Genomic DNA, 144,179 nt, shown 5'->3' with positions numbered 1-144,179 from the left:
CTCAGGTTAAAGGTAAATTACTCTCCTTCGAAGTTCATTGTCATTCAGCATGGTCCGTTCATTCATGGGTGATTCGATTATACTGCCATACAACGGTAGACAGCCGTAAGTCCGGATAGAGGATTTCAGCGTGAGCCGTGATCAGCGTGTATTCATATGCGCCTTGAATCTCACACTATAATGCTTATACGGTTGTCTCCCGTTGCAAAGTCAACGCCTTCACGAGTGCGATTGATGTAATTTAACAAGTGATCGATGTTCTATGCACAGTTAAAAAAAAAATACACAAGCTTAAGTTTATACGGGAACTGGGTCAAATGATTTCACAAGCCTTGTGTCAGCGTAAAAACTCGCACACATCCCCGAGTATATACTTGAACAGATTTGTGTTAAAATAGTCCATACTTTGATATTCATACACATCATTGTAAATGTTTTTTAAACAATTTTTTCCACAATTTTTACTCGTGTTCCAGAAAAAAAAACCCAACCCTGTGAATAAACACACAAAAACACCGAAGTTTATTCCTAGTATTGTGTTTTTAGAAATAGTCATTGAGTTTGAATAAACTCGGAAGTCGTCGATTTATTCCTAAACTCAAGAGAAAAAAAATACAAAATTTGAGTATAAACGCTGATCATTTGTGTAAATTCAAGCGAGTTTTTTTTTCAGAAATATGCAAGGCTTGTGTAAATATTTGACCCAGTTCCCATATAAACTTAAACTTTAGTTTTTTTTTCACATCGTTGTGCAAATTCCACTGAGCACAATGGAAGAAGTTAGTGTCCCTCCAACAGTTATCAAAGAATTTCAAACATCACAAATTCGTATCATACTCATAAAAAAATCAAACAAGTTAGACTATAGAAACAAATCTTTGGATAGAAGATAGCACTACAATAGTAAAGGCGTTCTATATCTATCGAATGTTCAAGTGTTCAGGAAGCAATTAAATAAATATTCACCATAATCTTGAGATTTATTTATTCAACAGTGCATACATACACTGAAAAAAAAGTGGAAGTGGGATTGACCATAATGGTGTAGTAAAAAAAAATATGGTGATAAAAAGCCAAATAATGGTCGATTTAAGCATCTAGATGAAAGTGAGAATCATACTCGATATAAAAATTACCATACCCGGATTGTAAATATCAGTTAGGTGTGTCTGTCCATCGTTTAGGTATTTCTCACCATCAGCTGGGTATTTTTTACCATACGATGAGTTAAAAGTATGGAATAACATGGTAACACTTGCGTTTGATATCTGTAGGCATCTGTATGCGACTGGTCATGGTGTTGGTAGGTTAAATTTACCATACTGGTATAGTCAGCGTGGTGAGAGCTCCCGCTTGACTGCGCTGCGGTCTGTGGTCCGCCATTTTTCGTTTGTCTGTTTGTCAGTTATAAATTTATCACGTTGAGGGTCGGAGTCCGTGGCTGTGTTTTATTGATCCATATTAATCCATGTGAATCCACGCGTAATTTGCCCAAATTTGTGTTCGAATTGTCCCTAAAGCTACCGTCTTCTCTTCGAATCTATCTATATTGATCTGCCACATACATTTTCTGAGATTTTTTCGTTATTCGTATCGACCAATTTCTGGAGGTTAGGAGTTGCTACAATGAATCTATCTTGCAAAGTGAAGGAATCCTGAAAATTTGAAAACCTTCGCAAAGTTGTTCTGCAATCCAGTGAATATCGGTTCTGTGTAAAGTCATTTCGAAAACATAAAAGTGCGGAAGTAATTTGAAAATAATCGACTAGAAGTGATTTTTGAATACTTCGTTCGTAGGTATATCTATATTCTTGTTAAAATTTTCGAAGCTGAACATACTCAGATGAAAAGATGAATGTGCGTGGGATTGATGTTTAACTATAACTTTAAGCAAAATTTGGCAGCTTCTGCCCCACCGTGAACCGTGCGATTGGATTTTCATGTAGTGTCTTTTTGTGGGTATATTTTGAACTATCTATTTATTATATGCAATTAAATTTTCCGTGGATCTGATTTAATCTGTAAATGATACCTTAACGCGAATAACAAGTATGGTTTTGGTATCATTTACTTGAAATCAGTGAAGCAATTATCTGCTATTTCTCGTTGAAACTGTCTTTAACTGCCATTGATTGTGTATGTAACGGAATTTCTAAAAGTAAGATGTAAGTAAAATATCCACGACTTTCATCAAAAGCATTTAATAATATAAGATGAGTGGATTTTAGAATCTACAAGGTTTGTCGCAGCATCTGGATGCTTGAAATTACCATACTAGTCAGTCGGGAACGCCACACTGGCACTGTGTCGCATAGTGTCAGCCGTATCGTGTTATTTACCATACCGGTATATTGGTAACTATGCTGCAGCTTCACTCTAAGGTCGGAAAAGCGCCATGAAGTACTATTTCCCAATCAAGTTTTTGCAACGGGGGGTTGACTTAAATGGCCTCTCTTGGATCTGATTAAATGCCTTCAATTATCAATCAAAACCCGAGGAGAAGTGAGAGGTGTGAATAACGGTATGAAATTACTGTTGCTTTTTCTTTCTTTATTGTCAGCCTCAATTATTTATCAATGTTTTCGGAGGTCAACGCAGATGAGCGACCAATTACGGTGTAATTCAATCTTTGCTCAATACAGCACGATTTATTTTTTTAAAAAGCGCCCAAGGCGTATGCTAAAAAATTTTCTGCTGTTCCTGATAGCCAGTCAGAGCGGAAAAAAGGAGTCATTGAGAAGTAGATGTCTTATGTCTTTGTGTCTCAATGAAGGGATGCTAGATTAGTGCCTTAATGGGTTTTGATACTATGGCAGTGGTGAGGTGTAAATGATATTATCGATATTCCTATTCGTCTACGAGAAGGGCACAAAGGGCTCTCCTCTCCTGAGGATGATTGAAGATTTTGTGCTGTTTTAATAGATTTAATGGGGCCTTTATTTTTAGTGTTTTTAGATTTTTAGTATTCATATAGTTAATTGTGCTTGATATTGGATGGCTTACAAACAGGGCTATGCTCTAGTCGTTAGTGGAAGAAGAAGAAGAAGATCGATATTTCCCCATTTGAAACCACGGTAAAGAATCGATAAATATAATCAGAATCGATAATAATAAGGTGCTCGTTGCTAACACCCTGTTTATTGATCCTTTACCGTAGGTTTAATTGGCAGACCACTGGATATATCGCAAAGTACGCCACGCCACTGCCTGACGAGTTCTAAATCCCCTGGTATCAAAACTCATACTCTTAAGGCAGTATTCCAGCTTCTCTTCATAGGGACACAAAAACATGAAGCATCCACTTCTCATGAGCCCTTTTTCCCCGCTGTAATCGGCTCTGAAACAGCAAAAAAGTGGGTAGCATGCCTTGGGCCCTGAGCGTCCTTTTTTATATTTTTAGTTGCTGGATCTCCGTACTGCCGTGCTAAGGAAGAACGCCGTATGAACCTTCAGGTGTTGCCAATTTTCTCATAATAAAGCACGAATTTTTTAGAGAAATTTTGATTATTTTCCTTCCAATTCTTCACATAATTTTGTTCACAAGCTCTCTTATAATTCCTGAAAATTTCAAGGAAAAATATTCATAGATTTTCTTTAAAATCGAAATTTTATCTGAGGAAATTCGGCAACTCTCGAATATTCATACGGCGTTTTTCCTCAGCTAAGCAGCATCAGAGCTCTCCATAGAGATGTGCTTCCTTGACAAATCTATTTGCTGGTAGATCGAGAGAGCTAATCCCTGGTCGTTAAACGATCAACATAGATCGAAATTCGCTCGTGTAACGACAGCCGTAGATGGCGAGCATCCGACACTAAGACGAAGCGTCCCATTTTTTACGGGAATTTCGGTCGCGTTGCAAGATCTGTAGGTCACGTGGAGCCGGCACCGGTCATCAGGAAACGGCAACAACGGGCATCGATAAACGCCGAACACCTCTCAAGCAGGAAACTGGCTACCGCGAGTCGAGATTTCTTCCTCGTCAGTCTTTGTTATGTCACACGTTACGCCACTGACATCTTCCAGCAGCAGCGGCTTGGCGGTCTGTTCGGCCCCTCTCGGGGGGGGGGGGGGGGGGGCGTCGGTTTGGCCGCAACTGACCGACGACGATGACGCTACGAGACGCTTGACTGAAGCGCGGAGGGGCGTCAGTGGCCTGCTGCCGGTTTTTGGGATTTATTTAAATTTCTTACTGCAGTCTTTATATTCGGTCGCATATCGTCACCTTCCAGCCGGAGTATTGCAAGTGCCATGCGACGATTCAAAAATTCCGTCGCCATTTTATTTTTATACAGATAACTAGTTGGTCGAATCCGTTCGAAAATTTCACTGAATTTCAGCAACAGCACAAAGAACATTCAGTATAATTTTCGGACAGCTTTGTTGAAACATTTCTCTGTAGAAAAGTAAAATGGCGGTGTTCCGTATTGGCTATGTTTTCGTTTGACTAGTATTGCAGCTGAAATTGAGAGCATGTAGTTTAGCTCTCAGGCCGGTGATCTCAACGCGATCTACCGGCTGAAAGCTGAACTACATGCTCTCAATTTCAGCTGCAATACTAATCGAATACATGGCCAATACGGAACAGGCGGCGGAAAGTTTTAAACGTCGCAAGGTGCTTGTGCTACTTTGGCCAAAAGGTGGTGATATATTGATGGTCCAAGTGGAAAATCACGTATGTTCATTATGATATTTCAAAATTTCCGATCCTACTTTGTATTTTTTCAAGAAAAGTAAGTCAATTTTATAGCTTGAAATCTTAACAGAGTATTCTGCTAACAGAGAGGAGATATCAAGCAATTACATTGACAAGTTTCTCAGAGCAAAAATATAGTATAACAGGAAGTCTGCAACGTTGCAAACGGATATACGTGATTTCAGACTTCGGTCATCAATATACTAATTGAAGCTAATTAATTATTTTGATGCAATTCATTTCTGCAAAAAGAAAATTTGCAGCTGTCTTGAATTTCACTTATCAATAACGAGCACTAGACTATCCTCGATTTCTAAATTAAAAAATTCTTAGAGGATTTATGACGGACTAATCTGATCAAATAAAATGCATGCATTTAAATTGGGAATGCCGTCCTGTGCACTTTTCCCACTTTTAAATCGTGCTTTTTTTCACTTTTAAATATTTTTCCTTCGAGTCCTAAGATCAGAAAAAATTAAAAAGAAATACTTTGTACTCAATTCATCGAGTACTTAAAAGCAATACAATTTTTGGACCGAGTGTAACAGAAATCCATCAAGTTCGAAGCGGGCATAAAAGAGGTTTGAGGGACTCAATGCAACGGACGAAGTTTCAAAACTCTTATCATACTAAAAATATTTTTCTCTACTTCGAATTGCTGACAAGAGAAAATTTACAACTAGTTGCACTCTTTTCCAAAATGCAAATTTTTTTAACGTGGCAACAACTGATGGCACTTACAAGGTTTCAAAATTCCTATTTTCAATCGAACGGATTTAAAATTAAAAGATGTGCTGCGTTCTTACAATTGACATTTATGACAGATCTCCTATTCCCCCCCCCCCCCAAATGTCGATTAACTCCATTATACACTCGATCATTCAATCAGTTATTAATTAGAATAGATAATGAACTTGTTGAAAGATGTCAGAAAATACGAACAGCCCGATTTCGCTATAAACCTCTGCGTGGAGCGCCTTCAATTTTTCTGTATGCAATCCGGACGTCCCTCGAGCACGAATAGTCGCATGCAAGCGCCGTCGCATCGTGATAGCAACCCGTAAACTCTTGCAGTCAATCAAGCTCGCTTGAAGCGGTACTTTTAGCGATGATCTTGCATTCTGTTGGAGGATTTAACTCTCGCTTGCTATTTTGCTCGTACCAAACCGAAAATTGAAGTTTTAGAATACCTGTCTGCCGCAATTAAAATAAAAAATAATTGCTCAAATTTAATTTCAGAAAGGGAGCCTCCAGAAGTTGTCGTTGATATTCTCAACAATAAATTTGCATTTTGGAAAAGAGTGCAACTAGTTGTAAATTTTCTCTTGTCAGCAATTCGAAGTAGAGAAAAATAAATAAGTATTAAAAAAAAAAAAAAAAAAAAAAAAAAAAAAAAAATGGAATTCATGAGACTAAGTCTTATTTTTTGTGAGACGACATTTTTTCATGTTTTCATTTTGTGACACTATAAGAATATAGAAACTGTTACTTACTTGACACTTTTCAAAACGAACTGACTTGGACCATAAATTTTAATATTGGAGTAGGTTGACTGCACGGCTACGGATCCTTTACCTTGGTTCATGACAACCTCAGGGATAAACAGGGGTTCACATGGTGGAATAGACAGCTCAGGGATACCTAGAGAAGGAGGAGACAAAGTTTGAAATCAGATCGTCCGTAAGTTATGGACATTTAATTCTACCTGAAGAGGATTTGATACGATGGGGAGGAATATCAGTTGAATTAAATGAAAAACGCGCAAACTTGGAGACGCAGCGGCAGGAAAAAACTCCTTCAATGCGAGAGAATACTCAAGTACTTGCAGCACCCACAATCTCTGACTCCTCTTATAGTGAGTTTTCTTATTTGTTGCAAAGCACTACCCTAGAAATTTGTTCATTCGAGCGCGTTTCATTTAAAATATAAAACTAGCTCCTGTTCTTAAAATATTTTTTTATATATTTTTACGAAAAAAAGATCCACTTAGTTCATATATGCGTACATTCGAAAATACTCAAAATTGTGTGATGAGACCTCTGAATGACTGAAGATTAACAGACGCTGATTCGGAATTGACTGACTATTTCAGCAGAATAACCGGAGTTGGGAGACAGCGAAGAAAACTAATTTGTATGTGTTATTTGGTTGTCTTTTATCTGTCTTTTATACCATTAGATAAAGAAAAAAAGAGAGAAAAAGAAAAAGGGGAAAAAATACGTATCTCCGTTGTGAGCCGTTGTTATTCGCGGTTTATGTTTCATTTTTAAACGGAAAATAATCAACGGTTTCATTCGAAATGTTAGATGGTTATTTTTCATGCATTTTATAATATTCGCAAAAAAATTGAAGGTGATATTTTAGTTAGTTTTCACGTAAAAATTAAAACATTGCCGAGATTTGCAATCGCTGTGATAGAAATACGCAATTTTCAATTTTAGACCTTGATATACAATATCATGGATCTGCTGATGGTCGGATAAATCTATTTCGAATGTAATAAATACGTGAGGAAATCAAAAGAAACGAAATTCCTACTTGGCGAAAAAAAAAAACACTCCTCTCACACAAAATACACTCCGCAATCCGCATATATTTTTCCAGAAAATTTATGAGAAGAATAACTATATTTCTCCACTTACCTTGAACTAAATATGGCCTGAGTTGCTCTATCGATTGTTTGACGCATTCATTTACTTTTGGATCGCTTTTGTGGCAAACTTTGAGCATAGGAGCTGGAAAAAGAAATACAAATGTCAATCTTTACAACATTATTAACTATGTGACAAGTAATTAGGTAATGTACTTTTTCGTAATTCATTAGGAACATTGACAGTAACATGAGAAAAACAAGAGCCCCAATTTAAATCAACGATTGGCTGAGTTGTTCATTTTAAAGTAGTAGAAGAGAGGTTAACTACAGTAAGTTTTAGCAATTTTTTGTGGAAGTAACAGAGGCCCGTGCGCCCTGGAAATCAGCAATATCCTTAAGTTATCATCAAGATAGTCAAGATATTTTTGAAGATTGATTGACATTGCTGATAGATTTTTAAAAATAATTTTTGGACATTCTCTTTAAAATATTTTTACAAACTTTCTCAAAATATTTTAAAAATGTTTTTATGGGTGCATATTACACAAATACTCTACGTCGTTCATAACAGTTTATCTATGTAGACAACAATTTTTAATAATTATTCTCTGCTCTCTCAAAAAGAAAAAAAAGAAAAAAAATGGATTTTGGCTTTACAATATGGACGGAATGACTTTCCACACAATTAAATTCTTTAAAAATCCCTAAAATCAAATTTCAATGTATTACATATTAGTGCACATATTTCAAACCTCCTGTCCGTTCTTTGTCAGAGTTATTTTACGGCAAAAACACAATCATGTTAGGTGTATTTATTCATAGGGCCTAAAATTTTTGGTCATTGCCAATCACCAAAACTGGCGGAAACCGCTAGCCGATCAGAGTGCCTTGTTCTGGCCACTCAAGATGGGGCCTTTGTCCAGCTTAAGATTTTTTGTCACCTTGTCGTCATATACAGAATATTCTTATTTTTACGTGAAACTTAAAACATATTGTGTATTTACATAATAGAAATAAAATAATTTATGGACTGATCAAACTTACGAAGTTTATTGTCTTTCGGTTTAACTCCGGGGATTGCAGAAACACTGTAAAATCCGACGACACATAACACCGCGAAACTGCGGCTTACGAACCTATTCATTTTAATGAGGGCACTCTATTACTGTATCGATCACTAATCAATAACAATCACATCCATAAGAGAATCTTTCCGGAGTTAACTTGCGGATCTGACAAACTTACAAAGGAGACTGTTTCATCGGAGAAATGTGTAAGTGTGTAACTTCCTTTGGATTCGTGATGTTTTGGTTTTGATTGTTTATTTTTTAAGTTTCAATGCCTCACAGCTGACGTTCTTTGGGCGCGAAACACAATTCAGTGATTCATTCCACTTTTGTTATGAAAAATGTTGCGAGTTTACGTGCTTTAATGGATGACAGAGGTCACCCAGAAGAAGATCATCATTCGTCATCGATTTGATTCCATTTATTTCCTGTTTGAAGTCTCTCTTTTTCAGGAAAAACCATAAAATTTTCGGCGTTTTTTCTCATGATCTTAAAAACTAACAACGTGATGTTTCATCAAACATACGGCAGTATGTATAGAGGGTCAAAAATATGCTGTAAATAATGTTGTTATTGAGTTCTTTCGTGCATGAACTATCTGAGAGTAAAAAGAACTTAGAATCTACTTTTATCCATGACTCTGTGTTGACTTGGATATAGAGAGATTTTACTATATTGCTGGTCAGACATTTTTTCATTTTAAAATGAGTAAAATTACTGAAGTTTTTTTGGCGGTCCAAAACGCTCTCTTGGCTTATTGATTCCTAGCATTAATTTGTATTAAAAGTTTGCGCCCCCGGGTGGGCTCGAACCACCAACCTTTCGGTTAACAGCCGAACGCGCTAGCCGATTGCGCCACGGAGGCTGACGGTAAATAGGTCAACACTATTTCCATATAGAGTGAGACAACTGAGGAATCGTCAAAAATTCGGAAAAATCTTTCCCAAGTACTTACATACCCGTGATGGGTTCGGGGGGGGGGGGGGGGGCATGGTTGCATAGACGCCCCTCCTCGGACAAAAAATGGAAAAAAAGTAAAAAAGGAAAGGTGGGGGGGGGGGGGAGAAACGGTGCTCCTAAAAATTTACTGAAATGCTTTTTAAGATTTAAATATATAATCGAATTTTGAATTTTCCCCTTTCTTGTTATGGAGAGGGTCTTTCAATTTTGTACATTTTTTACAAATATATATTCAACGCCGTAGAAATAAATAGTCAAGTTACTCAAATAAAATTATGCTAAAACAAGTATTACTCGTCAATTTCCAACTTTCAAATAATGCACAAATTGTATGCTAAAATTGCTTTGGGAGACGCTGTTTTTTATAAAATTTCCCGAGGGAAGCCTTGTGGGTCCCTTAGCTCTGGGAGCTGTCCCCCTCAGGTCCCCACTTGAGATCAGCAAATGCCCCCCCCCCCCCCCATGACACACTCTTGATCCGTCCCTCGTACATACTATCTATATTTTCGCAAGACGTTCAAAAATTCGTCATTCGCTTGAAGAAAACACATTACTTTTAGGTGAACCCCGCCATTTACATAGCTCTAAGCTTTCCGTAATTTACATGAACATAAAAAGACAACTTCTGTCAGAGGAGAAGCAAATTCTTCGGTAAATTAAATCGAATTTTTGAGAGCAAAACACCGCGCGAAACAAATTTTTTTGCCCGAAAAATGTGTTTTAAAAGTAATAATGGGCGATGAGTTATGCAGATATATATATATATGAGTCGCTTTTACAGCGCTCTTTGGCGCTTTACGACGCCCAACCGCCACAAAGCTCGGTCTTCCCACAGGTCATCAGGGAGTTGACACTCCCTCATCTCGTTTAACACCCCCTGTCGCCAACCTCTCACTGGGCGTCCCCTACGTCTCCTCCCAGGAGGAACCCAATCAAGCATCTTTTTTGGCAGCCTCTCTTCCGTCATCCTATTGACATGACCGTACCAGACAAGTTGTTTGGTCATGATGTCGAACACGATGTCATTTTCGACTTCCATTATCTGACGTACTCTATCATTACGGACCCGATCTCTCCTCGAAATTCCTGCCGACCTTCTCCAGAAATCCATCTCCGTTGCTCTTAGCATACCCTGTGTCCGTTTTTTCAGCAGCCAAACTTCACATCCATATGTTAATATACTTTTAACTACAGCGTTGTATATCCTCCTCTTGTTATCTTTGGAAATCCGCTGATCCCAGAGGATTCCATTTAACATCGCTATAGCCTTCCTTGCTAAGGTGAACACCTTAGTTATGCAGATTCCCAGTGTATATATTGGCGGAACCCGGAAATTGGCAAAATTGTTTTTCTCCATTTAAACCTACGGAAATGTATCGATTCTTGGAGGGGCCAGGTGCTCGAACAAGAATCGATTATTTAACATAGGTTTTAATGGAGGTTATCCGATGTTGCCAAGTTGCTGGATCCGCCTATGAGTGTATAGAGTTGCATGCATGCGATCATTTACAACATGTAACCAAGGCTGCAGAATCGTGAAAACGTTTAAGTAGAGTTGAGTTTTTTTAATTGTGTATGCTTTGCTTCAATTTCAACAGTGGTGGGGTGTGACTTTAGATTATCGATATCATCCCGTTTGAAACTGTACTAAAAGAATCGATTATGAAGATGTTCGTTGCTAACGCCCTGATAATCGACCCTTTTCCATAGATTTAGATGACAGATCAATCGGTATCTATAGCAAAGCACGACGCACCACTGCTACATAAAATATACCGCCCCCGGGTGGGCTCGAACCACCAACCTTTCGGTTAACAGCCGAACGCGCTAGCCAATTGCGCCACGGAGGCTGTGGACATTAAATGCTGACTTAATTTCTAATGGCATAATTGAATAATAGAAATAATCAAGAGCAGTTTCCGTGAAATGTTGACGCAGCGTTTTCTTCATTTAAATTGATAAGTAAAAGCTGCGTTACCGACAATCCTACTACCTCAGATTTGTATGAGTTGAATCGTGGTCGGAATATATTCAGAGTAAATGTTACATTGGATATTATGTACGCTTTAGAAACGGACCACCATGCAAAGTTAGATATGAAACATCAAAACACAAGCTTTTTTATTACGGTGTAAGACGGCACACAAGTTCAAAAATAAATACTTAAATCTTAAAGTGAAGATGTAGCGGTTCTTACGTTCGAAAGTTTGAACTTTGCGCTTACCAAGAAATCAGTGTCACGCCAGTATTGCGCACTGATACCATTATGCCTTAATTTAAAATATTTTTTTAGAATGCGGAATGTTATGTTTTGATACTTCTAAAAGCGCCAGAAAAAAAAGAAAGAATTAGAAAAGAAATAGATAGAGTTTAAGCAGTCACATTTTCATTGCGGTGTTTCAAAATCTCATCTCCTATTTTAATTTTTTGGAGAAAAAGCAATATCCAAGATCCCCACTCGAAAATTGTTCCAATTTTTTTGCCCAAACGAAAGTTATTTCCAAAAAATTTTAAGGGAAAATGTTGGTTGGTTTCCTTTCAAGAAATTAAAATAGGAGATGAGATTTTGAAGCACAATGTAGCTGTGACTGATTTGCTTACCTCCATTCAAATGAGATTTTTGTGAAAATAATCTCTGTTTATCTGCAAAACCGAAACATGAGAGTATGTTCTGAAAAGTCTAGATTGATTTTTGGTTTTTCTGGAAGTGGTAAGTTTGGAATTGCTGATTCTGAAGGAAACCACGAGGACGTTAATTTTTAGTATTTTCGACCTTTTCAGAGTGCCTTGAGTGAGAATTTGATGGAAAAATAAGTATGATAGTATTTTAATGTCTATCGATTCCAATGGTATATTTAATTTTGGTCGATTTTGGCCAGCTTAAATTTTATTAAAGATCGGTTTCATGGCGAAATTTCAGCTCGGGATAATTATCCGCAAATTTTATAAGGCCAGTATTAATTGGTCGAACTATTTTTAATAAAAAACTTCTGTTTCTAGGTAATTTTGGAAACCAAATATGTGTCATCAGTCTCCTTACGCATATAGTTGCTTATATGGATGAGCCAACAGTAGTCATCGCCAAATTTTGTCCATTTGCAGTTCAATCAGAACCGAAGGGGGAAAAACCCCTTCACCTTGCGATACTTCAATCACGAAAATTACCCGCGAAGTCGATTGTTTATGATCCTGATCGATAAATCCCTATCTTAGCAATGCTTTTCATCGATCAAGGTCATTCGATATAGATTAAACAATCAAGCCGCAGCAAGAAGGAATAACACAATGCAAGCGAGAGAATCTCCTCAATGTTAACGATGAGTTCACCAAGTGAAATTGTTTATAAGCCCGAATCCAAACATGCCACCGACCACGAAATCTGCGGTTGAGCGTATTGACATTGAAGCTTCTTGAAAGACAGATCGAGCTAGTTTGCGCATCTTTTTCGGCTCGGATCGACATTGATTTTGAAGTTTTGTTTACCACCGCGCGGCGCGCCGGCGCTGATGACGGCCGCTGCAGTTATTTTGACCGCTCGCCTGAGCTTGTTTTATGGGGTTTTAGCGCTCCTGCACCCGGACGAAGATAAACACAAGTGTTATTAACCTATCTGATTGACTTGAGTTTCCAGTGGAAAACGGGTCATAATGTGAATGGGTCTGTTGCAAGCAAAAGATACAGCCGACTGAATACACTGTTTAAGGGTAAATTCGTTCGAAAATCACGTTCACTGGGGAAAAAAGTCGCTTGGATTTAGAGTCCAGACTCTTAAAAACATTGACGAGAAAATATACTCTTGATTCAATCGGATTTTTACTCGAATCAAAAGTAAATTCGCTTAAATTAAGAGGCTTAGCTCTTCGATTTAAGGACAAATCCGATTGAATCAAGGGTATTTTTTCCTGTCAATGCTTTTAAGAGTCTGAGCTCTAGATGCAAGCTACCTTTTTTTCCAGGTTGGGTACACTAAAATCTTAAATCGTCTGAAATATACTCTTTAGCGCGCAATATGCGTTGTTTGTAACACACTTTTTCAAGTTCCCCGCGTCTCCGGGCAGTTTTTTTTTAGTGACTGGCAGTCAGGTTTGCCCGAGGATAGACCTAACCTAAGTAAACAATCATGGATACTATTATACACTCTCCTTGCGGGAGATTTCAATTGATTCGAAGCTTTTGGTTTTGCAAAATAAAGAAAAAAAAGGGGGGAAAATGCTTGATGACAAAAGATATTATGCCGAAGAAAGAGTTAGTCAATCGTTTGTTCACTTAGGGAATAGTTCTTTCTTACTCCTCGGCACTGGCAAAAAAAACAAATTGGATCTAGAGTCCAGACTCTTGAAAACATTGACAAGAAAAAGGACTCTTGATTCAATCAGATTTAAGCTTAAATCAAAAGGAAATCCGCTCAAATTAAGAGGCTTGGTTCTTGATTTAAGAAAAAATTCGATTAAATCAAGAGTATTTTTTCTTGTCGATGTTTTTAAGAGTCTGGACTCCAGATCCAATGTGTTCTTTTTTCCAGTGTGACTGTGCAAACCTGGTCGGTAGTGACTGAGAAGAACTGCCCAGGAGACGCGGAGAACTTGAAAAAACGTGTTACAAACCACGCAGATTACACAAACCACGACTGCGCGCTAAGGAGCGGAATTCAGACTTTTTCAATTTGCCAAACGTGATTTCCGAGCGAATTAACCCTTAAAAAGTGTATTCAGTTGGCAGTACCTATCTCTTGTGTACAACGGAACCATTCGTTACTCATCAGTGAAAAAAAAAAAAAAATTATCAAACAATCATGGTAGAACTCTCAAATTGACTCTATGTCTTCGATTTATCAGTCAGTTCTGCATAAAATTCCTGAAGAATTCCAAGATCTGATCTATTTGCATGGTGTTGTCACACATCACACACATCAGTTACCACCAAAGATTGTCGGACCTTTGAGGGACTAACGGTCATCAATGCCATCGATGAACCTTTTTTATGGCTCTACATTGATCCTGGGATACGGGCATCACAAGTTGCATTTTTAAAATTTTAATATGTCCAACTTTTTAAACGTGAAAGTTTTACTGTGTTGCATATCGTTGGTAAAACTACAGAAATGCGTACCTCAGTTTGCGGCGTTGTAGACTCGTCGTACTTCAACTTCATCCTCTACATGGAAAACTACTAAACGCCATTTCGTGAAGATTTAGGAGAATGTTTTGCTCCGTAAGAAGAATATTCTGTGAAAATTTCAAGCCATGGTATTGGTTCGATCTCCTAAGAAATAAAATAGAAGTGAAAATTCTGAGATACTTAAACTAAGTTACGCATTTTTTTCAGAGTCCCCGTTGATAGGTATTGCGATATTTTTTTAAAAATCAAAATCACAGTGTAAATAGGGTTGGAAACCATATTTGATGGAGTCGCAGGTAAATGGTCCCGCTGGTGAAAAACAAGGCAAAAATGAGGTAACAACTGTGCCACAAATTACATGATTCTTTTTGTATCGATAAGCTCAAAGAACACCCAAAAAATTTCCAAATAGACCCTCATGCAAACATTTTAAATGTCAAAGACAGTTAATATGGAACTTGAGGAAAAAGTGATTGAAGTTTAAACCTCCACTGTTGCCATTCTCCGAAGCAATTCGTTTCAAAAGTGTACGAGAAAGCGTTTAGCACTTAAAAACTGAAAATTGGTGTTTTTTCTCCCCAATTAGATATTTCTGCTAGTCTGGGCAGTTTAAGTATCCAACAACTGAAATATGGCACAAATACGGACAGCGATTTGGAGACAAACTATGAATAAGAGGGGAGGATAGGGTAGCGCATAAAATGTAATGAAACTTTTCAATCATCTGAGTAAAATCAAAGACCCTCCGCCGCAGTTCTTCCGTTTAATCCGTCTAGCACGTAATGCGGCTTGATGCGAGGATCCGGCAAAACGTGCTCCTGAATTTAATCAACGGATTTTCGTTCCTCATTCATAGTGCTTTGCTCCAAAAATGCACCGGAATTCCTTATCTTTGTGTAAAACATCCATTTAGCCTCCAATGCGCCACTACTCCTATCTTTCGCCTTCAGTTTTAATTTCTACTTGCTCATCGGTCAATGTTCCACGCGGAATCAAAGGCCTAGAGAGATTTGGGTTTTTAATGACGTCATTCTCAGATTTGCTGCGATAGTGCATGCGTCTTATCCCTTTTGCTACGTCTTTTTCAACACATCCGAGACGCTCTAAGTAACGAGAAAACTACATTTGTATCCTCTTTCAGCGGGATTTTCCTTTTATACACATGTGTTTTTTTCGAATTTTCCTTTTTATGAAGTTTAAAATATGTGGATTTAATCGTTCAAATAGATACATGCACAATTGCTGTATAACTGGTTTGTATCATATAATAGTTGGGTTTTAAATGTCAATCACCTAATAATATATTAGATGGGATAAAATACGTTTTAATTTAAATGCGTCACATAAAACATAGGTGTGAATCAACTGAATTTTTGCTTCTGAATTTCCTCTCCTAAAGCTTGACCGTGCGTGTGTGTAGGTAAGCAAGCGTGTGTTCAAGACGTCTTTAATTAGCGACAACAAAACAGCTGAATAGCACTTAAAGTTACGTTTCGATCTCTTGAATCTCAATTTTCAACAAAAGCGGGTAACGTTCGACTTTTCCTAAAGAACAATAAATTACCTTTGGCCCAACCCCGATAAAATTTGTATTGCATTCACCCTCGAAAAGTACACAAATAAGCAAATCAAAGACATGTTAGACCGACCAGTGGATCTGACTGGTTTTGGGTCTCTCAATGGTCGTATACTCGTATTGCTGATTGTGATTCGTAAGTTGTGACCGAGGCCAAGCTTGAACAGAGAAGAAGTGTGCAAGTGCCTTCAATGCATGTGCTAGGCAATTTATCCGACTTGCGCGTTGGCAACTTTACTCAAACCTGTTATTCTGCAGGAGAATGTGAACGTCTGACGATATTTTCATGAGTATCATTCCTACAGATAAGTAAGCATGATTTTAGTAACAATATTCTATCAGTATTCTTATTCCGAGGACTTCTTAAAAGTAATTTTTTTCATCCGACAGTAAAAATAAGCCTGCATATGCATGCTCAGAGTTGTCTCTTCATCAACATTTAAAAGAAAAACTAATTTAAAATTTGTTAACATTTGCTTTCACAATATAATAAAATGTTATAATATGCCTACATTTAATCAAAGACGATATATTATGTAACATAATGAATTACGATGCGCTTTCGGTGTTTGGTGTTGACCATGTTATCAACATTTTTTTCTTTCATAACATCTTTACTCGTCTTGTTTGGATAGATGCAACCTACTATACTAAGTTTTAAATTTTTAGAATAGTTTGATATATCTCATCCAACTGAGGAAGGCTACGGTGTTTCCAGTAAAACGTCTTGGTGTTATTTTCAATAGCCTTGTTATTAACATCGAACAAACTGGGGTAATGCCACAATTTTAGGGGATAACCCCTAACATCTATTTCCGCGTATTTTTTGTCTCTATGATAATTTTTTTCTGAAATGTTTAAAGCAGGCTCTTTGATGTCAACAACAAATTCCGCCAGTCATTAAACAAGGCTATAAACTCATACCTAGACATCTAATTCAAAAACCGCGGTAATAAATAATTGAACGTCCTTTTGATGTAAGTGATGCCAGCAGAAATAGTGCGTCTAGCACACCTTCAACCTTCGAATAAATGCGTATTTACGATTGGAAATGAGGAGGAAAATCTCTCAGATGTCCCTTCGGATGTAACTAATCTGCAATTCTGAATAAGATGACTGAAAAAAGCGCGCACGGAGAATAGGTGTTCTTGAGGACATAGGTATAGATCATTGGCCTGTGACACCGGAACTGATCTAATAATGTGATTTTGCGCTCACCTCAAGTTATGCCCACAGGAGCTGTTGAAGGGAGTGTGCTTGGCAGCCATCGTCGCCAATGTTGTTCATTATGCCTTACAATCCTCTCAATTAATTACGAAAATCCTCCAACACGTTGCCACGTTGAATTTAAATTTGTTTTTTTGAAAATAAAAAAGAAAAGAAAACAAGTTAATGAATACGGTTTATGCTTTCAATTGGACTTGTTTAATCATGAGTTTCTTAATGTCAATCTCTTTAATTGTCGAGGACAAATTTTGCCTAATTATATTTACTGACGGCTAATTGTACACATGACTATGATCATAATCATTCACTATCATTTTTATATTTGGCAAAACTAAAAACTCCGAAATTAATCATCATCGAAGGGTCCAAAAACAATTCTCAAAAATATTATTAATTACAATTTGATTCGTTTTGAAAGATTTTAATCGTAAGAAATATTGATCTGTAAGGATTAATTAAGGTATTTCTACCAGGAGTGCCATGATAAGTGTCAACTATACAAAAATAAAGAAAGATAAGTATAATACAATCAATTATTTAAAAAAAAGAAGAAAATCACGCAAAATCGATGAATCCGAATTCAGACGTGGACCACAAATCAGCTAATAAAAAGTCGTCAATTGACTGATAAATTTACTTTAGAAAAAGTTTCACAAAAGTTTATTTAACTCGGGAAGTGGAACACGAAATAGCCCAAACCTTCGGTTAGTTCAGGACTCCCGGTTTTTTGATCATTTTCTGTAATAAATTAAACGGAAAATGTACCGAAATTGATAAAAAATTTGGGTTGATTCAGGGCCGGATGTAAAAGGTGGCCACATGGGCCGCGGCCCATGGCGGCAAATTTAGGGGGCGGCAAATTTTGTCATTTCCTTAAATTAAGGTATAAAAAATCGGATTCAGAAAAACAAATTTCAGACGAGAGAAATCGACAAAATCTCTCATTTCCTGAGAGTATAGTAATGTATAATTTTGTAGTCATTCGGTGATACAAGAGACAGCATCTTCAATAAGTCGAGTTAAGAGAGCAGTTAACGTGCAAAGTTAACATGCTATTTGGCCTGGAGCGGCGCGGCGCAGAGAGCAATGATGACTAGGACTTGAGATGAATAAGAGAAGCCCTCGGCACGGCAATCGGCATGTAAAACATATTAGCGCCTTCAAGAGTGCTTGAATACCTTACGCATTGCGTCAAACACAGTATGGTCACCAGCGGTCGACGTGAAACGCATAGCGCCTACAAGACTACATGAATACTTCACGCATTGCGTCAAACACAGTGCAGCAGCGCGAAACGCATGGCGCCTGCAAGACTGCATGAATACTTCACGCATTGCACCAAAAACAGTGTGGCGCGGCGGCGAAAGGTAAAAGTATTAAACCACATTTTTGTTTGTTCTTTCCTAATTTATTCGTGCGTTTCTTATAAATGGAAGGCCTTTTCCACAAAGAGATAGGTTTAAGGAACTTAACTTTCGCGCAAAGTTCCGTAAAATTTAGCTAGTAGTGCTGACAGGGCTTTCGCAAAAAATGTATCCGACACGAGTAAACGCGTCTTATGCAACCCTCCCCCTCCGGCACGTTCACTTGATGGTTTTTTATCGATGTTTCAAAACGAATGAAAAGGGGGCGGCAAAATACAGGCGGCCCATGAGCGGCAAATAGGTAAATCCGGCCCTGGGTTGATTTGATTAATAGGTTTCACTATACAGAGAGAAAACTCAACACGAAAGTTTGGTTAATACGAGAAGCTACACACAAAATGACTCGAGCCTCCGGTTGACTCTGCCGGGTTTTCCAGTCTCCTCGTTCGAATTTCAGCGCTAAATTCGCTGTAAACTGTACCAAAATCAACACAAAATTTGGGTTGGTTTGTGTTTCACTTTCTATATGTTAACCAAAAGTAACAGATGGACACAAATATTTTTATCAAAGTACCTTTATCAACCGACAGTAACACATCAATGCAAATATGTTTCCTTGTGTAGATGTCACGAAAAAATCACTGATTATCCCCGTAAAAATTACGATTTCTGTAGGTTTTTTTTCTCTTTTTCCCCCTTTTTTTTCAAAGCTTTGTTTTGCCGCCAGTACAAACTAATCCTCAGCAATAAATCTGATGACTGCTGCAGGATTTAATCTACCAGAGTCACCAGAGAAATTGATACGACCAAGGCAACGCCGACGCACAACTCAAATCTTTTCCTAAGCAAATGAGCACTTGTCCGTGACGTGAGAAGACAGTTTTACCTTAAAGCGCAGAGGTGATTCCAAAGTTGTCCAATCATGCGCCTACTCTCTCCATTTTCATTGAGAAGTAAATTCCACGATTTCGGTGCTCCATTTGGCAAAAACATGTCCAGCTCCATTGCCGGCTGTCCGTTAGGTTGAGGGAACCATCATGGTCGCCAAAGCGTCCACCCACGGTTCGTGTTGCAAAATAGTGCATGGATTACCTGTCATTTTCAATCCTTTCGGTCGGAATTTTTGAACTTGATGTATTATGTCCACATTTTACCAAAAATTACCAGATCGGGACTATCATTTTGTCATGTTCCTGGTTCATTATTTTTCTCTATTATCCCAGAAATGTTTCACATTTCACAATGTATTTTGTACAAAAAGAAGAACCCATGAAATTACTATCGATGGCTGAGGAACAAAACTGAGGATGGCTGGCTATCTGCAAACTGACGATTTTGCAGGACAAAGAAGAAACCGAGCCATTTTCGTAATTTTATGGTTAGATTTGCGATTTTGTAGCGTCTTTACAGCGCCCCCATGCGGAATTGGAAAAAAAAAAAAACAACAGCTTTCATATTTAATGCTGAAGACTGCGGCAGAGTCATTAACTCATTTTCGCCAAATTTGTCAGTTAGGCGGTTTTGTTCCTTAGCCTCACTTTGTCACTTGACTATAAAACACTTGAAATATTTAAAAAGACATCCGGCATTTCGTGAGAGCTGATGGTGGACGATGAAAAAATTGGACGGCAAAAACTTCCGAAAATTAAATCTAGACGAGAAATTTGCGAGGCTCATTTTAATGGATCGAGATAGCAATTTGAAACACCAGCCAAAACCGGCGAACCGTGATTTATACGTTTATTTACAATACACTGCCGTAAAAATATCAACAAGTTCCGAATCTGAACGGAATAAATAATCGTCTCACTTCAAATTAGTGACCAGCAATTTGTCAAGTGTTGCGAGGATTGCCAAATATGAGGATGTTAAAAACAAATAGTACGTACTTATCTTGAAAATACACGCATATAAGATCTGACAACGGTGGAAACGATCAAGTTTAGCCTCATTATTCATCATTTAGCCGCTCTTGGTAGTAGTGTCATCTTGCTCGGTCGAGGATTATAGTTGCTTTCACCCGTTGACCGGCAGATGGTGTAGTTGATAAAAACTGCGGGATTGATTCGAAAATTATGTAGGTGTGACACGGTTCAATCGATCAAGGTGGAGTAAAAGAAATTGAAAAATGTCCTTGCAACACTAAACGACGGGACCAGAATTTGCAGAAAGATACGAAGCTTGTAAAATGTATGACATAAAACCGCTTTCGGACAAAACGTCCAGTGGCGTGGCGTGCTTCGCGATATATCGATTGATAGGCCACTCAAGCCTATGAAAAAAGATCGATTATCAGGGTGTTCGCAGCGAGTACCTCAGTAATCGATTCTTTACCATAGCTTCAAATGGCGAGATATCGATAATCGATCATTCACGCCAGCCCACTGAAAACGTCGCTTCCTCGGACGAAAGGACGTATCTCAGCTTCTACATGAGCCGTGTTGTCCATTTAATGTCATGCTTTCCGCGGCTTATGTGGAAAAAAAGATACGCTATTACGTTAAAGGAGCGACAAAAATTGAATTAGCAAAATTTCTCAACAGCATAGTGTTTTTAAGCTGCGGCCTGTGAATATGAATATAAAAGATTTGCAAAAAACAAACGATGGAGCATTAGATCAAATCCCTACATAACTCATTCCGTGCCTTAGCTTCGCCCTATTTAGAGTTCCAGGAGCCCCTCCTTTTTTTTTTTTTTTTTTTTTTTTTAAATTTTGTCTCTTTTTCGGCCTTCCGCTTGTTGCTTTGCTTGTGTCCGCGGCCTTGGCCACAAGCCTCTAATTGATTTACAAACAATGACTTTTCCGAACCATTGTCCGGAAGATTCAATCTTTCAACACGGAGAAAAAAAAACTCGTGCGTGGGACCCGAAGTTTAGGTCATATGGATCTCTGAAGTTTTCAGATTGAGCATCTGAACACTTTAGGTCTAGCTGCCGAAGTTCGGATCATACATCTGAAACTTCAGTTCTTACATCTGAAGTACTTCAGATGTAAGAACCGAAGTACTTCGGATGTGAGAACCGAAGTACTTCGGGTGTGAGAACCGAAGTACTTCAGATGTAAAAACTGAAGTTTCAGATGTATGATCCGAACTTCGGCAGCTAGACCTAAAGTGTTCAGATGCTCAATCTGAAAACTTCAGAGATCCATATGACCTAAACTTCGGGTCCCACGCACGAGTTTTTTTTCTCCGTGAAGAATTGGAAGAGTGCAACAGGCAAATATGAACGATGGATCTGTATTGTTAAAATGTAAAGAATAGAAATCTACAAAATAGCTTATTGAAATTTTTAGAGCTCAAATATTTCTTATCTAGAGCTTTCTGCATCCCAGTGCACCTTTTCCGCTGAAGATAAAGGACACTTAAAAAGTTGCACGCGACGGAAGCTGAGCTGAGTGTCTTCATATTATATCTTCTAATTTTAGGATCATTCTTCAATTTTGTTGGTTAAGTTCACCTGATACTGAGGTAAGTAATGAGGAGTTTGAACTTTTTACTATTTTCATAATCAATTTTTAAAATTTTGGTTGCGTCATGTATTAAATAGACGACTTTAAACAAAAAGGGACCAGAAGCTAAAAGGTCCATTTATAGTCAATGGCGGATTTCGTATCTGGAGAGCATTTACTAAATTGACTCAATTTATAAACCCTCGAAACCCTTTTTTAAATCGTCTAATTACACCGCGAAAATTAAATTTTCGTATAATTGGCAGAATGCATTTTCACAAAGGAACCACAAATTGATGAACTTTCGCTAAACGCGACATAGGAAATTTTCCTGGCTTGCTTCGACTTCGAGCAAAGTGTCCGTTGATTCGTTGCCCGCCAGCCTGTTTGGGTTGAGAACGACAGCGCTATGCTAGCGTTGCTGGGCTGGACGCTCGTTTCGACCTACAGCAACTATTTTAACTCCCAGGAGATCAAATTGCATATCCACCGAAATGAAGGAATTTCAAGGAATTTTAATTTTTTTTCTTATCCTCTTCCACGAACGACTAGGTGCATAGCCTTGTTTATCAGACCGATCGAGCACAATAAACTATATAAATGTTGAGGGCAAATAATCAAATCAGGCATTTTGTTAAATGCCTAGACAAATAGTTAAATGTTCTTACTTAGATTGAAATTTTGATTTTTTATCCTAATTTTAGAGAAGATAATTCGTTGCTCCTCTCTGTAAAAATATGCAGCATGCAATAGCATATTAAACGATTTTAAGATCCTTCATGCACATTTATCATGACATTTTCAGTACGTCATAAAACATAGAATTTTTAAAATTTTATAAAGGCATGTAAAAAGGAAGGAACAAGGAGAGTTTGCAGGATTTGAGGAGTTATTCTTGCCAAAATATTGAAAACCCGTGAAGCTATTTGCCGTAAATTTACAGCATTCCGTAAACTGTCAAAATTTAAGACTACCGGTCTAGGAATTTGATACAATGGCTCATTTGACTCATTGCCTTCGACATAAGTATTAAACATTTAAAAATCACTAAAAATAAAGTACTCGTTAAATCAATAAAATTAAGCACTAAATTAATTTTTTTCCGTAATTATATTCATTTCTTGACAATGTCTGGTTGAGGGCACCAGCGTCGTTCCCCATCTTTTGATTTCCCACTTCTATCTCTCCGCTCTCCCGTTTCTCGCACTGGAAAAAAAAAAAAAAAAACACATTGGATATAGTCCAGACTCTTAAAAACATCGACAAGAAAAACACTCTTGATTCAATCAGATTTAAGCTTAAATCAAGAACCCAGCCTCTTAATTTGAGCGGATTTCCTTTTGATTTTAGCTTAAATCTGATTGAATCAAGAGTATTTTTTCTTGTCAATGTTCTCAAGAGTCTGGACTCTAGATCAAATGTGTTTTTTTTTTTTTTTTTTTTTTGTTTTTTTTTTTTTTTCCCCCAGTGCGTTCTATACAGCCCCTCTAAAGTCTTTCACGCGTGCCTCCAGCCCTGTAACAATATCACAGGATGGATGTCTTAGAGCCACTGTCCTATTCGCCGGCCCTGCTTTACGCGCCCCTGCTGGTGGGATCCCTGTGCTTGGTGCTCAACTATGTGGTCTACTCGCGGCGCGTGGCCCAATGGCGCAAGTCGAACATCCCTTTCCTGACCCCGAGCTTCCTCATCGGGCACAAGTACTTCTGGGGCGTCGGCACCAACTCCGCAACTGTCGTCCCCCTGGATCGCATCTACCAGGAGAATAAAGACAAAGACCTCGTCGCATTCTTCATCGCCACCATGCCTGTCGTTCTGCTTCGGAAACCAGCACTTATCAAACAGGTTAGATTGACTCTTAGAGTACATGGATAAGGAGGAAATTGGCGTATCTGTTATATTTAGGTGGTCACGGAGCTCTCCAGGGCCCAAAAAAGTAGCAAACCCATGCACTCAAATCATCGAGAATTAATTCACTGGAAAAAAAACACATTGGATCTAGAGTCCAGACTCTTAAAAACATCGACAAGAAAAAATACTCTTGATTCAATCGGATTTTTGCTTAAATCAAGAACCAAGCCTCTTAATTTGAGCGGATTTCCTTTTGATTTAAGAAAAAATCTGATCGAATCAAGAGTGTTTTTTCTTGTCAATGTTCTCAAGAGTCTGGACTCTAGATCAAATGTGTTTTTTTCCCCAGTGTTCTTACTGCAATTATTACTAGCCGTCGTCGCAAAAATTAGTGATGCGCGTATTAGACTTTGTTTCCTGAAATCAAAATCTGAAAATTACGTCGTATTCCAATAGCAGCTTCTCATCTTTATGACAGTTTTCTCCGAGAAATTGAGAATTTTTTTCATCAGTATTATTTTTCAGATATTTGCGAAAAACTTCGACGAAGCGTTCAAAACGGGGTTTGCGGTATCCCACAACGATACGATCACACCCCACACGTTGAGCCAATCTCCTGACAAAAACGTCTGGAAAGCCCAACGAAATGCGCTCTCGCCTATGTTCGTGACAACGAGGTTCAGCGGTGAGAGATTCGCCGATATCAAGAACCAGATCACTCTTACGTGGACCCATGTTGAGGAAACACGCCTCCAAGGAAAGCCTATCAACATCAAAGAGGTTTGCATTATCACAATTCAATAGTTTCTTTATTTCGAACTTAACTGGCTCATCTCGCAAAAATGTATGTATTAGCTTTTTGTAGAGCATAGTAATAATTTTTCCTGAGAGAACTATACACAAGACCCTGCTCTCATTATTTTCAGGTGGCAGGGATCTTTTTCCAAGACATCATTTCCAACAGCTTTCTTGCTTTGGACGACAACTCGTATGTAGAGGAAGGAGAATTTCGTAAATTCCTCAAAAGTTTGGTTGAGCCAGGGTGGGGCAGACTGCTGGCCGTATTTTCCCAGATGCACCTCCAAGGAATACCAACTTTGGAGTCGTTGAAGTTTATTACTCAAAAGCACATTGAGTCTATGAGGAGTTTGCTACAGAGGCAGATAAAGCAGAGAAATCAGACTGGTGCCCAAAGAAATGACCTCATCGATCTCCTCATCAAGCTCAAAGAACAAGACCAAGATGGAAAACTGGATTCAGGTTTGGAAACGTGCAATTATTGTCGAACTTTTTCAGCTCAAGAATGACGTAAAACGAAAAATCAGCTAAGTCTGGATGTTGTTCTAAGGTTACAGACATTTTGAGCTACTGAGGTTCGCAATAAAATATCTTTGAGGCTCTGAGGACAAATACGGTACGATAAGTATTCGGAAAGAAACGAGAATAATTTAAAACGAGTCTATTTCACCGTTTGTTAGGTAAAATCGAACAAACACACTTTGCTGAGTGCATCAGAAGGATTTGAAATCCGTCTTTAAACGCATACTTAATCAGCATAGTCCATCACGTCTTTTCACTTAATTTACAGCGGCTAGAAGCCAGTTATCTATAATCGTTGCAGAAAACAACTTGCGAGAACATCTGCCCTGTCTAAACCTGTGGGATCTTTAAGTTTTGAAAGTTCGCAAAATATGCGAGATATTTTCTCATTCAGGTTTGATTCCCACTTACATTTTTCTCTACGCAAAAATTATTTTGCTTTTGATTATAAAAAAAAGTCCAAGGACGCGATAAATTCAAAAATTCACAAAAGGCATCAGGCAAATTGTGCTTTAAAAAGTAGATTCAAGGCATACCTGTTGCGCTCGATGTGATTTACGCGCGCTGTCACTTGGAAGTTTCTACGAAATACTGGATGCTTTTCTAGTTTGCAAGAAGCCCTTTTAACCGTGTAAAAATCTGTAATTTTGTAAGAGATAGCAACGAAATTTGCTAACATTTTAAGAGACTGAGGAAATGGGCTTTCTACTAAATTGTTTCCTAGCTTCCTCTTCAAACACATGAATTCCAAGACCAAGTATTTAAAATTTATTTATTTTTTTTTCTTTCTTTATTGATAAAATAGGCGACTACAAAAGTATTAATCCTAATTGTGCTAGTTATAATTATTATTATACAATATTCAGTGGGTGGGTCGGTCAGGAGACCATCCCTAACTATTTACAATATATATAGGTACTATATACAATGTGATTCATTTAGATGTAACAATGATTAAAAATTGATCATGTACAAGTAAAATAAACACTTAAAGAAACGTTTTTAGTAATTATTGTTTTTAAAATTTATAGAGACGGACGTCACAAATGAAATGCTCAGTCTCGGTTTGTCTTTTCTGCTGGGAGGTAAAATCAGTGTTGCAATAGTCGACATTATGGTGAGTTTTACCATCCACCTTTTGTCCCTCAACCCGGAATATCAGGAGCGAATAAGACGAGAAGTGGAGGAGGTCATGGAAAAACACAACACTACAGAATTCACATACGAGGTTGTTCGCGATCTTCACTTCCTCAACCAGTGTCTACACGGTGAGTCCAAAACTTAATAATCGTTTCCTCGTAGTCAGGGTCGGATTTATGGGGTAGCCACATGGGCCGCGGCCCATGGCGGCAAAAGGGGGCGGTAAATTTTGCAATTTTTTAAATGTAGGTATGAAAAAAATTGTATTCAGAAAAAAAATTACAAACGAGAAAAGGCGACAAATTTCTCATTTCCAGAGAGTGTAGTGAGGTTCTAATTTTGTCGCCTTTCGGTGATGCAAGAGACAGCACTTTTAATTAGTCGAGTTAAGCGAGAAACCAAACACGCAATTTGGCCTGGAACGGCGCGGCGCAGAGGGCAATGATGACGAGGACTTGAGATGAAAAGGAGAAGCCATCGGCGTAGCGGTCGGCATGTAACACATATAGCGCCTACAAGACTGCATGAATACTTCACGCATTGCATCAAACACTATGCATAACTTCAAAGTTAGGAAAAGTAACGAGTTAAGTAAAGAGTTGAGAAACAAGTTACGTTAAGGGTTTTCTCTCAGTTTCCTTCAAAAGTTTGGGGGGATTACATCACGATTTCTTCCAAACTCATAATGGAGATGTCGCATGTGTGAGGAATTTGCGATTTGACTGTTGATTCTTATGTAAAAGTTTGCGAGAAACACAATAGTGCCACTGGTTTTCTCTGAAATCATCTCTCAAGCTCAAAAAAAGCTCTCAAGTTGAGGTCAAAATGGAGAGGATATCCCACGCTATCCTGAGAGTCCACTTCTACATCAACACAAAGTCTCCATGCAAAGATTAGGGAGCAAATACATTAGCAGTGATGCCGTGTTTCCAGATTTGGAGTCCCCAAATAAAGTGGCAGCTCTGTCAATGTATTTGCTCCCTATCTTTGCATGGAGAGTTTGTTTTGATGTAGAGGTGGACTCTCAGGATAGCGTGGGATATCGCCTCCATTTTGGCCTCAATTTGTGAGCTTTTTTTGAGCTTGGAAGTTGATTTCAGAGACAACCAGTGGCACCATCGTGTTTCTCGCGAACTTTTACATAAAATTCAACAGTCAAATCGCAAATTCCTCACTCATGCGACGTCTTCATTAGTCTATTTCTTCCTTTTTTTACTAATTTCAAATTTGTGCGATCTCAGAATCGTCACGTCTGTACCCGAGTATCCCAGTAATATCGCGAGTGTGTACGGAGGACTTCACGCCGGCCGGCACCAACTACTCTTTCAAGAAAGGCGAGCTTATTATCGTCGACCCTTACTCCATCCACCGAGATCCGGAATGCTTCGAGAACCCGGATGTGTTCGACCCGGACCGCTTCAGCCCGAAAAGCAGAGACAGTAAATCAGTGGATGCTTTTCTCACCTTCGGTAAAGGACCCCGAAAATGTCCAGGTAAGATCATCGAGGTTCATTCGGCTGACAATACATAATGCAGCATTTCAGCTTGATAGATCTTAGCCATAGAGAAAAAAAAGGAGGTGTTTGCATCTCGAGGATTGTGTACCCTGTGACGTAGGTCGGTACAACCTCGTCAGCAAAATCCGGAATCCGAAGTATGAAAAACGGACCATAACGTCCGATGTTTTTGCTTAAATCAACTCATGATATAATTTCAAACATTTTAAATAGAATGCATTTTTTCCATAAACTACACCATTTCCAAGAAAATCGGTGATAAAAGTCGCGGTACCGACCTACGTCATCAAAAGAATTCCAAGATGCCCGAAATGCAAACACCTCCTTTTTTTCTGTATGGATCTTAGCAACACCCAATGGCGCATATCTCGCATCCCCTCGCGGGTGGAGGAAGTATTGGCATCGTCTAAGAAATAAATATGGAAATTTCATCATTTCTAGGCGTTTTAATGTCCATGGAGTCAATATAATCATATTTGAAAATTTGTGTCCGTCCGTCCGGCGTCCCCCAAATCTGTGTACAGCCATAGATTAAAATCTATCAGTTCAATTTCATTCAAAATGTGCATGGAAAACCACATCTATGGTCTCCTTATGAACGTTAGGTGATGATTCTTTTTTTTAAAGCTTTTTATTTGTTAGGAAACCCGAACGATTACATTTGGATGGTTTTTCAAGTCTCTTGGTGAAGGTACATGTCTCGTTTCCTTCGTTCCATTCAATCAAGTATATTATTCACTGGGAAAAAAAAAACATTGGATCTAGAGTCCAGACTCATGAAAACATTGACAAGAAAAAATACTCTTGATACAATCAGATTTAAGCTGAAATCAAAAGGAGATCCGCTCAAATTAAGAGGCTTGGTTCTTGATTTAAGCTTAAATCTGATCGAATCAAGAGTATTTTTTCTTGTCGATGTTTTTAAGAGTCTGGACTCTAGATACATACATACATACAGGGTGTCCCAAAAGTCCCTTCCACCCCTTCTAAAATTTTACCTAATTAATATTTTGAAACGAAACTTTGGGGATGTTCATCGATCAATGTTAGCTACTTTTGGGGCCCCCCAAAATTTTCGGGCCCCCCCGTGGGGAGGGGCTGCGGACCCCAACTTTTTTTTTTCAAATAGCAACCCCTATCTTGTGATACCTCATTCGAAAGAGCATAAAAAACTAAGAATTTTGGCGCAAACCGCAGATCAATATCTTAATTTTTGACCGAGTTATGATAGGTCAAAGGTCAAATTTGACCTATTTTCAAAAAATCATAACTCCGGTTCAAATTATCGTAATGAAAAAAATAAAGCGGGAAAATTTACCAAATTGTAAGCGCTTTTAAGTAAAAATCATAAACATTACTTCAAACTAATTTTAAGGGGGGTTTCGGACCCCCAAAGACGTCAATTCAAAGGTCATTCAATTTTCCCGCGAAATAAGTCAATTTCCCCCAGATTTGCCTCCACATTAGTTCAGTAAGGTCAAAATCAGTTCAATATTACGTTGGCAAGTCCCCAAATTTCGGGAAAAGTTTAAAAAATAAAAATTAAACGGTCAAATTTAATCACCTTAAGTTTCGTTTTTTTTTTAACTTTTCCCGAAATTTGGGGACTTGCCAACGTAATATTGAACTGATTTTGACCTTACTGAACTAATGTGGAGGCAAATCTGGGGGAAATTGGCTTATTTCGCGGGAAAATTGAATGACCTTTGAATTGACGTCTTTGGGGGTCCGAAACCCCCCTTAAAATTAGTTTGAAGTAATGTTTGTGATTTTTACTTAAAAGTGCTTACAATTTGGTAAATTTTCCCGTTTTATTTTTTTCATTACGATAATTTGAACCGGAGTTATGATTTTTTGAAAATAGGTCAAATTTGACCTTTGACCTATCATAACTCGGTCAAAAATTAAGATATTGATCTGCGGTTTGCGCCAAAATTCTTAGTTTTTTATGCTCTTTCGAATGAGGTATCACAAGATAGGGGTTGCTATTTGAAAAAAAAAAGTTGGGGTCCGCAGCCCCTCCCCACGGGGGGGCCCGAAAATTTTGGGGGGCCCCAAAAGTAGCTAACATTGATCGATGAACATCCCCAAAGTTTCGTTTCAAAATATTAATTAGGTAAAATTTTAGAGGGGGTGGAAGGGACTTTTGGGACACCCTGTATAAGTCGCTTTACAGCACTCCCTCGCGCTCTACGACTCCTAACCTCCACTGCTCTCTTTCAAACCACAAATCTTGGGGGATTGAGCACCTTAACATTTCCGCTTCAATCCCTTCCCTTCTTCTCCTTTTCTCCTTTTCCTTCCCTTTCCTTTCCTTTCTCCTTCTCCTTTCCCTTTCATTGGGCGCCCTCTGCGTCTTCTTCCAGGAGGAACCCAGTCAAGGACCTTCTTCGATCTCTAGGACTCTTCTGGACTCTAGATCCAGTGTGTTTTTTTTCCAGTGTTGCATCAAATTGATTTGTGAATTCTTGTTTTAATATCAAACAGGTGGTAACGTTGCTCTCCTGATAGCGTCGGCTTTGATTGGCTCTCTGCTGCACAAGTACGAAGTGAGACCACACTCTCACACGAGGCAAATGGATGCTTCGGATTTCCATCCTCGGAGCTTCGCCAACGTCCATAAGGATGACGTCCTCGTTGACGTCGTGCCCCGAGAGATCTTCGCATATTGATTACTGATCAGCGGGCCGATTATTGAAACTGATAGACAAAGCGATCGACTAAGAAGACGTAGGGATTATGGAGCGATCCTATTGGTTGACGTGTTTGGTTCCTGTAGACTCAGGAAGAAAATGATGGACTAACTGTTGGGTCTTCGGTGGGTTGCCGTTAGTTAGTCCATTACCTACCTCCTGTGTTCATTGCCACCACCCGCTTCCACCAATAGGATCCCTCCAAATCCCTTTTGTCGTCTTTGTCTATAGCTTTGTCTCTCAGTTTCAATAATCGGCCCGCAGGAATAAGTGCAACCTATCGCCAGTGCAATTTGAGACTTCTTAAACCGATGGAAATTGTTGCAAGTTGGTAAAAATGCATATCTGCCACTCGAATCTATAATAAATAATCGATTAATTAGGCAAGACAGTTCGTCACTTTGAATTTTGATTGTCCCACGTGCACTTATATGGATGGAACTCAGTATTGCCCATTTGTGAGATTGCCGCTGCCTAAAACTGCAGCTAAAGTTATAAATAATCATAAATATGTATTGTTATAAATAAATAAAGTCCGTATGGGGGACTGTAATGTCACAGGTTTAGCAATCCTGCGGACCCCAGCTGGTAGCCCCTGCCTCAAAGGGGGTGGGTAGACAGGGCTCTTAGCTGTGGTGGAAGCAACCTGTCTAGGAGAGGTAACTCCGAAATCAAACCCCTGGTCCTCCAGGTTGGGGGTTGGGGCATCGGGCTGACTCCCCGATCCTCGGAAAAAATGTGCAATGTCAAAAAACCCAATAACATATGCCTCGGTAATCATGGAAATAAACGGACTCTTCGACTTAGATTACGGAAAACGACACTCGCTTTTGGTACTTGGAATGTGCAAGGCATTTCCAAGAAACTGACGGAAGTGGTATCGGAGATAAAGAACAACGGGATCGACGTGGCGGTTATAACGGAAACGAAGAAAAAAGGCCACGGATCAGAGAGCCTTGGGGACTATGATTTATTCTACAGTGGAGTGCCGAAACATCAGCGTGCACAACAGGGTGTCGCAATTCTGATCCGCAAAAAATTTCGAAAAAATATTAAGAACTGGGAAGCCATCAACGCTCGCATGATTAAGATGAACCTAACTATGCACGGTCACAGAGTCACTGTTTTGGGGGTATACGGGGTCAATGATGATGCTACCATCGCACTTAAGGATCAGTTTTTTGAAGAACTGGACGAAGAGGTAGTGAAGGTAGGACCTGGGAGAGAAGTCCTTGTGTTGGGAGATCTAAATGGAAGAACGGGATCCCGGGTGAACAGTAAAATCGTTGGCCCGTTTGGTGAAGTTACGGTGAACGACAACGGAAGCCGCATTATCGACGTTTGCGAGCAGAGGGAATTAAAAGTATTGAACGGGTTCTACCAACACAAGGATATTCACAAATATACTTGGGTCCAACCTACCCGCGGCTTAAGATCCATCATTGACTACGTGCTCGTTAAACAGGTAACAAACCTGAAGATCCAGCAGGTGAGGGTATGTAGAGGACTCTCCTGCGGTAGTGACCACTATTTCCTCAGAGCGGATGTAGCCTTTCCCGCTCGTGTGTCGCAGAACGATCAAAGCGACAATCAACAACCGGAGCGACAACGCGTACATCAAGTTCAGTATAACATCGATAGCCTAAAGCACCCGAGTGTCAAGGCTCTGTACGCAAAGCGCCTGGATGAAAAGTTAGGAGATGCGTGCGATGGCAGTACGGAAGAGCGGTATGAATTTATTAAGAATTGCGTTCACTCGGCGGCAGCGGAGGCCCTGGGGGTTTCTGATCAAAAAAATGATAACAGAAAACCGTACTGGTGGGATGCGGAGGTAGAGGAGGAAATAAATGTGAAAAGGAATAGGTATCATCAGTTTCTCTCTTCCCAAAAGTTGGATGATAAAATCATGTACAGACAGGCTCAAGCAAGAGTCCGTCGGGTAATCACTCGGAAGAAGAATGAGGCTTGGGAAGAAAGCTGTATGAAGATAAATACCTACCTTGGAGGCCGGAAAAGTACGGAAGGCTGGAAAGTGATCAAAGGGTTGCGACGGAATAAAATGCGCGACATCATATCTCCGATACCAATTGACAAGATGGAGGACTATTTTAAAGATTTATTAACGGAGAGGCGACCCGAGTTTCAAGGCGGAGTCATGAGCACTAAAGAAGATTCCAACGTGGAGATCCAGCTCCAAGATGTAGTGAAGGCTGTGAGGGAGTTGAAAACTCGCAGAGCTCCTGGACCTGGGGGTATACCGGCGGAGTTGATAAAATGTGGCACCGGTAAACTATTTGAACATCTGAGGAAACTCATGCAAGACTGTTTGCATGGTTCCGAAATACCAAAGGACTGGAAGGAATCTTGGATTACTCCCAGTCATAAGAAAGGTAGTAAGCAAGATTGCGACAACTACAGAGGTATATCGGTCACAGGAACCTTGAGCAAGGTCTACGGTAAAATTCTCAAGGCAAAGGTCGAAGAGGTTTGGAGCGGCCAGGAAGCCGAAGAACAGGCTGGTTTTAGAGCCGGTAGGTCTACCGTCGACCATTTGTTCACCATTACCCAGGTCATCGAGAAGAAAAGGGCGGTCAGCCAGGAGCTGCACTTGGTGTTTGTGGATCTTCAGAAAGCTTATGACAGCGTGCCGTTAGTGAAGCTTTGGGAAGCCTTGGAAAAAAGGGGTTTTAGCAAAGGACTTGTGGGGGCAATTATATCATTTTATAACGGGACGATAGCAAAAATTAAATGTCGTGGAGAGTTGTCCGGAGGTTTTTTCGTCACAAAAGGGCTAAAACAAGGCTGTTGTTTGTCACCAACACTATTTAAGGTTTACCTAGAGCACGTGTTAAAGGAATGGAAAAATAAGGTTGCGGGAATGGGCGTTCCACTCGTTGATGGGCAGACCCTTTATACTCTATGCTTTGCCGATGACCAGATCGTTGTAGCTCAAGATGAGGAAGATGCAGATTACATGACGCGGAAGTTGGTCGAAGAATATCGGAAATGGGGCATGGACGTTAGTGTGTCCAAGACAGAGAAGCTGGTCGTGGGAGCAGCGCATCAACGGCAAAGCATAGAGCTTGAGGATGGACGGCGCATCGAAGAGTGTGACGAGTATAAGTATCTCGGTGTTTGGCTCGATCAGGATGGAAGGATGGATAGAGCAATTAAGGACAGGATCATCCAGGGCAGGAGAGCCATCGCGATGCTGAACGGGGTGCTCTGGGATCAGAGCATCTCAAAGGCAAACAAGCACCGGATATATGACGCCATCGTTAAAAGTATCGTGCTCTATGGTAGTGAAGTGTGGCCTTTGACGAAAAGAACGCAAGAAATGTTGAGGGCAACTGAAATGGATTTTTGGCGGCGATCTGCCGGCATTTCGAGACGGGACCGTGTCCGTAATGAGAGAATTCGCCAGGTGATGAAGGTTGAGAAAGATATCGTGCACGACGTCATGTCCAGGCAGTTATGCTGGTATGGACATGTGCAAAGAATGTCGGAGGAGAGGTTGCCCAAACAAGTTTTGGATTGGGTACCACCTGGGAAGAGGCGACGGGGACGTCCCGTAAAGGGTTGGCGGCAGGGCGTTGACGAAGAGATGTTGCGGTGTCAGTTGCCCGATAACCTCTGGGAAGACAGGCATATGTGGCGTTTGGGTGTCGTAGAACGCCAGAGTGCGTTATAAAGCGACTTTATATATATATATATATATATATATATATAAATAAATAAATAAACCAATATTTGTTTACTTAATACCGGTATTTTATACATTTTTTTGTGTATACTGAGCGCCGAGGATGTTACCTATGAATGAAGAAGTGGGGCTAGACAGAGTACTCTAATAAGAAGAGTATGGCCACTAAACCCTAAGGGGTTCGTGTTACCCCTTAGGGTTGCTCTAAGTGGCGCTAAGTTATGCATCAACCCTAAGAGGTCGATTTTCAAGAACGGGAATGGTTATCAAGCACAAGCACAAAACTTTTCCTCATGTATAAATCCACATCGGGATTCAACATTGCAATCTCGTGCTTCAACGCACAAAAATAAAATGAATTACTTAGGTGAAAATGAGACAAAGAGTGACTCTTTGTCTCATTTTCACAAGAGTATTCCACGATACAAAATTAGAAAAGAAACAAAGCAGCAAGTATTCTCTCATAGTGATTATAGGTGGCGATTTGAAGGAATTCCTGCAAAGAAGTGTCGTGTTGCAGGCTCGTTTGTTCCGCCTTTTTTCCGCCTGGCGAATGGAATCCAGTGGAAACGCTGAGTATCATCGCAATACCACTTGCGTCATTACTCATTAGTGCGGTCGGGTCACGTGACAGTTAACTCCGGTATTTTCTCGACGATCCCTTTTTTCTCGAAGGAGCAATCTTCCCGGACGATTTGCAGATCCCAGGTCCAGCGGAAATGGTTTTCCGCTAAAGTAGAGCGACGCGGTTCTTCTTTGTGTTGTTCGTCGCTGTTGCTTGCCCTGTGATTAGCGCTAGGGAATGACACGACATCCGGGACCTTTTTGGGAAAATAATGAATTCTCTACCGCCGCACAGTGGGTCGAGTCAATGGCAAAGGTCGGACAACATTTGAGAACTTTGAAAGCTTTTAACTCCGTTTATACAAAACTTTGAGGTTCTAAAAGGGGTGCCATTGGTTTCCTGGTGAAATCGTCTTTCGGTAACGCCCCTTGAACTTTAAAATGTGACGAAATAAACATCAAAATTAGCATTTTTGTCAAAAATTACATGTCCGACCTCTCTAATTGACTCAATCCACTGTGCGCCGTGCTAAGGAAAAACACCGTATGGACATTCAAGAGTTGCCGAATTTCCTCCGATAAAATGTTTATTTTTGAGGAAAGCTATATGAATATTTCCCCTTAAATTTTTCAGGAACTTTAGTTAAAATTGCGAACGAAATTATCCAAGAAATTGGAAGAAAAATATTTACAAATTTTCCCGAAAAGTCGTGATTTACCAAAGGTAATGCTTATGTGCTGTTATTAGTCAGGGATTCATCAGAAGATTTGAACTTAAAGCTTGCACACAGACTAATTTGGTGTCTTAGTTGCACCAAATTTTGGCTCTTTAAAAAAAGAAAATAGGAGTAGGAAAGATCCTTCATGATTCTTTCGGTGCTGAGGGAGGGACACAGAATTTCTTATATTAAAGAAGTGGTGGCCAAAGTTGGATCCGGCAATTTTGCACCACTGGCATTCCTCCATTAAAACGTAAGTTGAATAATCGATTCTTCCCGAGGCACCTTGCCCCTCCGAAAATCGATACATTTCAATAGACTTAAATGAAGAAAAAGCAATGTTGCCAGTTTGCTGAAGCCACCAATAGTGGTGGCCTCCACCCGTGAGTCCATTAATTTTACCGGCTTGATAAGGCACTATTCGGTCTCCCTTATTTTTGGCTCGACTGACTTAATTCCAGTTTTTTGACCTGATTAAGGCCATTGAACGACGAGCGGTCAGCCAGCTACCGCAACGCAAGGTCGAGCAGCCGGCTCGCGTCCAGAATTGATACGGAGCAAGCGTAGCGTGCTTTGCGATATATCGCTAGATCTGCCATTTAAATCTATGTATAAGGATCGATTATCAGGGCGTTCGCAACGAAAACCTTATTAATCGATTCTTTACCACAGCTTCAATGGAGATGTTGCATGTGCGAGAAATTTGCGATTTGACTACTGGTTTTTATGTAAAAGTTCGCAAGAAACATGATGGTGCCACTGGTTTTCTTTGAAATTAACTCCCAAGCTCAAAAAAAAGCTCTCAAATTGAGGCAAAAATAGAGGGGATATTCCACGATATCCTGAGAGTCCACCTCAGCATCACTCTTTCCATCTTGATCGCGCTGGTCCATCAGAGGATTGCCTTTAACGCTCCTCGCCAATTGCCAATGGAGATGTTGTATGTGTGACGAATTTGCGATTTGACTTTTAGTTCTTACGTAAAAGTTCGCGAGAAAGACGATGGTGCCACTGGTTTTCTCTGAAATCAACTTCCAAGCTCGAAAAAAGCTCTCAAGTTGAGGCCAAAATGGAGGGGATATCTTACGCTATCCTGAGTGTCCCCCTCTACATCAAGACAAACTTTCCATGCACAGGTCAGAGAGGGAGCAAATACATTGACAGGGCTGCCAATTTATTTGGGGACTCCACAACTGAACACACGGCAACCCTGCTAATGTTTTTGCTCCCTATATTTGCATGGAGAGTTTGTCTTGATGTAGAGGTGGACTCTCAGATTAGCGTAAGATATCCCCTCCATTTTGGCCTCAACTTGAGAGCTTTTTTCGAGCTTGGAAGTTGATTTCAGAGAAAACCAGTGGCACCATCGTCTTTCTCGCGAACTTTTACGTAAGAACTAAAAGTCAAATCGCAAATTCGTCACACATACAACATCTCCATTGGCAATTGGCGAGGAGCGTTAAAGGCAATCCTCTGATGGACCAGCGCGATCAAGATGGAAAGAGTGATGCTGAGGTGGACTCTCAGGATATCGTGGAATATCCCCTCCATTTTGGCCTCAACTTGAGAGCTTTTTTTGAGCTTGGGAGTTGATTTCAGAGAAAACCAGTGGGACCATCGTGTTTCTCGCGAACTTTTACGTAAGAATCAGTAGTCAATTCGCAAATTCCTCACACATGCAACATCTCCATCGGGGGAGATGTCGATAATCGAAGGATCATTCACGCCTCGCCATTGGAGCGAGCACACCGGCAGAAATGAATAACTCGCAACAGCATAGCCCAGTGAGTGTGAATCATGGTTGCATGCCTGTCTAGGGAAAAAGAAAGGGGAGCCAGGCCGGAGCGGGCACGGCCGGCGGACCCCCGACCTGCGGGTGAGGGGGGGGGGGGTGGCCGTGGCGCGGCGCGGCGGTGCCATGGAAAGTAAGGAAGGAACAATGGAGGGGGAAGAACTAGAAGTTGCATTCCATGTCCGATGACAACCATGTGTTTCGGTATTCAGTCGGCTCCCCGCGCCTTGATCCAGTGGTCCGCTACCCCGGTGGCTGCGCGTTCCTGGCCGTTTTTTTCGTTCATCGTGTGTGTTCTGCCCCGAGTGGAGCGTGCCTTTTTTTGGGCTAGTCGTCTTGTGTTACCGTGTGTGGATACCCGTTCGTTGCTCGGATATTTTTCGCGGTCAGTGTGTGTTTCGCGAGTGTGTGTATGGAATAACTCACCCCTGTTTATGTGTAAGGATATATGTTTTAAATATTTCAATAAGATTATGATGGTCCTGGTGGAAATGGTAGCGTTAGAAATGTTTAGAATAAGTTCGAGTGATCAAGCACTGACCTCGCAGCACCGGACACTGACCGGGATGGTACATCGTCCTTTTTGATGCTACTGTGCAACAACTGGATACACACTGCACTTGTAGTTCGTTTCAAAGTGAGACTGCATGAGATAAGTATTTAAGGTGTGTCTGAAAGGTCAGTAGCATTGCCTCAACATTCGTAATTTGCACGCTGAAAAACGAATGTCAGTGGGCACCAGATTCCTGATAGTGCATACCCTATTGTAGGTACCAGGCACCTATGGTATAGCGGTTAACTCGCCGCTGGTAAACGCAACCAAATGCTAATACATGATTAACAATGATAGGCATTTGGTAATGGTACAAGAATTTTAGATTTTTTGGAGATAGCATTTACGATCAGGAATCTGATAGCCACCATGACTTTCTTTACATCCGAGTTCTTACTCGAAATAGGATTTACTCAATGCAGATTTTTGCAGCGGAATGTAATCCAATCTGATGAGAATTTCTCGACAAGCTCAGTGCTCTCTCTGTTTTGTGTAAGGGGGACATTTCTTGTCAAAAATGACCAAGCAATCACTATCATTGCAAAATCTCTCCACGCAGGAAAAAATACCTAAATCAAGAGGAATGTGTAGGTGCCTTGTATCTGGAAAAGGCACTTGCCTCTGAGTTATCTGTGGCCTTGGGTATTATGGTTATCGGCTTAAAACCGCGAGAAAATAGTCAATTTTCTAACTTTTTTGGTTTGGGAGGAGGGTCTCATTATTTTTTCGTGCAAGGGGGGGGGGGGGGGTCAGCATTGGGTTCTCGATCAGGACCTGCCACAGGTGAGAAATCCGGTAAGAAAAAAAGTTCCACCTCCAAAACCGCTGGAAAGTACCTAATGACTATGTGTGTGTGACGATTCATCTTTTGGAAAATCAATGCTCAACAGGAAATCTGCAACGTCGCAAAGTGAGTTGCGTAGTTCTGTAGTTTTGTCGTAGATATGCTCAGATAAGAAAGTTTTTTCGTTTTAATACTAAGACTAGGTCGTCCTTCAGCACCGCACGAGGTCGAAGTTCAGATTAGGTGTCTCATGTCGCCTTCAATTTTGACGACACTTCCAGCACATCCATAAAGCACGAATAGTGGTATCAAAGAGCCTTGTGACTTTGAGAGCCTTTTTCTGTAGTCACCTCTTGATTTTTCACATGTCAACGGTATTTTTTCCCTAAGTGTCTCAGTTCACTAGTGTCGTGAAATTGAAGAAAACCATGATAAAGTTTGTCCAATTGTCCAGGATAGTCGTCTCGTTTTAATATAATTAAGTCGTCCATAAGCTTGGCACAAAGTCAAAGTCAAGACCAGATGTTTCATTTCGCCTTCAATTTTGACGATACTTCAAGCACATCCACAAAGCACGTATAGTGGTATCAAAGAGCCTTGTGAGTTTGAGAGCCTTTTTCTGTAGTTACCTTCACCTCTTGATTTTTCAAATCTCAACGGTATTTTTTGCCCAAGTGTCTCTGTTCAGTAGTGTCGTGACATTGAAGAAAACTAAGATAAAGTTTGCCCAATTGTCCAGGATAGTCGTCTTGTTTTGATAGAACTAAGTCGTCCCTAAGCGTGGCACGGAGTCGGAGTCAAGACCAGATGTTTCATTTCGCCTTCAATTTTGACGATACTTCAAGCACATCCAAAAAGTACGAATAGTGATATCAAAGAGCCTTATGAGTTTTAGCGTCTTTTTCTGTAGTCATTTCTTGATTTTTCACATCTCAATGGTATTTTTTGACGAAGTGTCTCAGTTCAGTAGTGTCGTGAAATTGAAAAAAAACTAAGATAAAGTTTATCCAATTGTCCAGGATAATATAATCGTCTCGTTTTGATATATTTAAGTTGTCTCTTAGCGTAGTGTGATTCAAGACCAGATGGTTCATTTCGCCTTCAATTTTGACGATACTTCAAGCACACCCATAAAGCTCGAATAGTGGTATCAAAGAGCCTTGTGAGCTCGAGAGCCTTGTTTTGCAGTCATCTCTTGATTTTCCACGACTGAAATGTATTTTTCACCAAATATCTCGGTTAAATAGTGTCCTGAAACTGAGGATAACTAAGATAAAGTTCACCCGACTGTCTGGGATAGTCGTATCGTTTTGATAGAAGGAGATCGTCTCTTTTTGCTGGCGTTTTTGCAAACTTTAGAAATGATTTGACACAAGGGTTTTCACGAGTGTGTGGAGAGGACTTATTACTTTTTTCTTCCACTTTTCCACCTCATTTTCAGTAATCAAAGGGACGGAAAGTAATGAACATTCCGTGGAATGAAATTGGATAATCAATGTTGACGAACATACGACGGCATATAATCGCGTAATTATTGACATTTAGCGGACTTGTTGGGAGTCTGAAGACGTTTGCAAGCATCAAAGACTAATCAAGTTTTGAACTTTTGATATAACTTATAAGTTTAAGATAATTTGATCAATTAACGACGAAAATTTGACGCTTTTTTTATCACAGTTTATGAAAATTCTCTGGGAGCTTTTGAAAACTTGATGGAATTCTAATGTTAGGTGAATACAAATTATTGTAGGTTTAAAATTTTTTTATCGGACTATAAAAAAAAATCTAATTAAGGTTGGATTTTCTGTAAAATAAGGAAATAAATTTCACGCAGATAAAAGGTTCCAAGCTAAATAAACACGTTGACATATTTTCCAAAATACGACGCAATCGTGTGTTTGATCAAACTCTGAATGCAGTTTTGCTTTTTTTAGTCAAAGAAAGTTTGAGCTGCATAACGGGACGATAGTGCAAAACTAGAATTTTGCGAAATTGTAATTAAATGAAACGTTCGGGAGAAGTTCCACTTACGGAGAAAGGGGAAAAAATAAGACATTTACGAGTGCAATTATTGCACGGTGCCTCATGGTTCTGAACTTGTTGTTTAAAACATTCTCACTTGACTGTTAATGCACGAGAGGGTCTTTATCTAGGTCATTGAATGGTATCCTCTTTTTTCTCTCGTTAATTAAATAGGTAACAAGCAAGTTTCTCCTGTGTCTTGAGTAATTGCGAGGGAATGGCGCATGTAGCACTTTCCAGAGGAAATTCGAGACTTCTAGACTCCATTTCCCGTTTGACTTGTGTGAAGATTTAAATCACTCAGTGTCAGGACTTGGCAGGAAATAAACATTGCGCCAATCCCTTTCATGATACTAATGTTCCATTTGTATACAGCGTTTTTACAGTTTTACAAAACGTGACGTGGGAGAAGAGACCTTAGTCGCCAAAATTAAAAGAGAGTTTTTGATACGATAGTAGAATGGAGTATTTTCGAGAAATTTTGGGGGCTAAAAACGATCAAGAATGCCGAAACAAACCGAGGGCTTTGTGATTCGACATTGCAGATCCGTTATCAGACAGGAAGCCGGTTAAAATATCTAATCCACCTATTTCGGAGCATATAATTCACGACAATGATTTAACTTTGCACCCTCTCTGGGCGCAAATAGGAGCTAAGTTGCTTGTAGGACAGTATGTAGAGAAAGTTCCTCGTCGAAAACTTTTTGATTTTTTGACCCAACCTTGAAAAAATCGCATTATTAAAACTAAACAAAATATTTCCGAGGACGGTCACCATTGAGCATAAACGTTACATTTTTTTTTTTTAATTTTTTTTTTTTTTTTTTATTTTTGGGGGTTTAAATTAAACACTGGTCCCCGCAATTTTCAAAAACCCAAGATAAAATTACATGGAATTCAGCGCTTATGAGTCGTAACCAATTAGATTAACTTTTACGTCTAACAAAATTGTTAAATGAAACATTCAATATGAACAGTGAAAGTAGTAACTCGAGTTGAAAAATAGTGACAGATAACAAAAATGTATTACTCCCAGAAGCACAGAAGTACCAATTAGAATAAGTTAAGCCGAAAGTTTAAGTCTCAATACATTGTATTTCTGGGACTCAAAAGTTATATTGAGTTCAATTTAAAATTATTGTCTTTATTTTACAGTCTGTACATAGATTTTTTAGTGATTTTATTCGTTTTTTACGTCTCTGACTTCACAATTCCGCTTAAATAAATCTCAATGACCCATTCGCCTGTTAAACTCCAATCGTTCAGAACCTAAATTTTGTTAAATTCGATTTCTCAGAAATCTAGTGCTTGATACGCATTGCTCCTGACGCTCTATGAAATGAGAGACACTCCTCTGCAGTTTTGTTTTCTTTTGTAATAGAAATAATTTCATAGCATCGGACAGATGATACTTTTCTCTCGCTCCGTTTTTTTTAAAATTGTTCCTCGTCCGAAGTATCCGTATTTTTAAATTGTAAAAATCACAAGAACGATTTATATTCTTGTTATTTAAAGAAAATCCGTAAGTAAAGTAAGGAATGGGCCATGTGGACTCATTCACAAACTTTGAGGTGTAAACGCATAAATTCGAAACTGGCAATCGGCCCGCGCACCGGCAAACTCAGCAGGAGGTAACATCCAAGTTTGTTGTCGGTGATCCACTGGTGTTTGCATTACGAGCTTACTCACTTCATTAAAGGAATGTTGTCGATATGCTTGGCCTCATTCATCGCCGTTTACGCCAACGAATTATAATTAATCAAGGAAACTCAAAGCACCGTTGAATGTATACAACTCGCCCGGTGCTTTTAGCGAGAAATATTTATGAAAGTGGTTTCGGTTCAAACAAGCACTATGTGTCGACACTCTCAAGTGACATGCATGTTAAGCTGGTTACAGTAGAATATAAAACAACAACCAGTGGAAATAAGGCTAAAACATATTAAATTCATCGGGACGTTTCGGTACCCCACGGCGCCATTATCAACCGACACAAAATTAATGTAAAAATGAAAAAGAATTTAAAATCAAAGCCAGCACGCACAATACATTTTGATGATGATATTTTTTTATTTTTATTTCAATTTTTTAGCGGTTGATAATAGTGCCATGGGAGACCGAAACGGCTCAATGAATTTTATATGTTTTAAGCCTTATTTCCACTGTTTGATGTTTTATATTCCACTGTTTCGTTTTGAGTTGCTTTCTTTCTTTGTTTTCTACTGCTAGTCACCGTTGAGCTCACAATTTTCCTAAATCAGTTTCCTTCTTTCATAAGAAGATGACCTAGTTCATTTCCGCTGATTTGTGTCCATTGTCTTATTCCGCTTAAGTATTCAACAATTGGCGAGTGTTCTGGGTAATTTTGATTGTCAGCCCCGAAAACATATTCCGTGTTTAGCGTGTTCATCGATTTAATTGTTCTTGAGGTTTTTTTCCGGACAAACAGCTTATACCTACCCGTTCACAATTGCATGTGTCGCAATCTTCAGCACCACTTCCTGCGGCATCAGCGGAAAGAAAAGGCATTCCAATATTATTAGAACTATCTCGTCAGGTTTTTATAGATGAAACAAAAGTACCATTGTTTCCGTTTCCTGCATATTGAATTTTTGATTCCACAGGAGAGTAAGCATAAAATTTCAGAAAACATTGTGCCTCGTGTCTTTTACACGTGCTTACGTCTTTTTAAACTTACTCATGAAACCTGAAAAAATTACAATACATTTTTGGGATTTTATTCATTTTATATTTCTGATCGCGTCAAAACTCAATTTGAGTATTGATAAAGCGTAAGCGTTATGTTTGAAACCTCTATTGATACTTATGAGTGTCCAACGACAACATGGATCACGCGGAGGTTCGAAACCATGAAATTACAGTAATTTTTTCCCCCTTTTATTTTCTTGAAATAACGCTCTCTGAGACATTTCCATCTTCGGAGATACCCGCCCCTAAGGAATCTTTGGAAAGACCATCTCTGTAAATAATGTCTGAACCGTGTTATGATGGGACAAAGAAACATGCTGATCATGTAGAATTAATTCCCAACGAATACTTCGCACCTTCAGATCTCTTTTGCACGTTTAGATTTCATTTTTCGCACTGGGAAAAAAAAAAAAAAAAAAAAAAAAAAAAAAAAAAAAAAAACATTTGATCTAGAGTCCAGACCCTGAAGAACATCGACAAGTAAAAATACTCTTGATTCAATCGGATTTTTGCTTAAATCAAGAACCAAGCCTCTTAATTTGAGCGGATTTCCTTTTGATTTAAGCTTAAATCTGATTGAATCAAGAGTATTTTTTCTTGTTAATGTTTTCAAGAGTCTGGACTCTAGATCTAATGTGTTTTCTTTTCCAGTGCGACAACCAGAACCACAGGATGCTACAACGAGAATTTTAAGTTGTTTCTAGGAGGATTTTTCACCTCATGAATGTTCCTACAGATACAAACAAAATTTTTCACGTCGTAACAACCATTCATCATTTGGTGGACACATTTTGCCCTGTTCCTCAGCCGTCATACTTTTTTTCACGCAGAGGCAGTCAAGTTCCCTGGCCGTTCGACCCACCTGTACCATCCGCGTTACGGCACTGGAGAGGCGCGGCAGATACCCCGTGGAGACGTTTTCCGGTTAACTCCTCGCCGCATGCCTCGGAGCCGGTTACCCAAATCAAGCCCTTTTCAGCCTTTTCCCCGGTTCGGGGGCCGTAATGTCACGACGAAGGCGCTGAGTGGCAGGGGCGGCCGAACCCTCCCGCTATTCCTCGATTTTCCTCACCAGTGCCGAATGAGTGGGATAGCCAGGATTTCCCATGTCACTCCCTTTGACTGTGATCTCTGTGAAGTTTAGTCACGGCACCGACAACCCGCGTTGCCACGTTCCAGCTCGCATCTCCTCTTCATTTCTGGAATAGCTTGCTCGGATGTGAGCAGAGACTAGAGACCCTCCACTGGCCTCCTCGCGACAGGTGGAAGCTTTTACTTTGGGGGATTCAACACTTCCTTATATAGACAATTATAAGGGAGCAACAGTCTGCAACAGTCATCACTCTTTTTTCGTCTGTTGACCTACCTACATGGTTACGTCATGAGCCAAGTAAGTTTCCCCAACTTCGGCTTGTTTGCAAAACGAAACTGCCAACACGTTCTTAAATACAACCGTGTAGGTAGGTCAACAATAGAATGATGAAGTCCCGAAAGTAAAAGCTCCCACCATAGCCGAGATTTGAGAGGAGGGTCTCTCGTCTCTGACTTCTGACTAGGATAACCTCTGACCAACGCCAGCTAGAAAATGGACATCTGCACTGGGAAAAATCAATTTCTCTGTGAGGAAGAAATAGTCTCCCCGGAGATTTGGACTACATTTTGCAATTAGAAACTAAACTTTCTGGCTCAGTCTATAGAAAGAATACATCTACCATCAGCTTCCCTACGCAAGTAAGCGTTTGTACGAATGAGCCAGAAATTTTGGCTCCTAATTCCAAAAATACCTAAGTCCATTTTAGCTACTGCGAGGTTAATATTTGTTGCATTAAAGAGTTGTGGAACCTAAACCTGAAAAATGGAAAATCCATCCGTGGCAAAGAAGCTAGCGGGGCTGGCGTTAACTCTACTTTCGGGTTCCTTATAGTGCTCCGTATACCTTCAGAAGACAGATGTTCTTACTTCTTTGCACTGCCGTCCGAAATAATAACGTTGCTCCAGTTGACATTTTTTCAATTTTTTTCAGACCAAACACTGTTTCACATGAAAACTAACAAAAATCCATCCTTCATATTTTCGAGTCGACTCGGACGTACCATTCGGAACTCCAGTTGAAACAATGTAGTCTTGTAACGATTTGATTATTCTGTAACAGAGCCGTATGTTTGGAATAAAATTATGAAATTTGGAATGAAGTTAAGCCGTTATTCCTGTGGACAACCGTGCTGCATGATGAGTTCTCCACTCCTGAGGCCGAAGGACTTTTAAAAAAGTTTTTCGGGTTACCCGATATTCTGTACTTTTTGCAGAGACAAGAGACCCTCCACTCTTATCTCGGCTATGCTGGAAGCTTTTACTTTCGGGACTTCAACATTGCACTGTAACTGTTGACTTACCTACATGCTTGATGTTTAAAAACGTGTTGGCAGTTTCGTTTTGCAAAGAAACCGAAGTTTGGGAAACTTGTTTGGCTCATGACATCATACCTGAAGCTCATCATCCACCATGTATGTAGGTCAACAACCGAAAAAAGAGTGATGATTGTTGCTCCCTTATAATTGTTTATAAGGAATTGTTGAATCTCCGATAGTAAAAGCTTCTACCTATCGCCAAGAGGCCAGTGAAGGGTCTCTTGTCTCTGACTTTTCGATATGGATCCAGTTCAATGCCGTTTAATTCCCTTGCGCGGCGGTTGGCAACGCGGAACGACCCGAGAGTCCGCATAGCATCAGGTGTGAGAACGGTTCCATCCGGTACGTCCTCCATTATCCCGCCGACCGGTTCGACTCTCGTGGGACACAAAGACGCCCGGCATAAATAATGTTTCAACGAGCTTGTTGCCTCGATTATCCGTGTATTAAAATTTTCGAGAGTCAATTACCCCGGTGCACCATACTGCGTTCCTTGATCCGCACTTGTGTGTAATTCCGAGGAGATCGCTACAAAACCGCGCATCCGACCGCACATCTCCGTTGTCGTTCCGCGGTTTTTCAACTCGGAGCCGGTTTCGTGATCTCCCGTCGCTGTCTATTTCCGATCGGAGATTAGGCGATTAAGTGTGAAGAGGGTGCGGGCCCCGGCCCCCTAGGTGTCTGCCAGTGGCGTGGCGTGAATGATCGATCATCGATATTTCCCCATTTGCAGCTGTGTTTAGAATCGATTATTAAGGTGTCCGTTGTTAACACCCTGTTTATCGATTTTTTTGCCTAGATTTAAATGGCAGATCAATCGATACATCGCAAAGCATGTCACGCCACCGGTGACTGCCACCTTGAAGCAAGCGGTGAGCTCTAATAAAGGCTTCAGGCGCTCATCCTTCCCTTTTTATCTTTGATTTATCGTCGATTTCTTCCTCGCAATAAGCATACACATCAGCGGAACTGGGAATTTTTTGTGGAGGGGATGGGGGGCAGAGTGCCCTTCTGTGCCCCCTGCAATTAGAGTGAAGCCTTTGTTTTCAACATTTTCTGGGGGCTCGCACTGATCCCCAAGGGGGCACTCCATCCTCTCCCCCCCTATTTCCTCCTACTTCCACTCATGAGCACACGTGTTTTATTTCGAATCTTCAATGATCAGATTATGGATCGGTAAATTAATTGACGAGTATTGCTGGTCATGTCTGGCAGAGGGAATGGTAAGGGCCGTAAGTAGGATGAAAAGTAACCGGAGTAATCGCGAAATTCTAATATTTTTTTTAAAAAAAAAAAAAAAAAAAAAATTATAAAATTTCTCTCCTTTACAACTTAGAAGTCAGGAGAAATTCAGTTAATTCAGGCTTATGTGGCAAGGATGTTTTAATCTCATTTATTTATTTATTTTTTTGTGTGTAAAATTAAGGTGAAGGCATGACTCAAGAAGACAGGGAGCGCCATTAGTGAATATTTAAAGACGGCAAACTTGTTTTTCGTAATATTTGCACGTTTCGAGTGAAGATTGCATTACTTAAAAGAAAGCAATCAGTAATACTGTGACCGTGTTAAGGAAGAACGCCGTATGAGCATTCAACTGTTGCTAAATTTCTGCCAATTAAATGTTTATTTTTGAGAAAACTTACGAATATTTTCCCCCAAAATTTCCAGATGCTTTACATTATACTGCGAACAAAATCGTAGAAAAAAAAATTGAAGGAAAATATTCACGATTCTCTACGTAAATTTGAATTTAATCAGAGGAGACATGGCAACGTCGGAAGGTTCATACGGCGTTCTTCCTCATTATTGTAGAGTAGGTGATAAAATTCCACATCTCAACCCCGCATATTAATGGAGTCTTGGGTGGTTCTCATCGCGTTCAAACTGCCAAATACCGACAAGCTCCATGCTTTTAACCCAGTTACGTATGGATCGTGTTCGATACATCAAACAGGCGAGATTGTATCGATATCGATTGGTTCAACACGTAAACATAGCCTCAAAAGTCAATTGAGTAATCTGAGGGAACGGATTATTTGTGATAATTATTGATTCTCACGAGTAAAAAATGTTAATGAAAAGTGAAATTGTCAGGAAATTCTTCATTTTCAGCTTTTCCAACAAAAATCATAAATTTTTGTTCGGGGTTCTGTTCTTTTGTTTTGAACCAAATAATATATTGTCACCTCCCGGTCAAAGTTCCACAAGCGCCATGAGACGTTAAACATTTTTCGCCGCCATTTTATGCTTTTACAGGGAAATTATTCAACGAAGCTGTCCGCAAATTTCACCGAATTTTCTTTGTGCTGCCGATGAAATTCAGCGAAATTTTCGAACAGATTCAACCAACAATTTCTTTGTGAAAAACTAAAATGGTGGTGGAAATTTTTAAATGTCACACAGTGGATCGAGTCGATAAGAGAGATCGGACAGAATTTGGAAACTTTAAAAGCTCATAAGTCCGTTTATACACAATTTTGAGGTTTTAAAAGTGGTTCGACTGGTCTCTTCGTAAAATTCTCCTCTTACAGCAGCCCTTGAAATTCAAAATTTGACAAAATAAACATCAAAATTGCAGTTTAAGTCGACAATTTCATGTCCGACCTCTCTAATTAACTCGATCCACTGTGCGTCGCGTGGCGCTTGTGATACTTTGCCCGGAAGGTGACGACATCGAACCACTATCGAATATGACCCATCAATACTGGGAATAGAACGGTAACGTTGCATGGTGGCAACGATCATGGTGTCAACAAACCAAAAATCTGATCATGGAGTCAACGATTGTTGACGTCGTGATCAGGCAGTAAAACGCAAAAATGGGCCCTGAGCATGGTGTCAACGATCACGGTGTCAACAAACAGAAAAATATCTTCCTTGTGAGTAAAATTAAAAAATTAAGTGTACAGGAGAGGTCTGGGTCACGTATAGTTGGATTAGGTTAGTTTAGGTCAGGACATGTACGGTTAGATTAAGTAGGTAAGGTTAAAGTTATGTAGGGTAAGGTCGGGGAAAGTTAAGCTCTGTGAAAGTGGGATAGGTCTTGTAAGGTGAAGTTCTGAAGTTGGCTAAGGTTAGGTTAGGTTAGGTTAGGTTAGGTTAGGTTAGGTAAGGTTAGAGTAAATAACACAAGAAAAACAAGACTTGAAATTTAAAAGGTGTTATTGAGGCAAGTTTTAAGTTTCGTTGACGTCGTGATCGTTGACACCGTGATCACTTTTCATAAGGGTCAGAATTTTTTATTTTTGGATGATCATGGTGTCAACAAAAACTTAGAAAAACTGTTTGTTGACACCATGATCGTTGACACCATGCTACGTAATCAATAGAACCTTTTTGACGGATGATTGTTTTCTGTTGCTTACAGTAGGACGAATCTCGCGATGACTCAAAGGGCGGAGAGCGGCGCGAAACGGACGATACTTCGTCTGGGCTAACGGTGCCGAGTTCCCGGAGCCGGGCGTTAGCGTTATTTATGTGGAAAGATGTGAACAAAGTGCAATCGAAACTGGATCTCGATGGGACGCTTCGGCTCGAGCAACACGCCGACGGGGGTCGCCAAACCGCTTTTCCGCGTCCACTACCGAAAACTGGTCGAGGACCAGCCGCAACCGACGCCGCCACCGATCAACCACGACGCCGCCAACAGCCTCCAAAGGCCCGCCATCCCGCCGGAGTGCATGGCCTACTACTGCCAGCGATGTGGCTACAAACAGAATTTGAAGGTAAGAATCTCGAGAATTTTTCACTTGGTCTTGCCCTTAATGCATGCTGATGAACAGGGTGATCCAAAAGTTGCGCACACCCATGTAACTCCTGAGGCGCCGCTCATAAATTACGTCAGCCACCGCGTCAGTGACGCCCTTGGTTTCTTCCACCTCACATTCATACGATTTTCTCGTTGACCACTCGGTGCAAATGTGCGTCACGCCGACTGATGTAAGCAATAAGGCGAAAGAAACCAGGGTGCAGGGTCGGATTTAGGCTACATAGACTATAGCCTAGGGCGCAACATTTTGAGGGGCGCAAAATTTTTGAGAATTTATTAAAAAAACGTGACTTATTAAAAAAATGTCTACGTTGTGGTTGACAAAGGTGTTTTTTTAAAGGTGAATTTGAAAATTTTCCGGACACCTAACATCCTCCTTCTGATCTGGAGGGGAGGGGCTTCTGGGGGACCCCCCCCTCCACGGGAGCGTCTACTTTTAGGGGCGCCGCCCTAAGTTTAGCCTAGGCCTAGGGCGCTAAAAATGTAAATCCGGCCCTGCCAGGGGTGGATGACGTCAAAACCCCGACTTTTCAAAGGGCGATATTTCGGTTAATAAAGAACGTAGAAAGTTGCGGTTTGGACAGATCTTATTATTTTTAGCTAATCTGCAAGAATCAAGCATCAAAACACGATTCTGGAACCAGCGCAACTGACCCATTGGAAACATTTCTCTCCAAGCCACATCCTTCGATTTTGTAGGTATGACTGTTTCCTCCCAAATCAGATACAAACCAATGCAGGAACAGCTCGTGGCATCTGTTTGCTTCGTTTTGGGGGCGTTTCAAGAAGGATGACGCATCGCGCATCGGCAGCAGCAGTGAAATTACAGAGAGAAACGCCCGCAGGGTGTAGTTTCTTGGTCCCTCACTTGGAAGGCGCCGCGCGACCGGTAGTCTCACCTCCAAAACTGCCCTTCACAGTCAATAATCTTGTTTTCAACGGGGAGGAAACCGGGCTTACCTCATTTCTCCGTCTTGTTAATTAGAGATCTCCGGCCGCCGAGAAAACTGATTACACTCTCCGTAGCTCTGCTGCCGTGCTAAGGGAAAACGTTGTATGAACCTTAAGGTGTTGCCAAATTTACCTTGATAAAACATGTATTTTTTGACGACACTCATGCTTATTTTTCCTTGAAATTTTTCAGATATTTTAGATCAAATTGCGTACAAAATTGTCTGAAAATGTTGGAAAAAATATTCACAATTTTTCCTGTTGATTCGGTTTTTATCGTAGGAAACTTGAAAACGTTCGAAGGCTCATACGGCGTGCTTCCTTAGCACGGTCGTGCTGCTGTACTAAGGAAGAACGCCGTATAAGCATTCAGGCGTTGCCATATTTTCTTCAATCGATAACGAATCGTCTGGGAAAATTCTGAATATTTTTCCTCCAATTTTTCAGACAATTTTTTTCGCAGTATAATCGAAAATAACTGAAAATTTCAAGGTAAAATATGCCCAACTTTCTTCAAAAATACATGTTTTATTCGGGGAGACTTGGAAACTCTCGAATGTCCATACGGCGTTCTTCCTTAGCGAGGCAGTATGACTCCCAGATGCGACTGTCCCGGCTTATTTACAGAGGAATTCTTCTGAGCATTTCTCGGTAATTTACCTGAATTTTCCGAGAATACTATGGATGTCGGGCCTAAATGTGTTGTGAGAACCTTCGGATGGAATCCGCTGACGTATGCTGGCGCTTGAGATCACCGCGGAAGTTACTCGAGGAATGCACAATCGTTGTGGTCACTGTATGATACTTCTCATGCCCTCATTTAAATCGGTGCTTGATCTGCTTTAATTGATAATGAGAGTCATGTGATTCAAATTTCCCCCGTGATAAATAAATAGGGAGGGAATTAAAAAATGGGTAAACCAGATTAAAGATTAAAAAGACACTATAAGGCAGGACGTTCCGAGCTGTTATCAGCTCATTTTCAGCTGCAAAAAACACAATAAATAAATAAAAAATTCAGTGACGACCTGGACCCAGCCACTATCACGTAACCACTCTATTCCACTCACTCCGTGATGAACCAATCATCTTTTTCTCTGTGCGTCAGGGCCGGATTAAGGGGGTGGCCACATGGGCCTCGGCCTATGGCGGCAAATCTGAGGGGCGGCAAAAATTTGCAATTTTTTAAAGTGAAGGTATAAAAAAAATCGGATTTATAAAAACAAAATTACAAACGAGAAAAGGCGACAAAATCTCTCATTTTCTGAGAGTATAGTAATTTCTGATTTTGTAGTCTCTTAGTGATACAAGAGACAGCACCTTCAATAAGTCGCGTTAAGAGAGAGACCAAACATGCAGTTCGGCCTGGAACGGCGCGACTTAGAGAGAAATGATAACGAGGACTTGAGATGAAAAGGAGAAGCCCTCGGCGCGGCGCTCGGCATGTAACAAATATTAGCGCCTACAAGACTGCACGAATACTTCACGCATTGCATCAAACACAGTGCGGTCATTGCGGTCAGCGTGGAACGGATAGCGCCTACAAGAATGAATGAATAATTCACGCATTGCGCCAAACACAGTGTGGTCAGCGTGAAACGCATAGCGCCTACAAGACTGCGTGAATACTTCACGCATTGCGTCCAACACGGTGCGGTCTGTGCGGCGCGTCGCGGCGGCGGAAGCTAAAATCATTGAACCACATTTATGTTCGTTCTTTCATAATATTTTTGTTCATTTCTCATGAATGGCAGGCCTTGTCCACACAGAGATAGGTTTACGGAACTTAACTTTCGCGCTAAGTATCGTGAACTTTTGCTAGTAGTGTTGACAGGGCTTTCCCAAAAAAATGTGTTCAACACGAGTAAATGCGTCTTATGCACCCCTCCCCCGCTGGCACGTTCATTTGGTAGTTTTTATCGAGTCTCAAAACGAATGAGAAGGGGGCGGCAAAATATAGGCGGCCCATGGGCGGCAACTAGGTGAATCCGGCCCTGCAGTGCGTTGAAAAAGTTCGGGGCATGATAGAATTGATAGACCATACAAGCCGTAGGGACCGCTTACAGACACCGCATCTGGACGTGTTTTTCCAAATGGATCTATGAAAAATCAGTTTACTCGGACCGAAAACATGCATCGGTCCTTCATAAGTTCATATGAATCAAAGCCGTTGTCTCCGCACAGGAGCGAAACACCGTATTGACCTCTCAATTCCTTCTTAAACGGACACCTGTCCAGCCTTCTAAAGTTCCCCGAGAACATAAAAGTGTCGAAGGCATTCGGATTTAGTAAAAAAATGCGAGACTTTCGCGGGTTTCACAGCACCGGCACGAAACTCGACGGGTCGGGTTCTCTCCAACATCCGTTCCTCGCGCGGATGCGTTTTCTGCCGCACTAAGGAAGAACGCCGTATGAACATTCGAGAGTTGCCAAATTTTCTTCGATAAAATGTTCATTTTTAATGAAATTTATGAATATTATTCCGATACATTTTCAAGAACTTAAGGTGAAATTGCGAACAAAATAGAGTCCCTTTATACCCAGAGTTACGACATCTCAATTCTGGTCGGGCTTGGTTGGGCTGAAAATGGCCTAAAAAAACTCCAATTTTGATTGGTCCTCGCTAATGGAGTCACAAGAGTACATCAAGATGACGGTGGCTCGAATGTAGACAAAAATAATGAAAACATAGCCTAATTGTGATTTATCAAGAGTAAATTGTTATTTTCATCGCACCAAAATGCAAATAGATCAAGAAATTATTCACAAATCAATCTCGTTTTATTTTATTGCATTTTCTTTGGTTAAGTTTTGATCGGTAATTGTTGATGGTGTTGTTTTTGGATGACAGACATCGCAGGATTCCTTATCCTTATCCATCAATATCGTTCGTTTGAGTGCACACTTTTGTGGCACTATGGCCAGCTCAGGCCAGCTAATAATCGAGATGTCTTAACTCAGGGTATGAAGAGACTCTAAAAAAAAAATTATCTGAGAAATTGGAAGAAAAATATCTACAAATTTCCCCAAAAATTCGCGATATATCAACGGAACTTTGGCAACGCCTGAAGGTTCATACGGCGTTCCTCCGTGGCACGGCAGTTTTGGAGTCGAGGCCCCGGCTCTGGTTTGCATACGCATCCACGGACGGATGTTGAAAATAGACCCGACACACAATCCGGACGAAAAATTTCACCCACACCCACGCGGAGGAAAGCGGTGGGCGCATTTACATGGACGTAGACGAACGCATACAAATGCAACAATACAGGGCCACGCTCGGTTGCGCACCCCCCGTCCGCTTTTAATTACCGGCCCGGGTCCGAGCGTTTACTTAGGTACTTGAAGGTTTAATCATTTGCGCTAATCGCAGGGTTGTCGATCCGGGAAGATATCGGCCAAGTCGCAACAGCTTTGTGTGCCCGCACTGAAGAAAAATTCTCGGCGTTTTTACCAAGATCCGTTGGTACCTTTACCATCTCACTTTTTTTACCAATTATTGATAATTTTACCAACACAGACTGGTAAGCTTACCTAAAAACCGGTATTTTTACCGTTTTTCAGGTAAAAATACCACTGTTATTGGTTATCAATTCCCGGTAACTTTGCCATTTTATCTCGGTACTTCTACCACAGTCGATAAAAATATTGGCGTTTTTACCAAGGTCCAGTAAAATTACCGAGAAAGTTCAATAATTTTACCGAGATTTCTCGGTAAAATTACCAATTCCATAAATGATAATTTTACCAAGAAAAAACTGGGATCAAATAGAACCCTGAATTCTTGGTAATTTTACCATTTTCTCAGTAAATACACCGAGATTTTTGTTTTCAGTGCTCTGTGTCCGTAATGAATCGTGTTCGATACATCAAACAGGTGAGATTGTATCTGTCGCAGGCAAATAGAAAAATCAGCATTTTGTCGAATGCCTAGGCAAATGGTAAAATATTCTCACGTCGAATGAAATTCTAATTCTTTTCTTAATTTGATGCAGAATAATTAATTACTTTAGTAGAAAAGAATTAGCTGTAAAAATATTTATCGCAAAAATATTTTAAAATATTTTGAGCTCCTGAATAAAAATGTATCTAAAAGTTAGCAGCATGTCTCAAAATACAGATTCTTTAAAATATTAACAGTTTATCATATGAGAGGCATTTGAAGAGGCAAGTGGAAGAAACAAGGAGAGTTCGTAAATATGGTGAGCTTTTTTTCCCAACATATTGAAAACTCGAGATCTCTTCGCCATACATTAACAAATGTTTGTAAACTGTCAACATTTGACTATTGTCTGGGAATTTGATAAAATGCCTGATTTGACTAATTGCCTGCGACACATGGATATCGATTGGTTCAACATGTAAACATAGCCTCAAAAGTCAGCTTGGTAATCCGAGGGAACCGGTTTCTTGTGCTAGATTGTTTATTCGTATGAGTATTTAACGGCAATGAAAAGTGAAATCGTTAGGAATTGCCTCGAATGCCGTCTTCAGTTTTCCTGCTGAAATCATACATTTTTTGTGTGAGGATATGTTCTATTGTTTTGAACCAAACGATACATCGAACCACTATCATATATAACCTAAATTGGTCCGATCGACGGAATCCGAAATTCTAAGACAAAAGAGAGACAATTAGTAATTGATTCATCGCAAAGGGTTGGATTTGAGGTTGTTGAATGATCATTTTACTTTATCAAAGAGATTTGGCAACGAAACTCATAAAACAGCTCATAAGCCATTAAGACTCATAAGGCTCAGGAACTTGCAAGCTTTCGAGCATGCTTAAGCGAAACAGAATCGTATTTTTATCTAGAGCAAAGCGAATGGATAAAAGTTGCCAAGATAACAAGAATTCATAAGATCAATTATTGGAAGGTTTCTCGAAAGGACAAGTCATATGACTCAGATCTGAAACCTTTTCGTGTGCCATTCCCGAAGTGCAAATTGATTGAGGAAAAATGTGACCCTCCTAAACGCATGCTTGACCTCAACACTTCTATCAATAAGTTCTTACAAATAAAAGTGCTACTTTTTTTTATTTTTTTTTCAAAAGCTCAACATGCTTCTGCCTCCTACGTACATGTCGAAACTTTATGAGGTTTGCTTGTATGACCGATGATATATTTGCGCTTTAAAAGACAAAGGAGAAATTAGTTCAGGCAAAACAAATAAAATCGTTAAAAATCCCGCGGCCATAGTTTCTTTTGATTTCATGAATGCATAAATGATGCATAAATAAATGATTCTCTTTAGAATAAATGCATGCAATGATTTGGAGTTTTTCTCTTTTTCCATTCCCTTTATTAAAAATATCTTACAGTTTAAAGCAGGTTCAGATTGTAATCCATGAAACTTTATTGGTAAAAATCGAAGGATATCATCTTTTTTACTAACATTTTTTTTTCGGGGTTGTTCGGTTTAGAGCAGGAAACTTTTCACAGATCAAAATGTCATTAGGAGACGAACACATTACCTATATTTCTGTATTTACTTTCATTTCCAGTGTAGGTAGAGGTAAATTAAACACTATTTTACATCACGGAACCACTGTTTTTAGGACATTTTCGAAAAAAAAAAAAACATGAGAGTCATTTGCTTAGGCGAGAAGAAGTGATTCCTTTCTGCCCAATAAAGTTCGATTAATTGTAGGTGTGCACTTGTTTTTTCTTGAACTGTGTCTTCATCCACCCTAATGCCTCCGCTATTTCCCCCTCTCTTTCTCTCTTACCCCCTACCTTCTTTCCGCAATTCCCTTTTTTTATCGCGAAAGGAAGTAGACTGAAGGCAAGACGTTATGGATATCAATACTAGCAATAAATATTTTTAGACATGGATAGTTTGAACAATATTCCAAAAATATACCATATGTTTCTCGTTTCGGCAGAGCATGTTTGAAGGGCACGCTTTCGACAAGGAGACAAGCTCGAGTTTCCCGCAATGCGATACTTCCGTTTCCTGTCTTTTTGTGATCTTACCGCACAGCTCGTCAGTGAAATGGCTCGAGGGGTTGGTTTGTCACCCGCGCCGCTTGGGGGAGGAACTCAAGTTTCGGCGTCCGATTGTTACATTATTTTTATTGTTCACTCTTCAACGAAAGTCACACGCACATACATTGCTTTGTTCGTAAAAGCTGGTCAATTTTTTTCTTTTTTTTTCTTTTTTTTCTTTTCTTATTTTTTGAGTTGACTCTTTTGAGATCTCTTCTCTCACGGACGGTCACATGTAGGGTTTTTTTTTTTGTTTTTTGTTTGTTTGTAGGTAGATGCGATTCATCGTGAAGAAAAAAGAAAAAGAAAGAAAAAAAAAAAAAAAAAACAAGTGACTTCTTAGATCCAAACGAGTTGCAAGTTATATTTCATCTACACAATGAATTTATTGGCCCGCTACAGTCTCATTGTCAATCCTACAGTGATACAACAGAAAAAAGGAGAGAACTGTGCTGCCTTGGTAAGCATGGAAAAACGACATATGAGCCCTCAGACTTCGCCAAATGTCCTGTAACAAAATACCTATTTGAGGGAAACTTTCGAATTCTCTTCTCCCAGTTTCTCCGATAATTTTACCCGCAATTAAGCGTGAAACACACGGAAATTTCAATAAAAAATACTCCTGACTTCCATTGAAAATGAATATATTTGACAGGTTTTGGCAACGCCCGTAAGTCCATACGGCGTTTTCCCTTGACACGGCAGCGTAAGGCTCTCATTCACCGGATCCAAATCACGATACAAGACATGAAACTCCGAAGGCTGTGGGGATTGACAATGAGTCTAATTACGCAATACATCCATCGAAAAGGCCTCCGGTACTAAAATGGTCTGGTGCGGAATACAGATTTAACCGGGGATCGATTTGCCTCTATGAGAGTACATCGGCAGAGCCCGAGCGAGCGGTAGCTTTCTGCGGACCAAACAAACAAAAGTTTTGTAATTATGAGTTATTAGGGCGGCGAGTGAGTGCCCGATTGCTTTCAGGCCGGGGACGGGATGGCCATTTCAGTCTTGCAACCGGCTCTTGCGTTAAATGCCGCATCACATGCATGATTGATGCCTCTTATCCTCGGATGCGTTCCGACTCGTCGCTATCTTTCGCGCACGAAACAAAAAGCACGTATCCATGCGGAGCTTCTATTGAATTTAGGTGGTTGTTGCAAAGCGAGGAAGATATGGACCCGCCCCGTCCTCCCGTGTTTTGTGGCGGGTTCTTAAGTGTGGCTCTTACCAGCAAATACCATTCAGTTGGGTTCCCAATCCCAGCTTAAGTTCGTTACCTGACTTAGCAGATTTGAAGGTAAACAAGTCTTTTAGCTAGCACTCTAATGCGGGCTGATTGTTGGAATGGATAGAAAACGCGATAGACAAAGAAGACATATGGAGTATGGGGCGATCCGATTGGTTGAAATGTTTGGCTCTCATCGACAAAGGGAGAAAATGATTGATCAACTTAAGGGTTTCTCGTGGGTTGCCGTTAATTTATCTATTATCTACTTCCTTTGTCCACTGCAACCACCCACTCGCTTCCCCCAAGAGGATCCCTTCATACACTTATGTCTTCTTTGTCTAAAGCTTTGCCTATTAATTTCAACGATCAGACCGCAGTCGAGACATATTTTTCGTGCTGATGAATTTTCTCTCGATGAATATTAATCTCTTCGATAGAGCTTTGAGCTGTAGAGACTGCATACATTCATGTTCGGTCCTGAAACCGATCCTTAGCCCTTAGGTCCAGAAATATTACAACTATTTTTTCCCCCTTAACTATATTGTCAGAAATATTTTCCAAATAGTTTAGAATGTAAATTTATGCCGAAGCACTCAAGAGATACGTATGCGGAGTGAAATTCACCCTGTATAAGAGGATGTCACTCTTCAAACGAGTAAATTTCGTTTCGTATACAATCGTTCGGGTTTTTGACAGTCAGGAAAATAAATTCAAACTCCCCACTTGCCGAAAAACATTAGTGTACGTCAAATCAAACCATCTGAAACGCGTTCGAATCCCTCAACACATGACTTATTACGTTCAATTCCACAAAAATGCTACCGGATGAGTAATCTTTGTAAACATTCCATGAAGAATTTAAATTCACAAATATTGAAAGTTTCAATTTCTAAAGCATGAGTTGCATTGAAAACTTTTGCATGAATGTCCACCGTGTTTTGTGTGAATATTCATGGCCGAACATGTGTTGTCGCGGTCGGTTTTATATTCCGTTTGACGATCCATTTTCTATGCGCCGAGGAGAAAGTAGGAAAATAAAATATTCTACTCTCGTATCTCCGAGTTGAGGAGCGAATCAAAACTGGGCGAACTTAATATCCATCCTCATAACTAATTCCTTCTGTTGCTGTTTCATTCTGAAGACATTTAACTTGCCTGACGCCTAATAACTGACAGATCCGCAGCAAGGTAAAAATTAAGGCATCCAAGTCTACGGTTCGAGTGACGAATAGTGGCGGATTCCGCGACCGTAGCTAATTCATATGCCGTTGGAGACGACCATATCTAATACTATCATGACTCGATCATAAAAATTCCCACCGTTTCGTATAAACCAGTTACGGTAGGTCTTACGTCGAGACGAGTTTTCGGATCCAGGCCGGAGAGGCGATTCGTCGAGGATCCAATCAAGCATTAGACCGACTGAGGAACGTCGTGTGAGCCCGTAGACGTCACCAAATATCCTGGGATGAAACACAAATTTTACGGGAAATTTAAGAATATTTAATTCTCAAAGGTCCCAATCGCATCTGAAGTATTTAAAAATTCGAATAAAAAATATTCATTACGTTGCCTTTCTGACGTCCGGGCGTAAGGACGTCTGGGCTCAATTTTCACGTGAGCTCTGTTTCACTTATACTGGAAAAAAAACACGTTGGATCTAGAGTCCAGACTCTTAAAAGCATCGACAAGGAAAAGTACTCTTGATTCAATCAGAATCTAGCTTAAATCAAGAACCAAGCCTCTTAATTTAAGCGGATTTCGTTTTGATTCAAGCAAAAATCCGATTGAATCAAGAGTACTTTTTCTTGTCAATGTTTTCAAGAGTCTGGACGTAAGATCCAATGTGTTTTTTTTTTTTTTTTTTTTCCAATGTACGAATTCATGCTTTCTGGGACGCATGCGGAAACTGGATACGCCCTTACGTCAGAAACGCGACAATTGCTCTGCCGTGCAAAGGGAGTATGCCGTATGAGCATTCAAGAATCACCAAATTTCCTCGAATTAAACATGTATTTGCGAGGAAAGTTTTTTAGTTGTCCTTGAAATTTTTAGATATCCTAAATTGAACCGCGAACAAAATCGACTGATACACTTGAAAAAATACTCACAATTTCTCCAGTAAACTTTACTTTTCCGGGAGGAAACATGGTAACATCAGAAGGCGCTTACGGCGTTCTTCCTCAGCACGGCAGAACTGCCCCAAGTTACCGGTCAGTGGCGTGGCGTGCTTTACGATATATCGATTGATCTGCCATTTAAATCTATGGAAATGGATCGATTATCAAGGTGTTCTCAGCGAACACCTCAATAATCGATTCTTTACCAGTTTCAAATGGAGAAATATCGATAATCGAATGATCGATTGTCGATAATACACGCCACGCCACAGTTACCGGTGGATATTTGGCAGCGTCCGAATGTTCATCCGGCGATATTTTCCAATACGAGCAGAGGATGGTCCTGGATGAGCGGGCAGGAAAATCTCTCGATTCCATCCTCATACAGTCAAGAAATTGATCCATAACGGCATATTATATCATCGGATTGGATCTTGACATTGAGTTTTATTAATTTTTGGATATGATCCAAGCCAATCGGAAACCGAGAGAACAACTTCTCAATTTTCTTTCAATTACACTCAAAAGTTGTACGATTTGTGTGTTGCCTCGGCAAATTGCAACGTCTCGTTACAGCATAGTGAAGGACTCATCGATGAAGAACTCGGTAGCAATATCTCTGATGATTGCCTTCATTGTTTTGTGATACTCTGCGCCTTTTCACGTGGTTAGTTTAGTTGCCCATCTGATCCGAACCCAACTAAGTTCACTACTACTAGGTTTTGAATTGCCACTCCTCGATTTCTGGGGATCACCAAAAGACAGCGAAACATACACAACTACACTGCATAGAGTACATAGAGTCGTAATGTAATTGGGAGAGCTGGCGCCACTTTTAAGCATTTTCCATGTCCCGGATTCCGAGACTCCTGCCGGGTCACTTTTTCGATACATGATCGATTGTTTGCGATACACGGGTACCCGGCCATCCGATGACAACAACAACAACAACGGAGATAGGAATTACCACGTATTCCACACCGCCATTTTGGATCGAAAATGTATCGAAAAAGCGACCCGAACTCGGCGCACACCGGGCTCGGAATTCGTCGAGCAGAACATGGCGCCAGCTCTCCCATTTACATTACGATTCTATGTACTCTATGCTACACTGCCGTGCTAAGGAAGAACACCGCATGAACATTCGAGAGTTGCCAAATTTCCCTAGATAAAACATGTATTTTTGATGACATTCATGCGTGTTTTGCCTTGAAATTTTCATATATTTTAGATTAGATTGCGTACAAAATTGTCTGAAATTTTTGGAAAAAAATATTCACAATTTTTCCTGTTAATTCGGTTTTTATCGAATGACACTTGACAACGTTTGAAGGCATATACAGCGTTCTTTCTTACCACGGAAGTACACCTCTAAAATTTATCGTGCTACGAAAGAACGCCGCATGAATATTCGAAAGTCGCCAAATTTCCTTCGACAAAATGTCTATTTTTTAGGGAAGTTCTGAATATTTTACCGAGAAATTCACACGAACTTTAGGGAAAATTGTCAACAAAATCAGCCGAAAAATTGGAGGAAAAATATTTACAAATTTTCCGGAAAATTCGCGATTTAGGTACCAACGGTAATTCGGCAACGCCCGAATGCTCATACGACGTCCACGTCCTTTCTTATCACGACAGTATACTCCCGTGCTAAGAAAAACGCCGTATGAGCTTTCAGACGTTGCCAAATTTCCTCCGATAAAATCCGAAATTATTGGGAAAATTCTGAAAATTATTTTCCAAAATTTTCAGACCATTTTGTACGCAATTTAATCTAAAATATCTGAAAATTTCAAAGGAAAATGTGCCCAAATGTCGTCAAAAATATATGTTTTATCAAGGGAAATTTGGCAACTCTTGATTGATCATATGGTGTTCTTCCTTAGCACGGCAGTATAGTTCTCAAATGGATCCTGTCAAAACCCCCACCCGGGACGTGGCAGAAACTGGAGATTTCTGGAAAAGGCACGGGAGGAAGACGCGAAGCCGTCAAGTCCTGCGTTGGGTCGTCGCGCAGCCCGTCTCGGCCGGTGATTGAGTGCTCTCGGGAAGAGAAGAGGCGAACCTGAGGAGCCCGGTTCCGGTCGGCGGTCGGCCCAGGTTGACTCAGGTCAGGTCAGGTTATTCCGGTGGGCAAACGATTAAAAATAGAGCGAGCAAGGCATCCTCGATGATTTATAGCGCGTGCTCCGGCGCTTTGTACGCCGGGCATGTACGCGCCTCTCCGTGTTGTACACGCACGCACGTATTATTCACTTGTTAACGGTATTGACCGCCGATGCGTCCGTCGCCGCGCTTTCCACCCCTTTCCCTCTCCTTTTTTTTCTTTCTTTCTTCTTCCCTCTTTTTTCACAATAGCCGTCGACTGGTCGTCTATGATTACGGGTTAAAATATGCGGAGTCAGCTTGCAATCTGACTGCAGCGGCTCGCCCGGCTACCGGGCATTTTTTCATGGCTCTCGGGTTTCATGCGCGGCCGACTCGACGAGCGTGGCGTTGGCGTTAGAGGGGTTAACGCACCGCGCTGCCAAATAGAGTTCACGCCGGGTCCTCGCGTTTACATTTTACAGGGCGTCCAATCTATGTCCGTCAAAAGTTCCGGGATTCGGAGCTTTTTTGTCCCGATTTCTCCCACTCCATGATCGTCAAAAGTTCCGGTATGCCATTTAAATTTTTTCAAAAGTTCCGGAAAATGCAAAAGATCCGGAAGATTTCGGGAATATTAAAAGTTCCGGAAAAAATTCCGGAAAATCTCAAAAGTTCCGGAGTTTGGAACTACAGTGGATATCGTATATAACGATCTTGCGGGGACCGGCTTAATTTGATCGTTATAGCCGATAGCCATATTAACCAATATATATAGTTGAATTTTTCCGCCCTCACCTCAGTTTGGAGGCGGGAAATAAGGCTTCACTGTCACTGGAAGTTGATGAGTTGGAGATGCACCATTAGACAAGGAATTTAGTACTTGCACTGCAGTAACTTTTCTTCAACTATTGTGTGTTTTCTTTTAAATTTGTAGTTCGACTGGCACTGGTGCCATTCCTGTCAGGAAATGGGAGCACTGACTTTTCAATATGTAGTACCGCCATGGGTAGCCAAATAGAGATCACGCCAGGTCCTCGCGTTTACCTTTTAATATGTGGTACCTCCATGGGTAGAGTACGTCCATGGACTGGGGCATATAACAGCCAGAGGGAAGGTCCCTTTACTTTTTATGCAAGTTGAGTACAAAAGTAATGGGTACAGGGATTCTGAAACTAGGGAGACAGGTCAATTTCTAAGGATATACAACTATTTTAACGCCTCTGATCTGTTTTTGCCTACTCGCTCAAATGAAGGCGAATATTGCTTCGTTGTGCACTTGACAGACACTACCTTCTGTGACAAGGGATCTCTTGCCCTTATTTTGACTTGGGTTAGTTGCGTTAGTCAGAAAATTGTGTTTTGATGGTTTAACTCAAATATTAGCAATCTAGTAATAAGATTCGTGGAGTTTCTAAGTCCAAACGGAGGTTTCAACGATCCTGAAACATGGATTATGAAATCATCCACCGCCGCATTGGCGGACTAGGGAGGGGGAGGCGTAGGGGCGTACGTCCCCCCTAGTTCGCTCAAAAAAAAGGACGAAGAAAAAGGAAGAGGGAAAGAAAGGAGAAAATAACGGAGGGAAGTAGATATATGTGGTAGTTATTCATAGCGGAATTAACTCAAATTTAATTTTAGGTGCTTTCGGATTTCCGAAATTCTCTGGGGAAAGCTCCCCCTCCCCCTTATCCGCGTATGTACCGCGGTACCTAGTCTATACCGTGTTTTTTTTTTCACCTTGGTTTCGTCAGTGTTTCACGCCACACAATCAGGGCCGGATTCACTTACTTGCCACCCATGGGCCGCCTATATGTTGCCGCCCCCTTCTCATTCGTTTTGAAACTCAATAAAAACCATCAAATGAACGTGCCAGCGGGCGAGGGGTGCGTAAAACGCATTTACTCGTGTTGAACACATTTTTTGGAAAAGCCCTGTCAACACTACTAGCAAAAGTTCACGAAACTTTGCGCGAAAGTTAAGTTCCTTAAACCTATCTCTGTGTGGACAAGGCCTTCCATTCATATGAAATGAACGAAAAAATTATGAAAGAATAAACATAAATGTGGTTTAATGATTTTAACTTCCGCCGCCGCGCCAGACCGCACCGTGTTGGACGCAATGCGGGAAGTATTCTCGCAGTCTTGTAGGCGCTATCCATTTCACGCTGACCGCATTGACCGCACTGTGTTTGATGCAATGCGTGGAGTATTCGTGCAGTCTTGTAGGCGCTAATATGTGTTACATGCCGATCGCCGCGCCGAGGGCTTCTCCTTTTCATCTCAAGTCCTCGTTATCATTTCTCTTTAAGTCGCGCCGTTCCAGGCCAAATTGCGTGTGTGGTTTCTCTCGTAACTCGACTTATTGAGGGTGCTGTCTCTTGTATCACCAAGAGACGACAAAATTAGAAATTACTATACTCTCAGGAAATGAGATTTTGTCGCCTTTTCTCGTTTGTAATTTTGTTCTAATAAATCCGAGCTCTTCCGGCAGATCGCAACTCCTCATTTCCTGCCTTACGATTTGGCGTCCTCTACGTTTTTTTTTCTCTTGTAAAAAAACTTTCGTTGGTATCTTTCTCCTTCAATACCACTGATATCCCACCGGCATGCGAATCCCTGATTTTCGCAGATTTAGCATGACAACAGCGCAATCACTTGCGTCGAGCGCGTCAAAATAAGCGAGGCTAAAGAAAGGATTCACCAGCCCGCGGTGGGGGGGATGGGGGTTGGGAGGGCGGGGAAAACGGCTTAGGTTTCCAGGCCCATGCTCCGTGAGCCTGTGACGTGTCCGGACTGATGCATGATGGCCATGCAGGACAACAATATAATCTGTCGCCGAAGTCGCATCCATCAATAATTACCATCCGCGAGGCAGTCCCGCGACTCGGCGCGACAACGGCCCCCCCGGTCCCCCGGTGCGTCCCCCCGTTAATTGCTGATTAATGGTATTTTATAAGAATCTTTCACTCTTTCGTTCCGCGTTTCCGTCTTTTCTTCTCAGTTCGCTCGCATCGCATCGCATCGTGCCTCGACCATCTCGGACGCCGTCCAGCATCCTTTTCTCACAGTGAGTACCGGCCCCAGTTTACTTACCTCCAGCCCTGCCTTTCAACCTCGTTTTTTTCTTAAATCTGATTCTCTTTTCTTTCACATCTGAACGCTCATAAGTTCCCTGGCACGTTGTTTGCTCACTTATCACTCACTTGGATGACGCGTAGATGGGTATAGCGCTGTCGGGATGAGAACCGCACAACATAACCTCAAAATACGGACGGATTGCTACCCTATATCCGGAGAGCGGACAAAGTGACGTTACTGTCTTCAAGTTGTCGTCCTGCGGGCTGATTATTGAAATCGATAGACAAAGCAATAGATGAAGAAGACAAAAAGGGTATGTAGGGATCCTAATTGATGGAAGCGGGTGGTTGCAATGGACGTAGGAGTAGGTAATTGACTAACTAACGGCAACCGGCAACATGGTGCGTAGAAGTCTATGTGTTTCCGCATATTTTTGGATGAAATTATCTCTCAGACTCTTCTCTAGTGGCAGAATGAGGCTGATCAAAACTATTTGAACTAATTGTTTTACTGAGGGATTATTTTCCCAGGATTATCGACCAATCACAGAATATTCGCCTATGTTTGTGCGATGTTAACTATTCTTCATGGTAGTGCGTAGTCGCCGAGTAGGATATATAAATGTGAGGATGAGAGAAAATAAAAGATTTGTGTGAATGGAAGGTATTCAAGGAAAATGCGTGCTCTTTTATATGGAGGCCGATTTTCAATGGTATTTCTCGAAGTGAGAATTAGATTTCAGTGAAACAATTACTGAGAATTTTCTATTGATGCCTTTCCTTTTTCACGTGCGCATAATATTTTTACACCCATCTTTAAAAAATCTGCTAATTTTTCAATCAAAATCTAATTTATCTCAATCGTTCTATCAGGTAACCGTACTCCCTGTATACATCCACAGTTCATTTTCAATTAATTTTGATAAGACTCCTGAAATATCTTAAGGATACGTAAAGTTCCCGCAGCTAACAATAAACCTGATACCGCGGTCTTGTCCTGGAAAAATAAGATGAAGGAGGATAGATTTCCCTTAAAGGGATTTTGTCATATTTCTGACAAAAGAAAACTGTTTGACTTGTCTTTGAGAAAGGTTTCACATCATTTGATTTTTTCAGAAAACCCTATTTTCTATGTTTGATTTGTACCATTCTATCCGTAAAATTTGCGGCTGAGGCACTAAATTTTTCAAAAACTACTAATGTGCGAGGTGGAAGACACTGTTCGGTGCAGGTGAAAGTAGTTGCGACATTTTCAACTCTAAATGACGTCACATACAGGGCAAATAGGTAGTTGGTGTCCTGCGAGAGCAGTAAATTGGATCGAGTGAGAAGGCCTCCACGTAGGGGGTTCGGCCCTATACTCCGATTGACAGTAAAAGCTATAAACCTGATTAGACCACACGGGAGTTTTCCGTCTTCATGATTGAAATAACAAGCACATTAGCTTGCGATAGAGAGGAGAAAAGGACACCCCGACTGCGTCACCAAGCCTCTCAAATTTTGGAACTAACGCTTAAAAAAATTAAGGTCATTACAGGGACTAAAATTTTTTAGATTGTTTTTATTTAGAACCATCGAATGTTGCCAAATTTCCTTTGATAAAACACGAGTTTTCCGGGGAAAATTATGACTAAAATGTCTCTTATTTTTCAGAGAATTTTACCAATCGATCGAATAAAAATCCGAAAATCTAAAGGAAAACACGCATACCTTTTCTTTAACGTGGAAATTTCGGGGGAACTTAGGCGTCATTTGAATGTCCATACGGTGTTTTTCCTTCCCAGCAGGGCAATGCGTACCTTTTCTTTAACGTGGAAATTTCGGGGGAAATTAGGCGCCATTTGAATGTCCATACGGTGTTTTTCCTTCCCAGCAGGGCAATGCGTACCTTTTCTCTTACGTGGGAATTTTGGGGGGAAATTAGGCGCCATTTGAATGTCCATACGGTGTTTTTCCCTCGCAGCGGGGCAATACCGGCACAGACGTAGTCTCCCGGAGGATCCCGCCGTGGACTCAGATCGGTATCAGCGCCAGGGCACTTTCCTCCGGAGCGCGGGGGCGGTGAGACGAACCCCCCTTCCCCCAGCCACCCCCCGGGGGGAGGGGAAGGGTTCGGGTATGATTGGGCCTGGGTCCCGGCGCGGCGCGGCGCGGCGCGGGTGAGATCTCTCCCCGCGCGGCTATCGGCCGGGGCCGCGCGTTTAAAATCGTGTTTCGGTGAAGAATCCCAAGAATGCGGTCTCGCGGCATCTCCTGGGAGGTTGCCGCGTCGCACTCAGGTACCCGGATTTTCCGCCGCGAGGATCGCGGCCCTCGGTGCGATCCGGCAACCGCGATCCGGTTCTTTCTCGTGGCGTCTCTCCGCGAGCCCCCTGCGTCTTCGGCTGGAACTGCGGCAAGGTTGCCTAATGATGCAGCGTAACGAGGACTTATTATATTGAGTTGAATGGGGAAAAGTGCCGATACTCGAGCACGACCTGGCAACGGTGCGGCTGCGGAGTCCCCGTTCCCGACGCAGCGGTGTGCCCTCGGCCGGCTTCACACGGTCGAAATGAGGCCCGAGAAATGCGGAAACAGGTCGGGACTCCGTGCCACGGTCACAAAGAGTTTACCGAAAAGTCGCCTTTATTTGGGAACACTGGAAAAAAAAAACACATTGGATCTAGAGTCCAGACTCTTAAAAACATCGACAAGAAAAAATGCTCTTGATTCAATCGGATTTTTGCTTAAATCAAGAACCAAGCCTCTTAATTTGAGCAGATTTCCTTTTGATTTAAGCTCAAATCTGATTGAATCAAGAGTACTTTTTCTTGTCAATGTTTTTAAGAGTCTGGACTCTAGAGCCAATGTGTTTTTTTTTCCAGTGAACTCCGAGGAAGAATCTCCGTTATGATTCTCGGCTAAGTTCAAAGCTGGCGTTGGCGATACAACAATGCAAATTTAACAGTTTAACAAGGTGGAGAAATGGTGCTGGGTCCACACCATTTCGCGGGGAAAACAGGGCCAAGATGTTCTAAAAATTAAAATTAGAGTCAAAATTAACAGTTAACAGTTTAAGCTCACATATTGGCATATTTTTGAGCTTGAGTATCTACAGGGGAGGAGCAGAGACAAGAGACCCTCCACTAGTATCTCGGCCATGTTTGGAAGCTTTTACTTTCGGGACTTCATCATTCTATTGTTGACCTACCTACATGGTTGATGGTTAAGAACGTGTTGGTAGTTTCGTTTTGCAAACAAGCCGAAGTTTGGGGAACTTGTCCGGCTCATGACCTCACCCGAAGCTCATCATTCACCATGTAGGTAGGTCAACTGCCGAAATAAGAGTGATAACTGTTGCTCCTTTATAATTTTCCGTAAGGAATTGTTGAGTCCCCGAAAGTAAAAGCTTCCACCCGTCGCCAAGAGGCCAGTGGAGGATCTCTTGTCTCTGAGAGCGTCCACCTATGCAATTTTCAGAATTGGTAAAATCGATATTGAATAAAATCACGAAACCTGAAAATGCTTTGTTTCACGTCACCTTTTAAGTCACTTTCCGATCGAGAGAAGTTCTGCCGTGCTAAGGAAGAACACCGTATGAGCCTCAGACGTTGCCGAATTTCCTTCGATAGAAACCGAATCTACTGGGAAAATTGTGAAGAGTATTTTCCAAAAATTTCAGACAATTTTGTACGCGATTAAATCTGAAATATCTGAAAATTTCAAGGAAAAATATGCATGAATGTTGTCAAAAATACATGTTTTATCAAGGGAGATTTGGGAACTCTCGAGTGCTCATACGGCGTTCTTACTTAGCACGGCAGAGTTCTGGTCAGAGCAGCGGCGTTCTCTGAAACGGCCGCAGCCGAGCGGCATCCACGTCCATCTCTTTCACAGTGACTTTGATTCCTCGACATTCTACAGATGGGCAGATTGGATAGGAGGCTCTGTGATTGAATCACTCAGGTCCTTCTGTGGGTGGACGTTTAATCCGGCGAATCATGTGGGGTCTCTTTAGAGCCTCCCGGGCCCTGAACGTTGCCTTGCCACCGTAGAAAAGGTACATGTGAAAAGAGAACAGAAAGTGATAGCCAGCTAAGATTGCGGTGTCTTCGTGAGCCAGTTGGACGTATTTTTACCAAACGGAACTATGTGCATTATAACGTGAGAGCTGCTATGCATATATTCTCATAGGTCTCAGGGCTCATGTCTTAATGCACATAGTTCCGTTTGACAGAAACACGTCCCATCCCGAGAATAGGAACTTAAAACTTCACATTCTCACGCCTAAGAGATGAATTTCAGGCCTTGCGGTGGATTTTGGTCGAAACTTTTTACCTCAACGCACCAACGTCAGAACTTGCGCACTTCGACGTGGGAATGGAACTTGGCAACAGAAAGATCTCGCCGTGCTGAACTCGCATCCAATAATGGATAAATGGACCCAACTCCACAGTTTCCAATTGATTTCCCTGTATCAGTGATCACACATTCGCAATCCTAGCGGTCCCGGCCTACCGTGTTTTGTTCGGAGTGAGTTTACCGGCTCATTGAATCGCGTTCGAAGCGTTGGCACTGAGCTCCTTCCCATGAAGCACGAAAGCCCAAGAAAGCACGTCGAAAATTATGAGTAAACAAGCATGTGTATACCACCGTGCTCAGGAAGAACGCCGTATGAACATCCAAGAGTTGCCAGATTTTCTTCGATAAAACGCTCATTTTTGAGAAAAGTTATGAATATTTTTCCTTGAAATTTTCAGGAACATGGGTGAAATTACGAACAAAATTATCTAAAAAATTGAAGGAAAATATTCATAAGTTTACTAGCAAATTCATGTTTTGTCAAAGGAAATTTGGCAACGCCTGAAGGCTCATGCGGCGTTTTTCCTTAGCGCGGCAGTATAGAAAGCCGACTTCGTCTCACCTTTGGAATGGATTCTGTCGTGACCTCCCGTTCAATGCAATCGCACCGATGTACGTGGCCACAGCGGCACCCACCTCTGCCGCGCTAAGTAAGAACGCCGTATGAGCTATCAGACGTTGCAAAATTTCTTTCGACAAGTCGCACGGATTTTCAGGAAAATTTGTGAATATTTCTTCTCCGATTTTTGCAGAATTTCGCTCGTAATTTGACCTAAAAAGTCTGAAAATCTCAAGGAAAAATATCCAGAACTTTCTTCAAAAATAAGTATTTTCTAAGAAGAAATTTGGCAACATTTGAACGTTTATACGGCGTTTTTACTAAGCATGGAAACTAATACAATAGCACACCAAGTTCCGAGCCAAAAACCGCGCACAACCAAACAGAGAGTCAGAGTGGATCCGCTCTTTCGGGAAGCTCATTTCACCGCGCACTCTATCTATGTCGAACCGCTACTTATTTGCTGTCATATTTCACATGAGAATGCGACCGAGTCACTGAGCAAATTGCACACCAGGTAGCGTAATTTGACTGTGGGTGTGGAATGCCCTGGAACGGCGTTTCCAGCAGTTGCTATAACTGTTCTCTACTTTAGTCCTCAATGGCATCCATGAACAGGGTAAAAATGAGCCTCCTGCGTAGGTTAACGCTGCCGTGCTTAGGAAAAACGCCGTATGAACCTTCAGGCGTTGCCAAATTTCAATTGATGAAACACGAATTTCCTGGTAAATTTATGAATATTTTCCTCCCAATTTTTCAGATAATTTTGTTCGCAACTTCACCCAAAGATTCTAAAAATGTAAAGGAAAAATAATCATAACTTTCCTCAAAAATAAACATTTTATTGAAGGAAATTTGGCAACTCACGAACGTCCTTACGGCGTTCTTCCTTAGCACGGCAGAACAGAGGCGTCATCGCTTGTAAACATGGTGGATGACGTCAACCATCGCGCTATAGCTTACCTTGTTATCTATTACCTATTCTATGTTTGATCCGTCATGAATTGGAATCTTACTGGGACTTTCCCACATAAGCTACCGGGAGCTTTTCGCTAAAATTTACTTTTCGGGGAAACTTCAGTAGGAGAACACACCCACATGCAAGTTTTATTTAGATTTTACCCGCTAACTATCGGCGAATGTGCTTTTATGCACTTGTTAACTTTTCTACCCATGCGTTTAAGTCTCCACATATATGCACATTCAAAAATCGGTAGTGCTGAAAGATTATAAAGACACTTGTTTCTCCATGAAAATGTTACGTAAATCGTTCACACGGTGATGTTCCCTTTCTTCTCATCTCCTGGTTTCCTTATTTTCGGACGAGAAATAAATACTGAGCAGTTGAGCACTTAGGCTACTGATCCTTGATCGGTAAACGTTAAATGTGCTTATTGTTAGACCCAAGTTTGAATTCAGCCTTCAATCGACGTAAAATAATGACTTTAAAAACTTGAATAAGTTGACGCGAAAGAAACAAAAGTTATCGTGCGTCTACAACAAATTCGCCGCCATACACCGTCTGGCAATTCTAAGGCGCGTGATACCACTATTCGACCACGTGGGAGCCCGTATTGCCTATCTAAAAATTGAAGGCGAACTGACTGGCGTCAAAATGACCTATTCTGAGAAAAGGAAAGCAATTATTTTAGTGTGTGTACCATTTCACGATAATGTCTCCTAGTGCTTAATCCTAAGTTTGAATTCAGCCTTCACTTGACATAAAACCATAACTTTAAAAACTTGAATAAGTTGACGCGAAAGAAACAAAAGTTATCGTGCGTCTACAACAAATTCGCCGCCATACACCGTCTGGCAATTCTAAGGCGCGTGATACCACTATTCGACCACGTGGGAGCCCGTATTGCCTATCTAAAAATTGAAGGCGAACTGACTGGCGTCAAAATGACCTATTCCGAGAAAAGGAAAGCAATTATTTTAGTGTGTGTACCGTTTCACGATAATGTCCCCAAGTGCTTAATCCTAAGTTTGAATTCATCCTTCACTCGACATAAAACCATGACTTTAAAAACTTGAATAAGTTGACGCGAAAGTGACAAAAGTTATCCTGCGTCTACAGCAAATTCGCCGCCAGAGACCGTCTGGCAATTCCAAGGCGCATGATACAACTATTCGACCACGCGGGAGCCCGTATTGCCTATCTAAATATTGAAGGCGAACTGGCGTCAGTGAAATACTTATTTTCCCGTTTGGTAAAAACAGTTTATTTATAAATGTAATTTTCGAGTAACCGTAACCGTGCCTTTTCACCATGATACTACTTTTCGAATTCTTTCTCATTTCTTCTCTTCCTTCTTTTCTTTTCCTTCTCGTCTCTACTTTGTTCTTCTTCCTCCCCCTTTCTCCTTCCACATTGGAAGCAAAGATTCTTACCCGATCACCAAAGTGAAGCAACGATGAGCGTATATGAGTAGTTATACTAACTTAGTTTCATTTTTTTAATGAACGAGTTGTTTTATGTCCTGTAATTTACAGGTAGATTTACAAAAAAGAAGATTGACTTAAAACTACTCGTTGTCAAACAAGTGTTGACACACCGGAACCGCCAATTGGCATTACTTCGATGGGGGAGGGCGTTTAGTTAGTTGTAACTGTTTGGGCTTTCTTATACTATACTAATCATTTTTTCTATTAAATACCAGTTTTCCTTGCAATCTAATATTAATTCTACTATATTGTCTGTTTTAATTTTTTGTTTCAGGTGAGTAATACTATCTCAGATGGGAGACCATTTGGAAACACTGTGTGTGCGCTTTTACTTTTTTGGTATGAATTTGAATTGGAAATGACCAGGAGTTTGTCAGAGTATTTAAGTATGTTCTACCATTTTTATTTTTACGTGCTTGCAGAAAGCTTTTACTGAGAATCGCGAAGTATTTTCAATTTTCATCGTCAAAAGGGCCTGACCTCGTTTGCATCGTTTTAAAATCTCCGCCCGTCTGTTACTTTTTTTAGGAAAACATCATTCCTTGAATTTTGCCTAGAATTGTCTTCGCACGGAGAAAATAAATCACGGAATTGACGCAGTATTACTTTCCATAATATTAATTTATTGATAAATTTTACATTTTTTAATAATTTGTGACTATAAAGATCGAAGTGGCGAAGCACGTTTCTCATTGGGTGTAAAATAACATTAAGCTCCAAAATTCCCTAGATCAGAGACAAGGACAGGCCAATGGCTAAAATAAGTCCCTTCAGGTGCATGCGCGTAAGTACGCAATTTTGTGATCGTATAGCTATCGAGGCAAATTTTGCAGGCGTTCATGGGCCACATTTAAAACTCTTTGATAGAATCAGTCGATCCAAATTCGGTCCGAGGAGTTAACATGGGTTTACTTGACTTTTTGGTTGAAGGATGTGTTGGGTTTTCTTAGCATCCCGACCACGCTTTGAAACTCAACGAATGAGTTTTTGATACCTCCGAGGGGTCGGACAACTCAATAAAAATCGTATGAGAATGAAATTTATGAACCCATGTGGTACCCTCTGGTCTTTGTGCTCATCTCCAAAACACAGGTGCGATTCCACACCCGCGACTCCGCTTTTTAGTCCTGCAGCTTGGTCGAGTAATTTATTGGCGCAGATGTTGGAAAGTTTTTGAGTTCATCGAATATAAATTCTCTTTGCACCTCAGTTGTTGTGTACATGCTTGGCTGCTTTCTTCAGATCGAATGCGCGCCAACAACATCAAAGAAGTTTTTTTCCCGGTCCGTTTGTGTTGAGGAAAAGGTTCGTATCATCATTCTTACGCTCAGACGTGCGAGAAGACAACAACCAATGAATAGGCACCTCAAAAAACTGCGAGCGTAAATAGTTGAGAATGACCGAGTATCTCCACAATGCCAAGGAAGAACAACGTATACACATTCCCGTGTTGCCAAATCCCCTCCGATTAAATATTCATATTTTAGGTAAAAGTATGAATCTTTTTCTTTGAAATTCTCGGATACGTGAGGCAGGGTTGCCGGCAGTCTGGGAAACCGGGAAAATCATGGAATTAGCGACGATCGGGACCTGTCAGGGAATTCATGTGGGAAAATTCAGGGAAGTTTTGATACATCCACTTATTACAAAAACATATTACTGATCTTCCAACTGTTTTCCCTTTTCTGGTCATTTTTAAGGCCTATCATCTTTTAACCAGCCACTGAATGCCTTTTTCCATAGTGTAATCTCCAAATAAGAAAATGTTGTCCAAAGTTTAGCAAAAATCAGCGTACTTATTTTTAAAAAAAAAAAGTGAAAATTGTATTCAAAAGTCAGGGACAGTAACGGAATTAGAAAATTTTGAAGTCAGGGTAAGGCAAACATAGTCAGAGAAAAATTAGGGAAGGTCAGGGAATTTGAAAATGAAGACTTTATGGCATCCGAAGAGGAATAATTACGCATAAAATTCCCCTAAAATTTCAAAGAAGGACACTTAACAAGTTATCCACTGGAAAAAAACACATTGGATCTAGAGTCCAGACTCTTAAAAACATCTACAAGAAAAAATACTCTTGATTCAATCAGAATCTAGCTTCAGTAAAAAACCAAGCCTCTTAATTTAAGCGGATTTCGTTTTGTTCAAGCAAAAATCCGATTGAATCAAGAGTAGTTTTTCTTGTCAATGTTTTCAAGAGTCTGGACTCAAGATCCAATGTGTTTTTTTCCCCAGCGTCTGGTATTTTATTGAGAGAAATTTGGCGACGGTTGAATGTTCTTACGGCGTTTTACCTCAGCGAGGAAGATACCCGTGTCGAAAATTGTGATGATGCTGGAAGGTCAGTTATTTGGGTCCGGAGGCTGCGGGGCCCACCCCACCTCCACGCGTGATAAATCGGATTTGAGCGGCATGACTGCACCCTGAGGAATCCGCCCTCATCTTAATGTCAGATGTCCTTTCCGCGAGGGGATTATCCAGGACACATCTCCTCGTTCCTTTTAGATCCGGCAACGCGTCGAGGGGGATTAGAAATAAATCCCAATTTAAAATATTTTTAAAAGGTTTGTCGCTCTCTACGGGTGGCTTTAGAAGGGCCTAGCGGGATCCGCCGGCCCTTTCATTCCCCGAAGAGCGGGTAACAGGCTTTGCGTTGTTTTGCTAGTCGTGATCCCTGGCACACGATCCGTGGGGTCTATCATCTCGCGAGTTGAATCAAATTGACTTTCACCGCGTGTGGAGTGGATTCGAATCAAGTTCTGGCCGGCGACCTGATTACTCATTCAGTTTCACCTTTTTTTACAGTTTTCTATCTCGCATCTCCGGGGGCACAATATTTCCAAGGCCCCAGTGGCGGGGCGTGCTTTGCGATGTTTCGATTGATCTATACCATTAAACCCATCACTGGAAAAAAAACACATTGGATCTAGAGTCCAGACTCTTGAAAACATTGACAAGAAAAAATACTCTTGATTCAATCAGATTTAAGCTTAAATCAAAAGAAAATCCGCTCAAATTAAGAGGCTTGGTTCTTGATTTAAGCAAAAATCCGATTGAATCAAGAGTATTTTTTCTTGTCGATGTTTTTAAGAGTCTGGATTCTAGATCCAATGTTTTTTTTTCCCAGTGAACCCATGGGAAAGGATCGATAAACAGGGTGTTCGCAACTAACACCTTAATACTCGATTCTACACTACATCCCAATGGCATTTTGATATTCGCGTGGCGTGCTTTGCGTTGTATTGATTGATCTAGCATTAAACCCATGGGAAAGGATCGATAAACAGGGTGTTCGCAACTAACACCTTAATAATCGATTCTACACTACTATTTCCAATGGAATTTCGATAGTCGCGTGGCGTGCTTTGCGATGTATTGATTGATCTACCATTAAACCCATGGGGAAGGATCGATGAACAGAATGTTCGCAACTAACACCTTAATAATCGATTCTACACTACAATTTCCAATGGAATTTTGATTACCGCGTGGCGTGCTTTGCGATGTATCGATTGATCTACCATTAAACCCATGGGGAAGGATCGATGAACAGGGTGTTCGCAGCGAACACCTTAATAATCGATTGTATACTATATTTTTAAATGGAATTATCGATAATCGATCATTCACGCCTCGCCACTGCAAGGCCCGTGGATCCGAACAGGTGTATGTTTGTAACAAATTGGTAAAATAGTGTTGAGCGTATACTATTTTTCGGGGGAAGAATGGCAAAACATTTCAATATTGGAGTAAACAATTTTGAGTCTCGATCTTGCACTGGTACTCACTAGAGCTCAAAATTTTTGACTGTAATTGAACTTTTTGAGCTTTTTTGGCCTCGTTTTCCCCGGTAAATAGTGTTGACTCAATACTATTTTGCCACCTTTTTACACACAGCTCAGGCCACGTTTCTTGGTGTGTTTTCTTGTCAGCTGCATTTCGTAAACGTTATTGGCAACGGTATGATCACCATTATAAAGTCGGAAAAGGAACGTTTAAAATATACGACAAAGTTGTGTTTTTTAAGAGGTCGAAATAAGGCGTCTCTTGGAAATGTTGTCCTAGGATTTCTCCATGATGTGATAAAATTTTCAGAAAATTTCTATATGGGGTTGGTGCGCACATTCATGCTCCAGGCTTTCAAATTTTCAAGGATTAAGACCGAGTGGAATCTGTTTCTGCAGATCCACTCAACCGTTACATGAACATTCGTCGTCACCACTGGATTTGAGCCAGGGACCTATTGACCAGGAGTCAGTCGCGCTGACCACTAGCCCAACCTGGTCGGCTATTTTAATCTTATAACGCATCAAGGCTGATGAGAGAGCACCCTTAAATTTTCATCTCAAAATGTAACCCAAGGTTTTTTTTTTTTAATATCACGAGGAGAAAACGTAAATTGTTCCATCTGAAAGTTGTAAAGTTTCATTCTTCATTGTAGTTTCCTGTAAGAATGTAGCGCGCAGAGGTTCATGTTTTATGCGGCTATTGACAGATTACAGGCTCTAGATGAGTTCCTTTCCCTAAATATTTTAAATATCACCCAGAAAGTGTCCTCGGGGGGGGGGGGGTTTGGCCGCGTAGTATCCAGAGGATGTACCCCTTTAAATACTTTTACGATACGCTATACACTTATTCTGCCGAGCTAAGGAAGAACGTTGTATGAGCTTTCAATCGTTGCAACATTTCCTTTGATAAAATACGCATTTTCGAGGAAATCGCCCTGATTTCCTGATTGTACTTTTGATCTAATTCTTAGAGTATTTTATCCGCGATCAGATTTAAATTATCTGAAAATTTCGAGAGACCGTATCATGAATAATCATTTTATTGGAGGAAAGTTGGCAACCCTCGAATGTTCATACGGCGTGTTTTCCTATGGCAAGTTAGTGTTTTCCACATGAGAGTATCCAACAAGGTCGAGAACTCGTCAAATCAGGTGATCAGTATTCATCGATGTCAAAGCCACCTGCCCTTCACTCAATCTTCATCAAAAGTGCATGAGGAACTCCGAAAGCACTTAAGTGGTGCCCGACGTTAAATAGAAGAGGGATCGCCGCAGGTCTCCCGCGGTTGGACTTTAAATTTAGAGACACTCGGTTTTCTTCGTTGACATTAAATTATGACAGGCCTTCATCCACCTCTGAACGAGGGCCCTCTTAACCGCCGATAAAACCTCGGGCTGTCCAACCAACGGCCCAACGCTTGACCAGAATACTGCCGTGCTAAGGAAGAACAACGTATGAGCCATCAGGCGTTGCCAAATTTCCTCCGATAAAATACAAATTTCCAAGAAAACTGTTGGATATTTGTATTTAAATTTTTCAGACAATTTTGTGCACACTTTAATATAAAATATCTCAAAATGTCAAGGAAAGCTATGCACAGCTTCCCTGTAAGATGCGTTTTTTGTCGAGGGAAATTTGGCAACTCTCGAATGCACATACGGCGTTCTACCTTCACTCGACAGAATAATAGCGAGCGCCAAGACACAGATTCGAATTTGGTCGAAGCGGCTCTCTCCCGGTGGTCCGCGTTTTGCTTTTAATATGCAAGTCGGTAGCTTTTAACCGAGTTTCTGTGCGTTTCAAAACTGAATTTATTCGAATCAATAAACCCGATGCTCATTCGAACGCACGGCGAATTCGTTTTCAAACCTGATGCAGAATCGCGCGCGGTGTACAGGAACTTAATGAGAGGTACGGGTGGTCTAATAGCAGAATGAAAGCATGGTATAAGTGGAACGTGCTCTTCTGTCACGGCAGTTCAGGGCATGTGTCAGTTATGCGAGTCGCAAAATCGCGTTTTGATAGTTGGCTCATGTAGGATTAATTGAAAATATCCGTCCCTAAACGCTCGTGGAGGACCCTGAATCACAGTATGTGTCATAATGCGAAAATTTGATTGTAATATAGGAGTAGGCTCTTGAAATTCATTGGCGGATCCAGCAATTTGGCAACACTGGATTTCCACCATTTAAACCTACGGAAATATATCGATTCTTGGAGGGGCCAGGTGCTTCGTCAAGAATCGATTATTTAGCATAGGTTTAAATGGAGGAAATTCGGTGTTGCCAAATTTCTGGATCCGCCTTTGTGAAATTTAAACGTTACTACCGACCGATAGCCGCAAAAACAGTGAAAGTGACTCGATCCATCTCTTGAAGAACTTATTCTAGGACGTTTGTCGAAATAGACGAGTGTTAAAATTGTTGTTTAATCGAATGAAACGGATTTACCTTGTATAGATAGCCTTCAAAAAGTTGTGCAGGCAATATATTGACACACTAGACCGATCATAGGCTTGATCAAAATGTTGCAATTGCACTTTCAAAATGTTGCAATTGCACCTTCAAAATGTTGCACGGGTATTTTTTCGACAAGAGTGCCCCTTTGCTCTAGTTTAAAAATGTATAAATCCAATTGAAACATTGCAAACCATCACTTATACTTTATTTTTTTCGTTTGAGAGGAAGTTATTCTCAACTCGATGCTCATTCAAGGTTGCATATTCCTCAAATGGATTAAAGGCCTCTAACAACTTAAAAAAGAAAAAAGGAAAGAAAAGAAGAAGAAAAAACAGGGTTGCCACAGTCAGGGAATAGGAAAACCGGAAAAGTCAGTGAAACCGGGAAATGTCAGGGAAAATGACGAAAATTTCAGGGAAAGTTGTTCAATCACCTTTATTTGCTTTTTAGAATGGGTTTGAGGTTCCGAACTACAAATTTTGCGTAAAAACTACTTTCAATTATTTCCTCTGAACCCCTTGTCATATCTTCTATTGTCACATGAATTTCACCAAAATTTGTGGGGGAAAACAGGGAAATGTCAGAGAATTTCATTCTCTAACTTCTGTAACAACCCTAAAAAAAAAAAAAGAAAAAAAGATTAAAATGACAGACACAGGTGGTCTGCCTGTAGAACAAAGATGAGGTGCAGATGCCCAAGCAAAACTAGGAAAAGGTGGGATCAAAGGGAGGGGGTGGGGGATTCGTTAAAATGGCTGTTGTGAAGGCATCATCGTGGGCCGACGCGCCCTGTTGCGAAAGAGAGGTGACCGTTGACCGCGGAGGCCGACCGGACGACACAATTGGCGATGTTGCATGTGTGAGGGATTTGCGATTTGACTGATGAGAGTGATGATTCTTATGTAAAAGTTCGCGAGAAACACGATGGTGCCACTGGTTTCCTCTGAAATCAACTCTCGAGCTCAAAAAAAGTTCTCAAGTTGAGGCCAAAATGGAGGGGATTAGAGTTCCTTTATACTGAGAGTCAAGACAATGCGAATCCATTTCTAATTGGCTCCCGTATTTAAGGCCTCCAAAGTGTCACAAACGATAATAAAGATAACATTTTCACCGATTGCAAAGATTATAATGTGAAATAGACCGGGGAATTACGAGTTCGGCAAGGAACAAACGGAGTGAGAGATGGAACGGAGAAAGGAATTTGAGAATGGGCCGATCAAAGATTACAGAAAACGTTCAATTTCTGTAATCTTTATTCCCGATTGTGACTCCATGAAGGGGTGTTGTTGTCTTGACTCTCAGTATAAAGGGACTCTAGAGGGGATATCCCACGCTATCCTGAGAGTCCACCTCTACATCAAAACAAACTCTCCATGCGAAGATAGGGAACAAATACATTGACAGGGTTGTCGTGTTTTCAGTCTTAGAGTCCCCAAATAAAGTGGCAGCCCTGTCAATGTATTTGCTCGCTATCTTTGCATGGAGAGTTTGTCTTGATGTAGAGGTGGACTCTCAGGATAGCGTGGGATCTCCCCTCCATTTTGGCCTCAACTTGAGAGCTTTTTTTGAGCTTGGGAGTCAATTTTAGAGAAAACCAGAGGCCACATCGTGTTTGTTGCGAACTTTTGCATGAGAATCAAAGAGTCAAATCGCAAATTCCTCACACATGCAACATCTCCATTGGCGATTGGCGAGGAGCGTCAAAGGCAATCCTCTGATGGACCAGCGCGATTAAGATGGGCAGAGTGATGCCGTCGTGAAAATTAATTACTTTTCGTGCCTCCGCATCTCGCTGACCGCTGGCGATGGTCATGCCACAGTGTGGCGGCGCACTGTGGATCGAGTCAATACGTGAAGTCGGACAAAATTTGGAAACTTTAAAAACTCATATCTCTATTCATACAAAAATTCCAGGTCTTCAAATTGACACCATTGGTTTTCTCGTGAAATATTCTTCGAGAAACACCCCTTGAATTTTAAAATGTGACGGAATAAACATGAAAATTTGCAGTTGGAGTCAAAAATTATATGTCCGACCTCTGCAATTGACTGGATCCACTGTGCGGCGGTAGCTGATTTGATGCGGTCGCTTCAGGCAGCTTGACTTGCCGGGTCAGCTACGTCGTCGTCGTAGAATATTTCGTCATTTTCCGGACGAAAGAACGTAACTCCATTCCAATATTGCAAAATTGACTCGAACAATCCAGTTTCTTAATAGGAAATGAAACTGTGCACTTTTCGTTTAAAATTTGTTCGTTTTTTGCACGTGATCAGAAGAAAAATTTGTGAAATTTTCAGTTAGAAATTCCTAAGATTCTTCTCGTAAAAATGAAATTTTCAAGAGAAAATTTGGCAACATTGAAATTTAGATACATTCTCTTGCGAGGGTAACGACAAATTAGGCGAGAATGATGCGCCTTCACAGCCCACAGCAGTGAGGTAGGGAGGTATTCAATCCCTTTTGCTTCACGTTTCAAAAGAAAGAGCTCGTACAGAACACAAAACATAATTTAAGGATTTTGCGGGGACCATTGTCCAGTTTTTCATGAATTTCAAACGGAAAAACATGAGTCATTTTTCCTTAGATGGCTGAGCCAATCAGAAATTGATCTTTCAGTGTTTATCCTGTCACTGAAACGGTGCGGTTGAGTCCTTCATAGAGAGATGCCGCAATCAGACGCTGAATTTAGCAGCTGAATGTGGATGTCAACAGTCATCGCCCAACGGCTAAAATTAAGCAAATTCGAGTTATTTTCATCCAGATGTGTATCAAATCTACTCGAATAGTTCAGAAAAATTCAAAATTGGTCCGATGGTTGCTGAGAATCGTTGCTGAATTTTGCGCGTCACGCGCATAATTCAGGCATCGGGCCGATGACTTCCACATTCAAGCGACATTCAGCGTGTGATTGCGGTGTTAGTCGAGACAATGCGACTTATGGAGTTTTTTTTTTTTTTTTTTTTTTTTTTTTTTTTTTTTTTTTTTTTTTTTTTTTTTTATTGAGAGTTTAGTGGCTTCTATTCCTTTAGGAATCTACAGCCATCTATAGGCACTATTTATTGTCCGAAGACATCAGGACTTATGGAGTTATGGATGTCACAAACTGGAATAAAGATTACACAAATCGGACGTTTTTTGTAATCTTTGATCAACCCATTCCCGAATTCCTGTCACTGTTCTCTCTATCATTCCAATTGCTCCTTGCCGTACCCCCAATTCTCCGATCCATTCCAGTTTATATAATATTTGCAATCGGTGTATATGTAATTTTCATTTCCGTGTTTGTGACACTGTGAAGGCCCATAAAATGGGAACCAATCGGAAATGGGTTCACATTGTCTTTACTCTTAGTATACAGGGACTCTACAGGCAACGCGTCGCTCACTAAAAGTGTGCGCGATGGTGGCGCGTTCCTGGCGTTCCTCTTGACGAAATTGAGTCGTCCGAGATGGGACTGGCGGTAGTAAAGCGGTGGATGTTGCCCGGTGATTGCTTTACACCGGCTCCATAAAACACTTGAGTGTCTTTGCTTTGGGTTGGCCGCGGCCTCCGCCTGAGTTCGCGCCTCGGAGTCCGGGATCGGAGTTCACCGCCCGAAATTCAACCTACACACTCGGGTCGCTTTCAGCTTTTAACTCATTGTAAGTCGACCACTCCTCGCAACGCCATCGTCGCACAGTAAAATTTGAAACTAGAAATTCCCAATTCGTCGGCCTTAAGATTCAGTCTTCCTGAACTATTGCCAATAATAATGGACCTGTTGGAAATTTCAGCTAGAGCGTAAAGAAAGTGTTATTTTTTATTCACAATCATTGGCGGAGACAGCAATTTGACAACACCGGATTTCCTCCATTTAAACCTATGGAAATATATCGATTCTTAGAGGGGCCAGGTGCTCCGACAAGCATCGATTATTTAGCATAGGTTTAAATGGAGGAAAATCGGTGTTGCCAAATTGCTGTCTCCGCATCTGTCCACAATGGCTCAAAAATCAGAATGATCGGATTTGGAAAATCTGAAATACACTCCTAACTTCACAATCTGCGTAAAAAGTATGCGATTTTTTAAGCTTCTCGCTGAAAATACGAAGGTGAACATTCCGTATACGGTGTCGTTCCATCTAACCCTTGCGCACCAGGATGCTACGCAATATCCAACATGTCCGACGCCACCCCGCCAAAACACACGTGACCAGACGGGATTTTATCAACCGGCGTCTTTAATTTACTTTTTCCTTGCGTTGATACAGACCATAGAGCTTCCTCACGATTTGCGTGCAGAAGCGTCAGCTATGCCGAATATTGTGTAGCATCATAGTGCGTAAGTGTTGGATTGAACGACTCCTTTAACACATTTTTCACCTGTGCCGCGTTTTTGAAGCGGGAAGTTCAACACATATTTCTTACGCAGATTGTGAAGTTAGGAGTGTATTTCAAACTTCCCGATGCGCTCCTGATTTCCGTGGTTTTTCAGCATTTTGCTCTAAGAAAGAACACCTCTGTTTGCTCTAGCTGAAGTTAGCAATAGGTCCATTATACACGGGTAGATTACATCAACCAAACTGTTTTTACGACTCACTCAAGTTTTCGCTTAAGGTAATAAAAATTTCGGTTCCAGTACATAACCAAAGCAGTGAGAATAAAGTTTAGAGATCCCGCCACAGCTAACTCACTCTGGATAGTCAACGCTCGGGTTCGCCTAATGGAGACTATGTATACTATCGTTAGAGCCTAAAATGCTCTTCAAGAGTGGAGTATATTCTGCCAGATGGTGATTGATGTGAAAACAATTAAAATCAATCATTATGAATCTTATGACAGTAATTAGAGTATGAAATGACGTATGGATCGTGGGCCCTTTAATTTTCGCCCCGGTGCGGCGCGGCGCGCGGCGTCTCGGCGGGTGTTGGGCGTCCAAGAGAGTGGGAGTCAGGTGAATCTGCACCTGAGTTGCCATGTTGACAGCAGCGCTATGAGGAATAGGCAAAATTTAAAGCTAAGCATAGTTCGTTGAGTATGCAATTTTTCTATTGAGCGAAACATTTTGGTCGAGTCGAATAAGATACAATACCGAAGCTCAACATCATAGGAGGCTCATGTTAGAAGCTCCATACTTGAATTATTTTTCCATTCTGCAAGTTAATAGATTATTTGTACAAAATGGCAACATCGGTTGGGGTCCCATACCAAATGGGGAACCTGGGATCTGACTCAGTCATGAGCCGCGTGCCGTTTTTGATTTGAATTCCGTGTCAAACACATTATTGAGAGACGCCATTCACAGTGCCGTCGGAGCCTTGGCAGCTACAGGGCCGTCATAACTTTTGCAAATGCTTTCTGTTCGCATTTATCGCACTTGAAGTTTTCCTATTGAGAAACGCAAAGAAACCGTGGAAGGGCACATTTATTTTTATAAAATTTAAAATCGTGAGATAAGTCCGAATTAATTCCACAATTCTCAACACACGTTGTTGTGTCGATAAACGCCTCAATGAGTGTTAAATCGGTATTAATTTTCAAATTTTTCCTAACCTTCAATGTTTTGTATCATTTTATCGTGTATAATTCTGACTTGCAATTGTGCACTTACTTTATAATCCAAGGGGAATGCCTGAAATTTCAGATGCGTTCAGTTTTCTGTTGAAACTCAAAATGATAAAACATGAGGGCAGATTATTATAGGCAACATGAAATGCATTTAGGTTCATTCTGATTAAAACCGTCCATTTATGAGTAGATAAGAACAGCGAAAAATTGAAGGACCAAGTTCTATTGAGGACTTAATTTTTTCTCAAAGCTTACATTGCAAACTTGCCTTATCGAGCGGACTGAAGAAACTTAATATCTCTGCGCTCTTCGTTTGAGTTCATTTCGGTCTCAAAGTTCCGAGACAGGCTAAACACATTCCCCATAATTGCGCTTTAATTTCGCCCACCGTTTTTATATAAGTGCTAAAAGACCTGCGCCTCTGGCGGAGAGTGAACTCATCCACGAGATGGGGCCTTGAACCACTAATTCAGAAGAAATTCCATGCGGTTTTCTCGGATTTTTCCACTGGCGTTAATTACCGCATGATCTAAGTTTTTTTTTTCTCTCTCTCTCCCCCCCCCCTCCTCTCTCCCTCCTCTCTCTCTCCCCCTCTCTCTCTATGTCTGTGCGTCAATTTCATCATGTTTAACTTGCAGCATATACATACATTCGTTGCAAACAAATTTACGCGAAAATAGTCCAGATAATTTAAGTAAAAAAGCCAAGATGACGGATAATCAAGGCTAAAAACAACGAAACATAAAACCTGGGACGTTTCACGATGGTATCAACATCCTCTTTGACAAAAGAATAAGAATATATAATAATTAAAACGTCAAAAAAATGAGAAAAACAAAGAATGAATTCGTCGATTTACTGACGCAAGGGTGTAACAATGCACACGGTAATAGGCACTATCATCACCTTACAACCTGCTTTCCAGGACCCACGTGGAGTGGAATTGCAGTTACCACACACTGCCGTATTCTTGGTCGTTTCTTAAACTGATGAATATCTCCAACTATTGCAAGCAACTATTACTGCTCTTGAGCCGCTCACATTGCCTACCAGCTCATTGAAGGCGAACCGGTGAGGATGAGCGCGGAATATCGTGCATGGATCAATTGAACTGCAATTTGTAATTTGGAACTACAGTATCAGGCTCAGCTTAGAAACGACGTATGCACCGTTAATTTCTTCATGCCGTTGAGGGGTTTTACGGAAGTATGTCTTCTTTGTTCATAGCTTTGTTTATCAATTTCAATAATCACCCCCGCTGGGGCCTTCCTGAAGAGAGGAGCTGTTTAAAAATCGGCACTGCATGCGGCTTCCTAACGCTTGCTCTGATTTACGGAAACCATTCGTTTTTCTGGTGATTTTATTACTTAGGTGTGTATTAACCGTCTTGTTTATCTTTTGTTTCAGACGGAGGAGCTGAACTCGATAGTGGAGAATGCGTTTCGGATGGCGTACGCAGCCCATCTGCAGAGGCATCCCAACTTCCGCGACGTCATCGCTTCTCAATTAGAGGAGAAACACTTACAGAGGGTGAGTTGCGAAACTGCTCAACACATGGCATCCGCATCCTGTCGGTGGCGTTGCTTGCGCCAAGTGCATGGGGTTCTGAGATTTGAATCCCTTTCCTAATAGCACAACGGCGCTAAAGAGATGTCATTAAAGTATACAGGGTGTCCCAAAAGTCCCTTCCACCCCCTCTAAAATTTTACCTAATTAATATTTTGAAACGAAACTTTGGGGATGTTCATCGATCAATGTAAGCTACTTTTGGGGCCCTCCAAAATTTTCGGGGCCCCCCGTGGGAGGGGCTGCGCACCCCAACTTTTTTTTTTCAAATGGCAACCCCTATCTTGTGATACCTCATTCGAAAGAGCATAAAAAACTAAGAATTTTGGCGCAAACCGCAGATCAATATCTTAATTTTTGACCGAGTTATGATAGGTCAAAGGTCAAATTTGACCTATTTTTAAAAAATCATAACTCCGGTTCAAATTATCGTAATGAAAAAAATAAAACGGGAATATTTACCACATTGTAAGCACTTTTAAGAAAAATCACAGAAATTACTTCAAACTAATTTTAAGGGGGGTTTCGGACCCCCAAATACGCCAATTCAAGGGTCATTCAATTTTCCCGCGAAATAAGCCAATTTCCCCCAGATTTGCCTCCTCATTAGTTCAGTAAGGTCAAAATCAGTTCAACATTACGTTGGCAAGTCCCCAAATTTCGGGAAAAGTTAAAAAAAAACGAAATTAAAGGTGATTAAATTTGACCGTTTAATTTCGTTTTTTTTTAACTTTTCCCGAAATTTGGGGACTTGCCAACGTAATGTTGAACTGATTTTGACCTTACTGAACTAATGTGGAGGCAAATCTGGGGGAAATTGGCTTATTTCGCGGGAAAATTGAATGACCCTTGAATTGGCGTATTTGGGGGTCCGAAACCCCCCTTAAAATTAGTTTGAAGTAATTTCTGTGATTTTTTCTTAAAAGTGCTTACAATGTGGTAAATATTCCCGTTTTATTTTTTTCATTACGATAATTTGAACCGGAGTTATGATTTTTTAAAAATAGGTCAAATTTGACCTTTGACCTATCATAACTCGGTCAAAAATTAAGATATTGATCTGCGGTTTGCGCCAAAATTCTTAGTTTTTTATGTTCTTTCGAATGAGGTATCACAAGATAGGGGTTGCCATTTGAAAAAAAAAAGTTGGGGTCCGCAGCCCCTCCCCACGGGGGGCCCCGAAAATTTTGGAGGGCCCCAAAAGTAGCTTACATTGATCGATGAACATCCCCAAAGTTTCGTTTCAAAATATTAATTAGGTAAAATTTTAGAGGGGGTGGAAGGGACTTTTGGGACACCCTGTATATTTGAAAAAATTAAAATGTCTCAAAAACGTTTTTTTTAAAATGGGGATGGGGGGTGGGGTTAAAATATTATATTTAACTACAAATCGTTTTCAGAGATGATTTGGACCGCGTTGAGCAGAAAGGAACCAAGTCACGTCAGCTATTGATAAATTTAACTGGGCAATTTAATGTTCTACTAGAGAACGTTTATGCGGATTCCTTCAAACATAGTTTAGGGAATTTGCTTTGTACTGTGCTGAAAAATCTCCGAAATTTGCACAAAAATCCGGACAGCTGTTTTCATGGGGAAAAAAATTAAATTGCCCAGTTTCCTAAATTTGGCAATAGCTGATGTGGCTTCGCTCCTTTCTCATTAACGCGGTCCAGTTATGATTTCATTAATGATTTTTTAAAAATTGTTCAAGTCAATTTTAAAAACATGTTTAAAAGTCAAAAGTTATCAAAATACATTTAACGTTTCAATAGCTGAAGAGTGTGTGAATTTGAAGGCGTCCTAAACTTCATATACCTACGTTTTTATTCCACAGCCAAAACTGCTTAGTCTGAATTTTACACTGTATAGGTTTGGTGAGTCACTACTGGCGCCACGGTTTTAGAGTCTATACTTCTGCTGATCACGCTGACAGTGAATTTTTGCACAATGACGCGATTCCGTTATTGGAAATATCACATAAATTACGTTATTTAAGTAACCATACGGTCAAGTTTAGGGTATCGAGATATTTTATGTTGTCAAGCGATCGGTTAATATTCTTTCTTTATTGACGGCTAAAACCAACATAAAATTAATGAAATTCTCAAAATTATGAATAAATTAGTATTTGAATTTTAATGAAGAGGTTTTTTAATTCAAAAGATTTCACAAATAATTCCTGGATTTAGCGAAAAGCAGGATTGTAAAATGGACGTATTTCTACCAAACAGACCTATGTGGAGGTGAGAAATATGGGGTGTGCTCGTGGAAGCTGCATAAGAAACAATGTAAAAGAGGGCGTGATTCCTTTTGAAGAATTGGAAAAGCGGGATTTTACATTCTATCAAAGAGACCTATGTGCAACTGAATGCGGAACTCATGAGCCGCGGGCATGGCAAGAGAGCCTTGTGCACAGGGCTCATGAGTTAATGACCACGACGACGAGCTCCCTCACGTTCGAGTGCGCACTATCATTGCCGCTGACGTCACTGGCGCTTTATTATTCCCATTCACTCTTACGCAAAGAGAACTAACGAGCACACCCCACATTTCTCACCTCCACATAGGTCTGTTTGGTAGAAATACGTCCAAATGATGTTGGCTTCTTAAGCAAAATGCAATTTTATTTCCATCAATTGAGTTTGCTCACACACTTGGATCATACAAAAGTTCAACGTTTAGTTTCTATATCGCAACTGATGTGTGTTATCTAGAATAACACACACCAATGCTGCCGTGCTAAAGAAGGACGTCGTATGAACATCCGAGAGTCGCCAAATTTCCCCGAATTAAACATGTATTTCTGAAGAAAGTCATGTTTCTCGTTGAAATTTTCAGACTTTTTAGATGAAATTACGAACAAAATCCTCTGAAAAATCGGAGAAAAAATATTCACAAATTTTCCTGAAAACTAGTGATTTGTCGAAGGAAATTCGGCAACGCCTGAAGGCTCATACGGCGCTTTTTCTTAGCACGGCAGAATGGGATTTCAATGGGTCGATAACACAAGGAATGTCGACCTCCTCCCCCTTCCCCCTCCGAAAAAAATTTTCCTGCATGCAGATATTTTTTCGCGCTTTTCAAGATTTTCCTGTTCAGACATCCTAATCATTTTTTCACCATGAACACCTCAACGCCTGCTATCTAAAGCATTCTCCTGCAAATCTCAAGTTCACGAGGGGAATGATTTTTCGAACTCGGCCGCGGATACTCCAAAGCACTCATCTTAGCCATGACCCTCAGAAGATCCAATATTCACCTACATTTTAAAACCACCCTTTTAGACGCATTAGGTATAAATAATCTCACTGAATTATTCGGTCAAAATCTACCCTCCCGTTTCTATTTTGGACTCTACACTGGAAAAAAAAACACATTGGATCTAGAGTTCAGACTCTTAAAAACATCGACAAGAAAATGGACTCTTGATTCAATCAGATTTAAGCTTAAATCAAGAACCAAGCCTCTTAATTTGAGCGGATTTCCTTTTGATTTAAGCTTAAATCTGATTGAATCAAGAGTCCATTTTCTTGTCAATGTTTCCAAGAGTCTGGACTCTAGATCCAATGTGTTTTTTTCCCAAGTGTACATTTTGGCTGAAAAGTGTTTTTTTTTTTTTTTTTTTTTTTTTTTTTTTTTTTCCAAAGGCACTCAGCCTCCCTATCACGGCCGCACCCATTTCCTGATTGTGTTCACCCTCGACCTTGGTTCCAATTTTTAATGCAACATTTTTAAATTTTCAGATGAATTTATATTCAGGCGACGCTCCACTGAGCCCGCTGACGGTGGACCCGTTGACTAGCGGGGGCTCGCCGACGCTCCTGGCCCACAGCAAACCCTTCCTGGAGCCGAGTCTGAGGGCGTACAGTCACAGCAGTCACAACAACAACCGAACAGGGCTGGAGCCGAACCCAAGCCTCCTGTACAGCGAGGAGAACAACTCTCCGACGGCGCTGAACACGGACAAGAGCATGGAGGATAAACCGCCGCTCATGAAGCGGATAGCGATGAGCCTCAACCCAAAGACGATGCCCGACGACGAGGATTCGCCCCTAGTCCAAAGAAATCCAGTCACTGGCCGAGATTCCAGGTCGTCCACCCACCCCCTCATTGATCTAGATGTTATCAAACAACTTAATTTAGATAATAGGTTCGTTTCTCCTTTTCAATATTTCACTCTAGAAGCTTTTACGAACATTTTGAAGCCGTATTTGCTAAAAGGGCGGATGTCGAGTTTTTCAGTTTTCAGAAAAACCTTCTCAAAGTTTTCAAAGCTCTGCATTTTGACTCCAATTGAAACCTAGAGGAATCGGCTTACGGCTTTTATTAGAACTGGACGTATTTCTATCAAACGGACCTAAGCGCCATATGGTGAGGAAGGTAGAGGGGGGCTTGGATTGGCGGCGGAATCGGGCGTCCGGCTTATTCCGTCCTATACTCGCAATGCTTTTCCATGACGCTTAGGTCCGTTTGACAGAACGCGCTATCCGGGATTCTAAATTCCTCAAAAGGAACTCAAATTGGCGCTTAGTTCCGTTTGATAGAAATAGTCCAACTAATCCTCCCCTAAAAAAAACCTTTTTTAGACTTGTTAATTCAAAGCAAATTCAGTGAGCTACATAGGGTTGAAAGAAAAATTCACTTCCAATAATGCAGACTTGATTTAGAAAATACACTAAAGTTCCCAGGTTTACGTTTGACATCATTTTTTGCGAAATAAGACTGTAAACGACACAGAGCACGCAAGTCCTCAAATAGATAACTATTACTGCACGAAGTATGTTTTTGGCCTACATCGAAAATTAAAGGCAAAATAACGGTCAAGTAGCCTCCATACCCCATCCTTGTCACTTCTGATTCTTAAATTATCCGTTCAAAATTACCTCTGTGCCCCTCGTAAGGCTATCAGCTTAATCACTAACATCAACCGTTGTTTTGCATTCTAAGTAAACTTCATGCCTATGGCCAAAAGCGATCTCTATGAGCTTGCCCGCGCTTGCGATAACTTAGAGACTGTTGTTATAAGTAGATATTACCACTTACTATCTTTCTCTCTTAATCTGACTTTTCATGTAAACATCTTCGGCTGCCTAATGCTTACTTTATATTTTGTTTTGACTGTTTCAGTTTAAATCTAAGTCCTAGCGTTCCGAGTGAGTCTGACTTGAAGCTGAAAAGGGTATCTCCGATCAGCCGAAGTAGCTCAAGTTCAGTTTCCATTGTAGGAAACAAAGTACCAGTTCCTCCTCCCCCTCCTGAACGATTTGATAGTCTATCATGTAAGGTACATGAAGAATTAAAGGCTGCACCTTGGTTTCAGGCTGGCATACCTAGGTACGTTCATATCACTTAAATCGGTATCCATTGTATATTTCATTTATACTTTTTCTGCGATAAAATATATGTAAAAATGCATTGGTGTGAACAACGAACATTTTCAAAAGAGCTGAGGGACTAAACTCGTATCAGTCTCAAATTTTCAAATATTTTTTAAATTTTTATAGTCAACTAGCCGCTGTGGCTCGCTTCGCTCGCCTCGCGTCTAGCCGGGGGCTCCGCCCCCTGGACCCCCGGTCACTCGCTTCGCGAGTGACTTACGGCTCGCAAGCGAGCCGTATTCCGTGCCGTAAATGCAAAAAGATGATAAAGTAATGTAATCCAATAAGAACTCTTCTGAATACATGAATACGAGAGGCATTCCTTCCTAAATTAGTTTACCTGTTTTCAGTTCCGTAATGATCTTCCTTGTAAATTTTCAAAAGAAAAACGAAATTACGCGAAATTGCCAAGAAGCATTATGGATAGTTTTCCTGTAAGGGATTTTTCTTCGGGGGGGGGGGGGGGGCATTAACTGTGAGTTAAATAAGGCGAAGTCCCTCCGGAATATGACAATGTAAGCCCTGCGCACTTGGTATTGGCCAGGAGGAGTAGCTCACTGGCGTCCTCCAGGACTCCAGCCAACACCACGCCAAAGCTACAGACTTAAACAATCATACGTCGGGTGGCGCCAGTAGTAGAGAAATTTAGGACTTAAGAAAAGAGCAAATTTCGAATGTTACATGAAAAAAAGCATCTCATGCATTTGGCCATCATATAAATGGATGTATTTTCAAATGAATTTCGCGCAAAAGTATGAACGAACGGGGTACAAAACGTATTACCTTATAAAAGAAGGATTTTCGGTTACTCGGCACTGACCGGCAAAATACATGTAAATTTGGAGTTACTCCTCCTAGTCGTTAGCTACTCACTCAAGGAACATTCTGCGTAAAAAATTCGAGTGAATTGTTTGAATGTGTAAATTATTAGACTCATTAATTAGTATACGCACTAAAAAGAGACAAACTTCATGCACAGGACGCAACAATCTCGCACATTTGCACCCAGAAAATATGAGTAGAAATTGTGTAGAACGTTTCTGGCGAAAACAGGTGTACAATAGCCTCGCACTGGGTTGGACACTAAAAAACCGAGGATATTCCGTAAAAAAAGAAAGGAAAGAAAGTATGAGTAGAAATTGCTAAATATCCATTCATCGACTGGCGCGGCCGCAAAAGAACGTATCTCGCGAATACAGAGGCAAAATAGTATCACTCAATATCGGACACTCACAAATCGGAACTGTTCCGTGAAAAAAGAAAGAAAAATTGAGCAGATATTGTTAAGTACCCATTGATCAACTAACATAACCGTAAAAGAACGTATCCGACGAAAGCAGATGAGCGATGGGCAACCTCTCAAAAAGTCGCGAGATTTCGAAATCTAATCAGTGTTGCTCTCGAGATGCAGGATGCAGCTAAGTTGGCAGCGTACACGAATAGACTGATTTTCGGAGCAACTCAGAGGAAGCAATTCAGTCCTGAAAACATTTTGTTTCCTGTTTTTTCCCACGGTTTTCCTTTGCTCTTCGATAAAGGTAGCTGATGTAGGGGTAACGGGAGGGACAAACATAATTCTGCATTGGTAAGGAAGAACACCGTATGAGTCTTCAGACGTTGCCAAATTTCCCCTGGAAAACCGCTAAATTTCAGGAAAATTTTTGAAAATTTTGGATACTTTTGTTTTTAATTTGATCTAAAACGTCTGAATATTTCATGGGGAAAATATTCATAATTTTCCTCAAAAATAAACATTTTATCAAAGAAAATTTGGCAACTCCCGAATGTTCATATGTCGTTCTTCCTTAGCACGGCAGAATTGCAAACACTACGCTTTAAAAAAGAGACCATTTTCGGTTTTCTTCAAAGTATTCGGACATAACTCCAATAAAAATACAATGAGAGGATTAGCGCGAGGTTTGGATGTCGCTCCCTGGTCGGAAAATCATGTTTTGACTCGTCTGCCGACAAAATCTCGTCAAAGCGTTCAAGAACAGCTGGGCCTGGACAGTCAGGAGACCAGGCGGCAGCAATAGATCTCAATTCGTCATCCTTTTTTCCCTTCCTGCTCGGCCTAGTGGAGCTCCAAAAAAATTGATGAAATTTCTCTCATCGGGTTCGATTTCAACTTTCTCAGTAAATTTACGCTCTGCTAAAAAAGTATATTACAATGAACTAAATTTCGTCGTGATATGTTGATAAGTAACGGAAATATCGTTCAGCAAGTTATAAATGCAGCAGTTGTGGTATCGATCTTAGTGTACCGTAGAATCATGTATTTTCATTAGTTTGACCACCATTCTGCTCAAAATTTCACCGCGAATCGAAAAATATACACTGTAAAAACAATTTCCGAATGATAGAAAAAATTGCATTTTTATTGTCTTTAAATTTTGAGGGTCAGATTTTGTTTGGCATATGAGACAATAGAGCTGCGATCCCGTAGCGAGCAGTCTCGGGCTCGAGGGTTGTTAGACAAAAGGACGGGAAAACCCATGTCATCGCACCGCTTCGACAGTTTTATGGAACCACGTATCTGGGGCGGCTTCCTTTTATTCAGACAGAGCAGTGCTGAGACTGAGTCCGAGTTTGACCTTCGGCGTTGGGTGAAGGCTGTGTAGTAGTAATATGGAGAGGGGTCTATTTGCATCTCTCAGCGGTTTACACAGATATGGCTGAAAAATTGGAAATTCTCATAGTTTTGCGAGCATCTAGGAGCTAGAAGCTTTCAATCGACCCAAAAATCGTAAAAATCGCCCCGGTAGATCTCTCAAAATAGGCGTTACAACAGGAACATAACCAATTCCCGGGAACTTAAGGCCGGAGGGGGGTGGATTTGGCTTTAAGAGCGTCTCAGGAAGAAGAGTCTGAAAAATTTGGAAGTCTGACAATTTTGCGAGCATCTAGAAGCTAGGAGCTTGCGGTCGACCCAAAAATCGTAAAAATCGCCCCGGTAGATCTCTCAAATTAGGCGTTACAACGGAAACATACCGCAACTCTCGGAAACTTAAGGTCGGAGGGGGGTGGATTTGGCTTTAAAAGCGTCTTAAGCGAAAGAGGCTGAAAAATTTGGAAGTCTGAAAATTTTGCGGACATCGGGACGTCAAGGGCTTTAACCAGAGTCAAGCATCGTCGAAATCGGTCCGGTAGAACTCCAGAAATAAGCGTTACAGTGAAACCCCCAACGATTTTATTTATATAGATGGGAAATTGGGATGGAAGGGTAACACAATTTTTGTGGCAAAAATTGATGTAAAAGTTTCTTAACTCATGTTTAAATCAATTGCGATGTTATAGCCAGGGCTACCACCGACTGGGTTGTCCTTTAAAAATAAATAACGTGGAAATTGATAAGTTCTGGGATTTATTGCCGCTCTTAGCAAAATCTCAAAATTAGCTATTGTTCATTTTGCTGACAACGTCGGCTTTAAACTTGAATAAAATGTATTTTTTCAACGGTGTGATTGTCCGATCATTTGATCGAGAGTGGGTCGCTGAGGGTATTGATCTAGGAAAGAGCTAGAAAACCGATCCGGCCATTACTTTTTAAAGACAAGCAATTAGAACTAGAAACAGGCTCGGCACCCAAAAAAAAAACCTCTCCACATTTCCCGAAATTAAACGCCCAGAAGTTCTCCAAATTGTATCAATTACCCAGCCATATCCTCGACAATAAACCCAACGCTCTAAAGGCAAAAAACAACAAAAGTAAATTAGTCGATTGTATCTTTATTTAATCCTGTATCGGAGCTCACACTTTCGGTCACCATCCTAATTAATTCTGGGCGGCGGTGGGCACTATTTGAGGACATTGAGACCTCTCCTGCCCTTCTATGCAAGGAACAACGTAACATCCATTGAGTCGTGTGCGGTTGCGTCGTTTTGGAATTCTCATTCTCATAGAGTCGGTGGCCATATCCGCTGCCGTGAGAAGCTATTCCGTGTCAACGGAAAGGAGCTTTATGTTCGTCCATCCTCTTGACTTTACTGCCGTGCTAAGGAAGAACGCCGTATGAACATTCGAGAGTAGCCAAATTCCTTCGATAAAATGTTTATTTTTGCAGGAAATTATGAATATTTTCCCTTGAAATTCACAGACGTTTTAGATCAAATTACAAACAAAATTATGTGAGAAATTGGTAGACATACATTAAAAAAATTTCCTAAAAATTAGTTGCTTGCCAGGAGAAATTCGGCAACGCCTGAAGGCTTACACGGCGTTTTTCCCTAGCACGGCACTTAACTGCTTTTGATCCTTCCGTCGTTTTATTATATTTCTTCCCGTGTGTTGCAGGGAAATTACATTGGAAGTATTAGGCCAGGAGCCTATCGGTTCGTTCATCGTCCGAGAGAGCACGACGAAGCCAGGATGTTTCGCCTTGTCACTGCGAGTGCCGAAAGATTTCCAGAACTCAGGGATCGCCCACTACCTTATTATGAGAACAAACAAGGGATATAAAATCAAGGTAATTGGACTAGACGCAACGAAAGCTCATATCGCATCTAATTATTTTGCCACTGCTTGTATAGCACGTTAAGAATGCGCGAGAGCAAAGCGCTTCTAAAAAGTATGGACCGCGGGATAACCTGGGGCGGCACCGGCACCCCCCAATGAAAAAATGAAAAAAACAATAGGTATGCTATGATTTCAAAACACGGCAATTGAGGTTCGTCATTCGAATGTCATCGTCCGAACGAAAAACACGCTATGATCCTAGTATTTTCATCGATTTATTGTTACTTCCTCTCAGATGACTTACAAGGAGTAAATCGGCGCGGGAAACCTTGCCGAGGAGGCCTTGCCCTAACCACTCATGCATATTCTACCGTGCTACGAAAAGCTCAGTGCGAACATTTAAATGTTGCCAAATCTCTCCCGAGAATTTTTGATTTTTAGACAATGAATAAATATTTTTTTAATCGTGAAAACTTCGGCAGTTCTGAAAGGAATTTTCTACTCGCCGGCACGTGAATTCATAAAACTGGTGGAGGAAATCATACACCTAATAGGACGCCTGACGGTTGAAAGTTTTAAGAATTGAAAGCTAGAATGCTAAACTTTCTGATTCGAGGAGTACCGGGAAGAAAAAATAGTATCACCGAATCGGAAACTTTAGCCTTTTTAATTTGCAACCTTTGGAAGCTACAGCCGCAGCCGGAGAATGTGGGTGTATCTTTGAACATATTTATGCTGAAAGGTACTATGTGCACATGGATTGCGTGTAACATAGTTCCTTTTAGCATAAATACGTCCATTTCATTCCTCCACTAAGTTGGTCCGAGTGCATCGGTAAGAAGAAATTGCTTTGCAGCATAGCCGTAATTTTTAACGATTCTCGTCGTTGAAACAGTGTAGTTAAAGGCCCGATTGCTTTATTTGTACTGATTATGTTGCCTAAAAATTTTCCGACTACTATATTACATCGAGGAGATATTCTATCGCAAAAAAATCAAATCTATTAAGACCGCATGTAAATTCTAGAAAAAATCAGGGCGTGTTAACAAAATGTTGGCAGCGCGTGGTTGTTTATACTCGTCTTTCTTGATTGCGGTGATATTTTCACGCCGCATCATCGCTCTAAAGATAGAGCTAAATTTTCAAATTAATTTCCGATGTGTAGTTATGCATTTCCGCGCTGCTTCATTTTTTTATTGAAAAACCAGATTGCCACAGTCAGGGAATACCGAGAAACCTGGGAAATGTCAGGGAATTTCAAAAAGTCAGTAGAAACCTGGAATCGTCAGAGAAAATGATAAAAATTTCAGGGAAAAATTGTCAAGTCACCTGTATTTGCTTTCTAGAGTAGGCTTGACGTTTCATACAATAGATTTTTTGTATGAACTATCTAAAATCATGTATTTTTAACCGTCTGGCATATCATCGATTTTCAGGGAATTTTACCAAAATGTGACAGGGAAATCAGGGAAATGTCAGGGAATTTCATTTCATTTATTTTGTGGCAACCCTGAAAATGTAGTCAAGCTCTACTTCCAGGAGCGCAACAAATCCTCGTATTCAAAATGCTAAAATTTGCCGATGTCTCATCGTGTAAAGTCACCGGCTTAACTTCCTTTGCTTCTTTTTTGCAGGGTTTCACGAAGGAATTCAGCTCGCTAACAGCGTTAATAACCCACCACTCGGTTATGCCTGAGCTTCTGCCTTGCCCCCTCTCCCTGAGTCGTCATAATCCTAGTCCAGCGAAAGACGAAGACGGGAACAAAGATTTTGCGGACATCGACACGGAACCCGATGAGAACACCCTTGCCAATTTCAGGAAAATGATGGCCGATTTGAATGTCTGAACCACCTTGACCCTTCTCCTCATGAAATGCTTAGTTTTTGAAGATGAGAATGCATACCGGTGCGCGTAAAATAATTGACTTAGCAGAGGCAGTTCGTGCGCCGAGAAAGAAGAATAAAAAGAAAGGAGAACAGAGAGGAAAAACGGTCAATTTGTCAAATAGCCCGTTGGTTGCCGATTGCAAAATTCTCTAGCAGGTGAAAAAAACATTGTGAAATTACCAAGAATCCTCGTTCACTTGTAACTACTTGAAATTTCTGGCATTTTACCCCTCTTTCCTCCCGTCAAACAAAAGAATGACAATTAATCAATGTAAATTCATATAAGACATTCTTTGTAACCGTCGTAGAGTTCTTTAACCCGCAACTCTGCTTGAAACACGCGCTTATCTTTTTGATAAAATCAGAGGTGGATCCAGCAATTTGGCAACACCGGACTCCTTCCATTTAAATCTGTGTTAAAGAATCGATTCTTGTCGGAGCACCTTGCCCCTCCAAGAATCGATACATTTCCATGGGTTTAAATGGAGAAGAACAATGTTGCCAATTTCCTGGATCCGCCAATGGATAAAATAAAGCCAAATCCGATAAACTTATTGCGTTCCTTGGATTCAAAGATGGAGAAATCATTCCTCTCGGCCTCAATGAAGGTTTTGTTCGGGCCCTTATTCTTAAAAATTAAATTTGCAAGTTATCTGATTGGATGCGCAAATATCAAGACCACGGGTTCGAATTACAATTAGGAATGAAATGTTCGACAGCAAGGGTCGTTGTATGCATTTTTTAATTTTAACTAGTCACTTTAACATTTTTGTAATCCCTACCAAACTCTTATTATGTTTTATTTGTCTAGGTAGAAAACTAATTTTATAAGCAGGTGATGTTTCTTTGCCTTACCTAAAATAAAGATTTCTAAATGCATTTAAGTTCTTTTTTGTGTCCTGTCATTATTTGGACGTATCTCTGCCAAACAGAACTATGTGCTTTAAGGAATGAGCCCTGAGACCCATAAGAATATATGCGTAACAGGGCTCACGTCATAATGCTCGTAGTTCCGTTTGGCAGAAAGACGTCCATTTACTTCCGTACGTGTAACGATACAATATAATGGAAAATTAAAAGTAGCTAAAACTGTGATTTTAAGGAACCAATAAAACCATAGCCAACTTGTAGGTACTAGCACTTAGCTAGACCCTTCAGAGCAAATGAGATAGTATTACACGCATTCGGCGCCATTTGGGGCAGTGAATATTCTTGCCTAGTGATTCAAAACGCCTTCCATTCGATTTGCTGCAACCATGAGTACCTATAAATTAGTGTCCAGGCTGAGCTGCTAAAATCGCACAATTCTCTTTGCGGAATGGTCTTGCCCATCTATTAATAGTATTTCCATGTCCGTTTTCAAATCGAATGCTATTTTTTGACATATTAAAAGCAAAGAATGAGTGATGGTTCCGTGTCTTGATTCAAATGGACAATTGATGAAGGAGTGAATGTGAGAGCCGTAGGCGTGAGGACTGAATTGTGCTGCAACTTTACAAAGTTTCATCCGCTTTTACTTGGGCGCTTTGCGACGCCTAGCCGTCTGTCCTCCCAAAGCCCCTTCGAGAAATAATAAGACCTCATTTGAGGGGCTTGGAACACAGGCACATAACTTAAGTTTTCGAAAAAATTGAGATCTTAATGATTCCAAGTAAAACTAGTCTTAATGCATACGCTATGAAAACTTCGCTTCTTAATTCCAATTTTAGGCATCAAAAAATCAGTTCGAACTTTCTTTCCGCCAATGATCCTTGTAATTTCGAAACTTCAAATTTGTTTTTCTCGAAATACCAAAAACTGCACATATGCGCTTTGTCCTTCAAGCCCCTATGTCATGCAGAGCCCTCTGTCATCGCCCTTTCTTTGAGCGTCTCCATTGTGGAGGATTCCAAACAGACATCCTATTAATATGACCAAACCAGACTAACAGTTTGGTCATGACGTCGAACACGTAAAATATTTGATTAACATTTCTTGTGCGAAAACCCCAGAAAATGTTGATGCAAAAGATGCACCTATCAAAAAAAGAAATATAGTTTGTCAGAAAAAGCTTCAAAACTTTGCAATGCAACCAAGCCCTTCCAGTTCTCGCCCCCTCAAATAACGGGCTCATTTTTAATATCACACGAGTACATGTTTAGGTGCGATGTTAATCGAGATACTGTAATTTAAGACGGAAGCTGGAACTCGTATATCATTTGCGGCGGTGCATATCATTGTACCCTTTATCTTAGTTTCATAACTAATAAGTCATTCGACCCATCTTATTGTTAAATTCGACGCTCGATGCGATTTCAACAAAGGTGAGACATCGTTTTTGTAAGCTCCCTCATCTTCTACCCTTTCATTTTTTGTCACAGTTCGTCCAACCGTTCCATCGGGCCAATTTCCATTATTTTTGGGCTATCGACAAGTAACACTCCTTAGATATACCCGCTTTGTCCATATTTTGCAAATCGATGTGTCAATCTTTAGTGACGAAGTTGTGGATTCTCCCATTCAAACCTTACAGACGAATATAAGTTGAGAGAGGAAAGTCATAATGCCTTCAATTTTATACATACATATTTTTGGGCAAAATGAGAGACGACGTTTCTCCATTTGCGACGTTGCAGACCTTCCTTAGAAATTTTATTTTTCTTTCGAGAAGCTGGTCAACATAGAACTTACATTCTCCACGATTTTTCGTATTCGAAAGCAGAAGATTTGGTTCAAGATTGAAAGTCGTAAATTTGGATTGTTTCTCATGGAAGAGATGAAATAATAACGGAAATTTTGAAACACCGCAATGGAGATACGTGGTTTCGCACTTCAGTCGGTGCGATACGGACATCCATCAAGTTTAAATAGTTGCATCTAGTCCCCGTCACCACCGACCAACGCGTCTGTCAATCGAATCAACTACAGGTACTGTGAGCAGGGAGTCAAAACGCCTTCAATTTTTTGAACGCAATACGGACATCCGTCGAGGTTGTATAGTTGTATCAAGGCGCCGTAGCAAACGCGTCCCATTGTTTGTAAATTGCGTATATTTTCTTTTGTAATCGTTCCATCTAACGGTATACTAGACCAATTTGCATGATTTTTTCGGCTATCAATTAGACTGTTCCTGGATAAACTTACTTTATTTAGATTAAATTATGGGGACCCACAAAGTGAGCCTTGGGAAAAAAGGCCAATTGTAGCCCCTTTTTGAGTCTTTGTATAGGCACACAGTCCTTTTGTTCCAACACATGTAGGTATGGTCCATCAAAAGCGAATGAAAGAGCCCGTCTGTCTGTTTTCTATACTTGTAAAACCCCTTCAAATTTGTATGCAGCAACTTTCGATATAGACGCGTTGCTGCCCAACCGAGCCGACGCGACGACGACACGCATATTTGTTTTGACACAAAATACCAGACTATCTCACGTGTGTAGGATACATTTTGCGCGTTTAGTAAGGTTTTCTCTTTTATTCCTTCCTGAAAATACCATACAATTTTTGAGTTTATGGTTTAGCCTGTTTGTGTGCACTCAAAATATTTCACATGACGAGCAACCTACGCAACCAAATACAGAATAACCCGAAACTCAAAACTCGTACCTATATTAGTTTTTGAATAGAGGAAAAGTAGAAAACCTTATTTAACGCGAAAATGTATCGAAGACGTGACATACAGGCTGGTATCATGTGTTAAAACAAATATGCGCGCCGTCACATCGGTTTGGTTGGGTAGCAACACGATTGCATAGGAATGTGCTGTATGGGAATTTGAAGGGGTTTTACAATTATAGATGACAGACGGGTCCTTAATTCGTAGAACTATATTGCGAACTATTCAATGCAGTTGGTGATGAAATTGCAGTGGAAAATCACAAATTGCCTCTATTTAATTTAGCACCCATTATTCCTTTTTTAAATCATCAAGTTCAATTTCGTTTCGTCGCTTCTGAACTTTATTTTACTGCACTTAAAAATACTAAACTTAGAAAGGCTTGACTGCATATTATTTCCTCAAAAAGTGAGCCCTAAGGCCCCTTTTCAAAGGAATTTTCTATTCTTATCCCTTCTTCACAGCATTTCTGAAGGATAAATGATGGACTAGCGTGATACTGTTGACCTATTTTCATTGTTATCAGATTTTGATAATAAAGACGGACTGGGAAATCAATGAAACACTTGATTTCATATGATTGAAATTTCTTTAACGCAAGTCATAACGGATTCACATTGCTGAGGAGCATGTTGCGCTTTAGGCAAAGTGAGAGTTAACTTTTTTATCACTCCCTTTTTGTCGTACATCAAAGAGGAAAATGCTGACCTTAAGTAACATTATCTACTTAATTCCAATACTGGTAAGTTGTTAAAAAATATAGTATCAAAGTGAACACCCCCTCCCCTCCCAAATACTTTGTAATTAAAATTAAATATTGGTAGAGACTCTAATTACCCGTCCCTAGAAGGATAAGCTACGTAACTCTTTTTTCTTTTTTCTTTATTAAATATATAGAAGACTACAAAGTACATGTATTAACCCTATTCATTATAACTTATATACTATTTACAATAATTTAATGGTTGGCCGCGGTACCGCCCCTAAAACTTTTTTACTGATATTCCACAAATGAATTGATCGATGGAAAATCGGCCTTTTCCAGTGACTGATAACGTAGATTGCCAAAGCTGCAGCCAGTAATTGCAAATTTTGGAGAGGAGGGTTGCCTCTCTTGATGATAATGATATTTTTTTTCAAAAATATGTATTTTTAGAAATACAGGGCACGGTTTTTAAACTTTTTATAATTTAGCATAGCACTTAAGTAATTTCTAAACTTTTCAAAAGAGTTAATTGATGGAAAAATCTCAGAAAAATTCTAGGACTTTCCCAAACTATTCTGTTGAATATGTAGAGACAAAACTTTTAAAATTGAAACTAATTTATGCACTGCTACAGGTAAAGGTAAAAGACATGGGGCTCAGGCTCACATCACAAAAACTGGCAGAGAAGGGGCGAAGTTAGGAGACCAGCTCAGTCCATGGTTATGAGGTTGGAATGCAGGTATTTACATTGGCTTTTTCAGGCCCCAAAAAGCTGGACAATCCTTAAATAACTGCCTATCTGTAGGTGTGTATGAACAGTAGATTAGCGGTTAACATTTCTTGACATTTTCCGATTTTTAGTATTGATACATACCTAAATTCTCTGGGTGCTTGTTGCAAGCACCATGATTTGATCCGGTGACTTCATAATTTAGGTAACCGTCCATGAAGAGGAGCTTTTCTTTTCAGAAATCTATACTTCATTTCAAATGTCCGAAGGTTGCATTGTAGATCACGATTAGGTAAAATGCACTTCCTCACACAGGTTCCGAAGAGAAATCACAGGAGGCATACCTTGCGAAAGTAGTTAAGTACTAGGCTATTAATCCTGTCTCATATTTTTACAAATTTTCGGGGGAAAATTCTAGGTTCCGAGACCAGAAATGTTTTTGGTTCAGTTCTGACAAGCGTTAGTGAAAAAGCCCGTACTCATGATGGATGAGAATCGAAACACCTACCTAAAGTGAAATTCTGATGGCAGTTTCAAACTCAAATCCTTTGGCTGATCCTCTTACAAAAATTAAATATTTGTTCTTTTTTTCCATTAGCCATTGTAATACTTCATTAATTTCAGATATGATTACGAATGTAGAGAATAATTCCAACGGGAAAGAATGATTTTAACGATTCATTCCTCTGATCAGACTTTATACTTCATTTATTACAGTTCCTCTTTACCCTATATAGATAAGACTCATGAGTACCTTTTTTCCAGATGCTTGATCTTGATGATAATGATGTAGCAGCAATAAAGCTCACTCCCGTAATGAGAGGGGATTCAGACGGATCGGTCACCTCTGCTGGACTTCAGCCATCAACAACAAAAGCAAAGAGTTCGTTTTCAATGTTGTCCTAAAGTAGCGTGTCACAATCAGTCTGTTGATGTGATTCCTAGATATTGACAAGAGAAGAACTTAATTTTTAGAGGAAAAGATAGGCAAACGAGCAGAGCCTAAAAAGTTCTTAGATTTTCTTCCCTCTATTCTGTTATACTCTGTAACAGAAATTGTTGAATTGGCAAAACTGTTTCATGTGGATGTCAGATCATCGATTCCAGGGCTGATTTATAGCATTTCCTCTCTTACTGACTTGTAATAGACACATACCTCTCTTTTAGATACCTACTCTTGATCATTATGATGTGGCAGAGGTAAAGCTTACTCACTTCGTAAGAGGAGATGCAAACGAAGCAATTGTGACTGAAAGTCCTCAGCTGACGACAAAGTGAAAGAGTTAGTTGAAAAGTACTCCATCCGTCTCTACAGAATAGTGCCAATGAATTTCTATTTTAATTTTCAGAAACTTTTAAAAGAAAAATACATGTTCCAAAAGGTCTGAGAAGAAGAGACAAAAAAATTATAGATAATGCTATGTCCTCTAATTTTTCAAACCAATTTTCTTTACATTCATAGACAGATTGATGGATCATGCCTTGAGTATTTTCTGACTTGGATCATTAACAAATGTTTTCATTGCTCAAGGAAAAATCCGGGGCAGATATTCCTCGATAAATCCCAAAAATACTCTGTAATGCTGTAATGATCATCTAATCTGTTTGCACTGCATGAATCTTTTCCACACAATTTTTGAAGCTACAACGCACATGATTCAACAACATCCTTCATTCTCTCTCTCCTAGGAAAGGTTACAAGCAAGCCAATTGATTTCAGTCGCTTGGATGTGAGAGTAGGAAGGATCAGGACGATTCAAGAAATAGTTCTTGCGAATAGTTCTTACGTTGAGGAAATTGATGTCGGTGAAAAAATAACCAGAACAGTGGTAAGTTTTTTTACATTTTCCTCAGAAAATTGGGCCGGAAAAATTGTAAATCCAGCCTGATCGAAGTAAAACTTATACACAAAATTAGTCCGTTCAAAGTCCTTTTACTCAACATGACAGAAGATGTGCAGTCTCTTTTTTTTGCATTTAAAACCAATGCAAGAGCCAGAAAATGCGTCTATTACTCGGCCCCCAATTAACTCAGAATGAAGACGAGGGTGCAATTCATGGATAACTTCACAAACTAGTTTTCTCATTTTTACACTAAGTTTAAGTTTTGTCAAATTACTGAAGTTTGATGATTTTTCCCCCAGGTGAGTGCACTGGTCGATTATATCCCAATGGAGGAATTGGAAAACAGAACAGTTGTAGTTCTATGCAATCTCAGACCAAGGAAAATCAAGACTTACAGGGCAGAGGGTATGCTTCTTTGCGCTGGTAATGAAAGTAAAATAGAGGTCTTGGAGCCGCCACCCGGAAGCAGCCCTGGGGATAAAATAACTGTTGCAGGCTATAATGGCACTGCAGATAAAGGCTTGAGCAAGATATTTTTCGATACGCTTTCTGTAGACTTGTGGGTTGATGGAAACGGAGTTGCTTGTTATAAAGGGACACCTTTACAAGCAGGTGATAAGGGTTTCATCAAGACAGAAACATTGAAAAACGTGAGCATTATTTCGAAGGAAAAGTAAGAACCAAAATTTGTTTAAGTAAGAAGAGCCACTTTTAGCCTACATTACTCTTTCTCAATCTGTGATGGATCTCAAAGGGACCGGAGGTTTTTCCGTAGGAAAAGAGAGATAGCTGCTAGATAGAGGAGAAAATACATGCATTTAGTGCAGAGACGAGGCCTGAATGATCGATTATCGATTTTTTCCCATTGGAGGCTATGGTAAAGAATCGAATATTAAGGTGTATCTTGCGAACACCATGTTTATCGATCCTTTTTCACAGGTTTAAATGGCAGATCAATTTATTGATGTATCACAAAACATGCTACGCCACTGATTTAGTGTTGGCGGAGACTGGTGACTTATCAGTTGCGGAGAGTTCTTCGTTACGGAGGGGGCCACTCTAGCGTAAGAGAGAAATAATATTGTATGAAAAAGTCTAGATCGGTTCCAGGATTTAATTCTTAACTTGCTCGGTGAGTTTAGAGTACCTTCATAGGAGAGTATAGCCACTGCGGTTACCATGTCTGATGGCTCAGCCATCGTAAGCTGAATAGAGCTTTCTAGGGCCCAAAAATGGCCAAAGCTGCAAGGAAATGTAAATACATAATGACTCAAAATGTAGTTTTATTATTTGCATATCGCAACGAGAACTTTACTCAAATGCATTATTACGACGTATTTACATAGTTTTACGGCTGATCGTGAGCTGTTTTCGAGAAAATTCATCTTAGGTGTAGGAAGGTTGGCAGTAAGTGCGGTTGGTGATGACCGTCAAAAGTTGGCAATGGCCCTCCTCCCATCGTCAAAAACCAAAACAAAGCGCGGCCATTTTTGGGCCCTAAGTCCCTGCATGGGGCCCAGTGGCCATACTCTCCCTCTACAGGTGTTCTAAGTGAGTTGTGCATTTTAGGGCCGAAATGGTACAAATTACAACAGGAATAGTTCGCTTTTCCAGATAATTATTGAATTTCATTTCCATTCGTGAGAACGGCAATATTTTCTTGATAAAAACAATAAATTAAAGGTAGCTCATAACGTGAAAATTAATGTGACACTACTGACACTTCTGATGTGCGCCATTTCTTCAAAACTAGACTTACTGTCTTTGAACCGATGTCTCAATTCAAGATTTTACCCTGGATACCAATTTTCCCCTCAAGATACTCTGTGATACAAAATACTACATAATCCATGGCACAAAAGCCGAGGATAGCAAATACATCGCTGCAAAAAGTGTTTCAAAGTATAAAAAAAGTGTTTTTTTTTGTTTTTTTTTTTTTTCAATAGGAAAACAATGTGATTCCATCATTACAAAAATTTAAGCTTCGAATAAAGTGCAGAATATAAGTCTTTAATTTTTCATTTTTTGCAATACATATCGCAAATTTAGGGTAAAGTAAAATGCATCTAAGACTGCTACAATTTAGATCTCCTTCTTTCGCTTCAATAAATTACCTTGGATTGCCAAGGTCTGGTCATAGTAAGTCTGAACAATTTTTTCTCATTTTATTTTTTGTCTAAATAACTCCCTCGTTATTTTATTACCAACTCTTGCATTTATTGTTTCCGTAATGAACCTATTTTATTCGCATGAAGATTAATTAAGCGATGAATCTCAAAGCATAAATGAATGAATTACCCTATTTCAAACCGCATGTTCTGGTTTTTTTCTCTCATTTTTACGTAGATCTAGTCTTCCTCCCCCCTCCCCCCACGCATTATCTTTCCTTGTTTAATTATCGCAGGCTTATTCTATTCCCTAATTCCATCCAAGTTAAATGCTGTCGGAATTATCGGACATTACGGATTGGAGTGATAAGGTCCCATCAAGGTTCGTACCGGCTAATGTTCCGTTTTACCGAATGTTTGGCCAACACGGCTCTATTAATTAGTTTGAGAGGTCATAAAAAACCGGTGTAGTGGTGCACGATTTTGAATTAAAAACAAGGTAGTCTCGAGAGCTCATATTCCCGCTAATTTGCGGTGCCAATGCGAAATGTCCCTCGTCACTCGCGCTCCGTCTATAATGAGTCGCAGCATGATTTACCAGCCAAGCTGTCCCAACGGTCGATGATTTTAAGGTGATTCGATGGACGCTATATTTTGTGCCAGAACGACATGCAATATATCGCATTGATTGGCTCCATTTTCTCAGCTACTTGTCATTTTTGTCGAATTTTAAGATCGCATTCGAAATTCTGTTGTCAGGAGACTGAAGAATTCTTTTACCAATTTTGACAAACAAACACAACTAAATAAAGGCGAGGTTTTTTAAGAGGAAAATTATCGCATTCGATCGCATCTTGTTTCCAATTTTTCAGATAATTTTGCTCGCAATTTCACGTCAAGTTCCTGAAAATTTCATGGAAAAACGTCCATAACTCTCCTCAAAAACGAACATTTTATCGAAGGAAATTTGCAACTCTTGAATATTCATACGGCGTTCTTCCTTAGCATGACAGGATTAGCTAAAATGCCTAGCCCCTTTGATATTATTCACAAATGTATTTACAGGGCTATAGCTCAAGCAGAGTTTGGAGGATTCAGCGCGTATTGCGTTTGAAATATTCAAACCCTGTTTCTAAAATTACTTTGAGCAAAAAAAGACAGAAAAAATCGATAAATTAAAATTCGTGAATTTTCTCCAAAGGTGAATTTTTTCCCGGCTCAATCGAAGCTCATAATAAGGTGTGTCTCACATATGTTGAGCAACTTTTTTTTTCATTCTTTTACTTCACCACTTATTAGATCTCTAAACTCATATCGTACGTGAGCCACAAGTAAGAGTGTAAAAAGAAAAAGGAAGTGAACAAGATCAGTAGTCAGCAAGGTAAACGCTCGTGCGATCGCCTCACTGCCCCAGTCACCAGTTTGCAAAACATATCATTCAATTCCCTGCGAGCTCGAATAAGAGCTTTTATGACTTTATGTCAATTTGGCTTCAGTGATTCTCAGGTGTCATTCATTGTCGCACAGACTATGTTCACCGGTTTTGCTTCGGGCTACTATGACGCCGCCGACTGCATTTCCGCTAGACTCTTGTGTCTGTTTCGTCAACACACGATACAACACTCTTCCAGGTTCAGATCATGCTGATAAACTTACCGTGCCTGCGAGCTGATTATTGAGATTGATAGACAAAGCGATAGAAAAAGAAGACATAGGGAACATGGAGCGATCCAATTGGTTGAAATGGTTGGTTGTTATTGACTAAATCGGAAAATTATGGACTAACTCTAGGGTCTCTGTGGGTCGATTATTGAAATTGATAGACAAAGCTATAGACAAAGAAGACAAAAGGGATTTGGAGGGATCATATTGGTGGAAGCGGATGGTTGCAATAGACAAAGGACGTGTGTGATAGACTAACTAACGGCAACCCACGAGAGACCCGATTTTTTGTCCATCATTTTCTCCCTTAGTCTAGAAGAGCCACCCGTTTCCACCTATAGGATCGCTTCTTACTCTCAATGTCTTCTTTGTTTATCGCTTTGTCTATCAATTTCAATAATCAGTCCGCTGGCGAGTTACCGTTAGTTTATCTATTGCTTAACTTTTTTATCTATATCGTTACCACCAGCTTCCGTCAGTAGGATTGCTTATTTACAGTTTATCTTCTTTGTCTATAGCTTTGTCCATCAATTTCAATAATCCACTTGCAGGTATCTTTGAGGCAAAGATATGCCTACACTGACAATGAGGACAAAAGGTTCGGTCATGTGAACTGTAAGTACAGTGTCCTTTATGGGCCGTACTGATCGTTTCATGTAACCACCCCTTGGTGCTAAGAACCGTATCCTTTATTCATGCAACTGAACTTTTTTGGTTCAATAGCTTGCGGTTACACGAACCAAATAAGACGGCCTATATATAGCACATTTTAGTTACAGGTCATAAAACTGAACTTTGCATTGGTGAGCTGCTCATTTTTTGGGTTACCATACCTAGATCATCTAACGGTCCAACATTTTTAATCTCGAGGCTGAAATAAAGGAGACCTATAATAGATGAGTTGTATTCCTTGTTTGGTATTCATGTAATTTGCTTTGAACTCGTTTTAGAAATTGGAAATGAAAAAAAGATATTTCATATTTTGAGCTGTATTGCCATTCCTGTCTATTTGGAAAAGCTGAAAATTTGAAGACCAATCTCAAAGTGCCATACCGTGTACCTGTATTTAAAGGATATACAGTTCTCACCCTGTTTAGATAATCAGGTATGCATGTGCGATTTCCACTATATGGAAGCACATAATGAAACCGTATTCCAATGTTGAAAAATAAAATGTACGGCTGAAAGCTGTACAATATTTTTGCCTTCCCGTCAGGTTTTTTTTTTTTTTTTTTTTTTTTTTTTTTTTTAAATCAAGATTGCCCATCAATTTTTTAAGCTACAAATTCTCATCGGCGATCAGTGATAGTTTGAACTGTGACTATTTGGAGTTCTTAAGTAAGGAAAAAAGCTAAACTATTCAAGTCTTAAGGAAGTGTGCGAACCGGAGGCTTTAAACAAGAAGGCTTTACCGTAAAGATTACTTTTGTTTACGTATCACAATCGATGGATCCAAACAACTAGATGCGAAATGAATTCTCAGTGTTTCAACTTTTCTCATTTTGTGATTGTTTTATTTCTTAGCTGCACTATACCCATATGTAATTGTGCGACTCGACGGGGGCGTGAGAGAGGGGAGGGCAGACAACAGATTAGTTGACTCTGTTCATTTTAAAGTTATCATAAAAATATGACAGCATCGAAAACTTTACATCAGCCGTTCCAGCCATCAGCCAGTAGGCATAAGTTTGGCCTCGACATTTATAACGTTTATTTCCTCGGAAGAAAGTTTGAACAGATGCGAATTAGAGACACACACACACATATTACCTAATAGAATGCACGGTTGATGCACTGGTCTTTCTAATGATCTAATTTGATGTCTGCGGAAAGCACTTTTGTTATGAAGGCCATCCGGTGAGCGGGGGCATTGCCAAGGGAATGGAATGAAAGGTCACCATCGAATTTAGCTCAAATGGGACAGCTAAATTTTTGAGTGTTCGGGAGATGCTGTGTTCATCACCTCAGGATCAGTATATCCGGAAATGTACACTGCATCATCCGCACTCGGCCAAGGACACTAGAGAAAAAAATAATTTTGAGTGATGAAAAAATGAAGAAACTAATTGGCGAAACTCTTTGAGTACATGAGACAGTGGACATTGGGCGATTGATAAAATTATCACTTAAGTCAAAAATTAAAGAGGAAGAAATTTTTCTGAATTTCATCGAAGCAACTATACAATAATGCGCACGTAATTTGATATTGCTTGACCAAGGCTCTATTAGAGATTAAAGTTTAGGACGTACCTATTTTGTAGAAGCTTTTCGCACTTTTGTGCACTATTAGGACTTAAGAGTAACACCAACAAGTGATTACAGCACTGAAAAAAAAGTATGGTAACATTTATCATTAGTCTACTGGATTTTTTACGAAGTGATACTACTTGGTGAAAATAACCAGATTTATAGTTGTATTCGCCAGAGCTTTGGTGATTCTTACCATAATATGGTAAATGCTATACCATAGAGTCTAGTGTTTATTACCATACTTGTACCATTGTATCAGAGCATGGTAAAATCTACCATATTTTTTTTCAGCGAGTCGTCATTATCCACCTTTCTTTTTTACTTTTTATTTTGTTCTTATTTAATTTCACAATCCCAATAATCTTCAGTTTATCACGTTGTTTTGTGATCTCTATTCTTATGTACCGGCGATGCACTGAAGTGCGAAAAGCTTTGACAAAATAGGTATGTTCTAAACTTTCATTTTGAACAAGGAGTTGGTGAGTGCGGTAACGATGGCTTTATCAAACCATCTTTAACACCACATTGCCCATGTACGTTATTGAACCATCATCATCAGACAATAGTGGGATATCCTGACCCTTTAGGCTGAAGGGGCGTGAAATCAGACACTATTACGATCCAACCTTACTAGAATCAGCGCATGCACGTGTTACATTAGTGAGACCATAATAAAAATAGAATGAAATAAAGAAATAAAATAAAACAACAAATAATTACAATGAGTTGAAATTCTGCTTCAAAGGCCGACACCTGCAAAGCAGAGTGATGCAGCTGAATAAATAACACTAAATCTCGCAAAAACATTATCGCAAATCACTTGACAAAATGAGAGTCTTAATAGTGTGTGAACCTGAATTATTTTAAATTATTCATGAAACTCTCCAACATATTAATTGAGGAGGACAATGACAACAAGGTGCCCATTTGCATTCTAAGAAAGTAAAGTGCTTCAATCTTAAACTGCCAGACCTTGAACTTTCAGGCTGAAAATTTTTTGTGACTTCACATTCTTTTCTTACTGCAGCTACAACTTGTCGTTTAAATCTTTCAGCGACATCGGTGAGGATGTCAGTATCATTTTCCTCAAAATTTCTTCATTTAAAATGTAGGTTTCCGTACGTATCATCGTATCAGAATACGTGGTATCAGAACCTACTTATCTGCATTAAGATGGATCCTCCAAAGGTCACTTCGCTTGAAAAAATCTCATTATTACTTAAAAATAATTTGAATGGACGAATTTTCCCCTAAATTTCAAAATAAAATATTTGTTTCCCAGTTTTTTCAATCAATCATATTTGTAAACAAATAAATCAATCATAAATAAATAAGAAAAAATAAAATTACAGACAAGTTGGCAAAATACATATTAAATACAATTTAGACTTTCGCACGGACATGAAGTAATGTAACCAAATAAATGGATGAATCCTGATGATGGTCATCAAAGGCGAAATTACTCCTGTGAAAATAGATCTATCCACCAATGAAAGTAAAAACAAACATGCTAAGAAATTTTGACGAAAACTATCAATCTATTTTTGAATGCTCACAATAAATAAATATTAATACATTTTTTTCGACCGGTCTCATTGAAGATTCTTCTTTTTGTTACCACTTTTAGGATGACTTACATTTCATCGTTAAACTTATATAATTGTTCGGTCGACTGACCATTCGTATTTAAAATGCAACTCCAGTCCAATGCCACTACGCTCCTTCACAGTCTTTTTTCCTCAATCGCTGATTATGAGAAAAATTAAAAATTCTGGATAATTTCTGACTACGCCCACTCAAGCGGGTGAAAGAAGAGAAGAAAAACGCGGGGAAAAGGTGCAAAAGCAGGAGTCACGGATGACTGCTGCGCGCAGGCATTTGCTCGGGAGGGCTGCTCATAAGTGTATGTTGAGAATTACTATGCTAATATTTTAGTGATCTTCAAGAGTCCTTTCAAGTATTTCAAGGATCTCCAGTCAAGAGTCTCTGTTTTCTGCTCGCGTCAGTAAGTCTTCGTTTGTGCTCTTAATCACTCACACAATTATGGAAACATTTCAGTTGGACCTGTGAATGTAAACTTGCTCGCGAAATACTACCTCCGGTCGTTTATCTAGTCTCAATTAGTTTCTGTAAGTTGAAATTTGTTTCGTCGTATTCGAACTCTTTTAAATTTTCTTCAGACTTTTTCACTGTTCGCACAGTTTGAGAAATAATTCGATTTTGTTCTGTGCTGCCGGCTGCTCCATTTTTGTGATTTTGTTTCTGAACTTCTACTTCAAAGGAATTTTTGGAAGTAAGTTTTCTTTCAAAGTTTAATTAAGCTAGGTACTTTTACGATAGGTTCATATCCTCATTATTTTTGAATGGTGTTTTAAAAAAAATAACAAATTAATCGAAACTGGAATTTTGACAGGAAGTTACATCACAGTATTAAATTTATCTGAAACGTTACCTTATTTTTCCATATTTCTTATGATTTTTTTCAAATTTTAATCCCTGCCCGTGTTTTAATTTTTTTTTTCATAGACGATAAATCAATGAGATTTTTTTCACTCATTTAAAAATTTTCTAAGAAAATTTTAAAGAGATATTTTGAATAGAGTTATTGATAAAAAGTTGTATTAAATGTCGGATAATAATCAAATATTTTTAAATGTTTCAATAAATATATGTAATTTTGTTTAAATACTTTTAGCCGTCGATATAATATGACTGTATGTAAAGATAAACAAAGACGAGCCTTCGCGGGAGAATACTTACTTGAGCCTCAAAATAATTAGCCGAGAAAGATCTACTAATCGTTGGAGAAAATTTTCAGACAATGTCTTATTTGCGCAGCAAATTTTGAGTTAATCTACTTAGTTGATTAAATATTTATTGACGACGCAGTTTCTTTTCGCATGAAAGATGGATTCTACGAATTCTCTTTAATTTGTAGTATGACTAACGGATAAAGTTATGTAGGAAAATGCCGTTTATTATATGGTAAGAATTTGAAAGGGCTTTTTTTATTTCTTGAAGCAAAACCGCCATTGAAGATTTTTTCTATGGACTAAAGTTAGGTGGGCTTCGAGCGGTTGTGTATGAAATTATTCATTTTCGATGACGATTCAGTCGTAGTCATCTTTAAAAATACGTATTTCGACTGGAAAATTGCAAAACATTGTCCTGTTTTTTCTCTTATTTAATTTTTTGAAATTACATTAATTAACCAATGAACGTCATTCATTAGGATGCTCATAAAAATTTCGTGCAAGGCGAGGGAAGTTTCGGAAAGTTCGGAGAAATAATTTTCATTAGCACAATAATAGATAAACTAAAAATAAAGTAAAATCGAATGAAGTTTGGCAATTAATCTACAACGTTGCAATTGAGATAGATTTTTCGATCGTCAGCAGAGTTGATACTTTAAAAGTAAATTTATCCAAGTGTATCGTAAAGGGGACTTTTTCTCCTCAACATTGACTCCTAGGTAAAAAAGCTCAAAACAAACAGTTTCGTTATACTTGTAAGCCTTAGTTATAAATTTTAATGCTCACTCCTCTCAGTGGCGAGGCGTGAATAATCGATTATAGATTTCCCCCCTTTAAAGCTGTGGTACAGAATCGATTATTAAGGTGTTCGTTGCGAACACCCTCCTTATCGATGTTTTCCCTATCGATTAAATTGACAGATCAATCGATAAATTGCAATGCACACCACGCTTCTGACTCCTTTCTTGAAATTTTAAAGATTATAGCCAAGTTCTTTTATTTGAAGAAGTTAGAAGTTAAGAAGTCCTGCTTATAGAGCTGTAGACTTTCATTATGAGTAGGTTTTCAATTCCATGAAGTTTGAGGTAAAACTAATTCAAATTGTGTAATTAAGACATAGATGCATTGAAAAATACAATCATGGCACTCTGCTGGGATACGATACGCACGAAATATAAAGACCGAAAAAGAAAATTGTTTTGACAAAGCTAAGAGAAGAGTGGTTCTTAGAAATTACTGGCAGAGGGCGTCGACTTAGCAGATTAACACTTTTCCAGAAGAATGTTTATAAAAACCACGTCGAACTCAAGTATCAGAGCCAGGTGCACTAATTTAATGAGATTCCTTGTCAAGCGATGATAACTTCGAGCAAAAACCAGAACTAGGGAATTTTGGCAATTTTTTATACCTATTTAGTAATTTATTCCGAATCCAATTCTTTTTTCTCTTTTTGTCGTGTTTTTTAAGTCCCGTGACGTGCGATGGCTTGCTTTTCCCTCTACAGGGGATACCGTTGCCTTAATTTCATCAACATTTCTCCTTTGCCCTTTTCTTAATTTGAAAATACAATTTAAATCATTATTCGGCGTTCGAGCCCTTTAATCATCTAAAATATAAAAGAAAAAATAATTGAATTGAAAACGTAGATTTTAAATCAGAGAGTTGAAATCGACATCAGTTTCAATTTTCATACTATTAATAGTTAGAGACTATAATACAGCCGTATAAAAAACTTGCAGTGGCCGCGAAACTTGTCCTTCTTCAAAATGTCGGGAATGGTTTTCCATGACCTTATCGAGAACTGACTGGAGTTGAAGGCATTAATTTCTCCAATTTTGTTTTGTTCATTTTAGAATCATTAATTTGAGAACCATGTTTCTCCATTACAGCTACATTACAACTAACTTCATCAAATTTAGGTAGGTGTTGTGCATTTGTAAGAGCAAATGTTCCATACTAAACTTAAAACCTTCAAAGTCACGAGTGTGCATCTGTAGCTCATTTGACGCTAATGGTGCCTACCTTGGAAGCTCCTTCCAAATCCAATCACGTGTGGGTAAAAAAATTTTTATCTCCCGAGTCACTTTATCCGCAGGACACTAAGTTAAATTTTTCTCTCTACCTCGACACATGAATTCCGAGCACTCCATTTGCTAATGACCAGTGGTGTGGCGTGAATTGCGATGTATCGATTGTTATACCATTTAAACCTATCGTAAAGAATCGATTATTAAGGTGTTCGCTGCGAACACCTTGTTTATCAATCCTTTTTCATAGGTTTAAGTGGCCGATCAATCGATGTATCGCATAGCACGCCACGCCACTGCTAATGACAACAATGCAAGCAAGGACAGTCCCCTCCATTTTTACCTTTTTTGCAGCACTGCATCTTGCCGAACGATGAGCTGAACATATTTATGTTAAAAGGAACTACTTGCATAGAGTTTGCGGGTAACATAGTTCCTTTTAGCATAAATACGTCAATTTTTCCTCTCTCTCACGCTATTGAGGAGAAACAGTATCAAAATGTATTTTTATGATATACAAGGAGCTTTCGCCCATGTAACAAACCACTGCATACACCCCTCTCTCTTTTTTCATTGAAATTCCGCACGTAAAGCACGTTGAACGCACTTCAAATTTTTAAAATCAACTAGTAAATAAGATATTAGAAGGTATTAATTACCTTCAAAATTAGGAAATACAAAATTTTTCGCTCCCTAAATAAAAACCAAAGTCTAAGTAGTATCGCATCGGTATTGGGAAACTGACTTCCACGCTCAGGAAATAACTGTAGAGTTGTGTTTCAAAAAATGATCCCTCCTCTCCTAAAACACAATACGTGTGAACTTACCGAGATTAATCCAGCACCTTAAGAAAATTGTTATCCTCTCTATATGTAATAAAATCATTTTTAAGTCGCCTGATGCACGGGATGAGGAAGGGGGGTAAGACGGTCCAAGGGTCAACTTCCAAAAAAGGAATCAAAATTCAGAGAGAGGAGAAAGTCATTGAGACCACTGTTTGGCGGGAAATTTTTCTGTGAAACATCGTTTTCTTATTCAATTAAAATTATTTGCTTATGAACCGCCAAAGGGCGATTTCGAGGGTTTCGCTGGCCGCGCAGCACCCCGGGGGGTCGGGCCGCGTAGCGGGCAGGGGGCGGAGCAACCTAGTATTATAAAATTTACCAGAATTAGTTCAGTGTCTGATTTGACTCGAGTAGATCTTGGTTTTTGGGCGCGCGGGAAATATTAAATTAAAAACACGAAATTTAGGCTGAAATCGCCTTTACGCGGGTTAAAATTCAGCATTATCAATATTCTCGCGGATTTTAAGTATAGTTTAAGTGCAAGAAAATTTGATGTTATGCTTGATTTCCATCCAATCGTGCAATGGTTTATTTCACCTTGAATTCGGACAATAGTAAGAAAAAACAGTCTGATTTATACAAGTCGAACTTACTGTGATTAAAATGACTCCTTATAACCCATCAATCTGTCAACGTTCAAAAGGTCCTTAATATACACTTTGAGATGAGCTCTGTCGTTCATTTGTGTCTCTGTCTTCCATGGCTCAAATAATAATGCCGCCACGCCCTTTTTCATCAAAGCGACGATGCTTGTTTTCCTGACTTATCAGCAGGTCTTACATCATGTTTCTCCACGTTTTCCAACGTGCAGCTAAATGATTTACCTTCTTTGCTAAGCGAAGCTTAACAATGTTACTCTAATAGGTATGTTGCAGGGCGCCATCCAATTCCCTCCCCGGATTCCCTCCCGAAACCGATTCCCTCCCCCGATTCCCTCCCAAGACCGACTCCCTCATGCGGCCGGAACCGATTTCCGATTCCCTCCCGGCTTTGAAGTAAATTGAAAATATGTGGCAACGTCGCAACAATTGATCAAGTAGTAAGACGCAATAATCAAGATCCAAAATAAACTCACCATTCCCAGATACACCTGATACCGCACTAGGTCGCGTAGAAGAGGAGTAGAAATTCAGATAACGCTCTCTGTACACCCGTTTAAGGTACTTCATAGAAATTCGCCAAATGTTTTCTTGTGATAATTTTATTTTTTTGGTCTTATTTTTTTTGACGCGACGGACTCTGTACACCCGTTTAAGGTACTTCAAACTTCTACACTCTACCTACTCTTCTACTCTTACGAGAAATGGCGCTGTATCAGGTGTATCTGGGAATGGTGAGTTTATTTTGGATCTTGATTATTTCGTCTTACTACTTGATCAATTGTTGCGACGTTGCCACATATTTTCAATTTACTTCAAAGCCGGGAGGGAATCGGAAATCGGTTCCGGCCGCATGAGGGAGTCGGTCTTGGGAGGGAATCGGGGGAGGGAATCGGTTTCGGGAGGGAATCGGGGGAGGGAATTGGATGGCGCCCATGTTGCACACTTTTGATGGAGCGAGGAGAGGAGTTATTAATTGCGGAAATTGGCTTAAAAATTGTGATGGAGCGCATCAGGAAAATCTGCAATTCACAACTAACTTCGTTATCCGTGTGGAAAAAAAGTGCATATTTTTAGCCAACTCCTTTGAAAAATAGACTACGACAGCAGCATCATAATGTGATACTAATGAATCAACTAATGTACCTATAGTTTTATTACAAAGTCCCACACGACAAAGAAACATGAAGCGGCAAAGTTACTGATGTAAAAAATTAAAACATAATGTTCAGTTACTCTTATCGGAGTTGCGAAACTGGGGTGGCTCGAAAAGCAACTTTCGCAAGCAAATTTTGAGGGTGGGACTTAATTTTAGACTTTCCTCATATTTTCATCCAGATTTTAAAGCTATTTCTCCTGATTTGCAGCAGTTGTTTTACTGCAGCAAATTTTTGCAGCGAACCCATTAAAATCCCTGGGCGGAGTGTTGTTGTTTTTTTTTTAAAGTGACACAGCTAGTTTGATGAGTCATTATATCACGCAGCACTACTCTCGTGACAAGCAACAACAACAAATATTACACAAGAATTCAATGGGATGTAGGTGGTTATTGGTTTTGCGAGTGACGTAGGGAAGTGGAAATATTGTGTGCTGGTTCACAATTCGTATTTTTCTCTAAACACTCCTCCATGCATCATTTTTAGATTTTTTAATACTGTTTACTGTTACGGACGCAGCTCCGTCGATAATTAAGTTAATGATCATTGCAGACGGGTATGGGCATGTGCGTAGCGCCATCAAATTCAAGGATGATTCAAAACGCACGTCAGGGTCTGCGTGGAATTCAAATATTAGGAAAGGATATCTCGACACTATCGCGGCGTGAACAATTAGAGGATTAAATTAATCTGCCGAAATATTAGTTTAGGCCGTGCAAAAATTACAGGATGTTCGCGGTGTGATAATCTTCCAGCTCATCGATGGTCAATGCATATGAGTTAATGCAACGTCGTAAATCTAATGATTTATTTTCTTGAGCTATAGTCTAAGCAAAAAAACAGGATGTCTAGATGTTTGTTCATTTACTTAACAGACAAAGGTGTTTGTAACATAAAATGCAAAAAGTAATTATGGTCACAAAAAGACCAAGAAATTTGGCTGGTATACCAGTGGCACTCTCTTGAAGAAATAATATATAATCAGAGATTTTGAAACATTGCACCAGAGGTACTTACACACTTTTTGACTTTGTCATGATTAAGTAAATCGTCAATTTACTTTTCAAGAAACGTCAATGAATGATCTGCTGTAGCTGTATTGTGCGTTATAACAGGGGAAGGAAAACGAATGCGAAACACAACTATTTGTATGTTAAAAAAAGAGGTTCAAATTTATTACTAAAAAATAAATAAAATAAAATAAAATTAAGAGATCTTCTTGCTAAAATGATACATTCTCACTTAAAGTGACATTAATTAGAAAAATATCTGATAACATAAGGAGATTGTCGAAAAAACACCTTTGCTGGAGGCTCAAACGATTATCCATAATTTTTCTTGCTTGGAGACTTGAACGATAGGGTAAAAAAAAGGGAACGCCTCATGGCTGAGCACGCTTTCTCTCAGCCATATTTTGAAATGATCGTCAGTAGAGTGATGTTACACATGTTTTTCTTGTGGTTTTCCTTTTCGAATACAATTACGGAATGAAAAACCTCAATAAGTGTACATAATGTGTTCATGTGAAGTCCTACGTAATCCATTTATCAGAATTTTAATTTTCGTTATGATTTTATTTTTTTTTTTTAAAGCTTATCTGGATCAATTGCACTTCAAGTTCTTCGAATTTCTGTAAAAGCCGAACATTTCCGAAATGGATTATTTTAAGGCGCTTCTTCTTGCGGTAGCACTGGTTTCATGCCTGACTTTTTCGCACTCGGCTCCTCAATCAAATAAACAAGGAAACAAGGAAAAACAAGCAAAACAAGGTGGCAGTGGCAAACTCCACACTCTTCCTTTACGTAAGTTCATTTCTAATTACAAAAAAAATTGGAATATCAAAATTCAAAGCAACTATAAAGTATAAGCATAATAATTAAGTAGCGGTCTGCACCTGAAAAAATTGATTGGTAGCTTCTTTTGATCGTTATCAGATGGCTGAATGCACGTCAAAACTTTCAAAGTTGTTCAACAAACAAAATTTCAAAGCTACTGAATTTTTTGTTTTGAATTTTCTACGAAAGATAAAGAAAAAATAGTAAAAGTTATACAAGACACTACTTCTTTTCGTGAAAGTATAAAGCGAGTGGGGGCGTTTTTACCCGTTACATATCACACACAAAAAACACACACAAAAAAAAACGGAGAAAAGTAATTAAAATAATTTAAGCAGACCTAACTGCATCATAAGTATACAACTGCAACTACATTTTAGTTTTTCTCGGAGAGGTAAATATTTCCTTTCTCTTTTATTTGATTTCTCATTTTTTTCTTAGTGCACACACTTTTGGCAAAAGTCAATCTAATCCGATCAGTCGATTAATCCAAATGTGTTTAATAATTGTATCACCTTCCTTTCTAGCGTCATACATTGGCAAAGGATGCAATCCTAATTTACCTCAGAACGAGTTTAACAAATGTGTTGTCAAAAAAGGACAGCCTGCAATAGAGAAAATTTCTGCAGGTATGCTTTTTTTCATCGCATGCTTATCAATATTGTAATAACGCATGACAAAAGGGCAATTAGTGCCGACTGCTTTGAGTTCAAGATTATAAAGTCTCCAACTAAAAAATATTTTTGAACATTTTGGCTCAATTTTGACACAACACGAAAAATAACCATGCATTCCCTTTAAAAGAAACCCATCGGTTTTGAAGGCATGGATCTAAGAAGATGAAACTACAAGCTCAGGATCAGTGAGAAAACTCGTGGTGTTGATAACGACGCCAACAATTTGAGCTCGATGCCTGCGTCCATGAATGAAGGCGTTTCTCATGGGTACGCTTATTTAACACAATGATTGACCGTATTGCATATTAAATTACTAAAACGGGTAGCTCGCTATTAATGAACATAATTTTTTTAGAAAATGTCGACAAATTATCCCTCAGCCCTTTTCAAAATATTTTATGAAAGAAATCTCAATATAAAAAGTTATTGGATTAAAATGAAGTAATGAAACAATAGCAGTACGTTTATAAAACATTATTTTTTTATTTTTTTTTAAACATTATAAGGGAGATCATATTTCTCTGATTTGAATAATGAATCGGTAAATAGAAAAATGTAAACGCATCGGCTCTTGTTCTTCTCTGCAAATCATCACGTCAAACGATCGCTTCGACGTAATAAACTTCAACTTTCGATCTTCGGGGCAACAGTTTAGTAGATAACCAAAATAAGTGAACTCAAGTTGCTTTTTCCCATCATCGTTATTATTATTTTGTTCGTTTCATTTTTTATTTTGTACTTTATTTGTTACTTCTCCTCAGGTGATCCTCAATACAGAGTTCCAAAATTAGATCCTTTCACCATCCCAAGTTTGATCATCGATCAAGGAACGAAACAAGTAGGTATGAAAATGGCATGTACAAATTGTCAGTTGCGAGGTCTTAAGTACACGAAATTCGTCGCAGCCAGGTAAGTTGACAACTTCATTCCTTATTTTTGAAACATTTTTATTTGATATTTGTGTTCACTAGCTTAGATTTTTACACAATCAGGGTTTAAGAAAGGGAACTACATCGGGAAATGCTTGATGTATGAAAGAGCATAATAAGATTAGATAACTTTGTTTTTTATTTTCTTTTTGTAGCGGAAGGGAAGAAATAATAATCAATGATGGAAAATTTCAGAATTAGGTTTGGAAAGGATTTGCCATATCACCGGGTGAACTTTTTCAGCCGGCGGGATTTTTTTTCTCTTAGAAAAGCTTTAGGCTCAATTATTCTTCAAAACCTCATTTCGATTTTACTTTTTGCTTCATGATTTCTAAAATACTCGAGCCATGACAGGATCTAGAAAAGACACCCACGAAAATAGGCGCAAAGATGGATTTTAGAACATTGTTGAGGCTATCAAATGATTGCACTGAAATTGATAGTTAGGTATTTTTGGAATTTTTTGTGTTGCGCCGGGCATAGGATAAAGCCATATAAAAAAGAGACAAATTATCTTACACTTAGAAAAAAAATCTCTTTGTACCACGAAAATATATGTTTAACTCATCAACCGAAAGGAGTAAATACATAAAGTAAAGAGAGAATTCCAAGAAAAAATGTTGCAAATTCAACTTGCACTTTTTATATTTTTACTTCAAATACGCACCTAATGAAGAAAAAAATATCTTTCTTTCGGTGGCTATGCCTCTCGATTTTGCCCTTCTTTGTTTTTCTAGAAAGTTTAGAAACCAGTTTTTATTGCCAACGAATTTACGACACTATTGATTTTATTTTATTTCGTATTCTCATCTAGAGCCGACCTGAAAAAGCGACATGTGGAATGGGACTTCAAACTTGATAAAGTCTTGTTTACTGGCCAATATAAGGTCAGTGGGCAGGTTTTACTTCTTCCACTATTCGGAAGTGGATTCGCAAATATATCTCTCAGTAAGTACTTTATTTGCATGTATTCGTTTAAAAGCTTTTATTTTACCCGCAACTTTTAATACACCGAATATATTTCAATAATTTGAGAAGATTGCTCATTTTAGCTGGTTGAGTTTCAAAATTACTTACCCTTGTATCATTTTTCATCTTGCTGTCAATCAAAAATCCAAGATCAAGGGGAACAAAATACTACAATGTACCTTTTTTCCTTCAATGAGTCACACTTTTTTCGTACCATTATAATTTATACTGATGATATATCTGAGATGAAATGTACGGGAAATGATGAACTTATAGGTCCCGTTTGTTTAGTGTTATTTTATCGGCTGACAGTATATCTAGAGAGGAAAATCAGGAAAATGATCTAACAACTAAAAGCAAACGTGGTTTTCTGATTGATTCACGCATATTGCTCACCGTTACCCAGTCGACAAGGTTAGGTTATTTACTAATGGACATTTAGCTACAAAGGCTATGAAAGTCCATATTGTTCTTTCGTCACTAAATGTAGACACTGTGTCGTTTGTTTCTAGTTAATAAATCTCTGAGTTTGTACTTACTTTTGCCATATCATTTTCAGCTGGGGTGAAATTCACATTCGTTTACGATTTTGATGTGGTGAAGAAAGAAAATGGAAGAGAGTACGTAGAACTGAAAGAGGGCAGTAAACTTACCTTCGGTGCCGAATCAATGAAAATTCGACTGGAAAATCTCTTCAATGGAGACAAGCTTTTAGGTGAGTTTATTTTGCATATCATAAACTTAAATTTTTCTTGGACTCTAAAAGTCTACTCATCATTGTATCAAAATTTTTGGACGTAAAAAGTCAGGCTAAAAAAAACGAAGGCAAAGGTGCGCCGTGATTTAGGTGAAAATTTACGAGGATTGATAAATTATTTACTGATAAAGTTGGTGACTGAGTTTTGTTGAGAAAAGTAAACGTAAATAAGGATGAACATATTATGCAAGCAAACTGCGGAGTTATTAAAGTAAGGTCTATTACAATTACAAAGAATACTCAAATGAAGCTTATTGCTTTAAGTGATGATAAAATGAATTTTTCAAGTCATTTTTTCTCATTCTCTCAAAAACTATAAAAGCCTGGAATATTTTAAACATGCGTTGCAAAATTCAGTAGTTCAGCTTTCAAATGGACGTATTTCTGTCAAACGGAACTAAGGGCCAAATTGAGTTCCTTTTGAGGATTTTAGAATCCCGGATAGCGCGTTCTGTCGAACGGAACTAACTGCCATGGGAAAGCATTGCGAGCACAGGACGAAGCGAGCATCGCGTTCCGCGACACCCGCCAATCCAAGCCCCCCCCCCCCCCTCCCTTCCACCCCCTATGGCACTTATAGTTCCGTTTGATAGAAATAAGTCCAAATAATAAGTATAATACTTATTATGACCAAACAATAATGTAAGAATGACATTATTTAGCGGTCTATACAAAAACTTTCTCGTAATTTTTTATTCGATCGCTATTAAAGCTACCGAGCCATTCTACATTAACAATCGAAGGGTGTTATGTGACGACTTAAGAGACATGGCATCGTCAAACGGGCCCTGAACGTGTTTGAACTAATATTGTTCTTGTTCTAGGTGAAAATATGAACACTTTCTTAAACGAAAACTGGAAGGATTTGCTCAACGAAGTAGGTCCGGCCATAGGAGATGCGCTCAGCACGATATTTAGAAGCACTCTGGCGTCAGTTGCCACTCTAGTCCCATACGATACCATGTTCCCACTAGACTGAATCATTAGATAAACACTACCACAAAAAAAGAAAAAAAATGAAAAATGAAAAACAAAAAACGGAAAAAAAGAGTAAAAAGGTTAATAATGAAAGAAAAAAAATGCAACATCTCTGCGTCATCTCACCAAATGAAGGTATTTGTATCCCAATTTGGTGCGAGGCACGGCACGTCCTTAACAGCGGCAAGCATGCCAATCTTAAGATTCTACGGTGCATTTTCCACAAGTGGCCCGGCGATTTTTGCTGCAACTGTCGGAGCATGTTCATTGGCACGCGGGATTAACTGATTAATCTGAAAAATGCGAAAAAATCGCCCAGAAAAATTAAATATATGTAATTAAGACGGTTACTTTTTGCTTGCAACCAGACACCGTATCGAGCGGCAGTTTCATTAATTATTTTAACTATTTAAAGTGATTCGATGGACGCCATATTTTGTGTCAGAAAGGCATGCGATATATCGCATCAATTGGTTCCATTTTTTCGGCTACTCGTCATTTTTCTCCAATTTTGAGATCGCAATTCTGTTGTCAGGAGACTAAAGCACTCACCAATTTTTACAAAGAAATTCAGCGTAAAAAAGGCGTGGTTTTTTTAGAGAGAAAATATCGCATCCGAGTTCAGTTTCGATATCAGTATCGAATGCAATGTTTTCTCTCTGAAAAAACCACGCCTCTTTACGTTGAATTTCTTTGTTAAAATTGGTAAGTGAGTGCTATAGTCACCTGACAACAGAATTGCGATCTCAAAATTGGATAAAAATGACGAGTAGCTGAAAAAATGGAACCAGTTGATGCGATATATCGCATGCCGTTCTGACACAAAATATGGCGTCCATCGAATCACCTTAAGTATACATATAACTCCTCACATTGAGATTATTTCTGATGAATGTTTTCGACCCAGCGAGTTCAGTTTTAAATTTACTTTTGCTTGGAAATGTTTTAGGTGAAAACATGAACACTATCTTAAACGAAAACTGGAAAGACCTCTTGAGAGAGATAGGACCAGCGGTTGGAGACGCACTGGCTTCTGTATTCAGAAACACACTAAGCTCAGTCGCACAGCTAGTCCCATACGACGTTCTTTTCCCCACAAAATAATATATCATTCAAATTTAAGTAGCCTAAGTAAATGAGGCTAAACATGGCCTAGAAGATACACAATTTCAATAACATACAGGAAAAACACGAACACAATTATTATTATTCATTGTATCGAAAGAGCTTCAAATTTTTCCCTCAATTATTTCCCACCGAGATCAAGGTATGAAATTTTGAATCACTCGACAGCATGACTTCAGTCATTCACAGTAGCTGGTCTTCATTCATTGAAGCACGTGTTACATGTCATCAAAGTAGTGATCAGAAAATAGACAAAGAGTCATCGTACAAATATCATCCTTCATTTGTAATTTTGTTTCAATCGCCCAGTGATCATGTTCAGAGGTGCCATGCGTCATGAGTTCTTCATTTTCTGTCCACAGTTTTTCATTATTTTATTTAGCAATACAGTAGTCTTGACATTTCTATATATCCATACTTAGCTGTTTGGTATTTACCTGCATTTGCAGTTAGATACTTCCATGTAGATTCACGTAGTGAGTGTTTCCTCCGCTCTGTAGTTGTACTTATTGCTTTCTCTCCTTCATCAATGATACAGATTTTGTTCTTTTTCATTCAATCTTCTACAATGCGAACATCACCATTCCAGCTAATCTCACTCATTTACGCATCGTGCTCGTAGTTGTGAGCAGTGCTCAGACGAAACAGCCAGGAAAGGAAGGCCACGCTAATTTCTCTGACCATCCACTCATACTCTTTCTCGGGTCCTCTACCTCCCTTAATTTTTCTTTATCTCTCTACATTCAAGAGGGCACAAAGGCATATATCTTACACGCGGACTCCTTGTTATCTTTTTTAAAAATCCCATCAGTGGGCTTGTAAACCTGTTATGTAAAACAATGAGTTAGAAGTGGACCTGCAATGAGGTATAATTTGAGTAGACTTCGATAATATCTGATTAATGAGAGCAGATAGTTGAGTTACGCAGTAAGATGAGGTACGCCTCAATACAGTAATACAGTAAACAGAAATGCAGTGAAATACAGAAATACAGTAAAATACAGAAATACAGTAAATAGCACCATTGCACGCCCCGAAATTTTTCGCCATATTCCTCTGATCACCGGATAGACGTGAAAAAGTTATTATTCGCACAAATTGAAGAAAATTGTTGAGGTCCTCTGCAATGTTTTAACTTAATCATCTGACTCGAAATGATCCACATTAAGTAATTATTCGGCCCCCAAATCCCCGTTGGTCCCGTGCACTCTTCAGACTATGTATAAACTACGTCTGGTCCGCCTGGTGGGTAATATTCCAGCTCATCAGGACGTTTCATGGTTTGAATCTATAGATCGGATGGGATGACATGTAGTGACAATGTACCTCTCGTGGTCTGCGTATACACCTATTGAATTTTGATTTGTCTGGTGTCGTTTTAGTAGGAACACCGACTAAACTCTCTTAGACATGTTTAGTATTTAGTATAACTGCTGTAAAATTGCGAATGTGTGAAGTCTCCGGGCAAAAACTGAAGAAGAGATTATTCTCTCTCATCGTCAGTTACGAAGGAGAAAATCCTTGAAGCGCCTTGGAAAACAATTGCATGCAATAATTGCTACTCGATTGATATTAAAGTTGCATATACCAGCACGTGAAGGGGCACTGGCTATCCTCACGCAGAAGCGCTGCTCTCACAACGACGCAGAGTGTATCGAGTCAATGGCAGAAGTCGAACATGATTTAAAAACTTTAAAAGCGTTTATGTTCATGAATAAGAAACGTTGACGTTTCAAAAGTAGTTTCATATCGGTTTTCTCGTAAAATTGTTTGTAAAAATCACCCCTTAATATTAAAATTGTAGCTCGCTACAATTTTAATATTACAAACCTCGGTAAACGTAAATTTTTAGAATTTTTGTCAAAAATTTCATGTCCAACTTCTTCCAAAGACTCGTTCCACAGTGCGACGTGGGTCGTGCTCTCACACGCACTCCTTCCAACACGCTGATACTGTTAAGTTCACATGCTGAAAGAGCAGTACTGAAAATAGGAGTCATCGATCGGTGCGTTCAAAAATCGTACTTCGAGGGGTTTTTTCCCCTTTTTTTTATCCACACACTTGAACCGAAATTATTCAATTAGTTCCTTATCGATTACAGAGAATTACGCTACTCCTGTAACAGGGAACCACTCAATAACGCACCCATGACTCAAGTTTCAGCTCTCATCTTAAGCGTGTGAACTTGGAATACGATAAAAAAAATGCAAAGGGAAGAGAACCACCTCGTCAGGCTTCATCCGGATCATAATTTCTGGTGCAGTGCATGGTTTTTGCTACTTATCTCAGGAATGCTTTTGTCTCTACTTTTTAACATACATATAGAGGCTTCCTGCTTTCACGAATCAGCATGCAGCATGAATCTTTAAACGCATGGGTGCTATAATTTCAATTTTTTTACCGAATCCTTAGCTTGACGAAGATGAAAAATGAGCTTTACTCGTCTTATATTCTGGTCTTGATTTACCTACATAGACTCCCAGTTAAAGAATGATAAATTCCAGCATGTTCATTCGTAAAAGCCACAGTAAAAATTATTAAAATGCGCACTGATTTAAAATGTGCCAGTGAGTGTTTCTAAAACTACTAGAAAGTGTCTTCCGCGGCAAAAACTTGACTCCTCAAACTTCTCCCATCAAGACGGCACAGGCTACAACAAATATTGCACTTACGTGGTAAAATATATGCTATTGTATCTGGGTGTTGTGTATGTTGTCTATTCTCTAATTGAAGGGGCTCTTCTTGTTGAAACTCACTGCAATAAAATTGGAATAAGATGCAATTTTTTTTCCACACTGCAAATTTCCTACCTTTCTTACACACATGGAAGTCATTTTAAGAATCTCTAGAATTTTTTTTTTTACCTGTAAAAATCTTTCAATTTCATGGTACAAAAATTGCAGTTTCACATTTTTGGCGCCGTGCTCATCGGGCGTCCGTTTAAATGAGCTTCTCTGAGAAGTGAGGACTGTTTGTTTAACACATATTTTGTTATATCTCCTTTCAGGTAAAAATGCGAGCATGTTTTTGGATGGGCACAATCAAACACTTAAGGGCCTGGATACTGAACCAAGCAGGATCGATGTCTCAGGCACTACAAGATTGTTAAACATTATTCTTGCACTTGTTCCTTACAAAATTCCTTATTGTATATATAGACTGAATATCAACTCAAAATTCACTGAACTGAACATTTTTCTTTTCTTGTCCTCGACCTTGAATTGTTTCACATTCCATAGAAAATGCTCACGAGACTTCAATGAAATTAGTGGTAATAAATGAGAAGCAATGCAGCCACATTTAAATACATTTCTCCTCGACTTTAAACTTATCCAAGAAGCAGTAGGTAATCGCGATAAATAGCGATTTTATCGGTTGGTTATTGCGATTATATCGGTGGCAATACATCGAGATATTAGCGCATTAAAATTTGCGATATTTGGCGATTAAATCGCTACACATCGCAATTTTTGGTTCGATAAAATCGCGATCAATTTTCTTCGATAAAATCGAGATTAAATCACCATTTATCGCGATTTTTATTTCGAAAATATCGCGATAAATTGCCGGACGATAAAATCATGATTTTATCCCGATAAGATTGAGGAGAATCGCTCAGACGTTGATGATCCCAGCGATTTTATCGCCGATAAAATTGCAACAAATCCCGATTTTTCCATTGAAAAATGCTACTTGGGTTAGGTATCTCCGCTTACTAATTATTGTAAGCCTTGCTCCTTGCAGTCCGTAGGTGCCACGATTTTGAATAATGGATTTCTTAATTCTACTGTGACTCATAGGTCATAATAGACGTAAGTACAAGTGATAGATCGACGGTGAAAAACGATTCTGAAGAATGAGGTATCAAAATCAAGGAATAGTGCAGACTCATGATCTTCGGTTAAAGATACATTGATTCTCAAAATGGATGAAATTACTTACTGCCTTTGGTTGAAATGACAAATGCTTAATAGATTGGTAAAAAACATAAAATGTGGTTGGCGGAAGATGAGGGGGGGGGGGGAGGACGTAGAGACAACTTACTTTTTCCCTGAAGTCCAATAACTTTATTTTAGTATTCGTTTTTTTCACATAATTATCAATGAAAGGCCATCGATTTCAAATTTATCGATATCTGTCACACTTAATTTTATTTCAGATTCCCCCCTCACACTCACGCACGCGCGCGAGGCACCCCTTAATCCCCTCCCCCTGAAGTGACGAGAACTTTTCAGTAGTTGGATTGACAACCATGAGCTAAAATTCAGTCATTATCAAATAGAAAGTAGGATTTAAAGCAGTCGCGCTCACTATCGAACAATCAACGCTCTCTGGTGGCTTGATACTGAACCACAAGCCGGGTTCTTTCCCCTCCCTCCCCTCCGCGCATCTGGGAGACCGATCGCGCGTCTCGTGTCGCCGATCTGTCTAGCGGCACCTCCGTCCCTTTGTACGTGCCATGCCACGCCGCCGCCGCAATCTTTGCGGAATGTGCCGAAGCGCCGGCACCCCAGAGACTTTGATTTGGTGGTCCGAGATTTGATTCCTCCGTTATCTGTCTCTTCCACTCCTGACCCACTTTTCTAGACCACCCACGTCGAATTAGCGGAACCGGAGGACGCGCGTCCCCTAGTGCGATTCTGATGTATGATACATGGTTCCCTGGTGCTTTTCAACGAGGATTACGAATCTGAGGTCAGGTTTTGGCTCCCGTGCATTGCAACATTTTCATGATGAGGGATCGTCCAGGAATTACGTCAGGTTGACCTAACACACACACACACCCCCCCCCCCCCCGCCCCAAATGAGACAAAATTCTTACGTAATTTAGCACGGTATAGTGTTGAAAAAATCAATCCCGTTTGAGGCATCGAATATATTCTAGGGAAATTTACTTTCATGAATACAAATCGGACGCAAGTGCATTACAAAAAGAAAAGGAAGGGGGGAAAAACGAAAAAAAAAAAGGAGAAAATAAATGTGGGTGATTTCCAGTAGAAGTTCATATAAAATTTCTTTGTCTCCTCTTTTCAAGCAGACGTTTTGAACTCCCTCTTCCTTCGTAATACATCCGTAAGACACCTGCTGTTGACCCCCCCCCCCCCCCCCCCTCACAGAGTTGTCTGACCCACGTAAATTTAAGGACGGCCCATTTCTCAAGGGACTGTTCATTTCAGGATGATTTAGGATTAACTATAGCTTCGGTTTCTTTAATCAACGAAGATTTTCTCATGATATAAGGCTTTTAACAAGAAAAACTTCTCCTAAGGTCCTGGCTCCAAAATTAACAGCAAAAGGAGTGTGCGTTTCTAAATTTTGCGGGCAACGCGTTTAAAAATTAAATTAGAAGCACATTTGAGGCTATTTTCGAGATGGCTGTAACTATCACCCATCCAAATGACTCAGGTTGCAACATTCCTGCAGGTATTCCTACTGCATATGAACGTCGTGTATGTTGCCTATATCTACTATTAGAAGGGGCTCCTCTCATTGAGATTCATTGCGATAGCATTGAAATAAATTGCAATTTTTTGCTACCTATTTTGCGAATCGCCTTGATTTTTTCCGAATGTATGGAACTCACTCTACCTACTAATCGTTTCAAATCGGAATATATTGACTAAATGATATGAAAATATTGCAATTTTTAGATAAGAAATTGCAGTACCTATTATCGCAATGAACTGCGACTTCATTTCAATGTTTCGTTGCACTGTGCTGCCAGGTAATAGAGAATTTGCAGGTGTCTGAATTGTTGTATTTAAAATGATGGGCCCTGCTAGGAAATCTGAGTACGATGATATCCTTGGTTTCTAGATTGTACAATTATTGGAGAAAATATGACAAAATAACCTATAATCTACTAAAATACATGTGTTTAAATGGCAAATGCCGCCAGATGACATCACGAGGCGGCATTTTCTCATTTTTAAATAAATTTTTCTCCGATTTCCCATGTCAGAAAAAAAATCATGAATAATAATGCGAACTCAGCTCATTAAGCACTCTCAGATAAAGCAATAAAATTTTTGTAAAATTTTGATTCTCCATTGTAAGTTCTATCTTGGACTAAATGACTGATTACGGGAGAATAAGCTAAGAGATGAAACGATGAAACGATTAACGATGAAAGAAGAACAAATAAAAAAATCATTGATAACAGCTCTTAAATTGAGATGAAAAAGAAAGCTGAGGTTACATCCCAGCGCCTATGTGACATCACCATTCTGGTGCTAACTGAATTTTGATCATCAGAGCCAATATAACGGGGGTAAAAATACTTTAAAAGAAAAATAGGCTGATTAAACACGGATAATTATTTATTTCCATTCATAATAGTGACTAAAAATAACAATTATGTCAAACAGAATGAAAAAAATTCTGTTCAACAAAACAATTGATGAAAAATGTGTCCGAGACAGAGGAGAAAGTACCAAAAAACTTGGTGTTGGATGCCAAACGACGATTTGCTTATCTAAGGCGACGTCAAAATGAGACTTAACAGAACTTGCTGAAAATTTTATCTTGAGCCGAAAATTTTGTTCTTCCTCATTCTTTCATTATATCATTTAACTTCATGGGGATTTAAACAATCCACTTATTGATACCTAACACTGCCCACATATAAACAAAATAAACAAAAAAAAGAGACAGGAAATGTTTCAAAAATAAAATAAAAAAAGAAAGAGGGGGGGGGGGAAGAAACTTCAGAGAGGGTTCTTGCAGCCATTGAATACATAAAAACACTACAGTGAAAGCAATTTTCCATTAAATCGAGCAGTTTTGGAGATGTTAAGCAGAACTAAAGTAAGAGGACAAGTAAAATTATCATACAATGGAATTCAAGTGTCTTTCATAGCTCATTACAACCCTATCTATACATATTAGCTGCTATGCATTAAAATTGCACTCTAGAAAAAGAAGCCTCATCCAAAGGAATTATTTTCAGGAAAGCCAGAAACTCATTTGAGGATATTAACATTTTACAGTAGTTAATGGCACCAAGAGTATGTAAATAAGCAGAGCTACCAGATCTACTTCTGTGAAAGAATCAGCTGCTAAGTTCTGGTATAATGTTTCATAGGGACTTTTTAAGCCGACCCAGTTTCTTTAGCTCTCGTGAAGAGAGTGACATTCACTTTGATTCTGCAGATGATTTATGCACTACATAGTCTAAAACTATTGGCTATAATTTATGCTGGTCCATTTGACAGACTTTATTCTATTGATAATTAACACACGTGCCTCACTGAATTATTATTTACCAGAGATAAGGTTAATTTTCTGGAGCAAGTAGTTTGATTCACATTTTCATGAAAGAAATAAAAAGGAGGCGGGTAAAGACGAGAGGAAACAGAAGATTCATTCCGCATTGTTGGAACTTTTATAAACATCAGTGCAAGGAATACAGAGTTTGCTGAAAATAAATGCTATTGTGCGAATTTTTCCTTTCAATAAGAAAAATTTTAAGACTAGAAATGAAGTGATTTATAAATTTGAAGTACGGCACTTAAGACGCGCAGGTCCGCCCTGTCATTTTGTGACTTATGCTGGTGCGATGATCCAACCAAGAGACTTGGTTTGATTTACTTTGATAGATTATTGCATCACCTCCAGTCGCCAACTTGCAAAGTGGACTTGCGCTACTTAACTGCAGTGCCTTGAAAACAAGCGAGATTATTTGAATGAATATTGTTTTGAATTATGCAACTGCTACAAAAATCAGGAAAACAATTAAAATTAACAAATTAAGTGATGCTCAATTTTTTTTTTTTCCAACTTGGGGCACCAAGCTAAGTATCTCACAGTGAAGCTCACATGATACTTAAAACGCTTTTTAAACAAGTTTGGTGGTTGCACCCTTGATCTTTAAACAACCGATCAAAGCCATTCAGGTTAGACTAAATCATTTCCGTGCTAAGGGAAAATGCTGTATGATAATTTGAATATTGCCTCCCCCCCTCCCCCCACACTGTAAAATATTTATTTTTTATGAATAGTACATATATTTTTCCTTGATTTTTTTCGAATAATTTACATAATTTAATGGCTATTAAATTTCTGTGCAAAAATTAACGAAAATTTTTAGAGGTTTCCTGGAAAATCGTAATTTAAGAAAATAAATTTGGCAACATCTGAAAACTCATACGGCGTTCCTCCTCAGCACGGCAGACAAACGTTCGCATATTTGAAAAAAGTTCTATAAAGCTTAATTAAAGCAAAAACAGTGAAGATACGACAAATAACCAGCAATTTTAATCGGGGAACATTTCTTTTACGATTATTGAATTTTGTTCTTGTGTTCCTCATTAGGTCTTAAGTTGAGAACTTACTTGTGGGAAAACTATTAGAAAATGTGAGTTAATGTTATGCCTTGATCTCTGTTGAAAAACGGTTTGTTAGCGCGTGAAGTTAAAAAAGAAATGTTCTCTTAATTAATTTACATCTAAACAACTTTACTTTAGAAGTTTACATAGGTACACAGAGAATTGCTGACATCAGTTTAATAAATTTTGCTTGACTAGAGACTCAAAACTCAAAATCAAAAATAAAAAGTACGAAAACTTTAACACTAGTTCATTTAGGTATTGATCATACATAAAGATGCAATTTATGTCCTTGTAAAAATCTAAAAAATACACATTTATCCGCATCTTAAATTAAAACGATAAAAAAGAGAGATGAAGGCTCAACATTACTTGAAATACTGGCGAAATATTTCATTAAACTTAAAAGAGATTACTCGGGAATTTCTTTGACCATAATTTCAGCTCATGAAACAACGGATGCAAGGGTACATCATAAAATGTAAAAAGGTACATTACCTAAACTTAATGAAATAAGTATACAAAAATAGGATAGTTGAGGAAAAGAAATAATTCCGACCTCTCATTCAAGAAAATGGTTTGGTAAAGGAACAAAAAGAACAATGCGGCACAGTTAAAATAAACTGATGTCTGTACTTAAATTTGGTTTCAATTTGTTAGGAATCAAAGGAGAACATCTGACTTTAGATGTTAAATAAAATGAGAGATCACGATAACTCAAAAAATTAGATTTTTTAAATTAAAATTAAAATAAAATAAAATATGTCTTTGACTGAGACTCAAGTCTCTCTAACAACTTGGTACATTGAATATCTGAGGATTAGAATTTTTATTATTTTCACATTTTTTAAAACTAGAAAATACTGTTACATGGACTTACTTCTAGTTTAAAAAAGCTTTAGTACTTACAGAGATGTAATACAGAAAATGCATAAAAAAAGTTGTCCCTTTACTGTGAGATAAACTATTTGAGGCAAACATCTGAAAAGTAGGAACAAAAAGAAATATACTGTTTTCAAAGACTTTTTTTCACTTTTTTTGTTTAACTAAAAATCATGGAAAGAGGAGAGGAAAAGTTAAGAGGGGCAAGCATTAATTTACTTCAAGTAAGGGGAAAGTATCAATCTCCTAGTCCTAGGTAGCCATTGAAGACCTCTGGGAGCAGAGGTTTTGGTGAGAATTTGGCACCAGCATGATGAGACTTTCATTTCTATTGTATTGAGCGTTTCACACAGCCAAAAACAGTGTGTGAGCTTTCTTTGATCATAAATGATAGAATACAACGGCTTTTAAAACATGAAACGAATTGACGCACTCATATGAGAAAAAACAGAAGTAAATAGTAATCAAATTTTAAAAGGTAATTTATAGATACCGTTAGATATCTTCCTTCAAAACAATTCTCGATGTATTTTCAAGATTTACTTCGCTGGCATTGGGTGTCATAGGCAAAAGTTTTCTCTTTTTTTGGAAAGGACAAGGATTCTTGAACATTCTACCTTCGAAGAAGGTATTAACATTTCTTTGAGAACAAAATTACACGAAACAAGGAATTTAAGTAAGAATAAAAATAGAGTGATATCTCTTAAAATACATCATTTTAGGGAATGAAGGTGGTTTTGTTGAGAAACTACAGAGAGGGTTGTTCTATAGGTTGTCGGTAAGCTACCGAAACAATTCCATTGAGAAAAAGTCACAATAAGAGGGCTCTTGCCGATAGCGCTGTAAGTTTTCGCGGCTGACGAAAATAAGCTGTTGCCACATGTACATCTATTTTACGCGCCAGGCAATCTGACAAATCAACACATGGGGCAACAATGCATTGAGTGCGAGCTCTCAGAACTTTGATAAGATACTGATAGCTTACCGGCAAGAATTCGTTTGAACTACCCTAGCTACAGGGTAAAATCTGTGATTATTTTTATAGCCTGGATTGTTATGCAGTTGATTGGATAGGAGTTGCACCTGGATTGGGTCAGTTGCAAAAGTTAGAAACAAAGTACCATGGTGAAATATTATCTAAGTAGGAGAAAAAATAATCACTTTCTATCCTTTTCCTTGGCATAGTTAAATAATTAGCAGAAAATAAATTTAACCAATTTTAGTACTCATTTTTTCTTGACAAAAGCTCCTGACCCTTCCCATTACATTACTATCTACTAACTCCTGACTTTTAAATAGCACTCAGTAAAATTTGTACTAAATATTTGTTTGCCTATCATTAATACAAAGATTACATTCACATTAGAGAGAACTGCGCTCAGGAAATGCATTGACTAAATAAGAGGGACTTGAATCGTAAGAAAGTTTTTAAGCTCAAACTTCATCTACTTGATTAAAATTTACAAAAAATGAGAAGCGCTGGGCAACTCAACAATGGGCGAATAAAAAGGACAAACATTTTTAATTCTTGGCTAAGAACAGCTAATGCAAAACAATAAGAGATTTTGGAAATGATAATTTATGCAAATGAGTGCCTCAGAGAGGGACCAAAAAAATCGCCTCGAGGGGCATAAATTTTTCAAAAAACGACCGTTTTCCGCTCTTCATAACGTATTCTCTTATCCTCACTCTTGAAAATTTATGATTATGAACCATTTCTCAAAAAAATTGATGATAGACCATCAGCAATGCCTGAAAGAAAAATTATGCTCCATAAAAATCTTTGTCTTCTAAGCATGCCTCACTTGCAGGCATTGTATACTACAAAATGAGACATTTTTAAGGTTTTAGGAATTTTTGCAATATACATAAACTGAACTTGTTTTGCTCAATGACTGACCAAATTTTCTTTCAGTTTCTATTTTTTATTCTTTTCTCTCTAACTTTTTCAAAGAATCAGATCAACAATAATTTCAAAGAGATATTTGTCTCAATAGCACATTGTTAAATTTTGAGGTTTAGGCATCCAAAGATACGAGAAAATGTGCAGAAAATAGTACTCATGCCGCTCAATTGACAGTACAAATCATAAAATTACCGATTAATTAATTTAAAATTAAAGAACATACTCTTAACGTGAATAGCTAATTTCAGATCGAAACCCTGATTTAATTTTTCATACTTTCAAAGCAAAACTCAAAAAATGTCGTAAACTGGAACAAAAGCTATTAATGTAAAACAATGTCTCAATTTGACTACATTTTGCAATAAGGAGCTACCATTTTTGGCTCACCCATTAAAGCATCTACGAGGGTCATCCAAAAAGTAAGGTTCCGTAGCTTGTATCATCTAAACGAAAAGAGATAAATCAAATCAGTAAAAAAGGTCTTATCACACATATTCTAAGCTTCAAAACAAGCCCAAATTTTTTAAAATTGGTTGAGGAGTTCGCGAGAAAGCTCAATTTTACTGAGACAATCTCCTGTCGCTGCGTTCCCACCTCCGGAGTCAGGATGCGCGGAGAGTCGATTACTTCAGACTCGTGATTTTGCTGCTGAGCATCATATCAAAGGGATATTTAAAAGTTTTCATTAATACTTTGGCTTATGTTGAAGCTTAGAGCATGTGTGATAAGACCTTTTTTACCGATTTGATTTACCTCTTATCGTTCGGTAGATACAAGGTAGGGAACCTTATTTTTTGGATGACCTTTGTATCTGCATGGAAAACTAATGGCATACATGTTGATTATAAAACGAGTTGGAAATGGTAGTTCTTATTGCAGACCATAGTTCAGTAGGCCTTGAAGAAAAAATGATAAAAAACTGTCCAAAAAAAAATCAGAATTGTAAAATTTAAGACCCATTTGTAAAAATTTCTCTTAGATCTGGACATTTTAGGGAGCAGAGGGCCAGTGTAAAACATGTTGAGAACTGCTTCTGGTGATTATTGGTGGGTACGTTTCCGGATCATTATCTCAAACAGTGTTAGGGTAATATTTTTTAGTAATCCTACCCAGCTTTAGTCAGAGAAAGGAGGTAAGCCAAATTCCTCGGGCTTAAACTCCTCCAATGACTTGAGAACTTTGGTGGCCAAAGTACGTTTCTCTGGTGGCACAATTGCATCTGGGACCATTATAACTTGCATACCAGCACTTGACGCAGCTTGAACTCCATTAGGGGCATCCTCAAAAACTAGACACTGTAACAAGAGAGGTTTTCGCAATTATTAATTACAATTACCCAAAAGAGAACATTGAGAAAAATTGAATTTGGATTAATTTATAACTTATTTGTACTGAAAAAAAAAATCTAATTTTGTCTTTAATCCAATGCAAAACAAAAGGCCTGAGCACTTCTTGATTGACTAACAATCTTGACACTCTTTAACTAAGTAAGTCTGAAGTCCCGCTATTTTTGAGAACTCTTAAGTTCCCTTACTTTCTATTATTAATCCTTATTTTTTTGTAATGTTATGAGCTCGCTGAAGATGATGGGTAGTAGCCTGAAATATGTCCAAATTATGATAAAAAGTAAAGGGATTTAAGAGTTTTCAAAAGTTGCAAGTTCCTTGCGTATTAATTAATCCTGTTTAACATTATTGACACTATTTAATTGATCAATTTCTCTTGCTTCATCACAATATGCATGAGTATCACTTGATAAAGGAATACAAAAAATGCTTGAGCATGCAAGCTACAGTGAGGAAATTTATTTCTAGCGGAAATTTTCCCCCTAAAAAGAATTTCCAAACAAAAGATTGCACTAATTTTTCGATTTTTCCGGGCAATGCAAACTTTCAATGTTTTTGCTGAGTGAGTATCAGAAAAATTCACTCTTTATCATGGATGTTTACACAGTGCACTTACTTAAGGGATGTCGATTATTTCATTGCGTTTTATTTTTACGAAAATATTAACTCGGCATACTCTGTTAAAAATTTAGAAATTTCAGAAAAAAAAAAGAAAAATATATTATCCCTTAAGACTTTGACAGTGATAAAAAAAAAGAAAAAAGAATTCACAAGCTGCCAAACAGGCTTTGGATAGGTAAGAACATTTAGGAGATTACTTGAGCATTGCTAAATTCCTTGAGATAAAAAAAAAAATTATCTAGAAAACTTTCATTTCCATCAGAGAATTTTATTTGTAATTCAAGCTGAAGTACTTACCTAAAATTTTCAAGGAAGCATGTCCGGTGCTTTCCTAAAATGATGAAATTTATAAGAAAAGGACCCAACATAGCCCTTATGGGCTCTGGTGCTCACATAAAATCCCATAAAGGGTGAGCAAGATTCTTTAGAGACTTTTCAATGTTTAAACAACATTCCTCTCTACGTAATATTAGTACAGGCTTTTTCCTTTATTTAAAGACAGAAACAATAAGGGGTTGAGAGTAAGTACATTATTACTTCATACCTGATCTGGACTGGGTTTTTCATCAAATCTTGAAGCACAAATGAGAAATATATCTGGCGCTGGTTTTCCTTGTTTCACCTCTGGATCACTGCTACCAACTACAATGTGATGAAAAAGATCAAATATTTGTCTGTGATTGGATGTTTTGATTTCAAAAGTGTCTTTTCCGCTACTTGTTGCGACTGCTATGGGGATATTGTTGTTCTTGAGGTGACGAATCAGACGTTCAGCACCTAAAAAGTTAAAAACATTAAAAAATTATGAAGTGGTATTGGCAAACTCAATCGTGAGGTTCTGGGAGTGTGTATGTAAGTAATTATGAAAGCTCATAATTTTTTTTGTACCTCATAAGAGAGGGAACATAAGTACATCAAAATAATTAGACCTGCTTATGTTTACACTCTGAGGAAGTCTCTAAAATAGTAACAGTGAAACTGCTGGACAATCATATCTTGTGTACCTTGCGTTAGAACTTCCCATCATTTTTTAATTTCACTACAAATTTTATGTGGTCATTAGTGATGGCTGGATTTATTCAATTTTCAACTTAATCTTTAACAATTTCGTTTATCTTCCAGCTGTCACCCATTATTTTAATGGCCAGACTTGAAACTGATAGCTACTGATAGCTTGAAACCCGCCAATCACGTGTAGATTTATTGTCTCACCACCTGTGACGTCACTAATTCTATAAAAGCGTGGGCTACTCGTTTCTCGTTGTCCATTCTATCCATGCCTGGCATGTATGTTATCTCTGCTCTTCCGGCATTTCTTACTGATTGTGAGTGTGACTTGTAATTTGTAAAAGTTTTTCGAAATTTAAATACATCTCAGCTCTTTAGGCCCTATCAACTTTTCAATCTCATTCAGCTATCCCAAAATTTTAATCCTCAACCCTTGACATGATTCCGACATTTTATTCCCAATCTAAACCCTTGACATTATGTTTCAAAATCTCTGTTAATTTATTTAATCAGAAGAGAACAAACCAACAATAAAGCTTGAAAGTGTGATAGATTATTTTCCACACTAAAAGGGAAGTTTTCAAGAAACGAAGCTGAGTATTTTTCTGTTCAAGAATTTCAGAATGGTTGGAAGTTTGTAATGACGCTAACTGAGGTGTGGGTTCCTGCTCTTCCATTGAGGAAAAATGTGTCATATTTTTCAGTTAAATTTTCCACAGTAGAAACGACAGAGAGAAGAGGTATGACCTAACTTCGAGTCTTTCGAAATCAAAAAAACTGAAAGCATTGTATCTTTATGCTGTTTACCTGGCATAAATTGTGCTAAATGCATCCTTTCTCTGAGGAGTCCATGAATTTCTTCACCAAGCTGTTCTGGAGAGACGTCCACACCAGTGTTTTCTTTGATGATTCTGAAAGTGTCTTTTGGTTGGGTGCCCATAACTTTGACTCGAACTTCATCAAGATATTCTTTGCCATACTTCCCCAGTACTTCAGAGAATGTTTTCAAGTAAATTTTCTCCGTGTCTGAAAAATTAAGATAAAAATTATTTAGACATCAATACAAAACGATAAATAGGAGAAGCTGGCAAATTTTAAGCTGAGCCCAGGATGATAAAAGAATAGCTGGGTTTCATTCTAACTCTATCTTTGTACTATTTGCATCAAAGTTTTATTAATTTATTACTTTATTTCATACATTACACATTTTACATATTGATTTCATGACTACATTCAACTAATTTTAAGTAAAATTAAATGAAATTAAGTATAATTTATACATTTTATGGCCAACCACCTACATAAAAAGCTTGGTGAGATAGTTTTTTGTCAGTTTCAATGTTCCCTAATTTTCTGAGTCTCAATATTATAGCGTGGGTAAATTCTCTACTTAGGTAGTAAATGTAAAAATGGACTCACAAGCTTTCCAATAAATTCATTTTATCAGAAAAATTTCTTTTCAGTCCTAATATTCACAAATTTTTCCTTGAGCAGGCAGTACGGACTTAAATTTTCATACATACCTATCAAAACTGTTGGCTAAGTTGCTGATCCACTTGTTTCAAAGTGGATTCTTAAACATGTTCCGAAAATTTAAAAAAAAGAGAGGTATTGTGACATCATTTGTTATGATCTGTTTTGTTGTAGTTCAAGTATTTGTTATTTAGAGAGGATTCTGCATAGAAAGCCAAAACATTTGGGGCAGGCTAAATTTATGCCTTTTCATTTGATATGATAATCTTTGAAGCGTTCTGAGCACAATGAGATTTAAAATCAAACTTCTTAAGTATGTGCCAATATCCAGAGTAGCCAGGCTGAGATGTGAATTATTTGGCATTCATACAAAGATTTTCCTACTAAGTCTTGGGACTGTGATGCATGTGCAGACGCTGCGCTGCAAGCATTTGACATTCAGAGGGGGAGGGATTAGATTATTTTCTTCTACCTCTTCTTCGCAACCAATGAGGACACACAATTTGTCCATGATTATCAATCTTTCTACTGGATAGCATGTAAGAATGCTGAGAAATTTAAATTTCAGCCTCCCTTTTTCTTCAAATTAGCACACTTCAATTTCAATGTTCATTGAATTTCGGTGGCTGTAAAGAACAGCATGTCAAAAAAATGATGAAATTTGGCCGTGCCTAGTCCCTTGCTTTCCTATTAACAGCACATCACAGAATAGGTGCGTACGTAGAAAAGCCTTTGACAATTGTCATGGTGGCATCCTTAATGATGCCTCCCTCCTCCAATCACAAATTGTGCAATTTAGGAAAATAATCTCACTCCAGGAAAATCTGCAGTAGAGGGACATGATATCCCACAGCTAAATGAGCAAGTAATAAAAAACTATAGGGGTTTACAATAAGAGTCAACGTAGAATTTAAAAGGAAAATAAATTTGAAGCTACATGTAATCAATGATACTTTATGATTTAAGCTGATGAAATTCTTCTCCTTATTATACTATCACGGGCTTACAACAAGAATCGAAGAGATCATGACAGTTAGATTACGCTCACTTCTTGACTTACATTAGCTAACAAGGAAAACTTGAAAATTAAGAGTGCAGTTGGAAATGCTCTTCTTGATCTCAAAAACTCAAGCAGTTAACTTCTCCGGCTTTGATAAACATAAAACTTGAGTGACATGATACTAAGTTGCAAAATGCCACCTCCGAGCAGGGTAGACATAACATGGAAAAGTATAGGTGAGGCCAAAGGAAGTATATAAATTGATAGGCAGAAGAGAAAAAAAAGGTAAAAATTAGACTGGAAAACAAAACCAAATCCTACGCTTTTGGAGGCTCGTTATGGTTGAATTTATTTAATTTGTAGTGATCGTTTTGACGTTCTAACCTCAATACTCAGTAAAATGATGCAACTCTGTGACAGATAATCATATGATAAAACCTCACCCAGCAAGAGTCCGTCCATATCAAAGATAACATGAGTCACCGGTTTGAAATTCGCCATTATCACTTATCAGGGGAAAATAATTTAATTGACGCAATTAACAACGATGTTTCGGAGAATGATAAGCGGCACCAACACAGTCACAGTGACATAGAATCAGTGATACGAACTGCACAGGCAGAGTTTCTCAATAGAGGGGTGCTCTATATCGGCGACTTGTGGACCACTACGCTGACCTTGATGCTAAAGGGACTCTACTTGATGCTAACAGCTGTTTTTATTATCACGGTATTCACGGTGCTGCGGCATCCCCTCTTACGGTTTCTCTCCTTCCTCCCCCCCCCCCCCCCCATAGTGGGGATGGCTATCAAAATTGTGGCTATCCAGATTTTCACTTTCCCCACCATTCAAGAATTATTACGGGCCAAAAATTCAGCATGAAACTTACAGATTGGACAAAGACTGAAATTATCATTTAGGATGAATATAAGTGATGTGTGCTTACCATAGGCGGTAATTGGTGGAGGCTACTCCCCCCCCCCCCCCCATCCTTTAGAAATGTGGGGAAATTTGTTACTAGTAATTGTGTGAAATCGACGGTGAAATACTGTCATGTAGACCACGTATATCACGGTTTGCGACGTTGCAGACTCGGCCCTATTTCATTTTTTAAATGAAAAACTATTTCACGTGAATTCTTGAAAACTTCCGTGATTTTATCCCTCTCTAAGCGAAGAAAACACTGTGAAAATTTCGAGGAATAAAATTGATTGGTTTTCTTTAAAAAAATAAAAATAAAATGAAAGCGGAATTTTGAAACACCGTGAACGAGATACGTGGTTAATTGGTAATTTCACCGTCGATATGTTTCATCCCCGAATGTTGTAATCGGTGAGTTCAAAATCATGCCTGGTGCAACTTCATGTCTCAAAATTTTCCGGGGAGATTCCTCGGACACCCTTTAATGCTGGGGAAATTCCCCAGACCTTACTTTGGAGTTGTAACCCCCCTTCCCCCGATTTCCTCGAAGTGTTATTCCTATTTCCGCCAATGGCAGGTGGTACCATTTAGGTATTAAACACTTTGATCTCCACTGAAATGAGACCTGATGAGACTCTCCAAATGAGACCTGAAAGCAGCGCTCCTGTAGCAATGCAGGCATACAGTAGTAGAGACTCAAAGATGTGTGTTTTCTTTTTTTCGTACGGCCGTATGAACTCTCAACGCCGTTTTTTGGTCAGCAACGGGACCACTGTGTGGCGAAATCATGCGCAGGGCCGCGTAGTGCTTGTGCAATTGTCGCCACTTGCGGAACTTATGGATACGAAACGTCCCTCTTATTCACGGACAGTGGGCGTAGCTCAAATTTTTTCGGATAAAATATTTCTTGTGAGAATAATGTGAAACATTTTTCCATAATTTTATCACTCGTATCTATACAATAGATGCAGTTGAAAATCAAATTCTCCGAAAATTCAACGATACTTCTTCGATTGAAAATGTATGATCCATATAAGTAAATTTAGAAAACAAAAACGCACGAAATTGATTTTTGACATACTTTCACTGTTCAATTTTCCTGAATCCGATCAGCGGAGAAGGCATCCATGAGCCTTTCTGATTGAAAATTTATTCGTTTGCTTTATGGCAAAGAGAAAGAATATATATACCTAAAAGTAAGGAGAGAAAAATTATCTAAGTGAACTTTTTTTAAAAATGTACTTAGCAGAAATAAATGATTTCCAATTCAAGAAAATGGAAAGTTCTCCTGTTTGATTTTAAATGCATAATTATTCTCTATCAAATAGATCGGACAGTTCCAACCTTTTTGCATTTTCTTGCTTAAATCAGAGACGCTCTTTTTGAAAATTCGAACCGCTCGTGGCGAGGCTGTAGATTTTTCAAGAACCGTCAAGGTGACCAGACACAAGTCACCAGATAATAGCACGTGCCAATAACAGAAAGCGCGTATTCGAAGCCACGTATTCCGCGTGTGCAGAAGAGCACTGCCTTCATTTGTATGTAAATTTTGCGTCCATCGAATAAATTAGTCGACTCAAATTTTGAATGTTCCAGAACTCCTCTACAGCTAAAGTGATGGATATTATATTTGCGTTGAGGGAAACAATAGGAGTAGTTAAAAGGA

General features: G+C 39.4%; 5 protein-coding genes and 2 non-coding genes across 16 annotated transcripts in view; 3 read left to right on the top strand and 4 right to left on the bottom strand.

Annotated features, from left to right (window-relative positions):
* Positions 1 to 8,551, bottom strand: part of LOC109043339 (protein takeout) — a 13,945-nt gene extending 5,394 nt beyond the window's left edge. Inside the window, exons 1-3 of the mRNA XM_019060536.2 lie at positions 8,332 to 8,551; positions 7,337 to 7,429; positions 6,188 to 6,335 (exon numbers count right to left, since the gene is read on the bottom strand). Of these exons, the coding sequence (XP_018916081.2) occupies positions 6,188 to 6,335; positions 7,337 to 7,429; positions 8,332 to 8,431 (341 nt within the window). The 5' untranslated portion in view covers positions 8,432 to 8,551. The remainder of the gene's footprint in view (positions 1 to 6,187; positions 6,336 to 7,336; positions 7,430 to 8,331) is intronic.
* A 594-nt stretch (positions 8,552 to 9,145) lies between these two features.
* On the bottom strand, positions 9,146 to 9,219 carry TRNAN-GUU (transfer RNA asparagine (anticodon GUU)). The gene has a single exon. It is a non-coding gene; the product is annotated as a tRNA-Asn (tRNA).
* Positions 9,220 to 11,090: 1,871 nt separating this feature from the next.
* On the bottom strand, positions 11,091 to 11,164 carry TRNAN-GUU (transfer RNA asparagine (anticodon GUU)). Its single transcript has one exon. It is a non-coding gene; the product is annotated as a tRNA-Asn (tRNA).
* A 12,362-nt stretch (positions 11,165 to 23,526) lies between these two features.
* LOC109040519 (cytochrome P450 6k1) lies at positions 23,527 to 30,960 on the top strand. Its single transcript, XM_019056505.2, has 6 exons — positions 23,527 to 23,895; positions 24,427 to 24,681; positions 24,828 to 25,161; positions 26,253 to 26,489; positions 27,603 to 27,854; positions 30,366 to 30,960. Exons 1-6 carry the CDS (start codon positions 23,584 to 23,586, stop codon positions 30,548 to 30,550), a joined length of 1,575 nt encoding a protein of 524 aa, XP_018912050.2. The 5' UTR covers positions 23,527 to 23,583; the 3' UTR covers positions 30,551 to 30,960.
* A 6,590-nt stretch (positions 30,961 to 37,550) lies between these two features.
* Positions 37,551 to 98,362, top strand: LOC109043377 (EGFR adapter protein). 3 transcript variants are annotated; one of them, XM_019060569.2, is made up of 7 exons: positions 37,551 to 37,787; positions 49,193 to 49,550; positions 85,604 to 85,726; positions 89,506 to 89,912; positions 90,890 to 91,096; positions 95,435 to 95,606; positions 97,231 to 98,362. In XM_019060569.2, the coding sequence occupies exons 2-7, from the start codon at positions 49,344 to 49,346 to the stop codon at positions 97,441 to 97,443; spliced, it is 1,329 nt and encodes a 442-aa protein (XP_018916114.2). In that variant the 5' UTR covers positions 37,551 to 37,787; positions 49,193 to 49,343; the 3' UTR covers positions 97,444 to 98,362. The 3 variants fall into 3 exon arrangements, with proteins under 3 accessions (XP_018916114.2, XP_072158267.1, XP_072158268.1); XM_072302166.1 differs by lacking the exons at positions 37,551 to 37,787; positions 49,193 to 49,550 and adding an exon at positions 64,887 to 65,046; XM_072302167.1 differs by lacking the exons at positions 37,551 to 37,787; positions 49,193 to 49,550 and adding an exon at positions 72,701 to 72,790.
* A 3,299-nt stretch (positions 98,363 to 101,661) lies between these two features.
* Positions 101,662 to 128,220, top strand: LOC109042355 (aminoacyl tRNA synthase complex-interacting multifunctional protein 1). Of its 6 annotated transcripts, none has more exons than XM_072302192.1 (8): positions 104,205 to 104,343; positions 119,352 to 119,561; positions 120,122 to 120,223; positions 121,033 to 121,180; positions 122,015 to 122,148; positions 122,729 to 122,884; positions 123,751 to 124,039; positions 128,037 to 128,220. In XM_072302192.1, exons 2-7 carry the CDS (start codon positions 119,414 to 119,416, stop codon positions 123,903 to 123,905), a joined length of 843 nt encoding a protein of 280 aa, XP_072158293.1. In that variant the 5' UTR covers positions 104,205 to 104,343; positions 119,352 to 119,413; the 3' UTR covers positions 123,906 to 124,039; positions 128,037 to 128,220. The 6 variants fall into 6 exon arrangements, with proteins under 6 accessions (XP_072158295.1, XP_072158293.1, XP_018914605.2 ...); XM_019059060.2 differs by lacking the exons at positions 104,205 to 104,343; positions 123,751 to 124,039 and adding exons at positions 112,068 to 112,507; positions 124,854 to 125,171; XM_072302193.1 differs by lacking the exon at positions 104,205 to 104,343 and adding an exon at positions 112,110 to 112,383.
* Positions 128,221 to 131,331: 3,111 nt separating this feature from the next.
* On the bottom strand, positions 131,332 to 142,206 carry LOC109042372 (probable pseudouridine-5'-phosphatase). Of its 3 annotated transcripts, none has more exons than XM_019059081.2 (5): positions 142,036 to 142,206; positions 139,927 to 140,145; positions 138,656 to 138,888; positions 137,254 to 137,439; positions 131,332 to 135,990 (listed from the first exon to the last, which is right to left on the bottom strand). In XM_019059081.2, exons 1-4 carry the CDS (start codon positions 142,091 to 142,093, stop codon positions 137,260 to 137,262), a joined length of 690 nt encoding a protein of 229 aa, XP_018914626.1. In that variant the 5' UTR covers positions 142,094 to 142,206; the 3' UTR covers positions 131,332 to 135,990; positions 137,254 to 137,259. The 3 variants fall into 3 exon arrangements, with proteins under 3 accessions (XP_018914626.1, XP_018914631.1, XP_018914618.1); XM_019059086.2 differs by having other exon boundaries at positions 131,332 to 134,337; XM_019059073.2 differs by having other exon boundaries at positions 131,332 to 137,439.
* Positions 142,207 to 144,179: the final 1,973 nt, after the last annotated feature.

Source organism: Bemisia tabaci, chromosome 7, assembly GCF_918797505.1.
Source record: "Bemisia tabaci chromosome 7, PGI_BMITA_v3".
NCBI classification, from domain to species: domain Eukaryota; kingdom Metazoa; phylum Arthropoda; class Insecta; order Hemiptera; family Aleyrodidae; genus Bemisia; species Bemisia tabaci.
This window is presented reverse-complemented; position numbering and strand designations above follow the sequence as displayed.

Excerpts from the sequence above, each read along its gene's own strand:
- LOC109043377 (XM_019060569.2), top strand. The coding sequence starts at position 49,344 with ATGGGACGCTTCGGCTCGAGCAACACGCCGACGGGGGTCGCCAAACCG. Across the intron at positions 89,913-90,889 it reads CAACTTAATTTAGATAATAG|TTTAAATCTAAGTCCTAGCG; the intron begins GTTCGTTTCTCC and ends TGACTGTTTCAG. Across the intron at positions 91,097-95,434 it reads TTTCAGGCTGGCATACCTAG|GGAAATTACATTGGAAGTAT; the intron begins GTACGTTCATAT and ends CGTGTGTTGCAG.
- LOC109042372 (XM_019059073.2), bottom strand. The coding sequence starts at position 142,093 with ATGGCGAATTTCAAACCGGTGACTCATGTTATCTTTGATATGGACGGA. Across the intron at positions 138,889-139,926 it reads TTTAGCACAATTTATGCCAG|GTGCTGAACGTCTGATTCGT; the intron begins GTAAACAGCATA and ends TTAACTTTTTAG. Across the intron at positions 137,440-138,655 it reads AAAAACCCAGTCCAGATCAG|TGTCTAGTTTTTGAGGATGC; the intron begins GTATGAAGTAAT and ends CTCTTGTTACAG.
- LOC109040519 (XM_019056505.2), top strand. The coding sequence starts at position 23,584 with ATGGATGTCTTAGAGCCACTGTCCTATTCGCCGGCCCTGCTTTACGCG. Across the intron at positions 24,682-24,827 it reads AGCCTATCAACATCAAAGAG|GTGGCAGGGATCTTTTTCCA; the intron begins GTTTGCATTATC and ends CATTATTTTCAG. Across the intron at positions 27,855-30,365 it reads AGGACCCCGAAAATGTCCAG|GTGGTAACGTTGCTCTCCTG; the intron begins GTAAGATCATCG and ends AATATCAAACAG.
- LOC109042355 (XM_072302192.1), top strand. The coding sequence starts at position 119,414 with ATGGATTATTTTAAGGCGCTTCTTCTTGCGGTAGCACTGGTTTCATGC. Across the intron at positions 119,562-120,121 it reads ACTCCACACTCTTCCTTTAC|CGTCATACATTGGCAAAGGA; the intron begins GTAAGTTCATTT and ends CTTCCTTTCTAG. Across the intron at positions 122,149-122,728 it reads ATTCGCAAATATATCTCTCA|CTGGGGTGAAATTCACATTC; the intron begins GTAAGTACTTTA and ends TATCATTTTCAG.